This window comes from Colius striatus, chromosome 4 (assembly GCF_028858725.1).
Source record: "Colius striatus isolate bColStr4 chromosome 4, bColStr4.1.hap1, whole genome shotgun sequence".
Classification (NCBI taxonomy): Eukaryota; Metazoa; Chordata; class Aves; order Coliiformes; family Coliidae; genus Colius; species Colius striatus.
The window spans coordinates 39,923,928-40,068,106 of NC_084762.1; the positions used below are offsets into that span (position 1 = coordinate 39,923,928).

Consider the following 144,179-nt stretch of genomic DNA (forward strand, 5'->3'; position numbering starts at 1 on the left):
GGAGGCTGAACCTTCACCTCAGCAGGGCTGGCCCTCTCCCCCTGTCCCTGCCCCTTTGTCACTACTTCTTGTTTTTATTTATTTTTCCTTTAGTCTTTGGAGTCTGTCCTTTAGAAGAGATGAAAGCTATATCTAATGGGGCTTTTGCTTCTCCAGCAAGATCCTAACACTGTTTCTCTTCTCATACAATGATCATTTATTTTATTATTTACAACATCATTTGTCTTGATAAAAAGGGTTTTAAACCTGTAAAAAAAACTCCAGCAGAGTAAATAAAAATGAATGCATCCAGATGCCTGCTTGCATTGATAACAGTCCACTTTCATGTCAAAGGCAGTCAGCTTCCACATGATTCATGTGCCTTAGCCTTTAAACCATAATTTTGGTTAACTGATCTTTGCCATGTTCAAGATAAGCTATGTGAAATTTTATTTGAAGGAAGAAATAACAAAGCTTGGAAGTATTGAGTTTGGATGCAAATAGGTGTATGTACATAGATGTGTATTTGTGTGTGTCTATACATTTCCAAGGGCTTTGCACTTAAATTACTCAACTCTTAATTACATTAGTCTAAATATGGCTCTGCCATAAAACTCAATACAGAGTAGGATTTAGTTTTAGCTCTGACAAGCACAGAAAGGTCCATTAAAAAAGAAAAGGAAAAAAAAAAAAAAAAAAAACAGATAAAAGACCTGAATGCCTTGCTTGGTGAAAGTTTAAGTACCCTCGGCATCCCAGCAAGAGCAGAGATTTGTTCTATCCTAACTGGCTCAGATGCACTATTCAGCATCCTCTAGGGCAGAGATATGCTGTTTGGCAGAGGGAATAATCTCCCAGTGCTACATGAGGCTGCTTTATCCAGTGAGTACAGAAAAAGAATAACCACTGGAGCCAAGAGCAAATGACAGTCAAAGACATAATATGCAAATCAGCCACAAGAACATTTTAGAATCAAACTACAGCCCTCATAGAAATTTGTATTTGTTCAATTAGAGGAACTCAAGAAACATGTGCAGTATGTTATGATTATATTCAGCAAGCAAAATTACATGGATAGGTATTTTGTTCAATATAAAGCGTTCAACTGGGAAGCTTTTCTTTATGCTGAAGTAAAATATTTTTTTTGTACATCATATTCAAGAGAGTGAAAAGCAGAGCAGACGTTAGAAACTGAAGTTAAAGAGGTCTGAAAATGTAAAGTACTTTGTAATCTTAACATTAGAACCTGTCTTGGACATTAAAACACAGTTTAGCAGTTGCTGTTAAGTTTTTCTTATCTACCCCATGAGATTTCCTTTAGGTAAAGTGGGGAGATTAAAATTCTCCACTACAGAAGAAATATGTAATTTATTTTCTATCTTTATGTCTATCTTTATGTTTTTATATCTTTAACTTCATAACTTTAACCTTTCTCTCTATATTACTGCATCTTTTTAATACATTATCAACACTGCATACTTCATTATGCTAGATCATTCACTTTGGGGTTTCTTTCAATTTACGCAAAACCAGTAATGAAATACTTGCATCTTGAGTTGTTCTTTGGCTGCTGTTCTTGTTTTAAAATGAAATGCAGATAAAAATTCTGCCAATTAGGGAATTTCTAGTTTGGATCAAAACCACAACTAATAAATTAGACAATGGAGAAACTTGGGATAAACTCACTCATCTCCCTGATGATACTAGAGTTCAAAAAACCCACGGTACACTGAAACACTGAATAAGAGTTTAGTTATTTCATCTTGTATGTGATATGATCTTTAGTCAATTAGCAAAGCAAATTTCCTTTCAGAATATTGCTGTGCATTGATAAGTTATTTCTTTGTTTGACTTGTGTTACAGACATGTAAGTGATGAATTCAATTATTCTTTCACTAGAATCATTCTTATTTTACAATTCAAAAACTGTGGTAGACTGTACATAAATACAAAATAGAGTTTTTGGTATGTGAATGAATCTTCATGAAATTGCACATTCACACATAACAAAATAAAAGAAAGAAAACTCAGTAAATATAACACTTAGATTTCCATCCAAATGCCTTCCTTTTTTCCTCCCCCCCCCCCCCCCCCCGCCTCACTTTCTTTTATTTGTCATCAGTCTACCTCTTTTTATTCCTTACAGCAGTAACTGACACCTACCATCACCACCGAGTTCAGGTCACTAAGACAAGTGTCTGTGTTCTGTGAGAAATGATTATTGAACTAGAAGTGTGATACACATATGACCAAGCAAGGTTACCCAACTTCTTTCCCCCATCTTTCATTTCTATGAAGGTAACTACCACTTAAAAGTTCTTCCCAGCTTGTCATGTTGTTTCTTATTATACTACTGCATGAAAAATATTCCAACCTTTATGAGATATTATCTCCTGAGTATTTCTCTACTAACAGTTCAGAAACATGCTCCCAGATACAAAATGTCACTGAGATACACTATTTAAAAATATTATTTTATCTAGTAACAAGGGCTACTATGGGAAAACAAAAACTACAAAGAAAGAAAGAAGACATATCATTAGGAATAACCTATTAAATCTTAATGAAAACATGTCATAGAGGAGTCGTATCTTCAGGAATGACATAAAAAATAATCCAATGTGATATAAAAATTCACTCAAATACGTACAACAGTAACTTTTTTTGATACAGAACTCTTTAGGATATTACATTATTACCACTAGGCTATTTATCTTCAAGGAAAAAAAAACAACAAAGAAAAAACCAAAAAATCCCATTTGGGATAAACTTGCATATTAAAAATAAGTCTCACAGTGTGACATCAGAACTCAGTTCTCAAATATTTAATGTAAAAATGTACATACTTATGCAAATATGTGAAACAAAATTCCTGGCTTATTATTTTGCTTGGTTGATTTGATATAGTTTTGTAATCCTATCTAGGATTGAATGACACATTGACAAGTTCTTAAAACAATAATTTCTATCTGACCAGAGTCTGAAGCCTCAGGAATGTTTTTAAATTAATCCTAATCCACAAGCTATATAATTTCTTTGAAGGGAATAAGACTATTGACTGTGCCATTTCACTGATTTTCAAAAATGAAGGTTTTTGTAAAAATCGAGGTTGACCCTTGCTAGAATGTAGTCATTATCCAGAAAAGACAGAAAATACGTTTTTAAAGATCTTTTAATCAACTCAGAATGGGGGCATAATTACAAAGAAAGTCCAAAGAAGGTCCAGTTGCTGTACTCACTAGTGCGAACCAAAATCACTGTCCATATTACTTTTGATGCAAGGACATCTAATGTTGATGATTGCTTTAAAAAAGTCCAAGAATAGAAAGAGAAAAAAAATCTATATTCTGAGTCTTGTGAAATAATATTTAAAAGATTTTAGAGAATTACAGAAGATGAAGTTTGGTTGGTTGTGTTTTGGGGTTATTTTTAACAAAGATGTTTTCTTCCACTTTCATTCAATCACTTTAAAAACTACTAAAGACCGTCTCCATCCATGAAGTAAAAATCAATCTCAAACTGATTAACAGTTAGACGGATTAGCTAAGGACAACAAATACATTGTAGAAAATGGAATTTTGGAAAAAAATGTTCTGGTAACCTTCTGATATTAAAATAAATTATTTGAAGATAACTTCATATACCGAATCCTTGTATCAGATGAAATAAAACTACGATAGACTTTAAGGTATCATTATGTCTTTTCTTTATGAGAAAGCAGAATCAGCTAAGCTTAAAACACTGCTGAAAGATGGTTGAACAGTCTGGTCTAAAAGCCAAACTTTATTACACAACTTTCCTTCTGCATCGAGACCTCCATCACCCTCAAACATTTTCTTGTGTCCTCACAATGTAAATTCCTGTATGAATCGCTCCTATCTCAATCCCTATTATTTTATAACCAAGAAATGACACTTATCTATTCTCACAGTTGGATTTCTCCCCCGATATCTATCCTCATGCTCTCTTGTTAACAATATTCATTTTTTTAACCTACTTATGATGATTACAGTGAATATCCTATTCATTCATGTTTCCTTTTTCACATGTATTTATCAGATTTTAGTATATAAAAAACCCCGTATATTCTATTATACCGCCTTATGATGATTAAGGTGTTCTTTATTAAACACCACAATTTCTGGGTAGCTCTGTCAAAATATTCTGCATGATAAGCTTTTCCTCATTTCTGGGAAACAATTGTCCTATCTATAACACAATCTTCTTGCTTGAGTAGTTCAACAACATTCAGATCATAGAATCATAGAATGGTAGGGGTTGGAAGGGATCTTTAGAGATCATCTAGTCCAACCCCCCTCCAGAAGCAGGTTCACCTAGATCAGGTCATGTAGGAACATGTCCAGGCGAGTCTTGAAGACCTCCAAGGAAGGAGACTCCACAACCCTTCCAGGCAGCCTGTTCCACTGTTCCTTCACCCTCAAATAAAATAGTTTTTTTCTTATATTTAAATGGAACTTTCTGTTTTCCAACTTTATCCCATTACTCCTTGTCCTGTTGCTAGCTACTATAGAAAAAGGGGTGCCCCAAAGTCCTGACACCCACCCTTTAGATATTTTTAAATGTTAATAAATCTCCTCCCAGTCTCCTCTTCTCTAGACTAAACAGCCCCAGTTCCCACAGCCTTTCCTCATATGAAAGATGTTCCAGTCCCCTGATCATCTTGGTGGCCCGGCGCTGTCCCTCTTGAGCTGAGGAGCCCAGAACTAGACACAGTACTCCAGATGAGGCCTCATCAGAGCAGAGTAGAGGGGGAGTTCCTTACCTCTATACATTTACTTGAAACGCTACCCTTGCTGTCATATTTTATTTTCCTTTAAAACAGCTTCCTTTTAGACTCCATTAGAGTCTGACTCCAATATTTACTCTCAATCACATTTCACCACACCACTGACTTATATCTAAATCATTGCACTGTTTATCCCTGGAATTGCAATAATGACCATATTCATTATTGATATTGTTTAGTTGTGTGAAGTTCCCAGAGAAAACAGAAATATATCTCTGCTTTGCATTTAAAATTATTAAACTGTAACCAAGATAAAGTAACACAATTAAACAAGTTAGAATAAAATACAAATAGAAAGATTCAGGCCCATTTCTCAATTTTTACTGTGGAAAAAAAAGTATGGGAGGAGGGAAAGAAAACACGGATATCTATAGTGAATAGAAACACTATAAACACATAAAGACCTCCATATATCCGTGTTTCTGCAGGCTTATCATAGGGGGTTTCACTTCCAATAGTTCTGTTTTCAGATGATGATACGTTCAAGAATATCAGCACAGACTTATAATTTGTTACTACCTAAATTTTTAAACCTGCTGCAGTATGATTGTGGAAGTACTGCATCCTCAGCTTCCCCATATCATACTTTGCGTTGCCTGCCAAAGGCATATTCAGTTTAAAAGAACATCAATGCTCACTGTGCCTGAATCACGGGGCTTACAAAATGACCAGTAATTATAAGAACATTTCTGCTTAAGAGAAATTTAGTGAAAAATTGAGTTTGTCACATCAATGTTTATTGTCATTGGAAGCTCACTGAAGGCCAAAGCCTTCAGACACAGAATCATAGAATGGTAGGAGTTGGAAAGAAACCATCTAGTCCAAACCCCCTGTTAAAGCACGTTCACCTAGGTCAGGTGACACAGAAATATATCCAGGCAGCTCCTCTCTGAAGAGCCTTCCTCTATCATTTGCACATTAAGGACCTTTCAGATCATAATTTACAGTCTGAAGGTAGGGTATATTGTGCCTATTTTACTTCTACTCATGTAATTTCCTTCTTCTGTTCCTCTTTGAAATATCCGTGTATCACTATTTCCAACACAATGTAAAACAAACCTGAAAAAGAATTAATGCAAAGAAAATATTAGAAATGTTTGAAGACACAGAGACTCTGTAGAAAAGAATATTCTATCAACTTTGAAAACAGTATTGTAGTAAATGAAAGATGAAATTATAATCACAAAGCATCCTGCGTGTGATAAGTATGAAGAAGTAAAATATGAAAAAAACCTTCACCCTAGATTAGGTATAGCAGAAACCAGACAAGCTAAATAATAATACTAAAGCCCTGCTGAAAGTGGTAGAATATTAGATGAATGCTTGACTAGATTCCTTAGAAGTAATTAAAAACACTGCAACTAGAAAAAAAAAAATCATTGTACAAGTAATTCAAAGAACAAGAGTAATCGAGTAATCTTAATATTTCGCATTATACATATTTGTAATAAAAATCCAAAACCAGAAAACAACAAAAAACTCACCAGAAAAGAAAAAGATAAAAAAGAAATCTGTTGTTCTTTGAGGAGTTAAATGGAAGTTCACCAATGAAAAATGAGATGGTAACTATCACATGTACCATGTAAAGCAGAATTATACGTTGGTTTGGGATTTTAGTGCTAAAGTCACCATTCCTAGCTGTAATATAAATGATCATAACACCTCATCAGTTTTTCTGCTGTAAGCATGCAATAAAAATACTGGAGCTTGAAATGAATTATTTCTCTCAGAAGATGGTAGTAACGGTAGTGTCAATAGTTAAAGGAAAGAAAATAAAACCTAGTATGGTCTTAATCATTTTGTGTCTAAACACACAGCAATGTGTCCTGCTGCCTTGTACCTATCCTCCCTACCCCTGGGAAAGAAAAACTGTTACATCAGTACCAGTGAATTGTGGCAAAGACCTGCCCCTTCCCCTCCTCTCAGTGTGCTTTTCCCTTCCTGTGGAGCTGCTTACTGTGATATTACTTCTTCATCCATCTGCAGGCCATCCTCTCCTGCAGAAAAAGCAACCTTGGAGGCAGTTAGACCTTCTCTAGACAAGAAACCTTCCCCACACCCTGTAGATTCAAGATTTTGCTTATAGATGTCAGGTTTCTCAGTTTTTACTGTGGAAAAAAAAAGAAAAAAGTCCTGCTTTATCCCTGTTTTGGCAATTTAAGATACTTTCAATTATGCTCATCAGAGTGTTCACCCATGCAACTTCAATATATAAAGTAACCGGGTGTGTGTTTATTTCTGATGGATGTTGTCATTAAAAGGACATGACAGTGAACTCCAAGAGTCATTATCTATTAATTTTGCTGGTTTATTTTAGTCAGCAATTTATAGCTTTTCCAGAATGTCTTTTACATTTTCCGCTCATTAATTGAGCCCCATTTTATGCTATTTCTTTTGCATTAAAAGATGTATTACACTATTTAAAGTCTTAATTTAGCCCATATGTCAAAACTATATCTAAATGTGCCACTTATAGCATTTTGCATGAATTACATTATGCCTTTCCCCTCCTGTTTTTTTTGTCTTTTCAGATTCAACTTCCTTATTAGAAAGTAGGAAAAGAACAAATAAAGTATAAGTATAATAAGCAGCAATATTAAACCACAAATTTGTGACTACCAAGTCAAGTTCAAGATGTAAATGTTTGAGGGCCTGAAAAAAATGATGCAAAGGTGCAAGTAAGTGAGGTTCTCCCATTTAAACTGAGAAAAGTCTAATGTTTTTATTGTAATTTACATGGATACATTGCGTTCATTTTTTCCAAACAGTAGCTTATGCTTTTGAACAAAAAAAACAACAATAAGGAAGTGTGTACCTTCTCAGGATAATGTCTTCTCTGTAAAGCAGTAGTAAAAAAATAAAAAATCATCTCTTTCATTTAATGTCTCCTTTGAATGGCTCACTGACTCCAAAACAGAATATAAGACAAATCATCTTTATATTTTCTTTCTGTTGGGCTTTGAAACCTCTTCAGCCCCTGGACTGCTAATGAACCTGCTCCAGATCCAAGTAGAACAATAATTCTGAATTGAAATTTTTAAAGTTATGGATCAGACAGCAAATTTTTATGTATTAGAACTTTGCTGGAGTTAGTTGCTTAAATCCTACTTGCACTCCATTTCTTCAAGAAGTTCAGCCTAACCAGTCTTTGTACCCAAGCATAGTCCCTTACACCCTGTAGTGACTATAATGACACATACTTCTACTTTACTCATTCTGTGAAAAGATTTCGGTTTTTGCAGGCCAACGTGCAGCATCATCACCTTTTGAAACACCTGAGCTCTCTTCCAGATCTAACTTACTCTGTAGGAAATATTTTTTGCCTTTCCTTGACTTCAAAATAAGATTGGAGAAACTTAAGACTATCTAAGGATTTGATCACGCTTTCAATACAGACAGTTCAGAAATAGAAGTGGGAATCCTTTTATCTCACAATCACTTCAGCATTTTTACAACTTACTGGAATAGGTTGACATTATCAACTGTTGAAGACTGATTCCTACTCTAGCTAGGCCTTGGTCTCATCCACTATGGCTAGTTCAATGGTTCTGTAATGAGTTTCATAGTGATGTTGGACCTATTTCCATTTTCTGCTGAGTATTGAAGTAAACTTGGAAGTTGTGGACATAAACATTCTTGGTGGAGTCTATGGTCTTGCACAAAAATGTTTAAAGATGATGTTAAATGATTATCCCTGTCGTTTATTACAGTTTAGATAATTAAGGATGGAAATTACATGAAGTTATGAGTAACATAGCTTGTAAGCTTGTGTAAGTATCCAATATAGTCAAATAGAGTCAAAATGCATTTTACATGTCTAAAAGACCTAGATACCTATTTTTTTTCTTATAGACAAGGAAAGTAACTTGAATCAAGAACTGAATACAAAATAGAAAAAGGCACACAATTTTTTACTTTTAAAAGTACCTGTGAAAGTCTAAACTTCTAGTTTTCATTTACACTTATAGCCATACTTCCTGAATGGCAAAACACAGAAGCTCAGATCTTAGTATTCTTTTTTTTTTTTTTTTTTTCCCCCATTTCTAATCTGCTCAAGTCACTGACCAGAATATTTAAAATATTCACAACACATCCTTTTCAAAAATTTCCAGCTTTTCAGACTCGTAGATACTGGAAAATTTAAAGATTAAAAGCTCATTGCACTGGAAGTGCTTTGGTCTCAACATAAAATTTTTCAAGATTTATTTTTGCTGTTGGTAGAAATATCCATTTTTTAATATTTTCGTGATTATGCTTAAAATGAACAGATCATATACAGATGATTATTTTTTTATATATATTTAAGAATATAAGGCAACCTTTAAAAAGAGCAGCAGACCCTTTCATTTTTCCTTGAAAGATTTAGATTACTTTTTTTTTAATGAAGGAACTTACACTTTCTCTGTACATAGAGTACCTACCAAAATGAAGATACTATTAGAATCTCTTAGACATTACTGTACATAACATGAAAAACTAATCATTTTATTAACCTAGTGAGTTAGCACTTCAGAATAAATTTATTTCTTGATCTGTGCCCTTTGCATTTCTGGTAGTTTGAAGTATTTATAAAATAAAATCAACCTTAGAAAGAAAAAGGACAGAAAGTCAAATACAAGTCTTATCATTGACCTCTAGAAAATAAACACTTTTAATTACTTATTATTTTCGGAAGCTCCATATTCTCTTTTTTTTACTGTTCATTATAAGAATGATTTTAAAATTTTAGACTGAAAACAATACTTAGCTATCCTATGTAAATTTTATTTTATGAGACACTAAAACCAGAAGATGATAGTCTTACTATTTTGTTTGATGAATCTTGGAATATTATTCTGAGGTATTTTGTTCCTGCTTTTTGTGATTGGTCATTTTGACACAGTCCTACTGGGATATAATAATATATATACTTATTGTAACTGGTTACTGTAATAAACTAATTGAGAAAAACATAACCTATTATTGTAATAAATTATTTGAGGAAAATTAACCTTTTATGTTTTTCTCAGATATTCTTTGGGTATTTAGGGACAAAAGCATCTAAATTTCAACAGAAATATCATTACTAGATTAAAAGCTGAATTTATCTACTGTGTTAAAGAAGAAATATTTGCATGTTAATGTTCCTACCACAAAGATTTCAGAAAGTTTTATGAACCAGGAGAAAATAATAATTTTTACTTCAATGACATGTCTTTTTTCAGAGAACTGAGTTTATTCCTTGTAATTATCAGATATTTTTTTCTAAATTAATGAAGATATTTTTTGTTTTTGTTTTAAGACTTGATCATACAGAGTGTATGCTTCGACCTAAGAAGAAATTGCAAATGAAGTTATTCTTAAATTTTCATCTTGAATCTCTTCACCGAAATGAGAAGACAACATTCTATTTTTTATTTTTTATCTTTATTTTATATATATATCTCTATATATTAAATCATTTTTTTCAAAATATTGAAGTCAGACAGATAGCTAGTTGTAAACATTTACTTGTTTTGTTTGAAAATCTCAAAAACTTCATACTATAGGACAAACATTAACTCATTTGATGAACAAAAAATTCCAAACTGAGAATCACTGTGCTAGAGACATGCTTATGCTACCAATTTGGTGCATCAAATTTTTAGAGTAGACCGATTAGATTCCCTGAATTAATTACTCCCAAATCCCATTAAGAGCAAAGGGCAAGAAACACACATTATCTTAAAAATCAAGAAACAGAGAATCACAGAATCTTAACGGACCTCAAAATATCATCTAGTCCAATCCCCCTGCCAGAGCAGGACCACCTAGAGTAGGTCACACAGGAACATGTCCAGATGGATTTTCAATGTCCCCTGAGAAGGAGACTCAACAACCCATCTGGGCAGCCTGTTCCAGTGCCCTGTCACTCTCACAGTGAAGAAATTCTTGTTTATATTTTTTTGGAACCTCCTGTGTTCTAGTTTACACCCATTGCCCCTTGTCCTATCATTGGACATCATTGAGAACAGCCTGGCTCCATCCTCCTGACACCCATCCTTTACATAGAATGGTAGGCTTGGAAGGGACATATAGTGATCATCTAGTCAAACCCCCCTGCAGAAGTAGGTTCACCTAGATCAGGTTGCATAGGAACATGTCCAGATGTATCTTGAAAACGTCCACCCCCCAGTTTCCTCCAAGCTAAAGAGCCGCTAGCTCCCTCAGCCTTTCATAATAAGTGAGATGCTCCACTCCATCATATCAGTGGCCCTGTGCTGAACTCTTTCCAGCACCTCTCTATCATTCTTGAACTGAGGGGCCTAGAAGAATTAGACACAATATTCCAGTTGTGGTCTCATGAGAGCACAATAGGAGGGGAGGGGAACTTTTCTTGACCTACTAATCATAAACCTTCTAATACACCCTAGGATGCCATTGGCCTTCTTGGTCAATGGCCAAGAATTTATTACTCTGGTTAAAGTCTCAAGAGTCTGATGAAATTATAAAAATGATTATAATATTATAATAATACAATAATAATAATTAATATTGAAATTGTAATTATTAATAACCCAATGATCGGTGTAATAAGTTGTAGTTCAAAATAAACACAATTAAAATTAATGTGCTCAAATTTCTTGGTATGCTCACCTTTCCTTTGGTGAAGTGTTCATCCTCTCTAGTCCCTGCCTGTATGCTGAGATCAGCAGCTTCAGTGCAGCTTGAAGGAAACAGCACTGACACTTCAGCATTGCTAACACCTCACCAGGAGTTAAATATTGATATGGATAATATCCTCTCCTTAACTGACTGAGGTAATTTTCTATTTTTGTGTTTGTAGTAACATGCTCTTTCTTCATTGGACTGCAGAACCATGTGGCATCCAAATGTGTTATATATAATTTGCTTTACTTGTTTTCTCAGGTTATCAGGTTTCATTTTTCTCATGAACAGTGGCATCTCATCTCTGGTATCTTCCTATGTGCATAATTTTAAGGCCTTTGATCTTATCCTCTGCCTCCCATTCTCTATGCAGAATTTCACTCCAAGGTCATAGATAATTCAAAACAAAAAAACCCCTGCTGAATATGAATATCAAGCAGCTACCAGAATGCATATAGCTATAGACACAAATACGTATTTATGTATATACATAGTCACACAATTTTACAAAGCTAAACAAAGATTATAAAAAATCAGTTACTAAACTCACCATTGGATAACATCTTTTATGGTTAAAAAAGCTAAAAAGAACCCATGAATCTGAGCTTATATAAAGCCAGATAAGTCCTAGACCATTTGTATTTTCTCAGCACAAAGCCTGTAGTCATTACAAACAATGATGTCATTCTACACTAGAAGGCTGTGTTTGCTTTCTTGAAAGAGCTTCTCCTTAAGAAGATACCTGAAGTAGATTTACAGGATCACAGTCAGTCTGTCTGTGTCAGACAAAGTCAAACAATGTCATTGACAGTAGATCCTGATTAACTGATCATCTTAGTAAACACCAATGTAGATTTTTTTTTTCAATTGCTATAAAGCTGTGTGAGGGAATAGACAAAGATTACTCTCTCCAGCTTAGGCCTAGAGTGTATTTGTAGGGTAGGATTTAAAATCGCATATACCATTTGATTTTGTTTTCTACAATATAGTTTAAACTAATGATCTGTAAATCTTGAAATTGTTACTTTCTCTGTAACAAATGCAGTCTAGACTGAGGGTAGCTAAGATGTGAAGCAATTTGTAGTTTTAAGAATTTACTTCACTGGGAAACTAATATTCTATGAAGGTGGTAAAATGGATATACAGATACTGGAGGAAACCAAACTGCCAAGTTCATGTAATATAGTATAGAACTATATAGCTACATGTACACTGTTTATTAAGTTTATCTCTGATATTCATCTTTATACAAGTTTCAGTGATCTTCCATACTATAATCAGGTAACCCCTATCACTGGCATACGCAGCACACAGGGACCGTGTATAACAGAATGTATTTAGCTCTCTAGTACATACAGCATTCGTCACTAAGATTAAGGTGAGGTATAAGATAAAGAGCTATACTTAACACTGCCTCATAGTGTGGCATTTTACTGCAAAGTACATCCATTTTATGAGGGTATATACAATCACATAAGCTTGTTTGTGTAATCTGACTTTTGGTACCTTTGGTACAATGCTACCTATGAAAGAAATTACATGTATATCACATCTTGAACTTGGTTTCTAGATTTACTCACTCAGGTTTCAGCTATCATATCATATATCATTGTAAATTTATATGGTGTAAGTATTCATATTTAAAATCTTAATACATGGTGCTTCTTTTCAAGGGAAAGGGAGATTTAACCTTCACAGCTTATAAGATATTCACATATTTAAAAAAAGACACAGAGAAAAACTTTGCCTAATGGTTAAAATGTACTATTGTGGTACTGTAATTTAAGCATCACTTCCATTTGACATACTGGAATTACAACAGTAGCATCAGTAAATTACAGTATTGTACTAATGAAAATTGTGCCTGACTTTTTCTGTTAACCGAACACTGAAAAATGTTTCAATTTTCCCCCTGTGAAATAAAGATCAAATATTTTAATTAGTTTAATAGCAATACTAATATGAATGTTACTTTTAAGTTCTCTGAAGAGGAATCAAATTTGAAACTGGGCCTATAATAAATGTTACCAGTGATCTTGGAAACAATGAGCAGTTTGAGTAAAAAATACTGGATTTCTTCTGTACTTCAGGAATAAGGTATTTGGCTAAATTTAAAAATAGAAAGTAGAACTTCAATGTTTTTTACCAAGCAACAAAATTCCTGTGTCTCTGTTCCATCCTTGCTAGATTTAGCTTCCTGAATCCCTAAACCCTTTCTAAAGAGTATCATATTCCAGCAACAATAAGAGCTCTTTCTCCTATCAGCCTTCTTCCCTGTATAAAACCCCACAGCCTTGCTGTTTGTATGGGAGGTGGGATGGCTCTGGCTATCTGAAGGCAGTGGTCTGACTGCTGCACAAGCTGTTCTCCATCTGTCTGTGGGTGAGCTGGCCATCACCCAAGGTAGGACTGACCTTGCTCCTGGGCTACTCACATCATCTGTCTGGGACCTTGCTGTGCCTCTCATAGGTTTCTCTCTCTTTTCTCCTGACTGCCAGAAAAACTAGTCCTCCATCTGGCTAGTGTCCAAGACAATCCGGTCACAGTTTCTCCATCTGGTTTATTCTTAGAAAGATGAACTGAACATTCTTAATTTAGTATAGTCAATCTCTCCCTACTTTCTCTTCCCAGCCTACTGCATGTATAACATATTTAATTTTGGCTAGATTTCTGAAAATGTGTGGAGAGGAGATCTGGCAGTTTCAGTTTCCCTCTTTCTCTTTTTTTCTCTCCCCTGCACCATCTCCCCTCTCTCTACTTTTTGCTTCTTTTCTATTCTGCAGTAACTGGCAAAAAGTTTCCTAAACACTGTGAAAATATCACTCACTAGATTGCTTTTCTGTCTTTACACAGCCTTACTGTTTTGTAAAAACAATCTCATTCCCTAAAACAGAACAGTTCAAAATTTGTATTTTATGGTCTTACTGCATTTTCATTGTTTTAATAAGCCACTATCAACTATATATATATACATCCCTTCCTTTCTCTCTGGCAGGTAAAAACACTTAAGAACCTATATTCATAAAAAATAGTTACATATAAACATCTTATAACCTTGGTAGCAAATGGCAAAATGCATAAACAGATGATGATTTTAAAAAGAAGAGCCTCTGTGAGTATATTTAGTTTACTATATTTCAACATAACTAGGCTGCTTTTTCTCCTCAGACTTTGTTGGTGGACTATGTCTCTGACTCTTTGAAGTTAATGTGTTTCCATTCTGTTACTCATGTAACATTCATGTCAGGCTCTTCAGTCGGTCTATTTGATGTAGATTACCCAGCAGCCAATGAAGCCAGATAAGTTCACATCTACCTAGTCTGCTCACAGATCAAATACAGACATTTCATAATCAGCAGTTACTCAGTACTATCTATCTAGCTTGTCTTTGACATTTAAAGATAGGATGGATTTATGTTATTCCAGCTATAAATCTGTTAGGCAATGCTATGTTAACTCTTTAGTAACAACTATGGTCATATTTTTAGTAATGATCTCATAAAATTTTATATTGTTTATGAACAATTTGTGATTCTGATGTTTAGTCCTCATAAACTGATCTGCTAGTTTCCTTAGGGTTTAAAATTATTTTATTTAAACCAGTTTTTAGATGGAATTTGCTGTTAATATAGTTGTACACAGATATTAAATAGGAGAAATAAATCACAACAGAAGGTTGAATTCAGATGTTTTACTTAAGCAAAGTGAATTCTTTCAGCTGAACTTGTTAACTTAGCCTCCTTTCTGGGAGAGTAAAATGCTTTAAACTCAGAGGACTTTTTGCTTTTCATTTTTTTTTTCTTAACTCAACCAGCAATACTTTCAGTCTTTGATAGGCATTACTATGATGCAAGCAATCTACATAAAAACAAAAGGAAACAAGTTAGAATTAGAGTTATTATAATGATAGCTGAGGTTAAATTGTTGTGTCTTGACTGCAACTGTAAACTGTATTAAATTCTCTTGTGTTAAGAGTCTACTTCTGAACCTCAGTGCAAAACACTTTTTTTTCCCCCCAAAGTATTTCTCTCTGAATTAGAACAACAAAGAGGAATTCTTAAAGAAAAAGATTGAGAGAATCAGCAAATCAGTGTCAAACAAAGCAAGGTTCTTCTCATTTAATTTTTGCTGTCTGCAACTGAAAAGCTCAAGTTTTTTAGTTCTAGAAAAATTGAGAAAAATCCCCTTATTGCTTTCTCCTTTTTGGTACATAAAAATGAAAAATAATCTAGAGATTGAAGGTTGGTTGTGGTGGTTTATCCCTGGCTGGCTGCCAGTTGCCCACCAAGTTGTTCTATCACTCACTCCCCCTCCTAAACTGGACAGGGGAGAGAGAAATATAACAAGAGATTTGTGAGTTGAGATAAGGAGAGGGAGACCACTCAGCAATTGGTGTCATGAGCGAAACAAACTCAACTTGGAGAGAAATGAAAAATCAAAACAGAACATAGAAAATGAAAAATAAAACCTGAATCTTAAAACACCTCCACCTACCCCTCCCTTTTTCCCTAGTCCCTACCTCCTCCAGCCCAGAGGCAGGAGGGTACTAGACAGAAATGGGGAATACCGTGTCTACTTTTGGGCCCCTCACTACAAGAAGGACATAGAGGTGCTGGAGAGGATCCAGAGATGGGCTACCAAGCTAGTAAAGGATTTGGAGTATGTCTTATATGAGGAACAACTGAGAGATCTGGGGCTGTTTAACCTGAAGAAAAGAAGGCTCAGGCAAAACCTTATCGTCTTCTACAACCACCTGAAAGGAAGTTGTAGCGAAGTGAGAGTTGATCTATTCTCCCTAGTGACAAGCAATAGAACAAGAGGAAAGAGCCTCAAGTTGCACCAGAGGAGATTCAGGCTGGATATTAGGGGGAATTTCTTTACTGAACGGGTTGTCAAGCACTGGAATGGGCTGCCCAGGAAGATGATGGAGTCACCGTGTTTAAGAGTGTTTAAGAGATGATTGGATGTTGCACTTAGGTAAATGGTCTATTGGTTGATAGGACCGGGACAAAGGTTGGACTTGATGATTTTAAAGGTCTCTTCCAGATGAAATAATTCCATGATTCTATGATTCCGATCAGTCCATTGCAGATGGACTTTACTGCTGCTGCTTAGGAGCAGGCCTCCTCACACTTCCCACTGCTACAATGTGGGGTCCATCCGACAGGAAATAGTCCTCCATGAACTTTCCAAAGTAGGTCCTTTTCACAGGTGCAGCTCTTCACAAACTGCCCTAACGTGGGTCATCCATGGAGAAAAGAGCCCTTCAGGAACAGCCTTCTCCAGTATGGGTCCCCACTCTTGAAACCTTGAGTTCTATCTCTCTCTCTCCCTGTCCCCTTAAATTCAACTTACTCTGATATAAATTAGATCAGTGTTTGAATAACCTACCCTTTATTTTTCCTTAATATATTTGAAAAGGTTATAAACTAGTACTTGAAAGTTGAAAATGCCATATATAAACCAAAACCAACCAGAGAATAAATCTTCACGATTCTCATATTTCATGCCAATGACCTATAAAATTCTAAAAACATAATTATCTGCATGAATTTGGAGACCAAATATGGATGAATGCCTCCTCTTTCCTCCATTTTAGCTCACAGGAGCAAGGTATTAATGCAAAACTGAGGATAGGACTTCGGAGATCTTTATATATGTGACTTTCATATGGCAGCTTGCCATAAAATTCAACAGAAGTTTGATCAGCTTCATTTAACTTTTTTTCAAAATAAGAAGCTTTTCAAACTGCTTTCTTTTTAAAATAATCATTTTTATTTAAAGATAAAACCATGGCCTCTTATTCTCTGCAAACTAACATATAAGCAATTTATTAATTAATTTTTCACATTCTAAAGGCAAATACCTTCAAAGAAAAAAAAATCTAGTTTAGCTTTGGATATAAAGTCTTTTTTCTTCTCTGTGTTTTATGAGAGAAATTGACCCTCAGGTTAACAGAACTGAAATATCATCACTGAATTTTCTCTAAATCCCTACCTTGAGTAAATACAGACCACTGACACAGTATAACTATTATTAAACAGCAAATTAATTGAATAAAAGGAAACAAAATATGGTATATTTTTCCTTTAAAACTTTTTTTCTTTTTAAAGTTTTTTAAAAATTATTATTTATTTTATTTTTTTATTATTTATTTGCCTCCCCTTTTGGTTTTCCAAGATTTTTCAAGAAAATATCTTGTTTCCAATTAATCTGTCTGTATTTTGAGTTCTTCTCATACTGGAAACTGTTTAAAGCAAGAACCGTTTACTTGTAAGCCCACTGAATAAACCCAAGAGTGAAATCTAAGATCAGTCCAATTATACTAGTGTCAAAGATGAAGGATGAAGATACAATCTCATTCATCTCCTTAAATGAGAATTCTTTTTAAGAAATTTTTTTACAGTGCTTTTTATTTTTTAAAAAAATAAACAGTAATCTTAGGGTTTCCCACATTTGTTTTCTCTTTAGTTTTATTTTAAAAAAAAAAAAAAAAAAGATAGTTAAATATGTTGAATTCTTAGAACTGTCTTTCTTTAAGTCATTTTAGTATATACATACATATTCTCAAAATATGATTGGCTATTATTTTTGAACAGAAATTAAACTTTGAAACAAGTTAACCCTATCATTCTATGATTCTATGATTGTATGATTAATAGATATTACAATTGACAGATCAGCAATCAAGTTTTGAAATGTATAGACATTTTAATTCCAGTTTTATTATTGTGTTCTTGCCCTAAAGCACGTACCTTACTTAAGCTATATCTTTTGGATTAATAAAATTCCCATTTTTAATCCCATAGATGTAATGAAAAAGAATAAGACTCCAAATAATTTAACTGGAATTCTTAAGTTTCTCAGTTGTCAATATGACAACTGCTTTATTTCTTTTAGCAGAATAAAGTTCACTCAACTCCTTCAAACCTGAAGTAAGCTCTTGTTCAGGCAAAAAGTAGACCTCCTCATGTTTTCCCTTAGAATTCAATTGCCCATTCATGTTGACTGTGCTGTTAATTCCATCAGCAAGTAACAGATCTTCCTTGTGGAGCAAGATAATGTCAAGCTTTTAACACATCTTGGAGGGAAGCTATGTCAACAGTCAAGGTGATAGTGGCTGCTGAAGGGTACTGTATTGATGAGCTCATTCTCTTTAGGAAATAGCATAGTCCGATCAGAAAAGAGCTAACACGGTAATTGTTTTCCTTGATATATGACAGTCCAAATTATTTCCTTACAATGCTGTTACTAAAACTTTTGCATGTTATTAACAAGAGCCTAGGCAAAGAGAAATGGCAACAGTTTATCATATAAGAACACAGTACTGACAAAAAGTATATATTCTCAGTTGAGAATTTTTTCTCATGATTCTGTGAATTTATCTTATTTGACTTCTTTTTAAGGTGCAGAAGACAAAACTATTTTTTTTTTCCTTACTGTTGCATACTACCTATATGTTGTCAGAAGTCCCTCCTATTCGAACCAATTCAGCTCATCAGCTCTTCAACAAACATTTGAGGCTGGTGCCAGTGGGAAGGTTTTGGGTTCTTTGACAATAGATCCTTCCTTGGGGACTACAGCTTGACAAGACAGGATGGGATTCATCTCTCCCATAAGAGCACTGGAATATTTAGGAGTAGGCTAGCAAACTTAGTAAAGAGATCTTTAAACTAAGGGACTTGAGGGATGAGAGTTGAAGCAAAATAGAACAAACTGTCCTCTCTAGCTGGGAAACAGGGCAGGACAGGGAATAAAATGATAAGTGCCCTTCATCTGCACACTGTGCTGAGATGCAGAAGGCTGACCACCTTGAGAAAGAGACAAACCAGGGAGGAACCTCCTGCACCCGCCCAGGGAAACCTGTGTGTTTGAGTAAACCCCTGCGCTGCCTCTACACCAATGCACGCAGCCTGAGGAATAAGCAGGAGGAACTGGAGACGTGGGTGCGGATGCGGGGCTACGACCTCATTGCGGTCACAGAGATGTGGTGGGACAGCTGCCATGACTGGAGCACAGCCTTGGAGGGTTATGTATTGTTCAGGAAAGACAGACTGACAAGACGTGGAGGTGGAGTTGTTCTCTATGTGAGAGAGTAATTAATGTGTACTGAACTGTGCCTGAGTGGGGATGAGGAGCGGGTAAAGTGTTTATGGGTAAAACTTAATGGGCAGGGCAAGGCAGGTGATATCGTTGTAGGAGTTTGCTACAGGCCACCTGATCAGGAGGAGGAAGTGGATGAGGCTTCTATGAACAGCTGAGAGCTGCCTCATGATCACTATCCCCGGTCATCATGGAGGACTTCAACCACCCTGATATTTGCTGGGATAGGCGCACAGCCAAGCACACGCAGTGCATGAGGTTCCTACAGATTGTTGATGACAACTTCCTGTCGCAGATGATGGAGGAACCAACAACGAGGGGTGTGCTGCTGGACCTGGTACTGACGAATAGAGAGGGCCTGGTTGGGGATGTGAAGGTTGGAGGCAACCTCGGCTGCAGTGACCATGAGATGGTAGAGTTCGAGATCCTATATGGAAGGGGCAGAACACAAAGCAGGATCGTGACCCTGGATTTTAGGCGAGCCGACTTTGGCCTCTTCAAAGATCTACTTGGACAGATCTCATGGGATATGATTTTAGAATATAGAAGTGTGCATAAGAGCTAGTCAATCTCCAAGAACCATTTCCTCTGAGCCCAGGATCAGTCTATCCCAATGTGTAAGAAAGGAGGAAAAGGAGGTAGGAGGCCTCCATGGATGAGCAAGGATTTGCTGTGACAACTCAGGCAGAAAGCAGTCATCTATGAGAGGTGGAAACAGGGGCTGGCTTCTTGAGAGGGGTATAGGAACATTGCCAGGGCATGTAGAGGTGTAATTAGGAAGACTAGAACCCTTCTATAATTAAATATAGCCAGGGAACTTATGGAAAGTAATAAGGCATTTTTCAAGTACATTGGCAGCAGAAGGAAGACGATGGGTAATGTGGCCCTGCTGCTGAACACTGAGGGTGCCCTGATGTCTGAGGATGCAGAGAAGGTCAAAGTACTGAATGTCTTCTTTGCTTCAGTCTTTATGGCCAAGGCCGGCCCTCAAGAAGCCCAGTCCGGCAAGGATAAAACGATGGCCACGACAGTAGAGGACTTACCTTGGGTGGAAGAGGAAGAGGTTAAAGACTTGTTGGCCAAGCTTAAGGCTCATAAGTCAATGAGTCCTGATGCGATGCATCCTAGAGTGCTGAGGGAGCTGGCTGATGTCATTGTTAAGTCTCTCTCCATCATTTCTGAACAATCATGGAGGATAGGCAAGGTACTTGAGGACTGGAGAAAGGCCAATGTCACTCCAGTCTTCAAAAACGGCAGGAAGGACGACCCAGGAAACTACAGGCCAGCCAGTCTCACCTTCATCCCTGGAAAGGTGATGGAACAACTCATTCTGAATATTATCACTAGACATATGAAGGAAAAGATGGTTATCAGGTGGAGATAATATGGCTACACCAAGAGGAAATCCTGTTTGACCAATCTAATAGCCTTCTATGAGTGCATAACTGGCAGAGAGAGACCTGGGAGTCCTGATTGATAATAAAAATGAGCCAGGAATGTGCCCTCATGGCCAAGAAGACCAATGTCATCCTGGGATGCATCAAGAAGAATGTGGCCAGCTGATCAAGGGAGATTCTTCTCCCCCTCTACTCTGCACTGCTGAGGCCTCATCTGGAGTCCTGTGTCCAGTTCTGGGCACTTCAGCTCAAGTGGGATAGAGGACTTCTGGAGAGAGTCTAGCGCAGGGCCACCAAGATGATCAGGGGACTGTAACATCTTTCATATGAGGAAAGACTGCAGGAACTGGGGCTGTTTAGTCTGGAGAAGAGGAGACTGAAGGGAGATTTTATTAATATTTATAAATATCTAAAGGGAGGGTGTAAGAAAATTGGGACATCCCTTTTTTTCTATAGTAGCTAGCAACAGGGCAAGGGGTAATGGGATGAAGCTGGAACACAAAAAGTTCCAATTAAATATAAGAAAAATCTGTTTTACTGTGAGGGTGAGGGAGCCCTGGCACAGGCTGCCCAGAGGGTTTGTGGAGTCTTCTTCCTTGGAGGTCTTCAAGACCCGCCTGGACATGTTCCTATGCGAGCTGATCTAGGTGACCCTGCTTCTGCAGGGGAGTTGAACTAGATGATCTCTAAAGGTCCCTTCCAGCCCCTACCATTCTATGATTCTATAAAACATTTAAAAGAAACTTCCATTTTTATTTACTACCTATTGCTCATTTCTGTTCTGTTTACATTGCACATTTCTCTTAGATTACATCCTGTGACAAGATTCAGCTTTCTCAGTAAATGAGTGTATCTTATTTGTCAACTGTTGACAATGGTTTTGTCCTTTTCTTACACTTGTGTCTAGTTAATTCTGACTTGGCAAATGAAATGTCACCTCTTCTGTATTGCTAGAAAACCAGTGAGAAGCAGTGCCAGTAAAAGCTGTTTTTCCAGGTGGTAAATGGTAACATGTCATTGAATTCAATTACAGTTCTTCAGATTCCACATCACAGGAATATCTTTCTCCTCTTTCTATTTTTCTGGGTTTTGTCTGTCATACCTTAGGCTGTGCACAGCTGATGTCAGACCATGCACCAAAAACAGGAGTCAATCATTACAAAACAAGAACTTTCCCCCTAAAATCCTTTTTCTTAAAAAAAAAAAAAAAAAAAGAAAAAGCGTAAAAGTGATAAGAAATTGAAAATGTGATCCGAATCTATGTTGATTCTTATACTCAAATCTAACTTTAAACTTTAGACAGAGAAATAAAGTTTTGCCTAGCACAGGAAAAAATGCTTTCAGTAAGAAAACCAGAAAGAAATCTTTGTCAGCTTGTTTTTGATAACTAATTTCATAAATACTTAAATAACTCTTACCAAGAACACGTTGTTTTCAAAGCACCTTAACCCGTATAATATTATCAGAGTTGCATTGATTCAAGAAACAAAAATATCAGATGATCTACTTCTTAAAGCTGAAATGACATACAATTTGATAAATTTTGTGTTCATTCTAGTCTGATACAGAAACTCTATTACTTTCATTAAACTAATCAAGGGATAACCCTCAGAAAGTCATCAGAAGATCATCCTGAGAAGACTGAAAAGTAATTCTGAATAATTTCACAAAAATCCAGCTGGCTGGACAATGTAAACAATTCTTTCCCACGAGGCTTTCTGACTGTGTCAAGATGGATATTACTTTAAGCCCATTCATTTGAAGTTTTAAGGTCTGTGATATTAGAGGATTTTGTATTCAATTGTAACCATCTGATTTGTCCCTGACATCTAGATATAAAAAGAGTCAAGAGATGAGATTTCACAAATTCATCAATCAGAACTGTTCCTTTGAAGAATATATAGTGTTCTGATGTTCTCTGACCCGAAAACACTGTCCAATCATGTTTTCTTCTAATATTATGTATTCTGAAGAATCGCATTTCCTCATTCATTGTCTTTGTTGTTTGGGTCATGAGATTCCTGAACGTCCAAGTAAGAACTACAGAACCTATCAATTTTTGCCGAAAAAAAGATTAAAAAAATAATTTATAGAAGCGTAGATAAGAGTTTTAAATATCCATATAAGAACAGTTGTTAAATTTTCTTAGACTGCACAAGAAAGAAAAAAAAGGAAGAGATAACTTTTCTTAAGATGGTTAAGGTTTCTGTTTAAAGGAAACATTTTCAGAAGAAAAAAAATCTGTCAACTGAAGTCATATTTATTCTTTAAGCTGATAATTTCATACTGAAAAATCTAAAATTGTTTTATAATTTTTGAGTGGTTTCTTTCTTTTAGTTTTATTGTTCACAGAATTATTATCTGAAGAAACATTATGATTGGCTTTTTATCATTTAAGACTTTTCAGAAATCTTCTTGATCTGGAGCTAATACTGATGCAGTATTATGCTCCTAACTATCTCACTATAACTTTAAATCTTCCATAATAACTATGTTAGCATTACTGGAATCCACAGTTTTTGTTTATTCCCAAAATATTCTTATTTCTTTTTGAAAACTCAAGGAATGAACACTGAGTATTTGAATTATTGATCAATTATTCCACAAGTTTTTGACAGTCTTTTTTTTTATGAGGATTTTATAACTTTTATTATATTTTTGATCTGACTATAGGAACCCAACACTCGTTAGTAGACAAAAATTTAGTAAACAGTTGCAAGAAAAATAAAATAATTTGTTTCATGTGTCTCAATTTATGTAAGGACATAAACTAACACTTTGGACATGTAGATTTTTTTCTCAGTGTGAATATTTTATGATTTTTTAAACTAAATTTTGGGAGGAAGAAATGGCTGGAGGGCAAAAAAATAGACTGTGCAAACTCTTCTTTGACTAACTTTGTGAGTACTCTAAATTAATCACTTGTTTTCCTGACTAATCTCTAAACAGAGGACATATCCTTTCACTTGCAAAATACTCTCACACAAAATGAATTACCTTCCCACCACCTTGGTTACTTGCCAGGGACTACTTTATTTTTCCACTAGGAAAAAGAAAATCAGCTTGTATTTTTCTTGCTAGAGCCTTCTGCATTTTAATTCTGAACTCTGAATGAACATCAGAGGCCTTATGATGTTTTGCACAAAAGTGCCTGTGTTCATAGTTTTACTCAGGGCACCCAAAATAGCATGCAGTAACCAGTGTCATACTGTGAGTTTTCAAAACTAAAAGCACAAGTGACTTACACTGGCAGGAAACTGTAACTCTTAAAGCTTTCGGAGGTTGTGTGAAGTGAAAAAGAACTGCTTACTTCTCTGCATCAGACATTTGATTCAACTTTTATAACATTCATTTCTTTTAACATAGAAGGCCCCGAGGTTACACAGGTAAGATCTCTTTCCTTTTTTTTTCTTTACTGTTTTTAAAAAATCGTGTTTAAAACATTTATCTGAGTGTCTCCAGTGCAAAAATCACAACAGGCAAAGACAAATCCATTAGCCACTCAAAACCTCTAGAAGGAGAAATCTGCTTTTGTTGTCTCTTCAGAGTTCACCAACTGACTTCTGTAGCTGCAGAAATTCAACTTTGTAATTTAGATTACCAGAGGAAATAGTTACTATGCCTGTTTTGGTTTCAACTTGCACATTAAAATTTTGATGCTGATTATCAGTGTTTGCAAGAACATTTTCTGACAGACTACTTGTGTTTTCTTTATCTACACTCAAGCAAATGGTCACTAAAATGTGCTTACAATTTCTGAGAGTGACATCAAGAAGAGTTAAAAGTCTCTAGTTTTACAGGAACACTTGTAAATACACCTTGGTTTGTTATTCTCTGTTCTACTATAGCTATACTAATGTCTTTTTAAAAAATTTGTTTTAACTCCGTGTTAAACACATTTGTGTTTGCATTTCTCTTGATAATCCTACATCTAGCAAAGTCTTTCAGAAAATAAAAAAAGGAAGCCTCTATTGTTACATATCAAATGTAAAAAGGCAATTTGTTAATCAATATGATGTTCAAAGAGGAGTACAGTACATATATATATATATATAATGAAAATATTTGCATTGCATATTTCTTCTGTAAGCCTTCTATTGGGAATATAGCTACAATTTATTTTTCATGTTCAAATTTTATGATTAGATTTTGTCAAGAAACAGCCAGAAGAATATATCCCAGAGATATTTAAGAGCTGCTGATTGGTTATAAAAATGCTGAATTGTCAGTCAGCTTGTTGATTTCTACAAATAATTTTGGCTGTGAAACTGGTAGAAATTACATGGCTTTTGGATTATATGATTCTTTTTTTAACATTGTAGTTTAGAATCAGTACAAAAATACTTCAGATAAACTAGTTTTGACTCATATCAGGACAAATATGCACTAAGGTGTAAAAACTGACCTGTGAATTCAATTTTCAGTTATAATGATACATTTCAATGTTCAGAATTCTTCTTTTAGAAATTTTGAACTATATATTTGCACAAAATAAGTACAGGGCTATGTCCAGAGTTCAGGCTTTCTATGTTTTTATAGACTGAAATATGTATTGGTGTTAGAGTTAGCAAACAATGAAATTCCATTCTTGGAACTCTTTTTAGGAAAAGGAAGTAGAGAGACTTGCACACAAAATACCCTAAGAAAAGTGTCTTAAAATTTAAAAAAAAAAAAAAAAAGCACTATGAAAAGTCATGCATTTTTAGAACCGAAATGTAACTATTTTAACCGAGTGTTAGGGAATTTATGAAATTATATCGCACATTTTACATTCACAGCTGCTATAATATAGAATATCTTAAAAACGAATGCCATAAGGTGCCTCTCTGTTTCAGAATGTTTTACAACTACCAAATTGAGTAAATTTCAGACAATATAATCTCATTTTAATATTGAAATAAGAAAGCAATATGTGATCTGCTGTATAGGCAGATTTTAACAATACCCATGGTGAAAAGATTCTTGTTACTTTTCATCATTGCTTTTTGCTTTACTTGCTTTGATATTTTATGACTCTTTGGGATGAAATTTCCATTATGCAGTCTTTCCATCATGTTCACCATAAATGTACTTGGAAAGTTCTTGTTTAACTTAATCAGAAAGATTTGTCTGTTTCTCAAATCAGTTTGATTTAAAACAGATGATTTTGCCAACAGATCTAACAATACAATATGAACAGCATATCAGTTCTTTGATAGGTCATGGAAAGTCCTGATTTCTACCATGGATAGTAGAAATTAGTTCCACCACAGTCTCTTAAATTTTTCTCTACTTCAATTATGTTCCCAAACCCTGCTGAGTCTACATGATGCTGAAGGAAGAAAAGTATAACAGAATGTCTTCCTTATCCATCTTTTCAACCTTACTAAGTCAGAAAAATACTTGTTTCTGAAGAATGAATCTGAATTAATCAAGAGGCCAGAGAATGTGCATGATAGCCACAGTTTTCCTGGCTATCCTGAGTATTGTGGGGGGTTTAATTCCAGACCCTGCTAAATAGACAAGCTACATACCCATTACAGAGGAAATTGTTGGCTGGAGCAATGTCAACAAGGCCACATGGGATAGACCTGGGAACATAATTGTGCTTTGGATGCACAGATCCAGGTGTCCTCTCTGCATTGCCTGCAGCATAAAAGGAATTGCATTTGCTGCTGTTAACAAGATACAACTGTTAACAACGTTTGCAAAAGGACATTACTCCAGGCATTCTATGAGGAATATGTAGTGAAGACCTTGTAAAGGGAAAGTGATATTAAATTAGAATCCTTTATTCTCAGGTCACTGACCTAACCATTAAATCAAAATCTTTTTGATAGAACAAAAATAAAACCACTCAAATAAACAACGTAAGAGATATTGAATTAGGGGGGGAGGAGTGGGGGGAAGAAAAAATAAATAAGTAAAACCTCAGTAAAATACTTTGTTTCTGCAAGTATACTAAAGCTCCACATACAATAAGACCTGAGATAAGATTACTAAGATTCTTTTAAGAGAGAACTCTAAAGTTTATGTATTCTGATGCAATGTGAATTTTGTGGAGAACAAACTCTTTTTTTGCACTTTTTTTTCCAACTTATGAGTGATTGTTTTTACAGTCATAAAATTGCTAACTAAACAGCAGAGGAAGTGTAAACTGACAGTTAAGATTTTCCTGTTTTATTTTTTATATGGAATTATGACACACTGGAAGTCAAAACACATCCTAGTAGAGTAATTTAGAAAATATAAATAAGTTAAGAATTAAAAAATTCTGTTTGACTGAGCACCCCATGTATTTATTCTGATTCAAATTTTAAGTCATGTAGTTTGTAAGTTGGAGTGTGATGGTGCCATCTATCAAAAATGGACAGAAAAAAAAAAAGATAAAAAGATTTTGCAAAAAAACCCCCTGTACTTGTTTCTTTAACATTTTGAAATTGTTAAATGTGATCTAGATATCCAAAACAAAATTTATCTCGAAATGGAACAAGGAATTACGTCTTATATTGCTTTTTAAACAGATCATGGTTTGTTGAATGTGGTCACAAGTGAAAACACTCACTTCCTAGGTGTGTAACCACTGACAAATAAAAATGATAGTCAAAATCTGAAATTATGTGAATCTTTGTTAAATCATCAATCTGATTTCTGAGTGATTGGAAACAATCTGAAAATTTCAAGAAAACTGACAACAAACTTCATAAAGCTGAGAAAATAAAAAGCCAGCAGCATGTAAGAATTTATACAATACAAAAAATTCTTAATAGTCTCTGCATATTTTTTTAATTAATTGAAGACAGTCAGCACATGTGCTCATATACAAAACCATACTCTGTGTTACGTGTTGGTATGAGAAGTATGATTGTGCAAACTGCTACGGAAGCTTTCTAGCACCCTGACACATTTACACGTTTTATTGAGATGCACATAGACCAGGAGTAGCCCCAAATTTGGTTGCCTTTTGGCTTGTACACAGCACATGAGGTGGCATTAAATAGATGGGTTTTTTTTTCCTCTGAGTGGTACCAATTCCTTCTCTCTTTCATCCTTAAGATGAAGAACACAGAGAACATTTTCCAAGGGTCCATAAGCAATGATGATGAGTCACACTCATTACGCCCTTTCCCAATAGATTCATCTTCCAGTGCAGCCCACAGAAAGCTTGAGGAAAGCAACTGAGACAAGGATGTGTGCCAATATGGTATAAACTATAAAACTCTCATCTTTGTTCACAATTCGGAAAACAGTGCTAGTTTCAGTTTCTGCCCTGTTCTTTTTCAAATAGCTGAACTCTCATTCTGTCTTTCTCCATGAGATACAGATAGATGTCACAGAAGATTAGAGACATTGCTAGTACTCTTTTTATGTTTTGCTGTGATATATATTGGCTGGATCAGATTTTACCCTTAACAGTAATTCCCAATGGTAAATGAGCTGGAATGATTTGTGATACTTTATATCCCATGAGGTACTTTTGGATAATAAAAAGACATTTCCAGACAAATTAAGATGACAACCAGACTTATAGAAAGAAAATGTGGTAAGTGTATTGGTTTTCCCCTAACATCAAATTTAACATATAAATTGAATTGGTTTCAAATGCCAGATCATTAGATAGCTTGTGTATATGGCTATTTTCGTAAAAGACTGACCCATGAAATGTATAAATAGTATTTGGAAATGTCACATAGAGATAAACTGTTCTGATTGCTCAGCTTTTCATATGTGGACTTTCAGTAGTCTGAAAATGTTATAAAATTAGACCCATTTTCTGGTGCCTTACATGTAATATTTTTCTACTCAACTCTTTATCTCAGCTATTTTTTTAAGTGATCATCTTATGAAAAGTTTTTTTTCCCCCACTTAAATATTATGGGAAAACAAAGCCTAGACTAAAAGACTGTCACAGCTAAAGACCAATTTGACAGTGTGGAGACAAAATGAGCTTAGCCACCTGAATATTTTAATCATAATTTCATGAAATATTTACAGATGATATAACTCCACTGACCTGTAGCGGGGTAGATGGTGCCCTCCAGGAGTAAGATCAGGAAAGTCAGTACAGAAGTCCCTACCGTGGGATGCACAGCCTGGGATGGGACTGTGGGGCTTCTAGGGTATCTCTGGTTCCCTCTTGGAAGCCTCCCACATGTACCCACGTAGTTTCTCATCTCACAAAACTCTGGGATCCCTCTCTCATGTACTTCCACGGTCTCTCCCTGAATAACCCATCAAACACAGTGTGCCTGTTCCACAGAAAATATCTGACTGGGATATCTCATTTGAATTCCCTCAGTACCCTCCACTAGCTTATGGCCATGGCTGTGGCTGTGGCCAGATACCTCTGGGCTTTTCTCCTCTGCTTTGTGGCTCTCACAGCCATGGGGAGGACCGATTGCACCTGAAGTGCTTAAATTAATAAGTGTAGTCTTAAGAAAACACAAGAGCCTCAGACTTTGTACGATTAAAATCAAAGATTCTGTCTATACTATAAAGAATAATTGTTTTATAGGCATGGAAAAAATTATATAAAATTCATTTGTTAATATCAGGCCTATAATATCATGAGTTTACAATATACACTGTAATATTTAATCTTGTAGTCACATTTCTTAAATAACAAGGAACTTTTATTACATATTGTGTTCTGCTTTGGTAATAAAATTCTTTTTTTCTATCTCATTTAGCAGAGGTATTTAGCAGGCAATTATACTAGGAGTAGAATTAAATAACAGAAATAGTACTAATGAAGATGGTGTAATAAAATAGTAAAAAAAGTAACTCGTAAAGATAAAAAGAAAATAAAAGAAAAACAAATATTCTGGACATTGTAACTTTAGACAAGAGTCTGATATATCTTCCTAAAGTGACAGTAGCTACCTATAGAGAAGCACTGACTGTTTTTCACCCAGTAGAAACTGTGAGTAAGTTTGATCTAACTGAGGAAGAGAGGCTGAAAATTGATTTCTTGATTCATTTAGGACACAGTCAGAGGTAGCGTATAGAAAACCCTAGAGAAAAGAGGACAACATTATTGTTTCCTTCCTTAATAGATGTAAAAGGTTGGAACTCTGTCAAGTGGCAGCAAGTTCATCTGTGTAAAAGACAATGTAAGGTATTTGTCGGTCAGACACATTGATTGCTGGATGCAAGGGAGAACCATAGGTGATAGTTTCAGCAGCTGCTGAAGTCTTGCTGCCTTCTGCAGCTGGAGGAAGGAGATAACCGGGAGATGCCATGCCAGTACAGCCCTGCTGTCAATCATACCACCAAGATCAGGCATGCAGACTGTAGCTATGATGTTGATGAATCATGGCAGGTTTCCAAGTTTTGAAAACCTAAAATGCTAAGCTATATGATTTTCACATGCAAATGCCACTATTTTTAATTTTTAACAACAACAACATATATATTAAAAATGGTCATAAAACACCACAAAAATAACTTTCTTTATTTTTCTTGTATTGAAGTCACAATGACTCAAAGATTTTTAGAGGGCACACTTCAATGGTAATCAATCTTCAGAACTTCTCCATTAGGTAGCTAGCTGTAGATGAATATTGCTAATCTGTGCATTTACCACTATTTTCTGTTTATTTAAAATATAAACTACATACATTAAACAATTTGACAACATTTTCACAAAATAATATGTAAGCTCCTTAATTTGCAGACTTAAGTTGGAGTTGGTGTTTGATCATTTACAAGGCCACAACCTGACTATACAACAACAGTCCACCAATGATGCCAATAGAGTGTTAAAAAATCCATCCTTTTTAGAGTTGGAAAATATTTTACACTTTGAACTTCTGAAAAACTTCTAAAGCTACAGTAACTGCATATATATATAGTTTATGTTTTGCTTTAAAATGTTCATAATGTCCTCTAACTCTTCCTTCTCGAAATCTGTGATAAACAAAAATAATTGTAATGTGTCTTGTAACCTTCTTGCAGGTTATATAATCAGAATCTTTTATCATATTTTGAGATTAATTTGCCATTTTATTCTAACCTTCAGTAAAACCTACAGAGTCTCATTTACTCCATTAAACACAACCCAGTCAAAAACCTCTTTCTGTAAGAATGAGAAAGCCGAGAAGCATCTTGGTTATCAGGTGGATAAAGTGATTAGGCTCCAAGTACTTCTTATCTTCCACTGGTTCTTGTATTGAGCCAATTTTTGTGATATTTATGTATGAGCTAGGAAATTTTGCTAAGATCTTGTCAAAAGACATTATCATGAAATATTATTTTTCTTTCTTTTCATCCTTCTGCTTCCTACACTGAAAAAAACACATTGTTTTCGGGATGTTGTCTAAACATTCTAAACAGGAAGGAGTATTTATATTTAAATGTAGTGAGTTTGGAAATAGTTCTTAGATATTGTTTTAAGTGGCTCAACAAACTGAACACTATACAAGAAAAAGCCCTGTGACATGTAGAGATAACTTTAACTTTGAAGAGAAATGGTACTATTTTCACTAAGGAGCTAAAGCCATGAACATGCTGTAAGCATCCCAGATACTCTTACCTTATCAGGCATTTTCTCCTTTCAAATCTTCTCCTCTATTGTACAAGTAGTATACAATTTCTGTGTTCAAACAAGAAATAACAAGTAGGACCAACCAAAAGTGACTGGTGTAGAAGAAAGTGAAAAGGCAGCTTGAAGTCATGGTGCTAGTGAAAATACCTATTTTAAACTATAAGCTATAGCTATCCTTTAAGAGGATTGCAGAAGAGCAAGGTAGTCCTCTGAGGAGGTAAAAAGGGGACTCTTTACAATTTCTTTACCATTTAGCACAAAAAGACCTGAATTTTAAATTCAGGACAACGTACTGCAGAGAGACAGTGTGTGCTTCAAGGTGAAGTGCTTTAATTGCAGATGAATTATGTGGCCTGTATATTGAATCAGTTGCTGTTTTAACAAAGATGGCATTATAAATTCAAATAATATGAATTGCCAGAATTCTGATGTTAGATCATATTTTTCTTTAAGATTCCCTTTCCACGAGGCCTGCTTGGTCTATATTTGATCCTAATTGTAAATAGTTAAGCATCCAAATTCATGTTAATATTTGAAAAGTGTGATGTGATCCACAGATAAAAATTACCTCTTTTCCTGTTTATATGAGCTAAATGGATTTTTATGAGGTTTTGTTTCTTTTTTCTTTCCCCTTTGATTCTCTTTAACAGAAAAAGATATTGCTCTGAAGTATTTCAGAGAATTTGATCAGTTTGAATGTTTTCAACTTTGAAACATCTCAGAGTTCTTTAAGACTTTTTTTTTTCAAATAAATCGCAATTTTTAAGCAGTGTTTTATTTTTATTATTTTAAATATTACTCTGTATATTCTGTTAAAATCACCCTATATCAGGTATAGAAAATGGCTAAATATACCAAAAGGCAAATTCAGAAGATCTAAAATCCCTTACCTGCTCCCTGTTCTAGCTGGTATGTTACCTCTTTTAGTTTGGACCATCTATTTCTTTTAGTTTTATCTAATCCTTTTTGACATTGTTTCAACTATGGGTAGAGTCAACGTTTTAGACTTATTTGCTGCTCTACAGAATAAAACTTATTTTTGTGTTTTATTAAGAAAGCTTGAACTACTTATATTTCTTTGTTAGGAAAATTATACTTTCTATTCAGTGCGGAATTTCTCTTTTCCCATTGCTGTGCTAGTACTTTTAGTGTGGATAACAGCCCTCAATCCTTCCCAGAGAGAAGGATTTCTGTGTCATACTTAAGATTCAATAGCACCATGCCAATATTCTTTCTCTGATTCTGTTACCAACACAGCTGTGAGGGTGAAATAATACAATAATATAATCACCATTAGTGATGTAAATTTTAAGTCATATTTCAGTCAAGGGCAAGGAGATCAAAAAAGTAATTTGAAGGAAAATGAGAAGGAAAACATAGAGATTCTAATCTCCTGGCTGTTTTTTGTTGGTAATAATACCAAGAAGTCATGACTAAAATATTTGTCATGCTCTTTCATGCATCCTACTCTATAGCTAAATAGTGAGACCAAGGAATAATCCTTGTTTACATGAATTTTCAGATAACTGTCTAAATGTTAGGGTTTTTTTAAAGAAAAGTAATAGAGAAATTGTGATGTATTACTGAATAAAATTTCAACCCAAGATGATAAAGAAAATTTCTATATTTTGCATATATGTCTTTTGTGAAAGCAGTTGAATATATTTCCGTGATTTGGGCACTAATATTCAAATTAGCCTTTTAATTCTGAGTTTCCAGAGGACAGATATTTTCTTTAAAATTAAAACTTACTATTGAAGGCTAAATAAGATGTAGCATGCACAGTGCTCTATAACATTCTTCTCATGTTCTGTAACAGACTTTGAATGGAAAAAAAATCATCTGACTAAAAACAGACCATAAAAAATAATTTTATGTCAGAAATCCTGAATTATAGGACATCTTCTAATAAAAAGCATTTTCCACAAAAGAATTCTAAAAAATGAAAGTGTGCTGAACAGTAATGGAGTTTAGAGAATGGAGATGAGGGGAAATATCATTAAGACTGCTGCTTATGTTACCTTGCAGCTCATGAGAGCTTCCCGGACAAAACAAAATCTACTTAAACTCACAAAAAATCCCCTTCTGTTACTATATGAGACAACAAAATAAATTTATGATAGTGATGCATCTAACTGTTCCCTGTTTTCTTTCACTTCTGTTAACAACCTTTTTATTTCTCCGAATAGATTTCTCACATCCCATTTACTTTCATGCAATTTATCCACTATTTACAGGTCCTGGGCAAGAACCTATCAAAGGATCCAAACTACCTGGAATAATAGGAGATAGCTGTCACGACACAAAATGTAAATCTAGTGATAAAATCTGTTAGCATGATGAGCAGTGGAATTTCATCCAGGGAGAAATATAGATGTCAATCTACTCTTTAAAATAAATGTACAGGGGAATCTTTCAGGTTCAAGATCTTGTTGAAAGTTTGAACTAGAATTAAAATGCAAGAAAAGAACGAAATAAAGAAACATAAAATAAAATAAGATTGTGACGGCAATTCCCACCTGGGTTGTTATTTTCACACTTGCAGAACTAAAATGAATAACTAATGTACTCAGAAACGTCATGAAAAAGAGCTACAAAATTCATTAGTCTAGGGAATTAAATTATATAGAATTGGTTCTCTATGACACGGAAATTATAGGTAGTTATAAGTAGATTCAATGAGCAAAACATTTCTATTCATCTATTGGTGCAAACTTTCCAGAGAATGTTTATGACATTTATTAATATTTATCAATACTAGATAGGAAAGTTGCAGTGCAGCAGGTCTGGTTTATGATTTTAACTTGCTCAATTGTAAAATGTTGCATAAAGGAGAAGGTATGGTGGAGGAGGGCAAAATTAAGCAGATAGAAAAAGAAAATTGTTATTGTTCTCAGGACTTAGTGGATAATCTCTGATTAAAGGTAAAAGGTTTTAAGTTTGTGTTTGCAAAGCTGAGAAGAAGGGAACTGACTGAATTAAACAAATATATAGGAGTTTTTATTACTTAATTTTGTCACATCTATGTTGGCATCACCCAGGACAACATTTGACTATATAACAGTCTTATTTTAATGCAGATGAATCCAATGTCTAAATAAATCACACTGTGTGTGACAAAATGATGTGATTATACATTACAAAGACATTCTTCCTTCAGTGTTGCTCTTCCACATTCTGCATGGTACCTGAACAATGTCTGTGGACCTATTGTTTTCATTGGACTGGAAAATTCAATGTGTGCTGTCTTCTGTTACTGAGTTTGAGGACATTTAAAAATAATCTCTTAATAAATTAATGACATAATTCATAGGCTCTCCCAATAAGGAAAACATTCTGGTTACCATGCCCTGATTTCTTATTCCTTTCCATGTCCCTTGACTTTTTAATTGGCTTACTGTCCAAGACAGAACTACTTTTGAGACAGCATGGGGCAATCAAAACCCGTTTTTCACTAAGGATTTGACACCTAATTATTAAATATATATATATATATATATATATATATATATATACAATCCATTAACAGTGGATTTTATGAACCTAAATAACTGAAGACTATTGCCGTCTGCAGGATATGAGTTCAGGCTTATATAAACTAGTGAATTAAGTCTTTGTCCATTCAGTTTCTATGGTAACTTTATGGAATTCCCAGTTACAGCTAGTTTGTAATGAATTAGTCAGAAACTCTGACAGATCCCTGAAAGAAGGGGAATTATGTGGATGAAACTATCTTTGTAAAAAGTGAGATATTCATAGAAATCTATTTTGGTAATTAACTTTGTAAGAACTTATTTTGGGGGTAAATTTAAACTATCTGGTTTAGTGAATCATAGCATCTTTGAGAGCTCATGCATATTCATACATTTATAAGCATGGAAGTTATCCACTTGGGTGCATAGGAACCAAAGAATGCTCTCAAACCTGACAAAGGAAAGGAAATATCTACAAAGTAGGCATGCTGATGGCTGGGTCCAAGGCCAAGTAGTGTCTTAAAAGTATCCACTCGTCTCAATGGACTCAAAGTGCTATTTCTTCACTACAAATTTTCAAGATCCACTGTGAAGGGATAAACTTTGAAAGAAGTATCTAAAGCCTTATGTATCAATTTCACAAAAAAAATCAACCCACCACCTATCTCTATGAAAAGGTCTCCTGTCTCCTGAACTTGGATTTTCTTAAAACATTCTTACAAGAAACTCCCTGACTCCTCACTTAAGCATAGTAATTAATGCAATGAGGGATAGGAAATACAATCGATACTTGTTTTTCTTTCTTTTCTCCATAAATTGTTATTAGAATTTAGAGACATAAAAGTTACCAACATAAATAAAAATTTCTGAAAGAAATAGTCCTGGTTATACTTTGCCAGGTAAACACCACAAGTCTTTAAGATTTAGAGGTGAATTTTCCAGGTTAAATATTGCATATTATATAGTTGCTTCTCTTTAATAAAAAAAATACAAATAACGGTATATTATAGTTATAGAAAGTAAATTTTATCCATAATATACTTTCGAATTTAACTTATTTTGGTGTTGGTCTAGAGTTTAGTATTTAGGGTTTTTTTAAATTTACTCATTACTCTGTTTCTTTATTCAGAAAATTTTTTCAGGAAATCAATATTTCACTTTTACATATTTTTATTTAAAAGAAATATTCGAATCTGTTAGTTCTTCAAACATGAAGACAAGAGGAAATGGTCTCAAGTTGTGTCAGAGAAGGTTTAGATTAGATATTAGATTAAGAGTTGTCAAGCATTGGAACAGACTGTTCAAGTGGTTGAGTCACCACCCTTGGAGGTATGTAAAAGAAGTATAGATGTATAGCATTCTCTCTTGCGTTTCAAAACAGTTCTTCATGGAAATCTTAGACTACTTCAGCCTTCTATAAATTTTAATCCTTTCTTGACTGAAAAACTTCTTTTGGTAGTATGTGTTGTGCCACTTCATCATCAAGGGTCTTACAACAATAATTTCTGCAGTTTTCTTCATCCATTTTCTTTCCTACTTTGCTTTAGAGAAGATATTTTGACCAAACAATGTGTCACACTAATATTACAGCACTATCGTCAGCCTTTGGTGTTTTTAATATTCTTCTGAAACAACTGGGAGAATACTTTAGAGTGCTCTGTTGCTTTCCATCAGACATAGGGCTCTTGCACTCACTTTTGCAACACCTACAGAATTCAGTTGAAAGGACTGTCATGGTTTGACATGACAGCCTTTTCTGGTAAGGGGGAAGGGGCTGTAAAGATAGCTTCTGTAAATAGTTGCTTGAAACTCTCCCCAGCTCTGAGCCAGATCCACTTCTGGGGCTGAGCCAATTAGATGCCTCCACAATCACTTTTTAAGAAGAAGCCGGAAGAGGAGGTTTTTTCCTCCTTCTTCCTATTTCTTCCTTCTTCTGTCCCTTCTTTTTCTTCTGGCTGGTGGTAGTGCAAGGAGTAGGAACAGTGAGAGAAACAATCATGTGGACTCCAAGGTCAGTAATGAAAGAGAGGATGAGGTGTGCTGGAGCAGAGACTCCCCTGCATTCTATGGAGAGAACTGGTGAAGCTGAGATTTATTTTCATTTCTTTAAAGACTCCACATCAACGGTAGAGACTCATTTTGATAATGACCCCATGTCAGGGGCAGAGACTCATGTTGCTAAATATGGCCCCGGACCAGGGGCAGTGATTCACTTCATTAAAGGCCCTGTGCTAGGGAAAGTGACTATGGATAGAGGAGGCCGTGTCCTGTTGGATGGACTCAAGCCAGGAACAGTGATTTTCTTCATTAAAACTATGACTGGAAGAGGCCATGTCCCGAAGGAGGGACCTTGTATCACTATGGCTGGAGCAGGCCATGTCCTGAAGAAGGGACCCTTTATCTACAGCTGTAACTGTGGGAAAGAACCCACGGCAAAGCAGTTCATTAAATTTATGCCCTGAAGAGGTCAAGTCCTGAGGGAGGGACCCTGTATCTGTAGAAACTGCAACTGTGGGGAAGAACTCACACCAGAGATACTCACCAAGGACTACATCCTGTGTGAGGGAACCTGTATCAGTAGAAGCCACAGCTGCTAGGAACAACCCACAAGAGAGAAGTTTCTTAAGGACTGTGTCCCGGGGGAGGGACCTTGTATCTGAGAAGGGGAAGAATGCCAGGAGTTATCCTCAACTGAGAAGAGAGAAGCAGCAGAGCCCATCTGTGAGAGACTGACCGTATCCCCCATTCCCTGCCCCCCTGAGCCGTTGATGGGGGAGGAGGTAGAAATACCTGGATCAGTGAGCTGGGCCTGGGAAGAAAGGAGGGATGAGAGAGGGAGATCTTAAAGTGCTGGTTGTAATTTTCTCATCATCCTACTCCCTTTTTGCTTTTATTCCATTCTGTTTCTTGTAGAATAAACTTTCCTACTTTCCTCTCTAAGTCGAGTACTGGAGTCTGTTTTGCCCAGAACCGTAATTGGCAGTGAGCCCTCCATATCCTTGTCTTAATCCACAACCTTGCTTATCTTTTTACTCCCGTTTCACTGGGGCCTACACCATCCTAACGAGAGTGGAGGTGGATGGGGGACACCGAGCGAGTGACTGTCGTGGTGTTGATGTGCTAGCTGGGCCAAACCACAACAAGGACGCAAAACCATTCCAGAAGTCATAACTGAATTTTTTCAATTCAACTAACCTGTATACATTCATAGAATTCAGCTATTACTTTTGACTAGATGATCTTTTGAGGTCTCTTCCAGCCCTTGAGATTCTATGATTTCTGTGATTTAAAGCTGAGGAGAAAATCAAAACATGTAAAGGATCTGCATGCTGATTTCCACATCTCTAATCTATGGCAGTCTACACCAATCAGGAGGCAATTCATCCTGAGAATGTCCCTCAAGGACTGAAAAGCCCCCAGCTCAGCATATCCAGTACTCTTTTCCATTGCAGGTCTGACTTCATGTCTAACTTCTTTCTTTTCTAATCATTGCATGAAAATGAAGTCTTGCATTTTAAACACCAGGTTCTTCTAGTCTCAGTTCTTGGCACTTACCACTCATCATGATTCCTACCCTATTGAAGTCAACCAATCCAGGATGTGAACTCTCCTATTTATGTCTCTCTCCTCCACTTGCTCCTGGGTTTAAGAAGCTTTTTCAAGTGAGAGAAAAAGTAGATGATTAATTTTAAAAATATGGAATCTTATTGTGCATTTTAATACTCTAGTAATACATAAAGTACTGAGGATACATACTTAGTTGGAGGTACAAAAGCTAAGACTGCAAAGTACATAAGCACTCTTGAAACAGGCACAATTAACCTCTAAATGACCCTCAGAGTCTCTGACTCAACAATACAATACAGTAATTTTTTTTTTTTTTAGAATAAGTTTCTGTGAAGTAAAATATCAAAAAGAATCTGTACAGAAAAGTCTGAGAGATAGTATTGAACAGAGAAGCAGCAGCAGCTCACACAGGTAATGAGGGGATACTGACACAAGAGGCAAAAGGTAAAACCTTGGATAAAGATGTAATAAACTTATTGAGTCACAGTGGTAGGGACAGAACTGAAAAGTGAGTGGGTAGATCATCCATCTTAGATTCACACAGAAGAATAAGTTTAAAATGAATGAAAAAAAAAAAATGGGGAGAGGCCTTAAGTGTCTCAGCTTCTCATTAAGAAAGGAGAATTCTATGTACTCTAGGAAGAATCATGTTATGGTAATGTAAAAACTGGTTGGAGAAGGAATGAATGAAAACTTAAATAAAACAGAACTGAAAATATAGAGAAATAATAAAACATTTTGCCAGATTTAAAGAGAACTGGGTTTCAATCTTTCTTCTATGAGGAGCATTAATCCATAGATAAGCAATGTTATCAACTAACAATAACTATTACCTGAAATAATATCAGCTGAATGTTGTGGGTTACTTTGAAGTCTTCAGCCTTCCCTGCTTTTTCTTTGTTCTTCTCCCCTCTATAATAATGTAATACACTTGAAGAATGACAAACATCTAAGGACTTGAAATAAAAGTGTGTTAAAAAGGTAGCATTTTATGAGAAGTATGTGTGAGTGTTCAAGGCACCAAACAACAGGTAGGAACTTTTCAAAGACTATTTCTTACATAAAAATAATATATTACAAAAATCATCCAAAAGCATAAGATAACCTGAACATTGATTTTTAGAAAGAGAGTTTTCAAAAAAAATTCTAGTGGTGTTGCTGACTTTCTGATTAATGCATTTTTAGTCAAAAGGGAATGTATAATAAATAAGAATGTCCCAAAAATTGCGACTTGATCCAAGATAAGGACTATGTTGAATGACAATGAAAGTATAAATGGAAACTTCCCCCCTCATGTTGTAGAAGGAGAGATATAGCTTGTACCAAGCACCAAGCTGATAAGAGAAAGTAAATTTTAATTTATGAATAGGGATAATAGTAATTGAAAACATTTATACTCTGAGACATCATAGAAAGAAAATAACATGACAATGAAGAGTGTCAAGACTTAAGTTCCATATATAATACAACTGAAAGAACTAAAGTAACCCATAGGCTCCTCAAATAACTTTAAAAAAAACCTAAAAGTTTTTAAAAAAAATTTGGAGGATGCAATATCAACATCTAGAAAAAGCATTCTATTTTCAGGATTTTTTTTCAAATTTCATATAATGCAATTCCATTTAAAAAACAATTTTAAATACATACAATTGTGGAATTGGGTGGAGTTTCTTGGGCTATACCTGCAGGATGTTATTCTACACCTTGAAATAGAATAGAAAATAAAATAAATCCTTTTTTTAATTTTTGATGTAAAATTGATTCTACAATGTGCTTTATTTGGTCTGTATGACCTAACATTGCACTCCTATTCTCTTCTGAATACCTCAGTGCCTGTAAAGTGCTTGCAAAGTTTAATGGAATAAAATAAGAACCACATTGAATTAATATATCTTTGATACATGAAACAAAAAAAAAAAGGATATTAGCCTTTAACATAATAGATAGAATAAGCAAAGAAGAGGATAAGGTATATTTTTGGTAGTCTAGTAGAACGGTGAAAAATTTTAAAAAAGGAATAACAAAGAGACAAACCTCTGCACATTGAGACCTAAGCAGAACTTAAACTGAAGTTACTCCATTGGAAGGGAGAATGGAAGATTCATCATCTGAGAGGTGGAATAAGAGGGAAAAAAAGAAAGGAAGAAATAGGATTGTACTTTACGAAGTTTGTCAATTAAGAGACATTGTCTGTCCGAGAATTTAATTTCTATCTTTAAACTATACTGTGTATCAGAGCTATTTTCTAGCCTATAACGAAAACTCTTATTAGTATTGAAAGTATTTGTTCCCTGCTTCATCTACCTTGCGAATGTTTCCGTTTCATCAATTGCCTACTTTTTTAAAGAAAATTTACTTTAAAGTCAAACCTATTGGTTTCACAGCAAGTCTCATTCTAGTAAAAAGCATTCACCTAACTGAAGTGTTGAAACTTCTCTTTATAATTGAATGTTTCATGTTTAGAGAAATTAAATCTCCTCAAAAGAGAAGGGAAAGATAAATTCATTACATTATTTATTTCAATGTATCCCAAGAATAATTATGAATGAAAGCAAAGCAGAGAACATGAATCCTAAAAAGAGTTTTGGAGTATTTCATGAAGTTCCTTACTAAAAATCATTTGGCAAAAATATTTGAGTGTGAATTTCAAAATTTATTCCTTTACATCATTATGCTGACAAGTGGTTCTTCAGTACTGAGTGGTATCATGCAGAGACAAAAATGTTCTGGTGGGATTTGCCCAGTGAATCAAATATTTTGTTATTGGATTTGCTGTTTCTCTACAATAAAAAGCAACAGCCAGAAGGCAAGAATTTCTGGGTTTACTGTGCAAATGTGTTGGGGTTTTTACTCCAAAAAATATTTATACAATAAGACGTGGGTTTAGTCATAATTTTCTATAGTACAAACTGTCTTAAAACTAAATAATAGTCAAGTTAAGGAAAGTTACAATTAAAACTAAACATTTACTTATTTTTACTGTAGAGAATGCAGTATACCACAATTACTGGCATAAATAAATTGTTGAATCACTCAGTATCTGTTTACTAAATTGATTTTTTCATGAAAATATAACTGCTGAAGCTACTGAATGAGTGCAGAAAATGAAGATAATTTTTCATAACAATAAGTCCTAAGGAAAGTATTTGAACTTGTCTGTAGCTAGAATGCATCTGGATAAAAGTAGATATATGGTGGAATAGTCTATGAAAAAGAACTAAGTATAATCGCTGATTTACTAGCATTTAGACAAGCAACAGAGATATCTCTGCTTTATTTTCACATTCTTTTTTCTTCCTTACAAGAAAATGAAGTAGAAATATCTGTATCTCTTTGTATATGAAACTATTCACCAGATCATCTCTGTTTTTCAGTTAATAACATGTGGATAAGCCAGGCTTCAAAAAGAAAATAAGATACCACATCAACCAGGGAGAAATTCTAAATGTTTTGTTACCTCCAGGGAATCTGTTGGAGTTCTGTGTGTTGGTGATACCTGCTGGTCCCTTTCAGAAGACTCCAAAAGAGACTTTTAACTTTATAATTTTATCATGTTTTAAAGTAAAGGTTACAACTGTAAAACAGTAACACAAGCTCTCATAGGAAAGTTTATAGTAGCACTGGTTTGCTATAGGCTTCATCCATACCGAGTGTTTACCTTAACTTCCAGAGGTGACTGCTGCAAAATGAAAGCAGCCCCTCTACTCTGCCCTTGTGAGACTGCATCTGGAATATTATGTCTAGTTCTGGGCCTCTCAATTCAAGGATAGAGAGCTGCTGGACAGAATTCAGCACAGGGACACAACGATGATAGAGTGGAGCATCTCCCTTACGATGAAAGACTAAGGAAGATGGAGCTTTTTAGCTTGGAAAAGAAGAGACTGAGAGATGATCTCATTTATATTTACAAATATGTTAAGGGTGGGAGGATGGAGTCAGGCTCTTCTCAATGATGGTCAATGATAGGATAAGGGGCAATAGGTATAAGCTGAAACATAAGAGGTTCCAAAGAGAAACAAGAAGAATTTCTTCACTGTGAGGCTGACGGAGCACTGGAATAGGCTGTCAAGATGCGTTGTTGTTTCTCCTTCTCTGGGGACATTCAGAACCCACCTGGAGGAGTTCCTGTGTGACTTACTCTAGGTGATTCTGTTCTGGCAGGGGATTTGGACTAGATGATCTTTTGAGGTCCCTTCCAACCCTCAGGATACTGTGATTCTGTGAAAGTCCTTCCCACCAGAAGTTTGTCCTTCCCCACATACTCTGTTCTATTGGTGGGAAAGGTATGGGTTACTCTTTGTTTGTACCCTGATACTTTTTAGATTAATTAGGTCATCTAAAGATGAACAAGTTGTTTCTAAAGAAGCTCAAATGCATTCCAAAAAGAATTGGGTCTCCTTTTGCCTTGGGTATGACTAAAATGTTTGAGGCTATACTTTCAGCTCCATATAGTATGATTGTTAACAGTGAGTAAAACAATTATTTCATGTTTCCAAAATCATGAGAATCTTTGTCCAGAGTCACAATAGCAGCAGCAGCCACCTAAAGACAGACAGACATAAGAATATTGAACAAGATCCAGATATATTGAGCTGGTTCTAGCTATATATGTCCCTAGAAAAATGCAAATTAGCATCAAGTTGCTCAGTTCCAAAAATACTAGTGGAAAAAGGTTGAAAAAGGAAAGAAATTGGCCTAGTAAATGAGTATTATACAGACAGTTTTATATGAAAAAGTTTAAATTAATGGATTAGCAAAAATAGTCATTGATATTAATTAAGAAAAAGGCTATTTTTCCATGTTACTTTAATCATGTATTTCAGTGGCTAACCTACTAACTAATAATTTCATTAAGGGAATGAGAATGACCAAAGTTACAGTGACATGAGAAAACACAGAATATGTCATTCTGTCCTCTGTACCATCTTCTTTGGCTTGTGGGATGAACAAGAAACTCATTTTCTTCAGTCACCTTTGACACTTTCCTCTGTATTTAAAACAAATGTTCTAATTTCCCTTACAGCTTCTGAAGGTTTTTAATGGGAAACTGTAATGTCTTAGCAAGGAGCAGCTTTTGCTTGGTAACAGGGGGAGCAGGTTGCAGTGAAGATCCCATAAAGAGTTCTCAGACTTTACCCTGGCTCTTGGGTTCACACCCACCTCCTGTCCAGCTGGACCAATCTGGCACCTCTGTGATCACTATTTAGAGACAGGAATTTGAAGTGCTTGGCAGGAGGTGTATGAGTGATACAAGATGGAGACGACCACAAGGACCCCACAGTCAGAGAAAGAGGAAGGAAAGAGGAGCACCAGACCAGAGACCCCTCTGCAACCCATGTCAAGAATGCAGGCTGTGCCCCTGTAACCCATAGAGGGCAATGGAAGGACTGAGAGCCACCAGCAGCTCTGTGTGAGTGTGCCCAGATGGGTGAGAGACTGTGTGAGGAGGCAGCCATGGTGCAGGCTGTGCTGGAAAGCCTGCAGGCCACAAAGCAGACCCACAAGAGAGGCGGAGAGGAGCTGCAGCCTTTGGGATGAATGCATTTCGGAACGGCCCGTGCAGGGCTGCCGGGTGTGTGAGGTATCCCACAGAGGTGCAGGGAGGACTGGTGCGGAGCCCACCTGCCCTGAGGAGAGACAAATGACAGAAGTCATCAGGAATAGACTGACTGAAATCCCCATTCCCTGCCCACCTGAGCCGTTCATGGGGGGAAGAGAAAAAGACACCAGGATCAGGACTCTGAGCCTGGGAAGAGGGTAGGGGTGAGGAGAAGGTAGTTTTAAAGATTGGTTGTACTCTTGATTCTTGTACCACTCTGTGTTGTTTTGTGTTTGTTATGTTTTGGGATTTTATGGTTATGTTTTAGTTGATGTTGGATTAAATTATTTTCCATTTTCTTCTCCAAGCTGAGTAGCCTGGTCTGTTTTGTTCAGGACCATAAATGATAATTAAGCCCTCTCTGCCCTTTGACAATTCTCAAGTCTGTGGTACCTGAGTCTAATTGTGATCTTTTCTCCCTTGATGGGCCTAAACTATGACAGAAACATGATATATGAAAAAATAAATATTTTAATTCAATACTGTAGAAGAGGTTTTAAATCTCTAATATGAACAGACTACTGGACAGTTTGAAGACTCGGTGTTGTCACTGAAATGTCATCTAGACGTTTTCTACAATGTCACAGATATTCTAGTAAAAAACTAGGGTCAGATAATATGTGTTAATACACCACCTGGAAAGATAAGTAAGCCATTAAAAAGCAGTTGGAATGACAGGATTTCCAGTCAGTCAGTTCTACACTGATTAAAATCCACAGACTTAAAGACACAAGTCAACTAACAAATTCATTTGTTTAAAGTGTTTTTATCCATGTGTAACTGACAGATAATGTCTCTGGCAATTCTGTATAGTAGTTTGAAGGCCTTCTCTCATTTTATAGTATCATATTTACAATACAAAGAAAATAATGTATCAATTAGAAAGGGATTAAATTTATATCACATTCATAACATCTAAGTAATCACTGTCCATGTAAGTAAAGTGCTAGGTGACTAGTTGTTGAGCTAAAGGTTAAAGGAATTTGGCAGAAAAATAATCCTCTTGCATTCCTCCTTATCCTCAGATTTCAGAGGGGCTGGGGGTGGCTGGGCTTAGATTCTGAGTGATGCTTAGTTTGATGCTATAAGTCTAGTCACATTTGGTATATCGAACTATCATAATTAAAGTGCACTAATAGCATGATGCACCTCCAGTCCAGTCATATTCATGAACCTACACAATCACACTTAAGGAGTCTGGTCATGCTCAATGAGAACTCTGACAGCTAAATTAACAAATAGTACAGTTTACTGAAGCAACAGAATTGCAGATTCTTTTGGGTTGCTGGTGATAATAATACTGTCTGCAAAAGTATGTTCAAATATTAAGAATATGAATAAATGTCTGGTGGTAAGAGTATTAAAATATACAATGACTCTAAAGATTTCTGAGTTTCCTGGGAAAACACTTGTTATGGCAGAGTGTTCCAATCTCACTCCATAGGCATTCCTCTGTGGGAAGAAAAGAGGTTCAGCCAATTGACTGATTCCAGAAGACAGCAATGAAGTTCTCTTAACTCATCTGTGATGGTGTCTTCCCCTTAATATCCCTCCTTTCTTAATCTGTATTTGTCTAATCAGTTTATATTCAGGTGGAGCCTGAATGACTCTAGTCATACTTACCTCTGTTATAATTGGTACTTTACTTTTGAGTAGCACTTGGAGGTGAGTAGTCCTTGGGATGGAGGTTTGTTTTGATACTATAATGACATTATAATGAGCAAAGTCCACCCAAATGACATGATTTTGACAAAAATTGAAAAACTGGTGGTTCAGAGTAGCAATTAGGCAGCTTATTAGTTCCATAGTTTCATCAGGTTAATATTCCTGTTATCGTATACCAGAGCCTGGCCACAGTGTCTTCACTCCACTCTACTCTCCTTTCTGTTTCTCTTAGAGTCAGCAATCCAAACTCTCCTGGTGTTCAGAACATCCAAGGTTGCAAGTTTTGTTGACTAGAGAATTGTGAAACAACGAAACAGAAGAGATACATACATATTGACTGCATTCCACCTTGGAAATTTCCTTAATACTATATCTTCTTTAAAAATGTGGATCTAACTTCAAATTAAAAAATTCCAAATAAGTCTCAGTAGTCATCTCTAGTAATTAATCCACACTAGCGCAGACACACGTAGCCATACTGTGTAAATATGCACTATCAGTAAATATGATTTGTCTAAATGTCACATAAAGATGTGCATTACGAAGACACTTCTCAAGGTTATAGTAACTTTTAAAATATCTAATCGTGCCACAGAATAGCAAAGCTATTGTTGATATTGCTCTAATTAATTGAAGAGATCATTACACTCAATATGTTAGTTCTGACAAGTGTGAAAGACCAGAAAGTTGAAAAAAGAAAATTAAAGATTTAGATTCAATACAACTAATAGCTAAAACTAAAATAATATTAAACACTAGACTGATTGATAAAGAAAAGAAATCAAGAAGATAAACACAAGCTGAGAGGCATTATCAAAAAGGTTGCCTGAGCTACAGCAGGAGTACTATCAAATTTACCCATTCACAAACATCAATTAATCAATCATTCATTCACACTAGGTGTAGGTCTGGCATATGACAGCTGTGATACTCAGTAAAAATTAAATTCAAATAGGAAAATAAATTCTTGATAATTTTAATCCTTTCTTCCCACTGTTGCTTTTTATCAACTCATTTAAAGATTACGGTCACCATGACTTCTCCTGTGCCAATCTGAGATGGTAGTTATCAATGGAACCAGAGGGCAAATTCAATATAGCTATAAATAAATATATTATACTTATTCCTTAGGAGTGTACTAAACCTTTTCAAATGTCTCTAAATAGAATAATTAAAATACATGAAGAATAGAAAGATACATAAAAAAAATCTTGGCACTGATTGCAAACTATCAAGCAAAGGCTAAGACTGGTAAGAAAGAGGTTCTAATACACTAAACCTATAAAAATATTTTCTGTCTCTATATGAATCATAGAATGATAGAATAATAGGGGTTGGAAGGGACCTTTAGAGATCATCTAGTCCAATCCCCCTGCAGAAGTAGGTCAACCTAGATCAGGTCACATAGGAACATGTCCAGGGGGGTCTTGAAGACTTCCAAGGAAGGAGACTCCGCAACCCCTCTGGGCAGCCTGTTCCACTGCTCCGTCATCCTCACAGTGAAATAGTTTTTTTCTTATATTTAAGTGGAACTTTTTATGTGTTCCAGCTTCATCCCATTACCCCTTGTCCTGTTGCTAGCTACAATAGAAAAAAGGGATGCCCCAACCTCCTGACACCCATCATTTAGATATTTGTAAGTAATAATAAGATCCCTCCTCAGTCTCCTCCAGACTAAACAGCCCCAGTTCCTGCAGCCTTTCCTCATATGAAAGATGTTACAGTCCCCTGATCATCTTGGTGACTCTGCACTGGACTCTCTCCAGAAGTTCTTTATGCCCCTTGAGCTGAGAAGCCCAGAACTGGACACAGGACTCCAGACGAGGCCAGATGAGATCAGGTCAGAATAGAGGGGGAGGAGAACCTCCCTTAACCTGCTGACCACACTCTTCTTGATGCATCCCAGGATGCCATTGGCCTTCTTGGCCACAAGGGCACATTACTGGCTCATGTTTATTATCAATCAGGACTCCCAGGTCTGTCTCTGCAGAGCTGCTCTTCAGCAGTTCGACCCCCAGCCTGTACTAGTGCATGCGGTTGTTCCTCCCCAGGTGCAGGACTCTGCACTTGCCCTTGTTGAATCTCACGAGGTTCCTCTCTGCCCAACTCTCCAGCCAGTTGAGATCCCACTGAATGGCAGCACAGCCTTCTGGGAAGTCAGCCAGTCCTCCCTGTTTGGTGTCATCAGCCAACTTGGCTGAGGGTACACTCTGTCCCCTTCTCCAGGTCATTGATGAAGATGTTGAACAAGACTGGCCCCAGAACCCTGTAGAACTCCACTGGCTACAGGCCTCCAACTCAATTCTGTGCCATTGATCACCACCCGCTGGGCTCTGTCATTCAGCCAGCTCTCGATCCACCTCACTGTCCACTCATCCAAGGCACACTGCCTGAGCTTTCTGATGAGGATGTGATGGGAGACAGTGTCAAAAGCCTTGCTGAAGTCGAGGTAGGTGACATCTGTTGCTCTCCCGTCATCTAGCCAGTCGGTGAAATTCAGCAACAGTAAGAAGTAGCAAGAATAGAATTAAGTTCACTACTTTGCACATTCTAGAAGACTGTTCTACACAGATTTTTAAAAATCTCATCAAAAACAAACCAAACTGAAAACCCCTAAAAAAGCCCACAAAACATGTGCATTAAACTAATTGATATGTATGATTCATTATTTTGAAATTCAAGAAGTTATATAGCTTGGACATCACCATTTTGTGTGAAATCTAAGCTGGTCAATGAAAATGTATTCATCTACATTCTTTCCTGGAAGGAAAATAGCTCAGCAACCATGTAATACATCAGAATTATCAGTAAGTAACTATAGAAAATGCAACTAGGACAAATAGTCAATGGAAATAGTACAAATGAACAAATGTATAGTGCAACTATGAAGGTTCACTATCAATTCAGTCTAATACAGTTGTCTGTAGGTGTTAGTTGCAAACACACTGTCTTTATCCTACTAAGTGAATATTAAAGACAGGAATATGCACTACAAAAACAGCACCAATGCACAAAATAGAACTTTGCAACTGAAGCAACTTTGTGTTGAGCCTCTGCTTGAGATAAGAAATACGTTTCAGAGGCTGTGAATTAATCACTTCGATTGAATTACATTAATGTTTTATCTTTATTGTTGTTTGCTCTATGTAATTAGAACAAGTAAAGACAACACCAAATTCCACAAAAGGAGTGTCTTTCGGTATGGGATTTGTGGTTCTCCTCTATACTTTCAAAGACAGATTTGTTTTTTCTCAGGAGACACTGTTTCAAAATCCTGCTGTAATTAAGTACTTTAAGTACATATATGAGATGGTCTTAATAGTCTTCTATTAAGGAGTATCTACCATGTCCCTTGGTACTCCTAATTAAAAGGCTTTACTTATATCAAATAATGGGGAGGCTGTGAAAAAATTAAGCTGATTTATTCCTTATTCTTTAGTTAACAGAACTGGAACAGAACTTATCCTCATCTTCACAGTAATCTGTTGTTTAGAATATTTTTAAGTCTTTAGAAGATTGCTTTTTTTTCTACCCTTAGTATTTTTTCCACTAATACATAGCTTCATTATATCTCAAAAGTTGTATTTTTAAAAATACTTGTTCTTCTCGTTGTCATTAGTAATTAGTATTATTTTGTAATGTAATGTAATAAAATAATAATATTTTTTAAAAAATACTGTGATTAAAGAGAATTCAGAACCAAGTCATACTGCCAGTCCAGCTAAAACTAATATCAGTATCAAATGGTTGTAGGATGCCACTTGGTAGAGAACAAAGGATTCTGCAACTTTGTGCTAAGAAGGTAAATCTGTTCCTAGTTTATGGGAAACTCATGGTTTTCTTTAGATATAACAAGAAGATATTGCTTTAAAAGATGTAGCCTGCTTATTACATCTGCAATTGATATTCTCATTTCTCTGTTCTAAGTATCAATCTTTATTATTGCAATCCAATGCAAGCAAGAGAGAGTAGAATTGTACTTCCTGAAGAATAGGACAGGAGCAGAAAAATGATCCTCATGTCTCTCAGTTCCTTGGGATATTATTAATGAAAACCTGTTTACTCATTTTTGAAAAGATATTTCCCTTTTTTCAATATTATTCTATTAAAAGTCTACCTACTTGTGCATATTACTATAGCACCTAAAAGCTCTGTGCTTCACTAACCCTCCCTTCTGCTGCACATTATAACACAGAGTACAAGGTCATTGCATTTACAAAGACCTTATAAACCAAGCGTAATACAAGAGACAACTGATGGATAGGTAAAGACAGTAGTACAGAGGAATAATGAGTTAATACTACTCACTGCGATAGGCAGCAATCTTAGCACAGAATCACCTTAAACATTGAGAATGGTTTTTTTTCCCTGAAGTAGGTAACACTGAAATTTATATTTTTAGTGGAAAGATTAGAAACAGAGGGGGGAATAAGAAATTAGTATCTGGATATTTTACAAGAGTTATATCTGAGAGTGAGTTACAGTCTGTGGAACAGAAAGGTGATTATTTCACAGAGGAACAATTAGATTTATAAAGAACGGCAACATGTGCTGGCAAGAGGCTGGAGGCAGTGTCTCAGTGCCAAATGAATAGGAAGACATTAGAAAGAAATATGCTGTGAAAGATCCTGCAAGTAAAAGCAAATTAAGTATGTCTGGTATAGCAGAGACGAGAAAACCAGAAATACATATAACTCTCAATTCCATTACATAGCTTTATAAGTTTTTACAATAATTTGTCTACCATCTGTATTTTCAACTTAAGGTCCTTTTATGAATATAACAGTGTAGAACATATCAAAATTTGAAAAAAAAAAGTTTATTCCCTGCTGATTTTTCCAACACATGATACTTGAATCCACATATTATAAGCTATTAATATAAATTAGTGGAGAGGAGACATTGGAACAGATCAAAATATAAATTTTTCTGTTTAACCTGTTCATTGCAGATGGCTAACTGCTGAGTGCATAGCTAAAAGGGGACCAACAGTACAACAGCACAGCCATATTCTGTACTCTCACTATGTCACTGTGTATACATGGCGTCTGTCAGAGAAGTTTGATAGTGAATATGTGCTTGGCATTCACTCTACTTGACATACTGCACCACGAGCTTGAAATACTTTGTTTAACAAGGCAGACAGTGTCAGAAAAAGCAGCTGAAACAGCAGCTGAAAGGTAGACAGAAGCATTTGCTAGGCTCCAGACTGAGCACCCATCTCCTCATTTAAATAGTGGTTGAAATAAAATTCTTTCCAATTCATGTAAAGGGTCTCTCTGACTATTCACCTTTCATTGTTTGAGAGGTCTGTCCTTTGGTATGCATTGCAATAAAGTGAATGTTTGTTTTCAAGATTAGTTTCAGTGCAAATTATTGCTTATCATTAAATATACCAATTGTACAGAGAAACACTCCAAAATCTTTGGGAGCTGAGTTGAGCTTTGCTGGCCTTGTCTTCCGTCTCACAAACATTATTATTGCTATAATCAATTTTCCATAGAAAACTGAAAAGACAGTATTTCCTTCCATTCAAGTTTCATCTTGAAATGTCACAATCATAGAATCATAGAATCATAGAACGGTAGGGGATGGAAGGGACCTTTAGAGATCATCTAGTCCAATCCCCCTGCAGAAGCAGGTCAACCTAGATCAGGTTGCACAGGAACACGTCCAGGCAGATCTTGAAGACCTCTAAGGAAGGAGATTCCACAACTTAAGAAGTTGAAATGTATCCCCACAGTTCTCTGTGTTTTACTAGTAGAACTCCTTTATCTTTTTCTCAATAAATATATGCATGTAGATTACATTTTAACAGAATAATCTTCAATATCATGCAAAATTGCTGGAAGGAGGGAAATAGTTGTCTATGTGAAATCTGTAATTTTCAGTAATTGTGGCATTTTCCTTTACAATAAGTATTGCTATTTATAACATTATTATTTAAGCATGACCTTAAAATACATAAATTCATATTTTATTCTGGAAACGTTCATTGATTTTTTTAGGCCTAAAGTAAATGCAGCTGAGTACTTTTTTTTCCCATGTTGTACAAACTGAATGGCATGTGATAAATTAAAAAAAAAGAATGCTCCTCCATAGGAAATATTATTCTTGAAGGCTAAAACCTTGAAAAGAATGACTAATACCATTGCCAAGTAAGTTTCTAAGATGTGAAATAAATGTACTAGGGATTTTCAAAGTTTCCTTTTTACCTTATAGAAGATGATAATTCTTAACTGAACATTGCACTTTATTTATAAATTCAGAGCTTTATTTCTTGTACTAGAAAGCACTTAAAAATCATTAACAGCACATAGTTTGTGCAAAGTTTTCTTTTTCTGAAAGTATGCTTTTTGTCAATTAAACAAGCTGCAGAAACCTAGAGCTTTCAAGATGCATTTGCTTTTTGTCTATTTAATTGAAACAAGAATGTCAGGGGTGGTAAAATCAGTTAAAACAAATTTTATTGAGCAGGAAGCATAAAAGTTCACTTTCTTTATGGTACCCTACCAACCTTGGCATTTTTTTCAGGTATTTTGCTGAGGTGAAAAAGTGGGAAGAAGAGGCTAAAAAAAGATCTGCACTGCTCTCATCTGTCAGTCATCAGGGCCACTAAGGCTAAATGTTCACCCTTCAGGCAGTTTGTGACTGCAGCTCAAAATGAGCCCTGTCTAAGCAGAAACATACAATTATTCCAATCAAATTATTCCTAGGCTACACAATACAATTACCCAGCTTAATTTGGAAGATGAATTAATTGAATGATGATTCCCCTTCTTTGCACAGAGAGTCCCAGTGTAGGATATACATAAAGGAAAGTCAAGCATTTGACTTTCATGCCAGAGTCTCTAAGAGAATCTCTGTTTTAATCAGAAACAGACTTTGTTTCAGCCTTTCCCTTTTGGGATGATGACGAGGTTTTAACATTGCAGATCTGCTCTTACATTAGCAGGGAGTGATGTTTTGTCAAAGACTTTTTTTCTTTTTTCTCCTCTCCTTCAGATGAAAATTGATTGAAAGAAGTGTTCAGTATGAATTGCTCCACACTGCTATCTCTCACTCTGATGCTGGTTCAACTTTCGCCTTGCTCTCCAAGCACACAGAACTGCAGCACTCAAAAAACAGATCAGTCTCTCATAGCAGTTCGGAGAATGAAACGTGGCTGGGTATGGGAACCACTTTTTGCAACTGAGGAACAGACTTCAGTGGTGCCTCTGTATATTGGACAGGTATGATAAGTAACAATTCAAGGGATGTACAAGGTTAGATTTAATGTACTAATCACCAGCTTTCTAGCTTGACTTGGAAGACCAAGTTTCTCCAGTGACCTGGAAATATCAAGAAAGGTGGAAATATGAGCTCAGGAAGTTGTAGCTAGACAGCAGAACATCTCTACTTTCCTGTGATGTGACTTAGGGCTAGAGAACTAAGAGCTGGAGATCGTGGCAGGATCAAGGACCTTCCTTCACCTAGTCTGCTGTCAAGGAACTCCACATTCCTTCTGTTACTAAAACCAGTTCCACATACAGCAGATGAAGATATCAGGTAGAAAAGTTCCTTTCTGTCTTCTGAATGAAAGTTAAAGTCTCATTTGTCAACATCTGGCAATTTGCTTCTGCTATTTTTGGCACCACATCAAAGCAGCTATATCAAGTGCAATGTAGTTTACAAACAATATTTAGTATGATTTTCTATTACACTAAGTAGCAACTGATTTACCCCTCATTAATTTTTAATGAAGCATATTAATACTAAATCCTTCTACTGCTGAGAAACTGCAGGAATCTGCATGGTTCATTAGATTAATGTAGGTTTAGCACAACGAGCAATTATTTTTCACTCTCCTTTAAAAATGTGCTTTAAGGTAATTGTCTTAATGAGGCTTTATCCGTCTCTTTCTTCTCTAACTATAATTATTATTAATAATAATTATTATTTTTATTTATTTTTGTATGATAGAAGTAACTGTAATCTTGATATCTAGTTTTCTTTAAGGCACTTTCTAGACGAATGAACCAAAATAAGTTTAACTGCTAATTAAGTAGCACTAAAATTTAATTGGGCCCAAAGGGTGAAGTGCTCAAAATTCATTAATTACTTTTTCACAGTCCCTTCAAAGTAACTACTATGGAAGTATGATGTCTCATTTCTTAAAAAAACAAGTATAGACATACTCATATTTTAATTATTATTACTTTTCCCATAGCTGCAAAACAGTTTCCGATAAAAAAACTTAATGTGACACGTGTTTTCAAACAACTTCAGAAATATTCAGAAAAAATTAGAGAATTTTTGACACAATGGAAATTGATGTTCCCATAAAATTCAACTGTAGATGTTTAACACATTAAGAAATAAAGCTATTTCTATTTAAAAAGTACTGTTACATATTAACATTAGCAGAACTATTTTGTTTTTATGAACTAATGCAGCTGGACTGCAACGATCTCCAGGGCTTAGCTTCATCAGAGGAATCAGAAAGTTCATCTTAGCAAGATAACAGAGAATGCAGATCATCCTAGAAGGAAATAGAATATGTCTATTAATTTATTTAAGAATAAATAATACAGGCTTATGTTACAGAATGTCTTTTCATGTCTTGAATATTTCAATCAAAATAGAACACCAGCATGTCTCATATTTACACAAGTACAATAATATATATAAAACTTACAAAATTCACTTATTATTGTAATAATAAAAAAAATAGATCATGTTTAATGAACTCTGCAGCATTTTCAGCAGAAGTTTATGGGAGCTGATAAAGCAATGAACTAAAGCAGGTACTTAAATTCATTCCCTTCACTTCAAATTGTCTGAATCATGCTTTTTCAGGTTTACTATTCATTTATATATGTATGTTACATCAATGCTTTACAACTGAGCCATGAGTGGCTGAAAATGTCACAGTATCTTCTTCTAAATACTAGTAGGCTCACTAGTGACAGGGTTCACTGTATAATGAAAGCAAAACCTAAAACAATTATTCAAAACTATTCATACCAAAATGTGGCTTATTTTTCTGTTTTATACTTGCAGGTGAAATCAGACTTAGACAAGCAGGATGGCAACCTAAAATACAGTTTGACTGGGGAAGGAGCTGGAAACATTTTTTTTATTGATGAAAACAATGGCAAAATTTATGTGAAGCAAAAGCTGGATCGAGAAAAGAAAGCCTTCTACACTCTAAGGGCACAAGCAATTAACAGGAGCACTCAGCTTCCAGTTGAACCTGAATCTGAATTTATTATCAAGGTTCGAGATGTCAATGATCATGAACCACAGTTCTTGGATGGACCTTATATGGTCAGTGTTTCAGAGATGTCACCTGAAGGTATGACACATTGTGAACTTAAGTTTTTATTTCCTAATTTTTTTCTAGATAGCTATGTTGATATAAATCTTAATAGCATATTTTATAAACTTCCTTTCAGTGAGAAGGAAACAAACTATTTTACAAGCTTGGAAATTTGCAAAAGTATTGCTTAAACTGAAGGTTGTGCACATCTCTATTTAACATACTTGCCTTTAAATATTTAAGTACCTGTATTTAGGTACTTACATGTATCTAAGTCTTTTTACAGAATATGGACACATGCTTGGATTTACTATAGAGAGTTATCTTTCCCATCACTGATTCAGCCCTGAAATTGATACTTGCATAAAATATAACATTACTATTTGAAATAGTTAGAGTAGTATAGCCGGCTGACACTGCAAATGAGATCTGAGGTTGACAGATTTCACTACTTTTTCAATCACTTTAACATCCTACTCTCTAGAAAATTGTTCAGTGTACCATTATAGTTACTATGTATTAGCTCCTAAAGCTTCTACTGATCTGAAAGATGTCATGCATGTAAACTTTAAAGTCCTCTGACCTCATCTGATTCTTTTGACAAAAATATAAGCTTGTTTGAACTGAAAAGTGCTTAACTGAAAAGTGTCCTTCAGCGTACTCCAAATCTGCTTAATAATTAAAGAACTTGTCTTTAACGTATTTCATGTAGTATAAATCACATTGCACTATAACTCAAAATGAATCATATTTGCTACCATCTCCCTTCCCAAAGACCAGGATCATTTCCTTCTTACATGTAATGAGTTCAGAATAGAAATGGTATGAAACTGATGTGGGTCTGATGTGGTGACTACTCTCACACTATGTCCGGTGCTTATCTATTTACACCACCAAGAGTCTTTCATATCAGTTAGCTTCTCTTTCCTCAGGTTAGATGGTGTCCAGTGAAGGACTGCATTCTGATTTCCTAAACACATGAATTGCAACAGTTTAATCCCTGAACATCTTCTTTCCCATCTCCACACAACCAAACAGACCTGTTACTAGAATCTGTCATATATATGGAAACAGTACAATGAATACAAAGCAAAGTCAACATCTGACAAATATGTACATACACATATACACACAAAATCTGTATACGCATCCATTAAAATCCTTGAAAGTATCCCAAGTGTGAATACAATACTTGAATAAACAAGCATGTTATAAATACTACTTTCTCCAGATAGCTATCATCATAATGAAAGGAAAACTGGATTCTTTAAATTTTACAGGGAGAATCCCAATAATCTTTTAAAATTACGTTCATATATCAGTTATTTCTATTGCAAAATATATTGAGAAGAAATTAAAATATTATGTTACTTAAAATAGTATGAAGTCATTAACATAATAGCATCAATGATCATAAAAGGTAATAAAAATTATCTTTTATTCAGTATTATCATAGAAAGGTAGGGGTTGGAAGGGACCTTTAGAGATCATTTAGTCCAACCCCCCTGCAGAAACAGGTTCACCTAGATCAGGTTGAATAGGAACATGTCCAGGCAGGTCTTGAAGACCTCCAAGGAAGGAGATGCCACAACTCCTCTGGGCAGCCTGTTCCACTGCTCTGTCACTTATCCATCCAGCTCCGTCCATTATCCATCTAACTTTTAGTGTAGATTCAGTGAATCCTTCATAGAGAGCTGTAAAATTTATTTTCTTCTGCCAGCCTGAATAGAAGTTGCAACGAAAGGATATTCATGCCTGGAGCTTAATCAGAAGTTGAGTTAGTGTACTAATTTCTGCCAGGAAGCAGTACCTCACCATCACTACCAGCAACCGATACAAAAGACATCCATTTAATCAATTTATTTCCTAGTCACTCTGTTTAAGCCACCTTCTACCAGGGAAGTCACTTTCAGTGTCTGACTGTTTCTTCACTGGCACTTTCTAACAGGTAGACACACTTACTTGTCTTGGAAGTCCTGTATCTGTTGTCTGTTCAGATGATTTTTATAGCTTTTACATCTTGCTCATTCACACAAACTTGGGTACAAGAAAACAATTGATTTCTCAAGGAAGTTTTTTTTTTCAATGAGCTCAAAGTAATTATGGGTTTTGTTAATTGTCTTAAATTATATGGATATTTTTATCAGGGTTTGCATTGACTTAGGACTTTAATAATACCCTTTTTTCTTTTCCTTTTTTTATTTTTTTTTCTGTAGTAAAGCGTTGTTTGTGAGGTGCTTGGATTCTTATAAAAATGAGTTTCAAATAGCTTACAATTTAGCATGTTTTGATTTATACTCACACAGACCTGTAACCATTTACAGAAGTGTATCAAATATGGATTTCTTCTATTTTTTATCTTTCTGACTTAATGATGAGATTCTGTCTTAATGGTGTCTGCATAGAAAAAAAAAAAGGAAAAAAGATAGAGCGATACTTATAGAATGATATTTATGGTCAAAACCAACAGCAGTAATCTCATCATACTATAATTCTGTTTCTCACCCGAAACCATCAACAAGCTACCTCCTGTGTCATCTGTTATATTCTTAAATTACTAAAATGCTGTATAACTTCAGCAAAAGATTAATTAACCTGCATAAAAAATTACTTTGTGATATTCCCGTAAGATTATATATATTTTAAAATCCATTAAAATATAGAAATATATGGAATGGAAAGAAAAATACATCAAAAGTAACAACACCTCCCATTTGTTAGAAAGGATGAAAAATAAACCAAGATCCCTGTGTGCCTTCTCTCTCAGAGATAGACTAATCACAATAGTGAAGTCACAGTTTTGTAACCATACAGTGTATGATTTATGAATCTAAGTCATTCTCATTAATCTAGAAATATTTTCTACACTGCTTCTTCTACATTTGACCTCTCTAGCACTATTGTAGTTTTTTCAGAGTTCATTCTTTCAACTACTTCTTCCATATAGACACTACTACACTACTGGCATACTAATGTGCATATCTGGTATATAAAATCTGCATGATATATAATAGTATATACCATAACAGTAGTCAGCTCCAACGAGACAGTTGAGCCACACCATGAGTACTTCTCTGGGATCATTTACTCTGCTTCACAATGTGTAGGATTTGCACTTCTGAGGCAAAACCTCTTCCAGTGTGTATCCTAAGACATTAATCCTCATAAGGAAGTATCTAACCTTCCGGTAGGTAGAAACAGTAACTGGCTAATATTTGCAGTATTGACACTGTAATAGTTCATTATGTCAGTGCTTTTCTCCCAGTAAAATAGGATATCTTCTTACAAAAGAAAATAATTAGATCAGAATTAGTTTAATTGATATATGACAATAGAGAGATTTAGCCTTTGCTTTATTTCAGAGCACCCTAGCAGCAGTTCAGCTCACTTATCCTGGACCTAGGATCTCCTGGTAATTTCCTCACAGACAACATGTTAAAGAAGCATGATCAGTACTTTATTGTTGGTAAACATTGAATGTAGATACAAGAAAGTAAGGAGAGAATAATTCATAACTGGCCACTTGCCTCAGAGAAAAACTAAAAATAGATGCAGATATCTTTTTTTCCTACGGTTAGGTAAAAGTATCAATATATATACTAATGTGCCAAGAAATTAGAATAAATTTTACTTCTTTCTTAGCTCTCTTTTCTCTTCAGTACAAAATTTTATTAGGATTTTATATGCATCACAGTAAATGAAAAGTGTGTCAGCAAATGTACTCTTTTCTGAGAACACAGGACTCTAATTTTCCCTCAGGCATTTTGTACAATTTCACATTAAATGTCTTCCATATAGCTGCTAAACTTGTACCAAGACAGTCTGTCTGATGGAATGGTTAAAAGTCAGATGCAATAATATATCAGTACTTAATGGTTTTATAGATTTCAAGCTCTGGTTAGAAAAATTAATAGCTCTTTGCAAAATGAGTTTATCTAATGGGTGGTAATATACAGGCAACAGTACTACGTTTTGCCAAAGTAGGGTAAAATCAAAGCTGCAGGAACATATCAATCAGTAAAATGAAGTTTGCCTTAAATAAAACTAATGAAAAGCAAATAAATGTGTAACCATGTTTACTGTCCATTTTCAGAATGTGTACATAAAACATATACTTCAGGAAAAACTTTCACATCATCATGCAGACTCTCATTTTCACAGAACCACAGAATCTTAATGGTTGGAAAGGATCACGGAAGATTATCTAGTCCACCCTTCCTGACAGAGTAGGACCACCTAGGATGGAAACATCCAGGTGGGTTTTCAATCTCCCTAGAGGAGGAGACTCAACAATCCCCCTGGGCAGCCTGTTCCAGTGCTCTATCACCCTCATAGTGAAGAAGGGTTTCTTTGGAACCTCTTGTTTTCCAGCTTGTACCTATTGCCCTTGTCCTATCACTGCACATCATTGAGAAGAGTCTGGCTCCATCCTCCTGACATTCATCCTTTAACTATTTGTAAACACTGATGAGATCAATCCTCTGTCTCCTCCAGGCTAAAGAGCCCCAGCTCCCCCAGTCTTTCATCATAAGGGAGACACTCCACTCAACCATTTTTATGGTCCTGCACTGAACTATCTCCAGCAGCTCCCTGTCCTTCTTGAACTGAGGGGCCCAGAACTGAACACAATACTCCAGATAAGGTCTCACAAGGGCAGAGCAGAGAGGGAGGAAAACCTCTCTTGACCTCCTGCCCACAGCCCTCCTAGTACACTCCTGGATGCCATTGGCCTTCTTGGCACATTGCTGGCTCATGCTCACCCTGCTGTCCACCAAGACCCCCAGGTCCCTGTCCCCTACACTATTATTTAAGAGTTCATTCCCCAAGCTGTACTGGTATATGGGGTTATTCTTTCCCAGATGCAAGACTCTACACTTGTCCTTGTTGAATTTCATTACCTTTCTCCCTGCTCAACCCTCCAGCCTGTCCAGGTCTCTTTGGATGGCACACAGCCTTCTGGTCTGTCAGCCACTCACCCCTGTTTAGTATCATCAGCAAACTTGCTGGCAGTGCTCTCTATTCCCTCACTAAGGTCATTAATGAATAGATTGAACAGTACTGGTCCCAGCACTGACCCCTGAGGGACTCCACTAGATACAGGCCTCCAATTAGACCCTGCCCCATTGATTACAATTCTCTGCCTTTTTCCCTTCAACTAGTTAACAATCCACGTTCTGATCATTCAGCTCACATTTTCTCAGTTTTGATGCTCTGGAAGATGATGTCAAATGCTTTACTGAAATCAAGAGAAACTACATCCACTGCACTACCATCATCTATCCATATGATTACATCTTCATAAAAGCTTATCACTTTGGTCAAACATAACTTCCACTTGATAAAGCCATGTTGACTGCTCCTAATGACTCTCCTGTTCTTTAAATGTCTGGAGACAGCACCCAGGATAAGTCGTTCCGTTCCAGGGATGGAGGTGAGGCTGACCAGTCTGTAGTTACCTGAGTCCTCTCTCTTATCCTTTCTGAAGACTGGAGTAACATTTGCTTTCCTCCAGTCCTCAGGCACCTCCCCTGTTCTCCACAATTTACTGAAGATGATGGAGAGTGGTTTAGCAATGACTTCCACTGGCTCCCTCAGCACATGCAGGTGCATACCACTGGGGTCCATGGACTTATGTTCACCCAGATTTCTCAACTGATATTTAACCCAGTCCTCATCAATTAAATAAAAGTCATCCGTTAACCTGACTTCTTCTGGAATCTGGCACTCCTGAGGACAGTTTCCAGTAGTATAGACAGACTCAAAGAAGGCATTCAGTAACTCAGCCTTTTCCATATCCTCTGTCACCAGGACATCCACCTCATTAAACAGAGGGCCTAGATTGCCTCTAGCATTAATTTTATCTGCAATGTATTTGAAGAAGTCTTTTTTATTGTACTTGACCTCCCTTACAAGGTTCAACTCCAACAGGGATTCAGTAACCTACGTTTGAAAGCCCAAAGACTTATTCAGCTGTCATGATATCCACTTTCAATTAAATGTTGTGAAACTCTATCATGATTCGATTGCCAGTTGTATTAATCCATGTCTGGACTATCAATAGGTGGGGTTTGGGGGTTTATGTCTTTGTTTGTTTTATGTGACAGAATTATGTGTTCATTGATTGTTTTAAAAGATATTATTAGTATCTGATCAATTATTCTTCTTCCAGACATGGTATTCTTAAAAAAAAGAAGTCTAGTCTTGAAGTTTTTGAGTACCTAATATTAACATTGCCATTTATATCACTCTAATATAATTTTCTAAGTAAACACAATTATATTAAGAAAACTTTTTGCTCTGTTTACTGTAGACTCTATGTATGAAGAAATACAGGCTTCATGACACCAAAAAAATAAAAAGTGGAAAATTATTTTAAACCCAGAATATTTTTTTTTTCAGCTCATTACATAGACTATGAAGAGGTTTATATAGTAGTCACAACATCTTTGTCCTAATAAGAAAATGTGAGAAATTATAATCTTCTGTTTACGTGGTATCCTGCCACACTGGTTTAAAAATAGTCGTCCTCCTGAGAGCGTAGATCTGTTACTGCTTCCCTCCAGGTTGACTTTCCCAGATTCTCCTTTTCATTATATCCATCAGCTACATCCCACTGAGACCAGTTGGACAAATTCTATGCTTCTGTCTTCTACTGTATTTAGAAGAGCCAAAAGACAAGCAGAAAAGTAGACTGGGACTTAACAAATATTGGGTTAGATTCAACATTTGTTTTTAAAGATTAGAAACTGTGTGGAAAATAAAAGTACTTTTCAATGACTGAGACACACAAAAACTCTAATGACAACTTTGCAGTCCTACATATTTAGATTCTATTCCTGATTTGTTAAATACAGTGTTGTAAACAAATCCATTTCTAAACAAAGTTGTAGGCATGTGGGTATATTTAGTAGAAAATGGCATTTATAACAGATTGTACCTTTTGGGTTACTGATACTTCTTGATCCTTTTCTAACTATCACTACATTTTCCTCTAATGCTACATTATCTTAAGGATGAATTTTTTTTACTAGTTGGAACAGTTTCCATAGATGACAAGGGATATAAAGTTAACAGTTGTAGAGGTGAAGATTTCCTTACCCTTCAGTCTTATTAAAGAATCCTATTATTTCTGAAGCATATGTGTGCCCTGATTAACTATTAATCTGGCATTTTGTCTTTTACATATTTCTAGAGTGACGTCTATAAATATACTTAATACTCATCTAAATGTCAGATTTTTGGTATCATAGGTATGCTTTGAAGGATATGTAAGTCCAAAAGTTGGTGGCAATTAGAATCATTTTAGTTTACCTCCATTCAGAGAGATAACATATCTTATGGAATCACTTGAATTGCTGCTAAATAATTTGAAAGGAAATGCAAAAAATGCTTTTACAATAATAAAACTATTTATTTCACGACATACTTACATGAGAAAGTCTTCTTGATCTATATAAAAAAGAAATCTATTGAACTGCTAGAAAATACAGGAATGAATATGATTGGTTTGTTGGGGATAAGTACCAACTTCGTTTGTCACAAAAAGGTGTTTCTGATCTAACTCCTTATAGTCCATTTTTTTCTTTTCTCTTCCAGCAGAACATTATAACTATACTGGCAAGCATGCGCAACCATGTGAACATATGCCCAAAAGTTTTAGAAAGTAGTTTGATTTCCTGCTGTTCATCATGAGAAGTGATATTTGTGTTTTTATACAGAACATTGGCGAGGAAAAAAGACAAAAATAATTATTACCTCACAAAATGATGCTAGTATGCCTATTTTCTTTTAAAGGACAACCATCATGGATAGTGCTATGAGATTGCTGTCAGTTTTGTATCTAGGACATATCCAGCTTCCAAATAGAGATGAAATCAAGCTCTGCAGATTGATTCTGCTCGTTTTGCAGTGGTGATTTTGCTGTCATTCTTGCACTAGGACAGGTTCATTAAAGACTCAAGGACAAAAGTGTTATCAGAGCCTTGTTATACTTCTTGGATACTGTGCTTGCTAACAATTAATTTCTTTATCACTAGTAGGTCTACTGGTGATAATGTGACTGGAGTTTTTTGTTCCCATGGGAAACTCCCATAAAAAACTTCAAAGAACATACAAGGGGAAGAGAAACAACTTGCCATACTCCATTCACATATCAGAAACTAGGGAAAAAAAACCCCATAATATACATAGTATTTTAAACAACATAAATATACTGCTGAAATATCATATGCTGTTTATTTTTATTTTAATGGAAAAATTGAATGCAACAAGAATAGTTGCCACGGAAATGTTTTTACTATTTAATAATAAATTTTAGGAAGTGTCATTTGCTCCTGTAAAGTTTCAGGACTGTATGTTAATATAAATGCTATGTTAAGAGGTTTTTAAAGACTTTGTGTTTTATAATTGCCAGGTAATTTATGCGAGAAAAAAATAAACAGAATCTATTTTTTTTTTCCCATGAGGCACTTCGGTTACACAGGTAACAGCTACAGATGGTGATGATCCTTCTTATGGGAACAGTGCCCGTCTACTTTACAGTCTTATTCAGGGACAGCCTTATTTCTCTGTGGAGCCAAAGACAGGTATTACAAATGATCTTGTGACTTGAAAACATTCATAAACTAATAGATGCAAGCAAAAATGTCTTCAGTTCAGCACAACATTCAGTTGGTACCATCCTACACTTGTATATCTTCACATGGTTCTTAGTTATAAAGAAATGTTAATTCTTTCTTCACCACAGTAAGCTGAAACTCTCTCTAGTGTCAACAATTTATTAAGCAAATTATTTTGCTAAAGAAAAGAATTGGATTCTGAGTACTCCATCCAACAAATGGACTACAGAACACTTCTGGATTCATAGAATCATAGAATCATAGAATGGTAGGAGTTGGAAGGGACTTTTAGAGATCATGTAGTCCAATCCCCCTGGCATAGAAGGTCCACCTAGATCAGGTCACACAGGAATGTGTCCAGGCAGATTTTGGAGGCCACCAACAAAACCTCCCTGGGCATCTTGTTGCAGTGCTCTGTCACCCTCACAGTAAAATAGATTTTTCTCATGTTTAATTGGAATTTTTTTTGTGTTCCAGCTTCATCATATTACCCTGTCACTGGCTACAATAGATAAAAAGGGATGCCCCAACCTCCTGACACCCATCATTTAGATATTTGTAAATATTAATGTGATTCTGCCTCAGTCTCCTCTTCTCGAGACTAAACAGCCCCAGTTCCAGCAGTCTTTCCTTGTATGAAAGATGTTCCAGTGCCCTGATAATCTTGGTGACCCTACACTGGACTCTCTCTTTCCCTCTTGAGCTGGGGATCCAGGAACTGGGCATAGTGCTCCAGTGAGGCCTCACCGGGGTAGAGTAGAGGGGGAGCACAACCTCCCTTGACCTGCTTGTCACACTCTTCTTAACAGCTCTATAACTCATCATGTGATGTCTCTGTTGAAGAAACATCAGATAGGCAGTATCCCTCAAAAATCTTTTTTTTTGAAGAAAAAGGGGAAGAAAGATGATTATACATGGTAGAGAAGATACATGGCATATTCTGCTTCCCAGAACTCTAAAGTATACAAAATGGATCTGACATACAGTGTAGATGTTGCCATGAATGCTAGTTCCTGATATTATGACAGTTGTGCTGTGTGTGTCGTAGAGTGTAAATTCATGACTGCGTCCATTTTATGCATTTTATACCCATATTACATGGTCAAATGTTGGGGAAAAAAAATGAACTATTTTATGCCATTACATTTTTTACTTCTCATTTTTAGGGGTCATCAGAATGGCTTCCCAAATGGATAGAGAAACAAAAGATCAGCACTTGGTCATCATCCAAGCTAAAGATATGGTTGGGCAAGCGGGGGCATTTTCAGCAACAGCCACTGTTACCATCAATCTTTCTGACGTCAATGACAATCCACCTAAATTTCAGCAGCGTGAGTATAAGCTACTTACAGTAGTTGAAGTATTAAGGAAATTTAAAAGTAAAGTAGACTTTGGAGATAAATTACTTGCTAAACTGCTTTCTGTGCAGTATGCTCTATCTAAGCCTAAAATTCAGGCAATGGGATATTTAGTACTGTTTTCACTCTTTTTTTTTTTTTTTTCCCTTATTTCATTCTTTGCTGACTGAGACTGTAAACTTCTTGGCAAATGGGGTGGCCTTCTCTCTCCAGGGAGTTTCTAGTAGATATGGGAGCTGCTAGCTGTGCTGTCCTATTGAAATACTGCTGAGAAGCGTTGCCTCTCACTCTTTTTTCACAGTGTTGGTGTTGCTTAGCTCTTTATGTACTGCTAAAATGAGGAGAACAGACAGACCTCAACCTCGCTCAATCTTCCTTTTAGGTGATTGTAGAGAGCAATAAGGTCTCCCCTGAGCCTTCTTTTCTCCAGGCTAAACAGCCCCAGGTTTCTCAGCCATTCCTCATATGAGATGTGCTCCAAATCCTTCATGAGCTTTGTAGCCCACCTCTGTATCCTCTCCAGCATCTCCATGTCCTTTTTGTAGAGAGGAGCCCAAAACTGGACACAGTATTTGAGGTGTGACCTCACCAAAGCTGAGTACAGGGGAATGATTATCTCACTCCTCCTGCTGATAACACTGTTCCTGATGCAAACCAGGCTGCCATTGGCCTTCTTGGCCACCTAGGCACACTGCTGGCTCATGTTCAGTTGCTGTCAACCAACACTCCCAAGTCCCTCTCTGCCTGGTAGCTTTCCAACCACTCCTCTGCAAGCGCTGCTGGGGGTTATTGTGGCCCAAGTGCAGGACCCAGCACTTGGCCTTATTGAAACTCATGGCATTGGCCCTGGCTGAGCCATCCAGCCTATCTAGATCCCTCTGTAAAGCTTCCTTAAAGGCCATCCTCAAAGATGATTGTTCCCTAAAGATCAATATAGCTATGGAAGCTATTAACAATGGCAGATCACTAAACTGTACCGATATTTATTTCTTTAGAACTCTACTATATGACTGTCTCTGAAGATGCTCCTGTGGGCACTACTATGGGAAAAGTCTTTGCAGAAGACAGTGACATAGGGGAAAATGCAGCCATGGACTATTTCATTGAAGGGGATAGCTCAGATGTTTTTGACATCATTACTAGCAATGAGACTCAAGAAGGAATTATCATATTAAAAAAGGTGAGATCTCAGAAACCTAAAAGTCTCTGAATTCTAGAAAGAAACTCCTCAAACCAACTGGATGTTTCAAATATAGCTATTTCTCTGGATTAAATTATTTTTCCATTCTCCAGGCTTTCTGATTTGACTGGGATAAAAAGAAATATGCTTTTCATTCTGTTTACTTGAGTCACTCTTATAACTGCTGAAAACAACTGTGGCAAAGTATCTTAATGTTATACTTAGCTGTACAACACAGTGTGTCCCATTACGAGACAGTGGTTGCTCTCTTCTGTGCACCATCTGTGAAATCTTTGTCAATAAATTGTGTACAATATTTGCTCACTTCCAACTCCTCCTGTTAAACTTCATGGAAGTCAGAATGTATTGCAGTATTAGATAGACAGTGGAAGTTTTGATATATCATAGTTTTGAAAAGACACCAAATACACTTAAGAGGATACCAGTTTATGAATCAAGATATTGAAGAGCCTTTGATACTGTATGATTTATTTTGGAATCACACAGGAAGATTTCTGAGTCATCAGGGCCATCTCATGAAATCATAATAGAGTTCAGTAGTCTAGTGAAATCCAGGGCTCTGAAGAAATGAATGCTATAAATTAGATGTGGATGTTGTGTATATGGAGTTTTGGGGGTTTTCTTGGTTTTTTGTTTCTTTGGGTTTGGGGTTTTTTTGGTTATTTTTTTTTTCTATTTGAATCTATTACAATTCAGGAAGATATTTAGCATTTTTTTTTTATTACAGAAGATAATGACTATCTAAAAAGGTAAATATAATTATATGATAATTAAACACACATTATTGTCTTCTGTAATTTATTTCCTTTAGAGAATAAATTTTAACATACTCAGCTATCCCCTATAGACTAACTGATTCACATAGCTTATCTAAGAGTAGAGAACAGTGCTCACTAAGGTTACACCCACACTGGAAGTAGAATTACTAACAGAGAAAGCTTTTTCTTAGGGTTGACATTCTACAGGAAGATTTATTTTCTAATATTGTTTAACAGTAACATTAAAGTCAGCCTACATGTGAAAACAAACAGTGGCATAGAAGTTTAATTTTAGTGTGTTTTTATTTAAAAAAAGAAATTTTAGAAGTGCTTTTGAAATATTCCCAAAAGAAGGGTAACACTATTTTGCCTTTAATCTCACACCACTTACTGAACTGTATTTAATTGAAATATGAAGAAATTTTTCACATCTCTCTTTATTAACAGAGAGTGGATTATGAGAGTAAGAGGACATACAGTATTAAAGCAAAAGCTGTAAACAGGTACATTGATGACCGTTTTCTGAAAGAAGGACCATTTGAGGACAACACCATTGTCAGAATCAATGTGGAAGATGTTGATGAACCTCCAGTTTTCACCTTGGATAATTATGTGATGGAGATTTCTGAAGGGGCTATGAATGGCTCACTGGTTGGCATTGTAACTGCTAGAGATCCAGACAATGATGACTGCCCAATCAGGTACTTAACTTAAAAATGTGAAAAAGTCTCAAATACAAATGCATTTGGGATTTCCAAAGGTTATTTCTATCCTTATCTTGGCTCATGTTTGCAGTTAATCATGTTTTCGTTGTCATAGTCTGGGTTATTCCAGATGTCATGGTTTAACCCCAGTAGACAGCTAAGAATCACACAGACATAGGCTCACTCCTTTTCTCTTTGGGATGTAGAAGAGAATTGGAAAGGTAAAAATGGGAAAATTCATGGGTTGAGATATAAACAGTTTAATAATTAAGAGTAGAAGAGGAATAATCAAAGAAAATAAAGCTGGAAAAAACCCGAAGAAAACTCCAAGAAAACAAAGTGATACAAAAATACCCAAAACACTTGCTCCCTACCAACCAGCCAATACCCATTGAGTTTACAAGCAACGGTTGCCCCTTTCAGTTTTATTGCTAAGCATGATATCACATGGAGCACAATATCCCTTTGGCAATTTGAGTCAGTTTTGTTTGCTATGTGTCTTTCCAGCTTCTCATGCTCTCCCAGTACATTTGTTAGTTCTGGGCTCCTCAGTTCAAGAGGGACAGAGAACTTCTGGAGAGAGTCCAGCGCAGGGCCACCAAGATGATCGAGGGGACTGGAACATCTTTCATATGAGGAAAGGCTGTGGGAACTGGGACTGTTTAGCCTGGAGAAGAGGAGATTGAGGGGAGATCTTATTAACATTTACAAATATCTAAATGGTAGGTGTCAGGAGGTTGGGACATCCTTTTTTTCTATAGTAGCTAGAAAGAGGACAAGGGGTAATGGGATGAAGCTGGAACACAAAAAGTTCCACTTAAACATAAGAAAAAACTATTTTACTGTGAGGGTGATGGAGCAGTGGCACAGGCTGCCCAGAGGCGTTGTGGAGTGTCCTTCCTTGTGTTATAGATTGCTGTGATAAAGTTCACTAGCCAATTTAAGTGACTCATTGATCAAATTTATTAAGCAAGCGGCAAATAAGCAAAACAGTGCTGGGCATCAGGGAGACTCTGCTCCACCAACGGCGCACGACCCCCCCCATATCATAGTCCTTTTATACAGTCCCTATCAGTCGGGTGCATCGCTCCCTGGTGTACTTTGCGCATGTGTCCATCTTGTTACTAGGGGGTCTTCTTCTGCCTCCTGGTGGTCTTAGGGTGGTCACTGGGATAAAGTCAGTAGTCTTCCTCTAGTGGCCCACCTATGAACTCTTCTCTTAGCTCTTATCAGCTCATGAGCAATCTATTGCACCTCTTATAAGCACCTTAGCCAACTGCACCTGTTCACATTGTAGAAACTTTACAGTTAAAGTTTTACAAGACTTTTACAATGACTTTAAATGATGCCTTGCACAACTATTCTTTTCATGATTTGATTAACGAACAGGACCTTTTCCATTACAATCCCCCCTTTTCTTTAGGAAAGAACCATTTCGTTCATCAAATCTCCTAATAACATCTTTACCCATTTCTAAAATAGGTGTTTCACTTATTTCATCCTCTCCGTTGGCTAACTGCTCGTATTGCTTCCTAACCAGCATTAAGAGGGCTGTTTCTATCCTGGTTTTTACAATCTCAATTACCTTATTGAATACACAAGGCCCAATCATCAGCGCTAATACCAATAGACTGACGGGCCCAAATATAGCTGACAATAACGTCTCATGAGCCAAGGGGAATAGTTGAACCATGACTTATACCAGGCTTGTTGCTGTTCCCTTTCTTGTTCTAGTTTCTCTAAGCCCTCCTGTAATTTTGTCTCTCACTATATTGATATGATCTGCATAAATTATAATTAGCCTCCAGAACTAATAAAAATGATCCTACAGCATATTTTTGCTGCTTCAGATTCTATCAGTACCTCCTTCACAAGAGGTATTTTAAATGGTTCCCCTTTTGCCCCTACTACTTGTATTTTCTCTGAAGATATCTTACACCCCTGGGGCAATCACTGGATTGTAGATCTCTCAGCCCCAGAGTCAACTAAAAATTCTAAATACTAACTAAATACTCTTTAGTTCCTGACGCTGAGGACCTAACTTCAATTTTATCACAGGCTCAGTTACTCCTGTGGTCCTCAGCAAATAGAGTCCCTGACTCCCCTATTCTTCCTTAAACATCTGCTAATGCACCTGTCTCCCAGGCTTTTATTTCCCTTTCTCATTGCCTTGGACTACTGACAGAGTCCCTTTCTATCCCTCCCAAATGGCCTCCACTAAAAGTATCTAATCTCTCAGACACACCCAGAGGATCTTCTAACAAACTCCCCATCTCCTTTTCTTAATTTTCTCACATCCCTGGTATTCAGGGGCACAGCTATATAACCAACCCCTGGTCCTCCTATCTGAGCTCCTGCTCCTGCATTCACAACGGGGACTTCCCTCAAGGGGAATAACCCCTCCTCAGCCCTTCCACCCCCCGAGTCCTACTCCCTGTCAAGGGGCCCAGAGGTTTCAGTTCTAACTCAGAGTTTTGGTCCCTATTCTCTACTTCTGGAGGGATGAGACTTACCCCTGCCTCGGGCAGGGGGGGAGGTGGAAGAGGTAAAATCGGAGGAACAAGCTCAATAGTTGGTGGAACATATGGGGTTGGCCAAATCTCTTCTTCGGGTGGGCTCTTAGCTTTCTTTTCCTTAAGAGCAAATAAGGATACCTTATCAGAAGATTGGGGTATCCAGAGACTCACATATTCAATTTCCTCTTGGTCTTTTTATCTTTTACCTACAAATTGAGGTCTGTGCATAACCAGTCCTCAAAAGACCCAAATATGGGCCAAAAAATATGGGGATTTCCTAATGACTTCCTCCCCCAAACTTCCATACAGTAATGTACCATATTTTCCTTACTCTTTTGTCTTCTACTGGGAGAATCATTCCAAAACTTTATCATCATCCCCAGAGGACTTTCTGGGGGAATACCTGGCAGCCTATTCCTATGGCCATCCATGGGATCAGAGGGCTTGCTCTTCCTCTGTCCCATCTTCCAGAGTGCCCTTGACTCGTTCTCACAACCGTTCCCCTCAGTCATGACCCACGCCCTCGCTGGCAATGGGAACCGCACTACTGGAGGGTCCACACTCGCTTGGTCTCTTTGAAACCTCTCAGTCACCTGCACTCTAGGAAACCCACCCCGACCGAACGGAACCACGCAAATACTTACTCAATCCAGAGTCTTCGTTCGGATCTTTATGCACAAAAATTATGGGGTACTGCAGGTTTATTTGCTTATTTGACAAATTTTGAGGGGATTCGGAATACAGAGTTTGGCAAGGGAATTTCCCACACCAGGGCCATCCACAGACGGGGCGCCCCCCTAGTCCAGGAATCCAATACCAAATCTACCTGTAACCGAGTCACGGCACCAAATTGTTATAGATTGCTGTGATAAAGTTCACTAGCCAATTTAAGTGACTCATGGATCAAATTTATTAAGCAAGCGGCAAATAAGCAAAACAGTGCTGGGCGGCTGGGAGACTCTGCTCCACCAACGGCTCACGACTCCCCCACCCCGTATCACAGTCCTTTTATACAGTCCTTATTGGTTGGGTGCATCGCTCCCTGGTGTACTCTGCGCATATGCCCGTCTAGTTACTAGGGGGTCTTCTTCTGCCTCCTGGTGGTCATAGGGTGGTCACTGGGATGAAGTCAGTAGTCTTCCTCTAGTGGCCCGCTCTTGGCTCTTATCAGCTCATGCGCAACCTATTGTACCTCCTATAAGCATCTCAGCCAACTGCACCTGTTCATATTGTAGAAATTTTACAGTTAAAGTTTTACAAGACTTTTACAATGACTTTAAATGGTTCCTTGCACAACTATTCTTTTCATTATTTGATTAACGAACATGGCCTTTTCCATTACACTTGGAGGTCTTTAAGACCCACTTGGACATGTTCCTATGCGACCTGATCTAGGTGAACCTGCTTCTGCGGGGCGATTGGACTAGATGATCTCTAAAGGTTTCTTCCAACTCTTACCATTCTATGTGATTTTATGATTCTATGTAAGAAGTAGAAAAGGCCTTGATGCTGTGTAATCACTGCTCAGCAATAACCAAAGCATGTCTGTGTTGTGAACACTTTTTTTCATCACAAAATCAAAACATGGCCTCGTTCAAGATACTACGAAGAAAATTAACTCCATCCCTGTCAAAACCAGTATAGTAGGTTAAATCCTGACCTCTAGCTCAAAGTCTAAATAAATGAGCTTTTTTTGTACATCTTTGCAATCTCTTTGAGATAGTGTAATGTTTTAAACAGTGGCTTGGAAGAGTCTATATATAATAGCAGAGTTAAAATACCATTGTCAAGCCTCTAAGTATCTGGAGGTATTCCAGTTTGTTCCAAATAAATTCTAGAGATATTGAGAGATGGACTTACAGCTGAGAGAGAGACACAGAACAGCTCCACCTGCAACTTCCCAACTCAGTACGACTAAAATTTTACCAATACTCTATATTTTCCACCATAGCTTCCCAGAGATATTATACAAAAAGAGTCCCTATGCTTTTAATTTTCCATTAATATTTATCTCTCTCTTAAGAGAGAAAACAGGTCATTAATCTTTAATATGGGGTCAATAATTAAAATAGCTCCTTGAGTTACTTAACATCAATGTGTACATTCAAATTAGACATGGACAAATGTATGAGACACTAAGTAATGTAAGATGTTTAGATTCCTCATAGCAGAAATATATATGTAAGTGTATATATATAGTGTTACCTGTAGTCCTGTCTTTAGAGGTTTAGTCAATGCAAGGTCATTAATTATGATTTTATATTCATTTACTCTTATTTAGTAAGGTAGTCATAGGTTAAATTAAACAAGAAAAAATTAAAAAATACATGTACCTCCCCCCCACCACCCAGAGGGTTTGTTTTGTGGTTTACTTAGATGACTGCAACAAAACTTCTAAACATAGTACATATCTATGACTTAGTAGTTTAAAATATTTTGATGGAACTTACAACAAAATGAATATGTCTGCATAGTCCTGAAACAGTGACCTGTACATTGAATCACTGAGTTTCTTTAAAATAGAGTATGTCACTTCTAATATAAACATGTGCTTATTGGGCTAAGTGCCATAGATATGAATCTAATTTTGAAACTATTGCTGTCATAAATGAAAACAGTTCCTTATAATATAGAAAACCAGCTGTGTTGCCTTTTGAATCACACATTTCAAGCAAACAAATTTATAAAAATGCATGCAACAAAACCTCACTAAATTAATAACAACAAAAATAACTACAAATATCCAACACAGATTTTCTGAAAATTATGTATCAGGAAGCAGATTACCAAATAAAAAAAAACAAACCAAAAACTCAAACAAAACAAAACGACATCAGAAAACCATAAAAAAAACTTTGGATGCAGAAGATAAGAATAATTAAGTAAAAAAAAAAAAAAAGTAAATCCCTAAATTAGTGGTTTATAAATGTCAAACATTTGACTCAGATGATGAGAACTTTCATTGACTGTGTTGTGCTGGTTCCTTGATTTATCCTCTTACTGATTTTTGAAACAGACAAACTATAACTACAAATAACAAGTTAGAGAGTCACCCAACCACTGGCACGTGGTCTGAGCTGGAGTCCTGAGTGCCAACAGGAGACAGAAAGACTTCATAGAACAAAATTAAAGGTACAATAACAGAGTCAATAGTTGCATGTGGGAATTCAAAACTGCAATGGTAAGAACCTTGCAGTTCTTCAAACAGGTTTTGTTTCCATGAAATGAACTCTGCTGTGACCTATGACATATGTCCTGTTTTAATGTATCATGAGAAACATTAGTAAATATCCTTTCCATTTGAATCAATATATTTGTTGTATTCTTCAATCCATCTCTAACCTGTGACTAATGTTTAGACTTTAACAATTTGAGAGTTATGGATGTATATACGTGTATGTGTACATGTCCATATATGGAGACAGCATTCATGGTCTTTCCAGTGAAGACTGTGAAACACTGGTCTAGTTTGCAATCATTTCCTGCATTAAGATTTTATACCCTGCTTAGGCGTCACCTCATTAGAGATAGTTGTCTATCCTTCTTTATAATGCCCATTCCCTTGGCATCAGAGCATGTCAGCAATAATAAAAATAGATTTGTCATTATACTTCCATTTAGCTGTTAGTGTTACTCATTTCACAAGTGGCACTTTTGCTGTTTCTTTTCAATGAAGTCATTCACTTATTGTGACTCTGACTTAGAAGTAAGAATGAATAATGCATTTCAGATTCAGTTCACATTAATATAGATCTGAGACATATTTAGTTTTATGAAAAGAAGAACATTGATCTCAGCAGTAGTGAATTTTAAATGTTTATCAGTGTTCATTTTTCATATTTCTGAGTTGTTGTAGCACACATTTGTATGTATATATGCACAGTTCTCTTTTCTCAACTGACAATAGCTTCTTGTGTCCTTGCCTCTGATGGAACATTTCAATATTAAGGAAGCTCTTTACTTTTTTTGATGCAGGTACTCCATTGTCCATGGCATACATTTAAAGAGATTGTTCAGCATCAATGAATACAATGGAACAATCATTACAACTAAACCTCTGGACCGAGAGAAAGCTTCCTGGCACAACATAACTGTTACAGCCACAGAAACAAGTAAGAAACTTAAGAAACCCTGTGTTTTGTATACTGTGAACTGTAATTATCCTCTGAATATATCTTCTTTTAAGTCAAGAGTATACCCTTCTTTTTCATCATACTACTGTTGCTTGCTACATTAAGGAGCATTATTAAAATGATTAGTTAAATAGAAGCAGAATGTATTTCAGCTCCAAGGTCCTGTGCTCTTTTTTATAAAAGATGACCTTATTAAAAAAAAAAAAAAGAAATCATAATAGGATTGAGACTGTAACACTTTCAAGCTATACTGCAGCAAACAAATTCAAGATCTTATGTCAAATTAGACCCTGGTTAATTTCACACCAGATTTTTTACTAGTATGAAATTAGCCTGGGTCTAATTTAACACCAGTCAGAAACCCATGGCTCATTAATTGTGAATGTAAGGTTGAAACCAGGTAGACTTCTCTACATTGACAATTAAATCTGTGAAGCATCCTTTATATAGATTTCACCTGTCAGTTTGGTTTGAAAGTCAAATGTAAATTACCTCTGTTCGTGCTTTTGGTGATCTAGATGTCCAATCTCCAAGAAAACACTCTAGAAAATTAACTACTATTGATTTATAAGGAAGTTTAACAAGATTATTGGGATATTATTTAAAAACTAATCACATCCCTCCTCCAGAAGGAGAAAAAACATATGAAACTAGAATCCAATCAATAAATCAGATAGGTTTTGCAACTACTTTTAGCATTTTTTAAAAAATCCTGGATCTCTGTTAAATGCTATTTCTTTCTAAGACTATTTTAAACGTATAATCATTAACTACAGTTTTCCCAAAAGGGAGAATTCCCTGAATATCTGTATAATATTACTGCTAGATAATCCATAGCCATTTTTATTTCAGTCTTTATTTTGTGTTTGGAAATTACAGTATTTTGCTTTCTTTTCATCTTCTCTCTGAGTTTTTAAGCTTGAATGTATTTCACTTTTCATATTGTTGGGCAGCTGACAGGTGTTGGTAAAATTGTTTATTGGCGTATTTTTGTCATATCTTAGATACCACTATGAAAACATATCAGGATGACTTTGGACTTTTCTTTTTAGCTAAACAATAAAGTAGGAAAGAAGCAAATGTTACAAAACAATAAGTGTAATGAAAATTATTGTAGAGAAACCAAGACCTTATTTTCTTAATATTCTTATTCTTTATTTCTTTAATGATGCTAAGGTCATTGTCTATAACAATTCAAAAACATTGAATTTATGTCACCTTGGTCTGGGCATACCTGAAATAATTCATATTATGAACTAGTAGGATTTTAGTCCTTGAGATATAGTCACAAATTGTACTGTTTGTAGGATATATTTGGTGGATGACATTGTGCCTCCACTGTAACGGAAGCCATTAGAATTCACCCACAGAAGATGTTTATTGCAACTGAAAGAGGTGTTGCAATAGCATTACAACAGCATCATCCCTAGGGGCCTATTTAGGTCCTGACATTCATAAAGGACTCAAATCTTTTGCATCCATTGCAGTGAAAGGTAACAGAGATTAGTAAGAGGAGCTTGCCACCATCCTTGCAGACTTATGTGGATTCTCCTATCCTCATACCATTGAGACAGCAAGTTTTAAAGGTACTTGGAAGTGGATCTAATTCATTGGACCTTAAAAGTGCACACTTCAAAACTTAGATCTGTCAAGTTGTATTCCACTTCTTTTTGCCTAAAATGGTTCTGACTCAAGAGAAACCACGCTTCCATTGTTCAGTTTTTACTTGATTGTAATAAACTTTCACCTAATACAAGGCTGAAGCATAAACAACAGCATTCTAACCATGCATGAGTGCAAGAAATCCTTAAGTCAGCAGCTTTACTTAACACTGATTTACTGAGACAGATGAAGATTGCCTGACACTGCTCCAGCTTTCTTTCTGTTGAATTATAAACGATCAACAAAATTTCCCAATGATAACAACTGACTTGATCTTACTTTGATCGTCTTTTCTTTATATGTCCACTAGAAATGCACATTACCAGTCAGTCACAAGCATACATAACTGCAAGAGACTACAGTCATTTTCCTTCTGGGTCTTGAGGATAACCTTTCATAGCAAGTTCCAGATGAACTACAGAACTATGTAACTTTGAAAGTCTCAGACATAGATCATAACATTTTTCAATATTTATTTGTCACTCCACTTGAGTCATGTATACTTTTATTGACAGATTTCTGTCTTTTTTAGATTAGTTATTTTTAGAAAATATTGTGTTTATTATCTTTAAGATGTAAAGACATTTGCTTTAGCCTAATTGTAATTATAAAAACAACTATTATTGTTAATATTATTATAATTACTACAAGTTTCCTTTTATTGGCTGATGATAATGTCATATTTTCTTTAATCCCTTGCAAGTACTGAGTTCTACTTTGTCTATAGAAATGGCCACTGTTTGGGTTTTTCTTTTTTACACAGCTCCAAAATAAAAAAGTTACTATTATTTTGATCCTTAGTAATTAAAAAATCGACTTCATTCTTCACATTAATTCTGTCTATTGCACTTGATAAACTGTACCCCTAGACCATGTTCTTCAAGTTCTGGTCTATCTCGTGAAGAATATGGAAAATTTTCTAGTTTTTGAAAGCTCTTTAGCCTAATGAAGGATGTGAATACAACAGCTTTATTCAAAGTCTGACAACTTTTTTCCTGAGTAAGAGATAAAAGAAAAAAAACATTACAAGTTTACACTTTCTCCTCCAGTTACAACAAGAGGAGACACTCTGCTTCACCCAAAATCATTATTAAATATTTATCAAACACTGATTTGATATAAAGAATGGGTTTCTAATATGTTTCTCCCTTCCAAAATAAAACATCTGGGATTTCCATACTGTTATCTTCCAATAGCAATGTGAGAAATGTTTATCCTTGTCATTTAATCATATACTAAAGAAAAAAAACCCACCAAAACAACCACAACACAGCAACCCAAATGTAGTAAGGAAGTAAAAAAAAGATTGTTACAAAAAAAATTTTTTAACATACGGGTTACTTCATGAAAGAAAACAGATGTGAATGGCAGCTCTAGGCTGAAAGATGTTATCTAAATTTGATGCAAGCAATGGGTATGCTTTACTGACAGTATATTATCCATAAATCTTACGAACAAGTAAATTAGGAATTCCCCTGAGGACTTTCCCTGTCTCTTTGTATGTGACTGAAGCCACCAAAGGTATTCCCTACCTTCTAGTAAATACTACAGTTTTCCTTTCAGTGTTAATATAGCAAAATTTCTGCCCTCTGCATCTTAGTCTGACTTAAGTAAAAGAGATTAAGCAAGCATTACCCTCTTGGTATTATTTCTAAAAGGGTGTATGTTATTTTTTACATTTATTTTAAAAATAAGCCAAGCACTGTTTAATTATCTTTTGTATTGTTATGGATTTTGGGAATCAACAAAGATACATCATCCCACAACAAGACATCAAACACACAAACACCCAAACACGTGTCCCACAAAGAGATACAAAAGAGACATCATCCCACAAAGAAGTATTTTTGGGATAACTCAAATAATTATCTCAATTTTGAGATAACCATAAGCTTTGGTAAATTAAGACAGCTCCAATGATTTCACAAGAAGCATAGCAATGTGAAACTGCTGAGAATCTAGCCCTTTATCTCTGTGGTAGTTGTTTTTGATTTCACTTCCTTTGGCAAAAGAGTCAAAGCTATCAGCACAGATTCCATAAGATCCAAGAGAACAAATGCTTGCTCCAAGCAACTAGTGAATTATACATTAAAAAAACAATGTTAAGAACCAACCAGATCCATATAGTTTCAAGTAAGACAGAAAGGATTCTGCTTTTTTTTTTTTCCTTAAAAATCCATTTGTCTAAATAAAGAAAATGCCTTAAGGACTTCTTAACGGGTCAGAAACAGTGACAATAGTACTCACCATGAGGTATTTTTTACTGAAATAAATATTCTTTTGATTAGTATATTTCTGGTTTAGACAGAGCAGATTATTGATAGATATTTAGGATGATAGCTATTTAATGTTCTGGGAATGCCTTAAGATTATTTATTCACTGGAAAAATTTCTTAATTATGGTTCTTACCCAACAACATATACATATTAATGTGAATATTACTGTTGCAGACATTTTGCAGATCCATTTCATGTACATAATGATTTAATGTACTGATAGGTGAGATATTTCTGAGAGGTATTCAGTATAGAATCATAAAACCATAGAATCATTTAGTTTGGAAAGATATTAAGATCATCAAGTCTAACCACTAACCTAACACTGCCAAGTCTACCACTAGGCCATATCCCAAGGTGCCACATTTGCACATCAATTAAATAACTTCATGGATGGTGACTACACCACTTCCCTGGGCAGCTTGACATCCCTTTCAATGATGATTTTTTTCCTAATATCAAATTTAAATCTCATCTAGTGCAACTTGAAGACATTTTATCTTGACCTGTCACTTGATACTTGGGAAAAGAGTCTGACATCCATCTTGCTACAATCCCCTTTCAGGTAGTTGTAGAGACTAATAAAATCTCCCCTCAGCCACCTCTTCTCCAAGCTAAAGAACCCCAGTTCCCTCAGCCTCTCCTTGTAAGACTTTTTCTCTAGACCTTCCACCAACTTTGTTGCCTGTCTCTGGACACATTCCAGCACCTCAATGTCTTGTAGTGAGGGGCCCAAAACTGAACACAGTATTTAAGATGTGGCATCATCAGCATCGAGTAAACACAGACATATCCATAATATATCCAGTTTGAGTAAAAGGTAGATACCGACCTCCACTCACTCCAGTAGCAGGCACCATAGGCCAAGAGTGCTAATACTCCTATCTGACTCCAGTACCTGTCACCAATTTTCCCTCACACACACACAATTTTTACCAGTAGTTGGTACTTAGTCTCTGCAGTACACATGCATATGCAATGACAGAGAGTGAAATTATGCAGAGGGATACCTAAGAAATGATTTTATAAGAAGATGTAAGATGATAGGACTGGCTGGCAACCAGGTGCAGGGCTTGGCTAGACAAACAAACTTACTGGCCTCATATTACAAGCCTGGTCTCTTTTTTGCCCCTTTCTATCTGCCCTATCTTTGTTCCTCTCTGCATATACCATATGAGTCTGCACAGTTTAATTGATTCCCACACATCTCTTGGTCTGGGGTGTTTCTGGTTTATGATCTTTGTAGTGAGAAAGTCCAGATTGATCTACCTGAAATTGTCCTGTGGTTTTCAGATAGCACATCATTAACTGTGAGGTTTGTTTCTTGTCATTTCCTTCATGCTTGCTTTGTTGTGTCTGTATCTTGGTATATTTTGTTTCATTTTTCACCTTTTTCTCCCTCAATGTCCCAATTGACAAGGAGCCCAGATAATCTCATAGTAATAAACCTTCTGACACTCTCACATGTCCCTATCAATTAGTCTGTCTGACCAGGTTTACTTCTCATCACCCCCTCCCTTATCATTCAGAGTTGTGTTATGTAACAATTTGTCGGATATATATTCCCTGCTTATCATCAATGGCAGGTGTATTAAGGTTATCTCTTTGCTGTACTATGTAATACTGGCTTATCGTATGATAAAATTATCAGTCATGTGACTACTCTGGTATTTGTACTCAGTATTGCTGTTATATCCAGAAACTATTATTAATTACATTCTACCTTTTCTCCTCAGAAAGCCAATCTATAGGGAGACACCTTCCCTCACCTTCTCCTTCTCTTCCAGGCTCTTCAGAATTTTTAATATCCTTGGGATATTGGGACCAGTATGGTCATATTGTTAAGAGCTAGTATGTTCTTGAATGTGGTTCAGGCCTTGTTTAGTGTTAAACAATTATTTAAGAGTATCACCCAGAGATCTGTCCCAATGCTGAAGAGTTGTGAGTGCCATGGGTAAGAATCTAGGATAGTGGATGCTTCTAATGCTTTGGAACTTCACATCTGAACAAGAGCAAAATCCTTAAAAACTAGTGAAATATTTGAAGAAAGTATCCTGTTACCTGGGAAATTCCATAGAGACACAAATCCCTGCAGCGTGCTGGGGCCTGGCCCATACCTGGTGAGCCCTATTAAACACTATATGAGAGGAAGACAAGACCTCTGAATCTGACAACAAAATGACAGTCACTGCAACTACTTCAACTCCTACAACAATCACTATGATTACTCCAATCCCTGCAGCAGGCACTGCAACTGAACCAGAGAACTGACCCCTGACCATATTAGTTGCTCCTATACACAAGAAGAAATATACAAGAGAGTCACTTTGCTTATTAAGGGATGGAGATGAACCAGGATCAACATGAGGAAGAGCTAGAACCAGAGGTAATTACTGTTGGCCAGGAGAGCACATTATCACCCATCAGTTCTGATTCTGGGATAATAGGGTCAGTAACTTGGAATTGGAGAGTAAGAAAGTCAGACAACTGGGATACTTGTAGAGAGAAGGAGGCATTGACAAAGAAATTCAGCAAAAGACACAAGTCCTCAGCTTCAGCAAGTGACTTCTGTCAGATATGAGGGAAAGATATCCCTTCAAAGCTGTATGTCATACAGGCAAGTGGACCACCATGAAGACAGGTAGCTAGCACTTGAGGGAATTAGCCATGTCAGAGCTGGTTTATTATGACCCTGGAGCTGCAGTTACCAAAAAATCTAGATGAGGTACAATACATATGACCCATATGCAGAAGTTTGTACCAAGTGAACCATTGTCACATGCCAACTCATTAGTAGTAATAAACTGAAAAGACAAAGAGGGACCAATGGAGAGTGAGTTGTTTGGTCAGCTTGGTAGTACAAAGCTTGAAGCAGGATTAAGTAATCTGCAGAGGAGATCCAGTTTTCGGGAGTAAAATCACAGAATCACAGAATCATGTTGTCAGATCCCCATGGTTGTGATCAACAAAATGGCAACTATATGTCCAGAAACTAGAAAAAAAGGAAACACAAGCTTTCTTAAGCATTGTGGATTTTTGAAGAATGCACATTCCAAACTACAATCTGATTGTAAGTCCTCTCTATAAATAAATGAGGCCTTAAGAAACAACAAGCCTTTGAAGAAATTAAATGGGAGTAGCCCTTGGACCAGTCAAGGCATGTCAAGATGCTAGAAATGTGCCCTACTTTGAGAAAGCACACGGCTGATCCCTTGACTTTTGAAGTCCACTATATAAAGGATCTGAGGCCTACTATACTCCAAATGAAAAAGAGACATTGGCAGCATTTCAAAGACTTTGAACTGCTTCAGAGTGGTTGAAACTGAAGCACAGGTACTCTTGGTACCCCAGATGCTGATGCTGGGCTGGATTTTCAAAGGGAGGGTCTACTCTACACACCATGCAACTCATGCTACTTGGAGTAAATGAGTTGTACAGATCACACAGTGCACTTGAACAGAAAACTCTGTTCACTCAAGAATTTTTAAAGTGATTACCACAGTACCACAGAATCACAGAATCTTAAGGGTTGGAAGGGACCTCAAAAGATCGTCAAGTCCAATTCCCCTTCCAGAAAAGGACCACCTAGAGTAGGTCACATAGGAAAACATTCAGGTGAATTTAAATAATGTGTCACAGTTAGCATACCAAGCACTTAAATACTCTTATTATGGAGGACAGTGGCTGAAATACATGTATGGGCAAGCCTGACTGATTACATCACACTCTCACAAACTCACCAAGGTAAACAGTATTTGCTTATATACAACGGTAGAAGCAACCACCAGATGTCTGGAAACATATGCTGTGCTGCATGCAGTCGTGATTGTTTTTTCCCTTGTCCCAGCTGGGCAAAACCATCACATACAGGCAAAACAGACTCCACTACTCAACTTAGAGGAGAAAGTAAGGAAAGTTTATTTTACTATCTACAAGAAACAGAAAAAAAAGTAAAAAGAGAGTAGGATGATTGAGAAAAATACAACCAGCACTTTAAGATCTCCCTCCCCCAACCCTCCTCTCTTCCCAGGCCCAGCTCACTGCTCCCGATATCTCTACCTCCTCCCCCCTCAACGGCTCAGTGGGGGCAGGGAATGGGGGATATGGTCAGTCTCTCACAGATGGGCTCTGCCGCTTCTCTCTTCTCAGAGGGTGACGACTCCTGGCATTCTTCCCCTGCTCTGATCGGGGTCTCTCCCCTGGGACATAGTCCTGAAAGAACTTCTCTGATGTGGACTCTTCCCAGCAGCTACAGCTTCTGCCAGTCCAGGGTCCTTCACATAGGATGCAGTGCTTAATGAACATCTCTGGTGTGGATTCTTCCCCACATCTGCAGTTTCTGCAGATACAGGTCCCTCCCACAAGACATGGTCTCTTCTGGCCATAATTTTAACAAACTTCTTTGGTGTGGGTCCTTCCCCATAGTTATAGTTTCTATGAATACGGGGTCCCTCACACAGGACATGGCCTCCTCTGGCCATGGTCACTGCCCTTGATGTGGGGTCTTTAATGAAATGCAAACAAATCTCTGCTTCACCAGTCCTCTCTGCAGGATGCAGGGGAGTCTCTGCTCCAGCATACCTGTTCTCTTCCTTCACTGACCTTGCGGTCCATGTGGTTGCTTCTCTCTCTCTTCCTACTGCTTGCACCACCACCAGCTGGGAAAGAAGGAAGGGACAGAAGAAAGAAGGAACATGAAGAACCCTCTTATTTCAGCTTCTTCTTTAATAGTGATATTGGAGGTATCTAATTGGCTCAGTCCCAGAAGTGGGTCTGGCTCAGAGTTGGGGAGAGTTTCAAGCAACTTCTTACAGAAGCCATCTTTACAGCCCCTTCCCCCTTACCGGACTCAGCTGTCAGGTCAAACCATGACACATGCTGCTGCCCGAAACACTATCCTGGGCCTTGAAAAGCTAGATCTATGGCAACATGGCGTCTCAGAGAGGAAAGAGTCAGAAAATGGGACTCATTTCCAAAACAATCTCATAGATACCTGTACCAAAAAGCCATTGAGTGGGTATATAACATCATATATCATGCACTAGCCTCCTAGAAAATCAAAGGATATGATGGAGTGTTAAAGACTACATTGAGACGAAGGATTGCCAGGAGCTTCAAATGTTGGTAATGCATTTAGAAAATGCTATCTGGCTAGTTTACACTAGAGGATCTACCAATCAAGCTGTCCCTGCACAATAAAAACAATAAAAAGCATAAAATCTCCTTAGCGCACATAAATAATGTGTTGGAGAAGACAGTTTGTTTCACTCCTGCCTCTTGCAAAGGCAAACTCATTCACAGGACTGTTTTCCCTCAGGGACCTGGACATATATGAGAGGTGATGCAGTAGGATGGGCAAGTCGGATATCTGCTTCAAGTAGATTTTATTTTTGGAGAGAATAGTCAAGGAATCAAATTGTATGATAATTGTTTTATAACCTTACCACTGTTTGTTATTACTACTATAGTTATTATATGCTATATCAATGGTATTACAGTAAAAATCACCCAGATTAATGAAGAATGAACTTTGATAAAAGTGAGCAAAGCACAGTAGTAAGGGAACTAGAATTGACTTCAGAATGTAACAATCCCACACTATATATCATCTTTCTTCTGCATTCAATGTCATATGCCCGCCACACTGCACAGAAGCCTGATCATGTTCTGTTGACTGAGTAGACTTCATGTCATCCCTGCTGCCCAGAAAGACTTTTATGAGAGGTGAAGCCAGAAGTCATGGACTAAATGGACTCAAAAGACATATTTATCTACATTTTTGGGGCATTTTATAGGGGCAGGCTATAAACAAAGGAATTGTAATTGTGTATCATATCAAAGCATGGGAAGGTAGAGAGTGGTTAATGAGGTTGTACTGGACAGTGTGATATTTTAGCATGACATAAATGATATGGAATAAGAGTTGGAGGCGGTGCTGGTTTTTGCTAGGGGAGTTAACTTTCTTCACAGCAGCTAGTACAAGGCTAGGTTTTGGATTTTGTTAATACAGAGATGTTTTGGCTATTACTGAGCAGTACTTATAGAGAGTCAAGTCCTTTCATGCTTCTCACAGCATTCCACTAGTGTACAAGAAGCTGGGAAAGGATACAGTTGGGATGACTCACCCCAACTGACCAAATGGATATCCCATACCATATGATATCATGCTCAGTATGCAAAGCTGGAGGATGAAGGAAGAAGGGGATGATGTCCAGAGTTACAGTGCTTGTCTTCCCAAGTAAACGTTATGCATGATGGAACCCTGCTTTTGTGGTGATGACTGAAGATCTACCTATCAATGGGAAATAATGAATGAAACCTGTGTTTTGCCTTGCTTGTGCATACAACTTTAGCTTTGCCTATTAAATTGTCTTTATCTCAACTCACAAGTTTTCCCACTTTTACTCTTCTGATTCTCTTTCCAATCTCTCTGCAGGTGGAGTGAGCAAGTGGCTGTGTAGTGCTTAGTTGCTGTCTGTGGTTAAACCACAGCACTAAGATATATCTGAAATCATTAAAAAGATTTAGTATAAAATGTGTCTGTAGGACTCAGTAACTATTTTTTTCTCTAAATAATATAAGTAACATTTTCTACTGCATACATTAATTTTAAATATGTATTAGATTACAGATTTTGATTTCTATTTTGTTTAACAATTAGGAAATCCTGAAAAAATTTCAGAAGCAAGTGTATATATCCAAGTTCTTGATGTTAATGATCATGCACCAAGATTCCCTATAGATTATGAAACATTCGTTTGTGAAAATGCAGTTTCTGACCAGGTAAGTGTCAAGGAGTTAGTCATCAGTTTTTTCATTGCAATGAAGATTTATTCTATTACAATTTCCTTTAATATTGATTATATCAGTATTGTGAGTACATGATGTAATTTATCTGTTTCTAAAACTAGTTCTTTTGATTTATGTATAGTTTGAAATTTAGATTTTAGAAGACTCTGTATTTTTCCCCCTTAAAAATAAAATTGACCTATCTTTATTGTCTAGTGTAACAGGTAATAGAGAAATACAGACAGAAACTAAATACAAACAAAACCTCACAGAATAAACCATAGATTTGATTCATGCTCATACCACAGAAGTTAAAACTAGACCTGGTTATTGCAGTAACAGCATGTTTTCTGGAAAAAACAGATTTAGACCAGATTCAAACCAGATTCATACCAGATTCAAACCAGATTCATTGTGTTTTCACATTAGAAATAATTTATTGTGACCTGAATTCAAACCCTGTCTAGTTCAGTGGAAATCTGAAGATTTTTAAATCATATCCCTTGCAACACTTTCCCTAGCTGGCAGTTTATGGGATTGTTGTATTAAGCATCCTTCCCTGGAGTTTTTTTTATTTCCTACTCCCTCCCCAGGTGGATGGGATCACATCAGTCATGTGCCCTAATCCTCCTCTCCATTTTCCTCCAATCACTTTCCTCTTCAGCTTTATGTTTTTTAAGTGATAGAGTTCTACAGAATAAACTCTACCATGTGTAATAAACCAGACTCCAAAGAGGAGTTTGAAAAAAAAAAACCTGCAAAATGAACAAAGGGATAACATTTTTTTTTCTAAGTGACAAAGAAAGTGTCCAAAAAATTAGTAAAAAAAGCCCTATAGACAGAAAAGTCTATATATTTTACCATCTCTTTAAATCATTATTTGGACACACTAATGAGACCTTTGAGATGTTTGTGATGGTTCCATTCAAATGTTCTGCTGTATTTTGATTCCTGAATCAAAGCCTATTTTTCCACATCTGCTTGGTTTATTTTGACCTTGATTAGTCTGCAGTGAAATAAAGCTTTCTTTGTAGCAAAAGTAACTTTTTTACAGGTTTTTTTGTTCTGTTTATATATTTCTTTATCAGCAGTTGGTTTGTTCTGCATTTGGTAATTTTCCATTTTGCAAAGGCTACCCCTGGTTTATAAGTACCTCTGGTACTTGGAGCAAGTATTTTCTTTTGATCTTCAACTCTTTGACAGACTACAGTAGAGGCATTAAAGCAAAAGCCACTTCATGTTCCTTCTCATCAAGACACTGTGAATTAAGTATAGAAGCTTATAAAATGCATATACAATATAAAAAACCCCGGGTGGTTTCTTTCCAAAGGTTTTTATTATTCCATAGTTACTTACTGATAAATAACATCTGGATTCTAGACCATTAACGACTACTTGTCAAGAACAGATGAAGTATATATATGTGTGTATATATAAAGTATTTTGAGAATCACTGAAGAAAATAACATGTAAAGAATAGTAGTAGTATCAATTATAATAAATTTTTCAAGTGTAAGATAAAGAATTATCACTTTATAATATTGCAATATCTGAATAAGGAATGAGTAGGATATTTTTCTTATTTTACAGATAGGAAAATGTTACTCTAGAATTTATCTGTTTTTTTTCTTCTTTCATTGCTATAGATGTTTTAAGAGTCACAGGCATCTTTACTTTGGCCTTTTGAGATTATGACAGTAATGTTTAATAATCTTCTAATTAAGAAATTATTTTAGGAAGAACAAGAGGAAATTGCTGATAAAGTGCATAACTTTCATAGCCAAATTTTATGATACTGTATATGTATCATAATGTGTATGATACATATGTAATATATACATACATATATGTAATGATACATATATGTAATGTATATGTTTTAAAACAGAATTTATAGTCAATGTATCTCCTTCAGTGTTATTATTCTTTGACTTTTTATTCACGGAAAAAAGTTTTGCAAGAAGGTTAGAAATACATTTTATAGATGCCCTGCTTGTCCATTGAATAACAGAATTTACATTTTAGAAGAACCAGTTTAAGCAGTTGAAAGGCTTAATTAGAATATTACATACCTTTTTATCTTAGTCATATTTCTGCAATCAATTCTAAATACGTCAAGAATCTGCTTACATGTTATGAGTTGAGATCAAAGCTTGAATAGATATTCTATTGCTTTTCCATTTCTAAAGATGCTATCTTTATCATCTATCTGGAAATATTATGCTGAATATTCTTAGAGATGTTCTGCACCACTCAAATTCATTTGCTTACTTGATTTCATCTGAGCTGTGTCTACTATTTTCATAGGACACTCTGAAATATGTTTGCATCCCCTAGCTTATATTCTTTGGAGAAAAAGACAGAAAAGCACTGCAAGGGGAAAGATACTGTCCAAAAGAAGTTTTCTTATTTTGATTAATTTTTTGAGTGTCTGTCTGTTTTATGATAAAGGCAACATCGAGTTGTATGGCAAATAACTTATTTTTACATAGCCTTAGAGTATACTAGGCTATGATGAGTTAAAACAACTCATGAATAAAACTAATTGATGTTCAGACTACTCAGACTCAGAGGCATTTAACAGTAGCTTCAATCTAAAGAAGAATGCTAGTTTTGGATTTTCTGAAAGATTATAAAAAATTGTCATGTGTTTTTATTCAGTGAGTGTTAACCTTCATGTCATTGAATGGTGGTTTTGTAAGAGTTACAGGCTTGTTTAGTTCAGTCTCTGAAAGAGATTTAAATACAATAATTACATTTCGTTCTGTGTGACCATTATTTGAAATTTGGCAATAAAAATGGAAGTAAAGACACAAGGGGTTTTTTTATATATAATTCTAAATCCATTCATCATGTTTATTAGACATTTTGAATGGATTTTTTACTATCTACTTCATGAAATAGTTCTGCACTGTCTCATAATCCAATTCAGTTGTATACTAACTACATCTAAAGTTTTCTTTTGAACATTAAAAAAACACTTCCACTGCACTACCAGTATTAAATACATTATTTTAAAAATCATTCAAACACGAAAACTGATGTGAACAGTGTCCTATTATAGCTATAGCTAATATCAGACGAAATAGAACAATATTAGTGAGATATCCAAACCCAGAACCCTTTTGATTGGATCTTTTGGCTTTATAACTGTATGTAAATATAATAAATCATGATCATGTGTTATTAATTCTTTATGATTACCCTTTATGTGTGTGTAGAGTGACTACAAACTGTTGAATTAGAGAGGTAATATTCTATGACAATAATCTGGATGCAAAATGGAGAAAAATCTGTCCCAAAGGTAACACAAGAGAAATGTCAGCAAGAACAGATTTGATCCGGAAACCTTAATTCCCAAGGCATTAATAAATTAATGTCCTGAAACTGAAGCTTGAAGGTTTGAAGTAAGCTGTATGAAACGTCTTACATCATCTTTTAGCAAATTGGCCATCAAGAATGTATCTATATTTCTGCATTTTAATTTCATTTGGTATTGTGCATATTGGTCTTTCTTCATATTATGCACAGATTTCAGCTGAAGACAAGCTACAGCAAATACACCTACATTCTGAATTAATGTTGGCTTCTCTAATGTATATTTATTAAGGCAGTTCTGAGTTTCTGTAATTTGGAGATCACATATGAAGTGACTTTGACATTGCAGCTTGCTTAGTAATTTTTATTAGATCCCAAGAAGTGACTATATGTGCAGAGAACTTTGTTAGAGATAAGAAAAGCCCCTAAATTTACTTAGACAGTACTTCGTATGGAATAAAGTAATCATCAGTTTGAGTGAAAGTGAAGAGTACTCATTTGATATTACTTCTCTGTATAATTACTGACAGAAAAAGAGAGGAAATCTAACCAAATTCTATAGATGTGTAATTAATATTAACAATGAGTAGTTTACTAAAATTGATCCTTTCTAAAAATAATGATATAAAATAATTTTTATAGCAGAGAAGTGAATGTCATGGGTTAGTAAGGTGATGTTTATTATTTCACCTTGCTATATTCTCTTCCTCATTTACAAAAAGCATCTGAGCAGTAGTGATAAGAATATAAAAAGGAAAAAAAGCAATGATAGCATCCCTTAAAGTATGAAAACATGGCAAAAGTATCATACATCCTAGCTGGCCCTTACTCTAAACTACAACTGCAGATACACTGAGTGTAATTTGTGACATTTTTAAACAGCATGCAAAGTGGCCCATGGAAAATTTCTTTTCATGTTTTATATGGACAGTGATTTGACAACATTAACTCATGGAACAAATATGTAGAGTTTATCAGTATATATAGACAAACATAAAAAGGTTCTCAAGTGTCATAGCATGATTCCTTTGATGAGATGTACACCATTTTTTTTATAGTTGAGCAGACAGTAGGCTCTGAGAAATCATATCAATATTGTGACAATTTGCTTTTCAAAAAAGAAATAGAAGCAGTCAAAAGAAGAACCGTGGTCTTGATGGAAAAGGCCTACCTGGAAAATACAAGTCTCGTTGATAATACTGAACATTTTAATCTTTTACCTGCACTAGATTCTGGTGGTCATCAAACATTATTAAGCAATAAGAAAAATCCTACTACATATAAGACCTCTGCCAATTCGAACAAAACCAGTTCTGCACTCCCAAAACAGGTGAGAGATCAAAATTCTTACATCCTGCAAAACACAGCAGAACTCCTACTGAAGAATGTTGTATAGCAAAGAAAGAAACTAAAGCAGAAAGAGAAAGGTGTCAAATTTATTCCTATTCCTTTCCATCTGTTTAATGGGAATGATAAGACTATAATTAAATATAAAATCATACATAAAGAACTCCAAATCATACACTCACAGTATGCTGGCAGCAAAAATAATAGTATTGAGGATTGTTCAGATGGACAGTATACACTTTTAGTTGGACTTGGCAGAGAGAAAGCCCTTAGAAGCATAATGTACTGCAACAAATGAGTTCTCTTTTAGGATATCTCTATTGTTCCAATTCAGTGACATCATTTGAAGAAATAAATATTTAATGAATTTTTACTAGTCAGTCAGCTATTTTGTACTCCATAACACATTTACAAGATAAACAGACAGCTAGACTTTGAGTCAAAGAGGGTTTACAGAAAATCTCTTCCATAAATAATAATTAATCAATGACAAACCAGGGTTGTTACTGGTATCTTAGACTCCTCCACTGATTATATTTATCAGCCAAAAGTGCTCACTAATCATTAGTGACCTCGGTGTGTTTTGAAAGAAACAGTAAATGAGGCCCATACACCATGAATTTAAATCAGTGTTTCAAGAAAAGAAAAATGAGTTAATCTTAGTTTTAAAAAAATATACATTTTCGAATGGACTGCTGGATTATTAAAACTTCTAGATTAATGAGATTTGAAGTAGGAAATTTTACAGCATTTAAAATTCAGCCTAGTCAATACAACAACTGGTACAACCTTCCAGAAGCAACACATAATTGACTCTATTTTCTTTGCTTATACTATAAAATGTAGGGGCTTTTAAACCTTGGCTCAGAAGCAATATGCAGTTTTTCACTCTGCGATGACAATTTCCCTAAGAAAACACTAGAATCTCCTAGGTTAGATGTACAAAAGTCAAGGAAATTAGAAAAAAAAGAAAATTTCCTTCTCTCTGGGTGATTTTAATTTCAGAATAAGCAAAATCAGAGTTGCCTATTGTTCAATGACTATCTTATAGACTTGTCTGGGTTTTACCGAATCTTAGTGGATGTGATACAAGAAGAAATAAACAAAATTTGTGCTATCCTTCTGTTCCAAATATTGCACTATTTCTATGCTGAATACTTTAAGGCACATGAATATTCCTAGAATAACCATAGGAGTCTCAGGTTTATGTAGAACAGCACTAACCAGATCAAAACAGAGGAAAGTGTGGATTTTTTCAGTCAATCATATACTCCTCAGAACTTTACTGATAGTATCAGATATAGATACCATTTTTGAGGGTTATTATATTGTGTATGTAAAGCAACATTTAATTTGCCAATAATGAAACAGCAAAAAAGCATCTAATTTGCAACTGCAATGATTTTGTGATTTTTGAGCATGGTAGAGTCCTGAAATTATAATTTGCAAAGACATTGCTGATACTTGGCTAAATAACTTAAAATGAAACAAGGAAGTATAAAATTCACATCTCTAATTAATGTGGATTTTTTTTTTTTTTTTTTTTAGGTAGGTTATTCTTTTTAGCCAAGTAACTAAACCAAAACCAAATCAAATTAGACATGCTAAAACATCTTTGTAGGTTACTATATTACTCCGCATATTCAGTCTAGGTTGATAGACCCTGAACTGTATGGAGATACATCCATACAAACCTTTCTCTCAGATGTGGTCACAGAGATGATACCAATAAATTATGAACACAGGACAGCATACTATGTGGATTTTTTACTTTTAATTGTTTTAGATTCTCTGTTGCTGTTCACATTGCACATATTCTGGGAACCGTATTCCCTTATGAAAATGAAGCTTGTGGTTTATTATCAAGGTAATAGAGTGTTATCAGTTATTGCTCTACACTGATTTCTTGACCTGCGTGCTTCCTTGTGTATTCACATTATCTATTTTGTTTGCTCTCTGAAAGTGAAAAAATTCCCTCAAGAATCTTCATGCCTTGTACTCTGTCACCAGGTACATAACTGAACAATCACTTCTCTCATTAGTGGCAACAAAAAAATCTCAAGGATTCTCTTTTTCCCATAGAATAAAAATATAGATTTGAAATAAATTGCACATGTAAAAAGAGTACAGTGCTAAGAATATAAAGCTTCAGGGGTGTAAGCCACATTTTGCACTCTGCTGTGATGATTTTATCAAGCTTAGCTTGCTTGAAAAGAAAAATATGTGCTGAAATATTAGATCTTTGACTGAAAAATGGTTTAATCAGGAAGCAGTTTTCAAAGGCACAAATGGAAAGATGAAGTCATTTCCAGGGACTTACCGTTTTGCTTTTAAAACATTGGTTTTAGTATTCAGGTGGTTTTTTGGTTTGAGGAAAGTTAAGTCTTCAAGTCTCTTGGTTTACAAATATCTACAGGGTATGGGATGACTAATAAAATATAGCCCAAGTTCAAACATGCATTATGTTTTCTGAAAATTGGTGGGCTTCCATATAGAGGGATTTGTTCAAATGTACATTGATATGCTTTTCACCTTGGAAAAAAAAAAGGGACAAAACATTGTATATATGCTCAGTTGTTTTTTTTTTTCTTTTAAGGAAATTTCATTTAGCTTGGTCTTTTGATACAGAAAATCTTACATTTTCTCAGGATTTTAATGCCTGCCTCTGTCAAATGGATGAAAAATCTAAGCATAGTTGTTGCAGAACATGAGTCTCAATAAAGCCTGTTTGCGTATAGTAACTGTGTATTTGTGAGTGCATAACATGCACTCAATATGTATTCACAGATGACATTTCTAGTGTCAACACTTCAACACATCTGATACGTCCTTTCATTGTTTTCAAGGACAAGTAAATACCTTTCAACAATTCTGTTTATTTATGTTCTCAGCTAATTCAAATCATCAGTGCAGTGGATCAAGATGACTCACCAGAAGGTCATCATTTTTACTTCTCATTGGCTCAGGAGGCCACAAACGACTCACATTTTACTGTCAAAGATAATCAAGGTAGTATCATTCATGTAGTTCTTTAAGATCTTCCTAAAGAAATACTTCTGGCGGTCCTCATCACTAATTTTATAAAAAATTACTTAAATGGAAATTGTTATCACAAGATATGAACATGGCATGAGTTGCTTTTAAAATCAATAATTCAGTCATATCAAGCAGTTGATTTTCCTTTATCAGGCAAGTAACATGAACAGCAAAAGATTTTTCAAGGAAAGTTAAAATTCCAAGATTAAAAATACACTGGTGTTCCTTAAAATTTATTATTCTTGTTAAAATGATTTACTTGTTTAAGAAACAAGATCATCAGAAAGATTACTGTTAATATAAAACTGTTACTTCATCACTTCAGCGAGACTAAAATACATTTTAAGCTCCTTACACTGATTATTGATCACATCATATAAATGTTTTCTGTATATATTGTAACGTTATTCAGAACTGATATTGAGACTCTTATTAAAAGAGTGATATAGAGAGATATTAAGAAAAAGCAGTCTGTGGTAAAAACATAAGTATAATATCTGATGGAATTTCAGGGAAGATGATCCCTTAGAATGAATCTGCTGAGGCTATAAAGAAGTTCTTAATACTTGACTAAAGTATACATTGTTCTTATTGACTTTGTTAATTATGTGAATGTTCTGGCTAGGTGAACAAATCAATGGAAGTAAGTTTTTGAAAGTTCAGCCTTTGTTAAATGGAAAACTATTTCTCACAATATCACCAGAGTTCATCAACATATTAGTATGTATTTAAATTCCAGCTTCATTAACCTCTCACTCAGTGCTAGAAAGAGGTAAGTTGTTACATTAAGGTCAAATTGCATACAAGCTGCAAGACTTTTCACCTTTGCTCATTCTGCACAAATCCTGAGCAGAGCCACAGGCAAGGCAATATGTCCAGTTACTTTAGGTGGCTAAAACATTAGGAACAAAAACATTTTAAAATATGGTATGATCAGCTCTCAATTTCTCCCTTTCTGCTACATTTCCTGGAAAAGACTGGATGACTGGAATAGTCTAGGCAAAACCAAAAGTGACTCTACAGATCTGGAGTGTTTCATCTCAGAATTACTTTATGAACTATATCAGAAACCTAGAAGAACTTAAATGTGAGGGTATTGACTTCAGTAGACTCTTTGGATAGACATATTACACAGGTAATGCTAGAAATATTTATTTTAAAAAGAAATTCCCTATGTACATGTATGTACACATGCAGAAATTCACCTTGCCGTGATAAAAAAAATTCTGACAGGTAAATATTTATATATTTATATTTTTTCTTCTCTCTATTATATACAAATTTGGAAAGGGCTAATTTGCTTCACAATAAGCTAAGTTTCAGATTTGAATTAGTTGATATGCAACAGGAATTGAACTTAAGCTGGGTTTTGTATAGAATTGAATTGTAAACAGTAATAGTTAAATACAAAGCAAGGTGAGAGCCTCTAGACGTTCTTCACTTACTATGTAATAGGAATTCTGCTAGCTCTATTTTCTGAGTCAGGAAAAGAAATAAAATCCTGCTTTATTGGACTTTTTTTCTTGCTTTTTCTTTCTCTTTCCACCTGTTTTCTCTGTGTTCTGCCAGACACACTTGAATCCTTTTGATTAGTAAACTCTATTTCATCTGCTGGACTGGTAGCAGCTGGTTACATGGAACCATTTTAAGAATCAAGTAATTAGTCTGAACAGGTATTGGGTACCAGGTTTGGTTTTTTTGTTTTTTTGGTTTTTTTTTTGCTCTGAACATTAAAAACAGAGCTTCAAGGTTAAATTTTGTTATTGCTCCAGAATCCATATGCCAAAAATAATGCAGTTTATTCATGACTGACTTCATTGTGTATGAGTGCCTGCTTTTACTTTTTTAACTTTCTTAACTTTGCATGAGACCACTGTTTTAAAATAGTTCAGATTCCACTGGAGTTTTTCTGTTCTTTGCAAAAAGCGATTAACGTGCATCATGCATTATAATTCATCTTCTAGATAACACAGCTACAATTTTCACAGCAAAAAGTGGCTTCAGGAGAGAGGAGCAGTTTTCTTTCTACCTACCAATCTTAATTCTGGATAATGGAATCCCACCACAGACAAGCACAAATACTCTTACCATCACTGTCTGCGACTGTGACACTGAAGTTAACACTTTATACTGTCGATACAAAGCTTTCTTGTATTCCATGGGTCTCAGCACAGAAGCTTTAGTTGCAGTTTTAGCTTGCATACTGATACTTCTAGGTAAGTATGAGAAATTACTTTTGTTTCCTTTTACAGTGGGTTTGGTTAACTCATAAAGATGTTCCCTTGACTTGAATACTGGAAGTACTATACTACTTAAAAAAAATGTAATAAGGCAAATATTTATTTTATTTTCTATTTTCTTAACTACATTTCCTTATTCCTCAATTTTCAGTAAAATTTTGATTCTAACACAATATCGTAAAAGTTTGGAGTAGTTGAGTCATGATCCTACTTATTCCTCCAATAATGTTAATAATGAAGATTTAGAAGTTCAAAGTCTATATTGAGCCTAGGTGAAGCTGAAGACAGCATTTCACAAGAAAATTAGATCGTATCAGAATATATTAAATGGAGCAGTGCCTTACTCATTCTGCCCTAGGTATGCCAAATGTATTTATCGATCTAAAATCAATAAAAAATAATAAAAGAAAAAAAGAATTTGGTACTCTCAGAAAGTATCTCCAGAAACAATTAAGAAATTTCTGTCAATTAATAAAGTTATATCTCCAGACACCCTTTTCTCTGAATGCTGGATGTCTCCTTTTTCTCTCAGGAGACTACAAATTAACTTCCATTACATTTGGGACCTTGTGGATGTGGAATGTGTGCTTGAAAGCATTTTAAATGAACAGGAGTTTTGCTTGTACCTCTTCAAAGGGTCATGCATAGCTGATAAATGGCACTCAAAAGCACACCAACCACCCAAGACTGACTGTTACCGCACTGTATGGAGCTATGGCTACTGCAAGACATAGTGGAGTGACAGCACTCAGGGAAAAAGCTTCTTCATCTGGTAAAGCATGCAGTTATCACTGCTACAATGCATTTGCCTTTTTCTCAACAAAAGAATATTCCTGCAGTGTTCAATGAGTGATTTGCTGACACTGGCACACTCTAACAGCAGGGACACTGCACTAATTCCCTAAAGGTTAAATATCCATTCTGAAATTCTGTGCCTGTCTGAGTTAGTGAGACTCAGGTATGGTAGCTTCTGAGGCCAGGAAAGGAATGATAGATACAGATAGGTTTAATTTTTAAGGGAAAATAACTGACTTTAGAGTTTGGTCACTGTTGGTAGTCATGGGCCTCAAGATCAAATTCAAGCTGATGCCCAATAAACCAACAGGGAAAGATTTCCAAATCTCTGTTGACTGTGTAATACTATGGCATATCCGTATTATGCCATATAGCAGTGTGTTTCATAAAATGGTACATGTTAGTTAAAGCATTTTTCCACTGATGAGACTACAAACAGCTCCGAAGAAGAAAATGAAGACAGAATCAGGATTTCACTACGCATTGTGGTGTCAAATCATCATTATACATGGTGCAAATCTAACAGAAATTACTTTTCAATAAAATTCTAAAAATAAGGAGAAATACAAATAGAATCAAAACAAGAAAACTACAGTATAATGTCTAACTAGACAAATAAGATGTCTAGAAAGAAGTAATAACAAAAATTACATTGCCTTAAGAAACAAAAGTTTCCAGTAAAAATTATTCTCTCAATGTGTTTGTTAATGAGAACAGATACAATATCTTTAAACTTCTATGTCACTGTAAAAAAATACACACAATTTTAAGTAAACCTTTTTTTTTCTTTTTTCCATAAGAAAGGTATGTAGGTATAGAACATTCTTTTTTTTTCTACCCTCATTATACAATATGACCTCTGCGAGACTATAAGTAGCAACATGCAACACTAAACATACCATCATTAACCATAAGAAAGCAGAGGCTTGAAAATGAAAGCCTGCAGCTGTATACTGATGCTGCATTTTGATCTGTCACAGTAGAAATAGAAGACAAAAAGGCCAAATCAAAGAAAGCTAATGGAATTATTTTGGGTTTACACAGGAAAAAATAAATATAAGAAGTTAAAAATCACTCAAATTCTTCATTATCTCCACAAGGTTATGGTTTATTTTCTTTAGCATAAGGAAAATAAAGTGACTTTAATTATTTCCTGATGTACTTTCAACCTCTAACTGAATCTCTTGGGAAGAATCCATTGAAATTTCTTGTAAAGTGTAACATCACAATTTAGTTCCATGGTTAAATGAGTTGCCTAGAAGCAGCACTGTTGAGGTTTACGCCCATTCAGGGACAAAAGACCATGATCAGACTTAAGTACCACAGACTTTGGAACTCCCAAAGGACAGGGAGGGCTTAATTGCCTCTTATGGTCCTGGAGAAAATAGACCAGGCTACTTAGCTTGGGGAAGAAAAAGATACTTAGTTTAATCCATCTCAAACTAAAACGGAACAAACAGAAATATCCAATGGAAAAAACAATACAGAGTAGGAAGAACGATGGAAGTGCAATCAGCTCTTCAAGATCATCCCTCCCCCACCCCTTCTCTCTTCCCAGGCTCAGAGCTTGGTATCATTTCCTCCTCACCTCCATAGGCAGTGCCAGGGACAGGGGATGGGGGCTGCAGTCAATCTTTCCCTGATGTCTCTCACCGCTTATCACTCTCCTGAGGAGAAGTGCTCTTTGCCAGTCCTCCCTTGCTGCAGCTAAGAGTCTCCCACACACTGGGCAGCCCTGCATGGGCCTCTCTGACAGGCTGCTGCAATCCCAGTTCACCTTCTCCGGTAAGGGGTCTAAATTGCTCTCTCCTGCTGACCTGGAGTCTCCAGCTCTCATCCCCTCTGGCATGGGTTCTCTACTTCACATCTCAGGCTGCAAGGATGTCTCTGGTCCAGCATTGCACCTTCTGTCTTTTCCTGGCTGTGGGGTCTGCGTGGTTGCCTCCATCTTGCCTTTCCCTTCCATCTCCCTCAACACACTTCAAATTCCCATCCTTAAATAGTGCTGGCAGAGGTGTCAGATTGGCCCAGCCAGGCCAGAAGTGGGTCCAAACCTCAGATCCAGGGAAAAGTACAAAAACCCTTGTACTTCAGTCTCTTCTCCCTGTTACCAAGCAAAAGCAGCTCCTTGCAAAACCATGACAAGCAAGCATACCTGTTATAAATTATGAGTCGGCATGTTCATATGGTTTTGAACTCTCAAGATAAGATTGCGTGCAGCAAACTGTAGAAACAGAATGGCCTACAAAAAAATTGCATGAGTTTTTATTTATCCTTATGAACACATTGAATAGATACAGTAAGGATGGAAATAGTGGAAGGGTTATCTCATAATTATTTTGTCTAGATGGGAATATTCTTGGCCAGATATCAGCCATTTCTTGACTCCATAGCAAAGTCCAGGGGTGCAATAGTACTCCTACTTCAGTCTCATGGTTTCCAACAGAGAAAATAGCAACATCTGTTTGAATTTGTGGTTTCTAGACCTATCTGCAGTTCTAGAGGCACCTTATTTAAATATGAGCATGCATTGTCCCAGGTGATCTTCAGTAGTGGCAGTGGAAAGCAACCCTCCTGATTGCAGTCACTGTCTTAAACTTTGCAGGTTACAAGTAGGCCAGAATATATTCAAAGATTTTTTTGATTGTTGCACAATATCTGAACCTAGTCACTTTGTGTTACGCACTTAAGAGACTAAGGTACAGATAAACAACTTTATCTAAGCCATCAGTGGAGTTATTAATCAATAGCTTCTTGGTTGCTTGCAGAGGTGCTCTCTCCAACTGGAATAAACACTTGATGTCTACTTGGCCTATGCATATCACAAAAGTCAGAGCAGAGATATAGATAAATATATTAATCAGAAAGAAAAAGAAACTATGAACATTATTTACAGACACTTTTAAAATGCATTAAATCTTTTAATGTATTTTTGTGATTATTGAAAATGAAATAATAGAAAGTTCTATATCTATGTTTGTCCATGAAACCTTAAAGTTTTATTTTTTTCCATTTTCCTGTATCATTTGTACCACTGGAAGAGTTCATCAAACAAAGGATTTGGAAAGTTTTTGATTCTGTAAATATATAATAATATTGTAAAAAGTTCTGTTTCCAATGCTTTCAAGTTGGATGTTAGTATCTCCTAAGTAAATGAAATAGTATACAGTAAATATGTGGGAAAAAAGGTATATCTAATGTCTAAGTCAGGTCCCTCAAATGCCTAAGTGAGATAAAATACTGTCATCGTTGGTAGTTATATCATGATATGTCCTGAGTAAAAAAGTCACGGTCCACTACTTACTAAATAGAACTGCAGTAAGTTTTAGTTAAAAACCAAAATCATTAATTTTTGTGAAAGTCACAGACTATTTCAAAGGAATCATTCACCTAAAAATTAAATGAGGCAGGATTAAAAATATGAGGTTTTATTAAAAAAAATTAAAAGTTTCCATAAATGAGAGAAACAAGGTGCTTTGATTCATAGACATGACACTAAATACTGCTATAACATCATGCAAAACTTATTGATAGTCCTCAGATTTCTAAACCAACATAACAGAAAGAAATGAACTACACTTTACATAATCTATTTAACTGAATGACTCAGCCAGCTGTGAATATTTTGGTCATTGACTTATTTTTCATTTGTTCCTCTTGAGGCTTTGATCTGAGAAAGAGAGATTAAGAATTTAAATCTGAATGTGAAGTTGATATATTACATGACAAACCAAAGCAGTTTCAAAAAGCTTGACCTCTGTTTCCATCAGATTCAAACTCCAATCTCAAAAAGAAATGCTGCATTTCATTCACCTATTTTATAAGTCCCTTTGTAGCCATATTTCCACCATATACTATGCTCATTTAAAAACCATGAAGTCCATTAAAATTACAGCTCTATAAATTTGGTAGGATAGCTTCACTTTGTAATAGCATTGATAATAAAAAATGTGAGCATTTATTTGAGTCTTTTCAAGTACATTTAAAGTGGCTGATCTTGTTTATTTTTTTTCTTTACCCTCTCCTCTCCTTTTTTTTTTTTTTTTTTCAGTGTTCATTTTGGCAATTATAACTATAAGGCAGCAGAGAAAGAAGTCTCTCTTTTCAGAGAAAATGGAAGAATTCAGAGAGAACATTGTCAGATATGATGATGAAGGAGGTGGAGAAGAGGACACAGAAGCCTTTGATATTTCAGCCCTGAGAACCCACACTGTCATGAGAACACACAAGCCTAGGAAGAAAGTCACCACAGAAATTCACAGCCTCTACAGACAGTCTCTGCAGGTTGGACCAGACAGTGCAATCTTCAGGCAATTCATTTCAGAAAAGCTTGAAGAAGCAAATACAGATCCTAGCGCTCCTCCGTATGACTCACTTCAGACCTATGCATTTGAGGGCACTGGCTCCTCGGGAGGATCCCTCAGCTCTTTAAGTTCAAACATGTCAGATGCAGATCAGAGTTACGACTACCTTACAGACTGGGGACCTCACTTTAAAAATCTCGCAGGCATGTACACTTCCCATAAAAGTATGGGGGATTAGTTACTCTTTGTTTTGTTTTTCCTAAGTCTCAAAAACCCAAATCAGCTGTGGATTTTTAAAAGGAGATCACCCCACATTTAAGCATGAAAAATAAAAGCCCCAGATTTAGGATTTTTTTCCTAGAAAGCCTTGAATGTAGAGATCATTTGAAAAATTGTACCAGGTGTATTATCAAATGAGAGGATGAAGACTTCCTTTTGGAAATCTCATGGCAATTTAGGTGCCCAAATGAAAATTGTGCTGCTTTGGATATCTAGGTCCCATTCTGGATATTGAAAACCTGGGTCCTGTAAGTACAAAAAGAGGAGGAGAGCCATAAATGAATATTGTAAATATTCTGTCACCCATAAGCTTTAAACTGTTTCCAAAGTTGAGAGACTTTAGTTGTTGCAGCTGAATATATTCATTAACCAAAGTTTAAAATATATATTTGTATAATGTTTCATTACATAAATATAATTTTGTGGAAAAGTAGACCCTATGTATTCTAATACAATTGTCAGAAGCACTCACAGAATCATCTATTTATTGTTCTTAATATGATAAAACTAAAACAAATGTCTTTTCCTATCAGTGTAAAAATAAAGACCCATTACAACATCAGCAAGAATTTGCTGCCATTTTAGAAATTAATGGAGCTATTGGAAAATCTATAAAACAATATTTAATTTTTCAAATAAGATAGAAAAAAAGGAGAAATGTTAAAGATAGAATCAATATTCAACATAAACAGTGCAATTGACCATATTATATATTACTGTATTTAGAACAAAATGCAAAGAGCAAAAGGCATTTTGCCTTTTATAAAGAGTTTAAAGCAAGATTGACTTACCAGCACAGATTTATTTTTTTTAATTATGGAATATAAAATTATCTGCAATAGTCAGTTTTATTATAACAATATTAAGAATCTTTAAAATGCTAAGATGACGGTTGTTAAGTTTTATGTATAACATTAGATAATAAGATAATAAAATGTTTTAATGTTAATCTATTTCTGAAAATGATCCTGAATCATTCGAAGCAGATCTCAAAGTTAATTTACCGCTGTGTTTTTTCAAAACATTCCATAATGAATCTAAAGCTGTGTGGTGGTTTAGCTCTGTCTGGGTGCCAGATACCCACCAAATTGTTCTATTATTCCCTCTCCTAAACTGAACAGGGGAGAGAAAAATATAACAAGAGGTTTGTGAGTCAAGTAAGGACAGAGAGGTTGCTCAGTGATTAGCGTCACGGCAAAACAACTTGGGGAGAAAAGTTTTGATTTATTAATGAGCAACAAAAACAGAGCAGAGAAATGAGAAATAAAATCAAATCTTAAAACATCTCCCCCGATCCCTCCTTCTTCCTAGGACTCTCCTTCCTTCCCCATCAGCAGCACAGGGGATGGGAGTTGTGGTCAGCTCATTACGGATGGACTTTGCCATTGCTTCTCAGGGGGAGGCCTCCTCACACTTCCCACTGCTACATTATGGGGTCCCTCCCAAGGGATACAATCCCTCACGAACTGCTCCAACATGGGTCCTTCCCATGGGCTACAGTTCCTCACAAACTGCTTTGGCATGGGGCCTCCCATGGGGGCAGCTCCTCACACCCTGCCCCAACGTGGGTCACTCACCAGGAGAACAGTCCTTCAAGTACTGACTGCTCCAGCCTGAGTCCCTCACAGGATCACAATTCCCGACAGCAAACCTGCTCTGGCATGGGCTCCTCTCTCCCCACTGGCTCCCAGGTCCTGCCAGGAACTTTTTCCAACACAGGCTTCCTACAGAGTCACAGCCTCCTTTGGGCATCCACCTGCTCTGGCACGGGGTCCTCCACAGGCTGTGAGCGGATCTCTGCTCCCCTGTGGCCTCCATGGACTGCAGGGGCACAGCTGTCTCACCATGGTCTGTACCGCAGGTCACAGGGAAGTCTTTCTTCCAGGGCCTAAACACCTCTTCCTCCTTCTCTACTGATCATGGTTTCTATGAGATGTTTTCATATTCTCATTCTCTGTTGCTGCTGCTGCAGTTTAACAACTGTGCAACTTTTTCCCTTTCTCCAATACGTTAATCACAGATGTGTTACCCCAGTTACTAATTGCCCAGATCTGGGTCAGCTGTGGGTCCAGTTTAGAATTGTCTGGCACTAGCCCTATCAGCTACAGGGGAAGCTTCTGGCAGCTCTTTGTTTAAAGACGCCACATCTGTAATCCCCCACTACCAAAACCCAGGCATAACCGCTACAAGCTACTTCAGTATTTTTCTCTACTCTTACCTCTACCCAGCAGCAATTTTGGATCTGAGGGTCATCAATAATGTTCAAAATAGTCTGAAAAAAAAGCAACCTGCCTGATATTTCTTCATCTGTCTTCCATCAGGTATTTATTTTACAGAAATTATATTATGTAATTGATTGATACATTTCCACAACTGAAAAGCTAACGTCAGGATAGAGAAAATTATGCAATATATATTTGTTGGGTTTTTTTTCTTCACTTTTTTAGGTTTTTTTAATAAAGTTTTAGGGAAGCACTATTGAATTACAGAGACAGGCAAAGCTTCTACAAGGAGAGAAGAAAACCCAACCAAATAAAACCAACTGAAAAAATAAGACATGTAACATGCAAGTTCTGCAATATTTGTTACAGTTGCTGTTCATTGAAGAAAACTAAGATATAGAGACTTAGAGGAAAGATTCCAGTGCAGAGTTTAATTTCCTTTCAGTTAAAAATAAAGTATGAAGAGGAGTTTGAAGATCAAGAGAGATTTCCAATGTGAGGTTTGGTATGGCACAAAACATTAAAGATGTTCATAGCTGGAAAAATACTGGAGCTGTCATCTGATCAAGTGTATGTGCAGAAGCATCTGTTTCATAAGGAAAAACTAGTTCTTGCCGGTGTCAGGATAGGACACCAGTATGAATGAATGGCTACAAAACAGCTTTAAAAATGCACAAGGAAAAACATAGTATCAATTATTCTAACATTTCATAGAATCACAGAATTGCTTTGTTGGAAAAGACATTAAACATCAGGTCGAACCACTAACCTCTTATTGCCAATCCCATCACTAAATCATGTCTTTAAGCACCTTATTTACATGGCTTTTAAATATTTCCAGAGATGGTGAATCCACCACTTTCCCGGGCAGCCTGTTTCAGTGTCTAACTACCATTTTGGTGAAAAAGTTCTTCCTAATTTCCAATCTAAATCTCAACAGTGCAATTTGAGCCCATTTCCTCTTGTCTTATCATTCAATACTTGGGAGAAGAGACTGACACTCACCTAAGTACAACCTTATTTTAAATCGTTGTAGAGAGTCATCATGTCTCCCCTCAGCCTTCTTTACTCCACATTAAACAACTCCAGTTCCCTAAGCCATTCCTCATAAGACTTGTGCTCCAGACCCTTCACAAGCTTTGTTTCCTATTTCTGGACATACTCCAGTACCTCAGCGCTGTGTCTTGTAACTCAATGTGTCTCTTGCAGTGAGAGGCCCAAAACTGAACATAGTATTCAAGGTGCAGCCTCATCAGCGTTGTGTACAGGGGAACAATCACTTCCTTGGTCCTGCTGGTCACACTATTTCTGATGCAAGCCAGGATGTTGTTGACCTTCTTGGACACCCATGCACACTGCTGGGTTATATTCAGCTGGCTGTCGATCAACACTCCCTTATCCTTTTTCCACTCTTCCCCAAGCTTGTTCCATTGCATGGGGCTGTTTTGACCCAAGTGCACGATCCAGAATTTGGCCTTCTTAAACTTCAAACAATTGGCCTTGGTTCATAGCTCCAGCCTGTCTGGGTCCTTCTAAAGAGCCTTCCTGCTCTCAACCAGGAATTTTGTCAAAACATGTATGACAAAATAACTTTTATTTTATATTAATATTGTACATATCAGTAATTTGCTCGATAAAGAGAAGTAGAGAAAGTTATAACAACTACACATGCACTGTTTTTTTGAGATGGTAAAAAGTAGAGTGTTTTGAATAAGTCTTTAAATTTATACAGGTTATACCCTAAATAATCTTTGCCTAACAACACACTGTTGTCCTGGGTTTGGCCAGGATAGAGTTAACTCTCCCAAGCCGCCGCTAGGGGGCGTGGCCAGGCTGTTCTATCCCATGCGACTTCACCCTCAGACTCTGAAGGCAGCAGCTGGCCGCGGCGGCGCTGCGGCCAGTGCGGGAGCTGCGGTTGTGCCGCGTGTTGGGCTGCGAGCGCTGAGCAGTTACACTGGGCATTGCTTGTTTTTCTGTATCCTTTGGCCATTATTGTAACTGCCTACTCTTTGTGGTGTTCTGTTAAATTGTCCTTATCTCAACCCACAAAGTTCTAGAACTGTCTTTTGATTCTCCTTCCCATCCTGCTAAAGTGGGGAGGAGTGAGTAACTGGGTGGATTTAGCTAGGCTAAACCAACGACCACAACTGTCCAAGTTGCGTTCATGAAATTCACTGTGCATTTAACTTGTATTTTGTACAATAATAATAACAGCATCTGATCCTTTCTCAGTCCAGAGTTTTTGTCCATTTATGTGGGGAAGTAGCCTTGAACACTCTGCCATATTTTTCCTTTTTTTTTTTTTCTGTAAGGAAAAAACCCTAATTAACTATAAACAATTATTATAACCAATGCATACTGCTGTGGGGCAGGTTTTATAAGCTATATATGCCACTGTCAGTGACTTCTATGTAAAAGAGTGAAAAGGCATAAAATGGACCTTAAATGATCTTCAGTTTAAAAGGCATAAGACCATGTTTGCACAACAAAGAAAGGGAATGTTTTGCTCCAAAGTAAGAAATTATTCCTAGCTATTACTGGACCACATCTTATTAGGTTTCTGATATTCAATGTAAGTTAAACCTATGTCTTATTTTCCACATGTGATAAAAAAAATCATTGACCTAGTAACATGACACTTCTTTCAATATACTGCACTTAATTTAGCTGAACAATATCTGCAAAGAAGTTTTGTAGAGATGTCTGCTTATTTGAAGGAAATAAACATTCTGAAGAAGCCAAAATTAAACATGTAAGAGATATCATGGTAATTAATAATATGAAATTAATAAACAATAATTTATATGCCAAATTTTGAGATCATTAAAATGTGGAATGTTTTTTCCCCAGAGAATTACTTTTATCTTCTAAAATGTGTTAGTAGATAGAATTAGCTACACTATTCTCTGAAACATGGAATGCAAGTATGGTACCAGATCGTAAATCTATATTCAGCTGCTTATGATCTGCCTGAGCAAATATGAGGCTGAATTATTGACAGGTCAAAGGAAGAATGATCATACACAGTGCTTTTCTATATGTATGTGGTTTTTTTTTTCTGTAACATATTAATGAGACAGTGAGAAATGTTAAGAACTGATGAAATAGCTCTCACCAGATTGGCTTCCTGCTTCAGTTCTCATTCATAAGGATTCTAAGTATTGTGGTGTTGGAGTTAACATTTAAAAGCCAAGGAAATGAAGACTATACGTATATAAATGAACACTTAACATTAAAATATTTGAAGTCAAAAACCAAAATAATAAAATCACTTGATTGCACACAGCAGCTTCAGACTCTTTGTTGAGACTGGAAAAAGGTGTTTTGTTTATTGATTCATTTGGAATAATAATTTTTTTTATGTTCATTTTGACGTATATTACAATGTAGGGTTTTATTATCATTACACTGCGAAGCAATCCTGCTTGCCCTGAGGACAATCCTAGTCTTTAATTCACATAATTTCCCTACTACATTTTCTCACAGTTATTGTCATTACACTCCTAGCTTTGCTTTCAGAATTTGCATTTGAAATATGGTTATTTTAACACTCATTTTTAACTGTATGAGGTAACCCTGTCAAATGAGAGTAAAATATTTTTGAAAAGACAGTGTGCATTTTACACTTCAAAGTTACATCTAACATATGCCTTCTAAGGAGCAGAAGTTGAAGGTTATGTGATTTTACATTCTAGCAAAGAATACGTTTTACTCTGGATCTAGAATATGAACAACTAGATTAGAAGCTATATGAAAAAAAAAACCCGGTAGCTATTAGTAAAGTCTGTAAGATTTCTCTACTAGAAAATTGTTAAGTCTATACTTTATAAAAAAGAGTAGATGAATGTTTATTTAAAAAAAAAAAAAAACACACCACATTACAGATTTTGCAACAGTAATTTGGATACTCATATTTACTCAGAAAAAAAAATTCTTCCTACCTGGGTCCATGTCAGCCATATGTCTCCTATAGAGAGTACAAGGAACAGTATAATTAAACTCCAGTGTGCAGAAGGATAAAACATACATACAAAGAGACTGTTTAAATCTGTATGAAATACTTGACCCACAAAAAATAGATAATAGCAATAGACAGAAATATACATAAAAATCAAAGGGATATCTGCAATCAAAGACAGATATATGGCACTAAGAGCAAATATTAATAGATAAAATTAGAAGCCATCACTACTTCACAAAACTCTCCAATAGCAGAAACCAGGACAGAATGTGAATGTCTCTTAGTTCTCCAAACTTTTTAATTGTGATTTAGGTAATGTATTAATAACATTTAAGTTTCTAATTTAAACAGTACTGCACATGTGGAGGTTCAAACAGGAATGTTTTTTTTGAGAAACAATAACATCTGCATACATATCTATCACCAATAATGTTACAACAGAAGTTATTGGGTTAAAGTAAAAAGGATGCAAACCTATACACAGATATCTGATGTATCCCTTCTGATATTATAAGTAGGTTAATTTCTGTCATCACAAAGTCCTCTGAAATGAGACTTTACAAAGGACATCTTGGACAACAGTTTTAGTAGCTTAGGAACTGGAACAAGAATTTATAAAATACTGTTTGTGTATGTTGGATTTAAAGTGTCAAAGCTATTCTCCATTATTAATAGTGAGAATACCTGATATATAAGCAAGAACTGAATGGCCTTGAAGAATGGAGAATAAAAAATGGATAAAATATAACAGCAAAAATAAAGATCATCCACTCTGGAAATAGTTCTTTAAAAAAATTTATGCTACTATATTAGGCACCTACCCAGTAGAGTAATTAAACAGGACAAGGATATTCTAACTGTTAAAATAACTATGAGCTGCCAACAAGGCTCAGCCCAGAAAGATCCTGTCCCAAATCAAATATGAACAAAAGCCGCACTAGACAATGTAATGGATAAAAGAAAATGTTCATCATAAAATTAGATTGAGATTAGATTACCTAACTGTTTAAGTACTTGGCAGCTCATTTTCTACATTACTTTAAACTATAATCCAAAGGTAGTTCCAATATTAATTACTGTTAAACCTTTTTTATAGGACAAACTTCTGTCACTAATTTATTGTTTATTCCATATGTACAAAGTATTTGGCAAGGCTGGACAAGGTGTCTCAACAGATGTAAAAGTGATAAAATAAGTTATCCTTAAATATCTTCTTTTATAATTTCAGCAGTCTAATTCTATGCACACATTTCATTATATAGTCAGTAATCTGATTTCATTGGTTGCAAATGCCAATTTACTTACATCACTTATGAATTCAAATTATCATTAGAATGACTTTGCAAATATTTTATCAAAATTCTTAAAGATTACAGCAATTTAGTAGTACTTTATCCAGGTTCTTGATGTTAAAACATCTACTGCAGTTCATCTCACTGAACCTTAACCATCTAAAATTTGATGTAAATGAATCAACTTCCTTTGTATCCCATGTTGCGACTTCCTCAGACATGCCAGTAGTTCAGGGCAGACTGGACACTCTCCAGGACTGCAAAGTAAGAAAAGTGTCCTTCATTATGGGTCTGACTTAAATATGGAAGACCTTCCACATCAAAGAACTCCTGATAATACATTTGATGAGTCACCCTCAACATTTTATCTGCATTCCCTTAATTGAAAGAGGTATAAGGATTCTGCTTTTTCTTCTTACCTTCATATACATTTGTGTTTATTTTTAGAAACCTAATAAATATTTTTCTTTTACAGTAGTTCTTGTCAGTCGTGAGTGATTGTTATTGCTTTCTAGTATTCTACTAGCAGCTAAAGATTTTCAAGTGAATTGCTTGTGGAGATACCTATTTTGAAACCACAAAGTTTGGGAAACAGGTTACAGAAACATGATGGGACAATTTGCATGACTAGAGCACAGCCATGAATGAGTATGTGTTATTTAGAAAAGACAGTACAAGAAGACAGTGCATTGAGCTCTGCCTGGGCAGGAATGAAGGGCAGGTTGAGTGCCTATGAGTGAAAATTAGGGAGCAGAGTAGTGTGGATAATACTATTTTGGGAGTTTACTACAGACCATCTAATAAGTGGATGAGGCATCCCAAAAACAGCTGAGAGCAGCCTCACAGTTCCTGGTCCTCATGGGAGACTTCAACCACTTCAATATGTCCTGGCAAAACCACACAGGAGATTCCTGCAAAGTGTCGATGACAACTTCCTGTCACAAGTGGTTGAAGAGCCAAAAAGGAGGAGTGTGGTACTGGACCTTGTGCTAACAAATAAAAAAGATCCGGTTGGAGACATAAAGGTTGGAGGTGGAGTTCAAGATCTTGCATGGAAGAAGCAGAATGCCAAGAAGGATTGCGACCCCGGACTTCATGAGAGTTAACTTTGGCCTCTTCAAAGACCTGCTTGGAGAAATCTCATGGGGTAGGATTCTAGATGGTAGGAAGGCCCAAGAAAGCTGGTTGATCTTCAAGCACCACTTCCTCCAAGCCCAAGACCAACATATTCCGACAAGTAAAAGCTCACAAAAAGGAAGTAAGAGGAATGCATGGACAAGCAAGTAGCTTCTGAAACAACTTGAGAAGAAGAATGAAGTCTATAGAAGGTGGAAAAAAGGCCTAGTCATTAGGACAGTGTACAGGAATGTTGCCAGAGCATGCAGGGATGAAACTAGGAAGAGTAAAGCCCTTCTGGAATTAAATCTGCAAGGGATGTAAAGGAAAATAAGAAGGGCTTCTTCGGGTACATCCATAGCAAAAAGAAGATTAGGCAAAAGATTAGGCCTGCTGTTGAATGAGGAGGGTGCATGATGACAGAGCATGCAGAGAAAGTAGAGCTGCTGAATGCCGCCTTTGCTTCTGACTTCCAAAAGCCAGTCCTCAGGAAGCCCAGTCTCTGGAGGGTAGTGAGATAGCCTGGAGAACGGAAGACCTTTGGTGGATAAGGGTTGAGTTAGTGATCTACTAGGCAAGCTTGGACACCGACAAGCCCACAGGTCCTGATGAGTTGCACCCACGAGTGCTGAGGTAGGTGGCTGATGATAAGCCAGTCTCCATCATTTTTGAACAATTGTGGAGGACTGGTGAGATGCCTGAGGATGGGAGGAAGGCCAATTTCACTCCAGCCTTCAAATACAGGCAAGAAAGAGGACCCAGGAAACTACAGACCAGTCAGGCTCATCTCCATCCTTGATATCATTGCTAAGCACGAGAAGGAAAAAGTGGTTAACATGGCAACTTAACATGGATTTACCAAGGGGAAATCCTGTTTGACTAATCTGGTAGCCTGCTATCTTGGTAAAACTCGCTTAATGGAGGAGGAGAGACCAGTGGATGTCATTTGTCTTAACTTCAGCAAGGTTTTTGAAACTCTCCCATAATACCTGTAAAATAAGAAAGCTCGGGAAGTGTAGCTTACGTGAGTGGATGATGAGGTGGACTGAGAACCACTCAAATGACAAAGCCCAGAGGGTGATGATCAGTGGAGGTGAGTCTTTTGGAGACCTATGGCCACTGGAGTTACACAGGGATCGATTCTGGGGCCAATCTTGTTCAATATCTTCATCAACAACCTGGATGAGGGGACAGAGTGTACCCTCAGCAAGTTGCCTGACACTAAACTGGGAGTACTGGATGATTCACCAGAAGGCTGTGCTGCCATTCAGCGGGATCTCAACCAGTTTGAGAGTTGGGCAGAGAGGAACTTCATGAGGTTCAACAAGGACAAGTGCAGAGTCCTGCATCTGGGAAGGAACAACCCCATGCACCAGTACAGACTGGGGGTCGAACTGCTGAAGAGCAGCTCTGCAGAGAGAGACCTGGGAGTCCTGATTGATAATAAGCTAAATATGAGCCAGCAATGTGCCCTCATGGCCAAGAAAGCCAATGGCATTCTGGGATGTATCAAGAAGAGTGTGGCCAGCAGGTCGAGGGAGGTTTTGTCTCACCTCTGCTCTGCCCTGATGAAGCCTCATCTGGAGTACTGTGTCCAGTTCTGGGCTCCTCAGCTCAAGAGGGACAGAACTTCTGGAGAGAGTCCAGCACAGGGCCACCAAGATGCTCAGGGGACTGGAGCATCTTTCTTATGAGGAAAGAGTGTGGGAACTAGGGCTGTTTAGTCTAGAAAAGATAAGACTGAGGACGGATCTCATTAATATTTCGAAGTACATAAATGGTGGATATCAGGAGGTTGGTGCATCACTTTTCTCTATGGTATCTAGCAACAGGACAAGGGGTGATGGGATGAAGCTGTAATACAAAAAGTTTCATTTAAACATAAGAAAAAAACAATTTCACTGGGAGGATAATGGAGCCCTGGCACAGGCTGCTCAGGAAAGTTGGGGAGTCTCCTTCTCTGGAGATTTTCAAAACCCGCCTGTACACATTCCTGTGTGTCCTGATCTAGGTGGACTTGCTTTGCTGGGGAGGTTGGAGTAGGTGGTGTCAAAAGGTCTTTTTCAACCCTTACCATTCTGTGGTTCTATGATCTTGAAATATTCAGTGACTATCCAGCTTCCTGGCCTACTGTTAATTTTTTGCAGCTCTGCTTGTGCTTTCTTGGTGAATAATAATGTATAATAAAATTGCTATGTTTACTTGAAGTGGTCTGTTGTGGTTTTGTAGGTCACTTTGAACTTCTTTTTGCATGTGACCTTTGTCAAACTAGGTGAAAGTAATGCAACTGCTAGTTTCTTGTTTATGATCTTTCTTCCAAAATAAAATAAACAATAAGTACATAGATGGCTTTAAAAAGAAAAAAAAAATGGTACAACTTGGGGAAACACTTTACTTGTCCACCTTTACCCTTTTGTGCCTTAAAAGAAATGGAAAGTCTTAGCAAATATGGGTATCTCACAATATTACTTTTTTTTTAATAAGAACTTTGTGAATACCAGTCTATGACTAAGTTACACAGCTAATGATGCAGAAGCAAAAGGAAATGAGATACAAGGGAGTTGAAATGTTGAAGGAAATTGTCACTGACGTGTTAACAATTAGTTGCAGTCAAGTTGCAAAGGATGTGGCTTGAACACCCACACAGTATTTCGTTATACAGAAATAGTTATATTCAAAGGCAAGAATTTACTATTGGTCTGATTAAAGTATTATTAGTCCAGTTGTTAAAATGCATAGTTCAAATTACATGCAGCTAAAGTGCTAAATAATTAATCTTCTCCCTCTCTACTCATATTTTTTCTGGTTTTATGATCATGATTCTACAGTTTCAATCCAGTGCTGGAGAAGTGGTCATCAGCAAGTCATCAGTATGACTAGTCCTTTGAAAGGGATAATGTAACACTGATATTGATCATGTCTTACTGTTGTCCCAACATTTGCTTTGAGGAACTTTTATATGTTTGGTAATAGTCTTTATACCTTTATCCTTCTACTCCAGTCTACAAGTCTGAATGTACTTGATATGGTTTGTTTTACATATGCATATACTTTGTTCTAAAGCTCATTTTACCCAGCTCCAAATATTGCATATGTAAAGGGTGGGTGTCAGGGGGATGGAGCCAGGCTGTTCTCAATGATGTGCAATGATAGAACAAGGGGCAATGGGTACAAACTGGAACACAAGAGGTTCCGAAGAAATACAAGGAAGAATTTCGTCACTGTGAAGGTGGCAGAGCACTAGAATGGGTTGCCCAGATGTGTTGTGGGGTCTCCTTCTCTGGGGACATTCAAAACCCACCTGGATAAGTTTCTGTGTGACCTACTCCGGGTGGTCATGCTCTGGCAGGGGGATTGGACTTGATGATCTTTTGAGGTCCCTTCTAGCCCTTAAGATTCTCTGTGTATACCATCACTTTGGTGATCAGAAGTTAAGCACTGGTAAGCTGTTCATATCCCATAACATCCTGTGCCAACAGTAGTATCCTGGACCAACTTTTTCAAGGCCTCTTCTCACTATGTGCTTTTACGCTATGTGGAATTTTCTTCTAAGCTCATAGGTTCATTCTACAGGAAATAACTCTTTCAAATAATTAAATACAAAATTACATTTATATGTATAATTATGCTACACAATTATGCAAAGCTAAGCAAAGCTAAAGCAGATAATAATCATCTGATCATTAGGTAATAAATTTTATAGTCAAACAACCCAAAACATACCTCCAGTCACATCATGATAAATCCAGAGAATAAGTAGCAGGTCCTGAGGCCTTTATTATCCTGACACTAAGCTTTTTACAAATAATGGCATTGCCATACTTACTACCTATAAGCCTACAATCCCTGGAAGGCATTCAAAGGGAAATCAAAATCAGAAACTAAGAATTAACTATCTATCTCCTACAATTTCAAGTATTTCTGGAAGAGTAATTATCTCTGAAAGAAGGAAAGGATAATCCTGACCTTTGTGTTGATCTGAGCTACCAAAGAAATAGTAACCAGCAAAACAACTAAAAATTTGTAAGCATTTGCCAGAAATGTGTTTTCAGGGCATAATTGCAACACAAAATTCCCAACTGTTCACTATATTCACATCTTTCAGTTTGCAGATCCTTGCCCTCAGATGAAAAGTTCCTTATCCTTCTGTTTTATAAGTGCTCCTATTTGCTAGAAGGTTCAGCATCACTAAAAAGACAACCCAACCAGCCAACCAACCACCCACCACAAGCAGTCTGAAAGATTAATTGCAACAGGATTATAGTAATTACTGTTCATTGTTACTGGACAGTGGTAGAGACAATAACGACTTAATCATAAGAGAATAAATCTAAAAGTAATCCATAAAGTGAATGCTTCTACCAACTTTCGAAATTTTGGAACAGCAGGAATCCCAAGCTTCTTCTTGCTGTCCAGTAAAAAAACTTTATAATGCACATCATTGTAGTAAGGACCAAAATGAGCCCAATAGCTGTTGCAGCTGACCAGTCCAGAGCCCCATTTAATTTTTGGGGGGATGAAGCAGAGTTTTGCAGGCTGTTGGTCATGTTTGTATCATGGATTAGGCCTGAGTAGCAGAGCAAATGGAAAGGAATCATACTTCTGAACACCAAAAATTGCATCCAGTTCATATTACCTTTCTAATTTCTTTTGCAGTGTCCAGAACATAATCTAACTCTTCTTGACGTTGTTTATAAAATTGACTCTTTTGGTTTGATTATACAGAATCATTTTAACTTTCCAAGTTTCTCCCCTTTATTGATTTACTGGGTTGTAGGCTTCTGACAGATGTTCACTTATTGCTCAGAGCATTTTCTTGATATTCCTTTTTGTGGGCTCCTTTTTTAAAAAAAAGAAAAAAAAAAAAAAAGAAAAAAGAAATAAAGAAAAGAGAAGGGAAAGAGGAAAAGAGAACCAAAAACTCATCAAGCAGGTAGAAATACCACTGTAGAATGTAGTCTGAAATACAATCAGAAGTAGGTCTTCCCAGAAGTTCTACAATTTAAACTGTAATAAAATAATTTAGACCTTTATTTTCCCTTTCTGAGGTACAAAGTACCTTTTAGACCCCCATCGAAACTCCTGCTATTGCAGAGAGCTGGGACACTGGAGATTTCTTGTATCATCTAATCCTCTTCATGTGGCATATTACAGATATTTTAGTGTGATAGTGTGCTGGGAAGCATTTTGTAATTCTTGCAAGTTGATAAAGGGAAAGATATTTCTAAGGTTGATATCACCAGTATGGTTACATGCAGATAATTTGACCTCTTATTCGTTTTGGTTTTAATTATTTTAAATAATTTGACAATTTAAGTCTGAGAGTTTAAAAAATGTGTAAGAATGGATATTATTTGTCCACAAGAATTAAGGGAAAGATGATAAAATCTTTATGTCAGTTTGCACAGAAAAAACAGAAATAGAAGTGTCATTGGTTCTCATAGTGGACCTCAACCACCCCAATATCTGCAATACATTAGAGTGGAAGCAATCCAAGAGTCCTGAAGACCTTCAAGGAAGGAGACTGTACAACCCCTTTGGGCAGCCCATTCCACTGCTCCATCACCCTCACAGTGAAATAGTTTTTTCTTATATTTAAGTGTAACTTTTTGTGTTCCACGTTCCATTACCCCTTGTCCTGTTGCTAGCTACAATAGAAAAAAGGGATGTCCCAACCTCCTGACACCCACCCTCTAGATATTTCTAAATGTTAATAAGATCACCCCTCAATCTCCTCTTCTCCAGACTAAACAGCCCCAGTTCCCGCAGTCTTTCCTCACACGAAAGATGTTCTATACCCTTGATCATCTTGGTGGCCCTGCACTGGACTCTCTCCAGAAGTTCCCTGTCCCTCTTGAGCTGAGGAGCCCAGAACTGGACACAGTACTCCAGATGAGGCCTCACCAGGGCAGAGTAGAAAGAGGGGGAGAATAACCTTCCTTGACCTGCTGGACACACTCTTCTTGATACATCCCAAGATGCCATTGGCCTTCTTGGCCATGAGGGCACATTACTGGCTCATATTTAGCTTATTATCAATCAGGACTCCCAGGTCTCTCTCTGCAGAGCTGCTCTTCAGCAGTTCGACCCCCAGTCTGTACTGGTGCATGGGGTTGTTCCTTCCCAGATACAGGACTCTGCACTTGTCCTTGTTGAACCTCATGAAGTTCCTCTCTGCCCAACTCTCAAACCGGTTGAGATCCCGCTGAATGGCAGCACAGCCTTCTGGTGAATCAGCCAGTCCTCCCAGTTTGGTGTTATCAGCCAACTTACTGAGGGTACACTCTGTCCCCTCATCCAGGTTGTTGATGAAGATGTTTCCCCAGAAGGTTTTTAAATCAGATTTTTAAATCTTTGGACATATTCTAGGCAACATTCCAGCTCAATCTGACATTATGGGTTTCAAAAACTTCCTTCTTCTGGTCTCAGATGTCTTTTTTTATAGTGCATACCTCCTCATCAAAGAAACTCATTATCCAATTTACGACATGTTCTAAATCCCTACTACCTGAAACTGGTATGCTGAAGCCTCAGTGCATACTTAACTCTATCCTATGCAAAATAACGAGAAAATAAAAAAAGCACCCACTGATTTACTTAAAAGGTATTTTTTACTGACACAAGATTCATGACTCAGAGCAATTAATCATCCATACAGAGAGAAATCATGTTAAAAATGTCCTTAATGTCATTAAGGGATATTTGTGGTGATTTTTTAATAGTATGCAGTTATTTATTGGTGGTAAGGTTTTGTGTAGGTTTTCTTAGACTAATGGAATAAAAACCCCACTTAACAGTTGTTCTGCTGGAAATTCTTTGTGTCTTTAGAAATACATGGACTCATTTAGACTATGCTCTTATGCTATAACACTGAGTTTTATGGCTTCTTATACTGATGAAAAAATTCTGAAGATGTTTGTCCAAGACTTTTATATTAATATAATTCTGCATTGCTGGACTAGACTAAAAAACTGTTAAGAACCTTATGATTTGTCTATTAGGTTTCTGCACCTCATTGCAAAACATCAGAGTAAAGCAGTAGGACTAAGTTCTTGAGTTTTGAACCACTACAGTAATACATCTTCACTGTTGCAGCATGCTGATTGCAGTGTTGAAAACTCTTGTCAGCTGAACTTATTGACACAATCTTAATGAACTATAGCTAAGTCTACTGAGTCTATTTATTCTTCTACTGATAGAAGTATATTTCTACTATGTAGAAATATAGAAGTATATTTCTACTATGTAGAAATATAGTTTTTCTTTTAAGTAGCGAATTTTTGTTACTTTACAACAGACTTGAAGAGCCAGTGCTTACTGAAAATTGCTGCACAAGCAGCTTCCACTAAGTAGATGATTATATACATCCTTTCATGCTCCTATATTAAATGCTGATTATTGTGGTTATTTTCCATTTTCTTCCTTTCTTTTTCCTTTTTTTTTTTTTTTTCAACTTGAGATGGTTCATATGGGTTCAAGCCGTAGCATGTAAAGCATAGTTGTGCCACAGTAGGGTCTACTTCATACACCACAGAGCTTATTAGTGGGAAAATCCTGATATCCAGGATTAACTTCACACTGTGATTAACTTTTCAGTTGCAGCAGGATGGGATTTTTAATTCTAGGTTTTAATAAGTTTATGTCAGTTATCAGCTGAACACTTTGGTGTTCATTCTCAAATGAAATATCTTTATTCTACATCCTCTTATTTTTTTCCAGTTTCTCATAAACCAAATCTGCAAATAATTCTTATTCTTTCTTAAAGGATTCATTTCAAAATAGACTCACCCAAGGCTTTCAAACACAATATTTCAGTTAATTTTCTCTCCAAGTGCTGTTCCTGTTGAATAACATGTAACCATTAATGCAGGATCTGTTGTTAAAAATATCAAGCTTTTTTGTGGCTTACCTGTATGGATTCAGCTGGGGAAGGAGAGGAGAAAAAAAGTAAATTACAAAGACCTAAAAGTTACTGAAGTTCTTTTAATAGTTTTGAGAATGTTTGACTCATAATAACTTTGGTCCATTAAAGAAATATGAACAATCTTGCTCAAAAAATGTCCACCTATACAGTTCTAAGGGTTAAATTTTGAATCCCAAACTGACTGAAGAGCATTCAACAGCAGTCTGGGGCATTATGTCTAGAAAAGGTGACCACTCTTTGGTTACAGAATAGTGATGATGATTATGATTATCACCATTATTATTACCATTCTGTATGTGAGAGACTAAAGTATTGGATGATTTACAGTGACACTTGAAACAGGTATGGATCCATTATAGAAATCTTAAAACTTACATAATCCAAGGTCCACATAGCTGTATTATTTTCTCTCAGAAATGCTCAACAGCAGCAACACAAGTGTGATAGAGAGTTTGCCTGTCACCAGGATTCGTGTGTGTGTATGCGTGTACAAATAAACAGATAGGTGCAGAGTATTATGTGACTATTCCCAACATCTCTTGAGTTGTTCTGTTGCCAGCCAGCGGGAAATATAGAAACCATATTACCCTTCAAACATTGAAATAAACCCGTATTAGGAAGACAGTATGCTGACTTGGTCTAAACCCAGCTCCAGTGTGCACCTGCAGAATTGTAAGTGGCTTATATGTGGCTGCTTTGATGTATCTACACCTGCTGGTCTGCACCTCTCCCCAGAAAGGTTCTCTAATATTAAGCTAGCCCTGACTTACTCTTGTGAGGGTTATTTTAATATTAGAGGTCAAGTTCAAAAGAGCAGCTTCTCAGAGGAACAGGCATTAGTATTTTGTGAGTTAACTATTTTAACAGCATCCTATAACACTGCAAATTGCAGAAGTGGTCCTTCCATTATAAATCATTTTTTTCTTCAAGTGGTGCTCTGTTTTCTAATTAATTGGTCATATAGGTTTTATAGAAACTCAGGGCCTGAAATTGCTAAAAATTATGGGAGAGTAGATGAGCACTTCAAATCAGCCATGAAAGAATAAAGGTTAAATTCTGCCTTTGAGCAGTATTCATGTTGGGCAGATTATAGCCTGAAAACACTCACTTTATGAAATAAACTTCAGCTATTTTTACTCTGCACACAGCATGGAAAGTCAGATAATTTACTGCAGTCAAGCAGATGCTTGTTTTGTTTTGTTGTTATTATTGTTATAAATAAAACCAATGAAGAATCAGTGGTCTCAGCCAATAGAGAAATATTATTGCTTTAAATGAAGAGCTTTGAAATACTACACAAATTGAGAAATCAAATAATAAGAGATCATTACTTAAGCATTGCTTTAAGGAAAAGAATAAAAGAAGAATTCTTACAAGGAACAAGAAAAAGAAAATAGAGGACAGAATGAAAGACAGAATGGATTGAGCTTTCTTTGTTTCTACACCGCGATGGGTCTCCTGTTGTCAAGGGCTGCAGTGGTTTCTGTCAAGGAGAGTCAGAGGCCAGAGAAAGAGAACTGTAAATGAAATATCTGTCTTTCATTTAAAGGAGGTATAGATCAAGAGTGTCAAGAAGCACCTATCTTATCCTTCTGGTTGGTAATGATGTCAGAGCTTATGCAAAATGCCTCATTCTGAGCAGGGATATCCTTGGGGAAGACAAGCCATTTCTTACAGCACTGGAGGGCACACAGCAGTAATGTCTTACAGGCTTATAAAGCAATAATTGGCTTCAGAAAACAGGGATATTTGTTTGTGGAGAGGGTAAGAGGGGACAAATTCACTTTCTGCATGATAGGAACTGTTTCTTAAATACAACGTGTGAGATTAGTCCTTTTTGCATACAGTGTTTTGCCCACTAAGAAAGACTAGAGACCAAAAGCAGAGATTACTTAGCCTAGTGACCTCAGGCTTTCTGAAGATTATGAAGTTTTCTGAATAAACCTCATGACCTCAATGGTGGTTTGCCAGGCTGACAATAAGTTAGACTTGATGATCTATCTAAAAAAAAAATCAAACCTAGTACTTAAAAAATTACATTGGTAGCCAGAAGAAATAGAGTTCCAAACTGAACCATCCTAAAGCATGATAACTGTTGCCCATACTGTCTGTGTAAGTAGAATAAAAAGAATTCCAAATACTCAGAATTTAAGGCAATTCTGATAGAGGTTCCCGTGCAGTTGGCATCATTTCCCCTTAACCTGTTTTACAAAATTATACATGAAGGATCCATTGAGTCCATCAGGTTTTTTGGCTGATATCCCAAGGCAGATAGTTGGCACCAAGTAGGAATGACAAATTCTGGTTGTTCACTATGTGATGTGATTTTTATCACCAGCTGTCACGCCTGATGGCACTCATTCAGTTTCATTGAAATTACTTGCCTTTTTATTCATGTTCTTAGCAGTAGTTTCTGGGTGAGACGTTTTATAACTGTTAAATCAACTCCATATCTATATAATCTGTATATGTCTTCCTAATGAAAGTTTGAGACAATGACATGACATTCATTTGAGTTTATCAAGTATGGTAAGATTAGAGCATGAGCCCAGAGAAGAGCACTTAGATCATAGAATGGTAGGGGTTGGAAGGGACCTCTGGAGATCATCTACTACAACCCCCCCCAGCTAAAAAACAGTCCACCTAGGTCAGATCACACAAGAATGGGTCCAGGTGGGTCTTGAAGACCTCCAAGGAATGAGACTTCACACCCTCCCTTGGCAGCCTGTGACAGTGCTCCATCAGCCTCACAAGGAAATCGTTTACCCATCTGTTTAAATGGATTTTTTTGTGTTACAGCTTTTTTTCCTTGTCTTGTAATTCAATACAACAGAAAAAAAGGATGCCTCAACCTCTTGACATCAACCATTTAGAAATTTGAAAATATTAGTAAGACCCCTCCTGCAATCTCCTCTACTCTAGACTAAATAACCCCCGTTCCTGCAGCTTTTCCTCATAAGGAAGATGCTCCAGTCCCCTGATCAACCAGCTGTCTTGGTCACTAGCATCTAAGGTCTTATCCAATGAGATCCTTCCAAGCAGGTCTTTGAAGAGGCTAAAGTTGGCTTGCCAGAAATCCAGGGTCACAGTCCTGCTTTGTGTCCTGTTTCTTCCACACAGGATCTTTAACTCCACCATCTCATGGCCACTGCAGCCGAGGTTGCCTCCAACCTTCACATCCCCAACCAGGCCCTCTCTATTTGTCAGCACCAGGACCAGCAGCATGCCCCTCCTCATTGGTTTCTCAATCACCTGTGACAGGAAGTTGTCATCAACAATCTGTAGGAACCTCCTGGACTGTGTGTACTTGGCTGTGTGGCTTTGCAAGTAAATATCAGGGAGGTTCACGTCCTCCATGAGGCTCAGGGACTGTGACTGTGAGGTAGCTCTCAGCCATTTGTAGAAGGCCTCATCTACTTCCTCCTAGATGAAGGAAGCTCACGTTAACAGCATCACTTACCTTAAACTGCCCCTTAATTTTTACCTACAAGCATTCAACCTGCCTCTCATCCTTACCCAGGCAGAGCTCAATGAACTCTAATTGCTCCCTCACATAGAGAGCAACTCCACCTACTTGCATCCTTGGCCTGTCTTTCCTAAACAACACATATCCACCCGTGACTGTGCTCCTGTCACATGAGCTGTCCCACCATGCCTCAGTAACTGCAATGAGGACATAGTCCTGCATCCACACCCACATCTTCAGTTCCTCCTACTTGTTCCCCACACTGCGTACATTGTTGTAGAGGCAACGCAGGGGCTTTATCAAACGCAGATTTCCCTGGATGGATGCAAGAGTATCCTCCCCGATTTCCTACTCCCCCAGGGCAGCCAGCTTTTTGCATCTCATCATGGTGTGCAGCTGAGGAGCATTCATCATTGATTCTCTACTCTGCCCTGTTTCCCTATCAGAAAGGATGGCTTGGTTTTGCCGTTTAGCCCTCCATTCCCCATGCACATCAGGCTTAGTCTCTGTTAATAATTATTTTTATCTGTTTCTCTTCCACTTATTTTAGACTTTCAAGCATTAGCTTCAATAATGACTCCCTCTCTGATTGCTATTTATTATTTCAATTGACATTTTTAAGGGTTTAATACTTTTCTTCTGCTATTTATCAACATCCACCTGTAAGAAGTGGCTGTCAATATAATATTTTCCTTTTTTTTTTTTTCAAAACCAGATTTGAGTTATTTATTTATTAAGGACAAAACATTGAAAGCCCAAATTTTTCAAAATTTTAAACTACATAACTGAATATTTCTCTGTATTCCTGTTGGATTTTTTAAAATCTTTTTATAAGAAAAACAGGAAAAAGAAAAAATGAAATTTAAAAAATCCTCTAGGAAAATATTAGTTTAAAATATAAAACCACTTTTTCTTTCTAGTTATGTTCCAACATATATATCTATTCTTTTCCCTCTGAAATATCTGTTAGAGTTCAATAATAATTTGTCTGACTTCAAGATTTTGCCACACTTGTTTTTACATTTCACTCATAACTTTTAACTCATAATATTTATTTAAATTATTTTTTTTCCAGGAGAATTGGTATTGTGTGCAATGCTTCTTATGAGTTTCATATTATTTCAACATTGACCCGCACTGCCATATCTTGTATTGGTAGATGAGAAAGCTTATAGGTTCCTTCACAACTGTCCACAAACCACCTTTTAAAATCTGCATGAAATCCTAAAAAAATCACTCTAATTCCACTTCAGTAAACAGATATTTGAAACTAATTGTCATACAGAGATTTACTTCCACAGAATGACAGAATGGTTGCAGTCAGAAAGGACCTCTGCAAGTTGTCTGGCCCAATCTCCCTGGTCAGACAACGACATCTGGAGACAGTTGCCAGGGTTGTGTTTAGATGGCTTCTGAAAATTTACATGGCCTCTCAAGGCAACCTGTATAAGTGCTCAGCCATTCTCACAGTAAAAAAAAAAGTGTTTCCTGATGCTCAGAAGCAACCTCTTGTGTTTCAATGTGTGTCCATTGCCTTGGGTCCTGCAAAAACAATTTGGCTTTAACCTTTGCAACTTTGCTTTAGGTATTTGTAGACATTGATAAGATCCCCATTCTCTTCTCCACACTAACCAATCCCTACTCTCTCAGATTTTCTTCACAGGGGAGAGGCTCCAGTTCTTTCCACATCTTTGTGGCACTCTTCAAGACTCTCTCCATGTCTCTCTTGTCCTGCAGAGTCCAGAACTGAACCCAGCACTCTAGCCGTGGCCTCACTAGTGCTGAGCAGAGGACAAGTGTCACCTCCCTCCATCAGCTGGCAAGACTGTCTAATGCAGACGAGAATACCTTTAGGCTTTTTGCTACCAGGGCATATTGCTACCTCATGTTCAACTTGGTGTCCACCAGGAACCCCAGATCCTGTTCTGCAAAGTTGCCTTCCATCTGGTCAGCTCTCACAAGATACCGATGCTACTAGCACTATTCCTCAGCATATACTGGAGAGATTGAGGTCCCTCGGGATGGCAGCACAAACCTTTGCAATCCTCCTGGCTTTGTGTCATCCACAAACATGCTGAGAGTACAGTCTGGCCCATCACCCAAATCATTAATGAAGATTTTAAATAGGACTGGACTTGATATTGACCCCTGGGTTCACACCTAGTTTCTGGCTTCCAACTAGACTTGGTGCAGCTGATCATCGTCCCCTTGGCCAGAAGCTCGCTCAGACAGTTTTCAATCCACCTCACTGTCTGTTCACCCGGCCTCTATTTCATCAACTTTTCCCTGGAGATCTTGGCAGATACAGAGTCAAACGCCTTCCTGAAGTCTAGGTATGCAAGATCTACTGCTCTCCCACCGTCAACCCAACCAGTCATCTCATTGTAGAGGGCTACCTGATATGTGAAGCATGGCTTCCCCTTTGTCAATAATTCCAATCACCTTCTTGTCCTTCGTGTGCTGGACAATGTCTCCAGGATTAGTTGCTTCAAGATTTTACTTTTTGTTTATGCTCTATGTTCTATTATATTTAAATGATAGTCTCATGTAAAATCTCATAGAAGTCAACCTTCAAACCTCAAATTTGATTAATTTTCTTTTCTGTAAAAAGGCTAAGTAATATTTGATGCTGCTGTATATGGAACAGAATAAACATATTTTTAATTGTCTTCTGAATAAAAAGTAATCTGTACAATCTTTTTTTTTCTGACACTTCTAAGCAAGTAGACAGCTCACTGTTCAATTTGGCCAAATAATACATTAAAATGGTGCCTAATAATTTTTTTTAAAAAGTTTGCGTTTAGAATACACTTTTCAGTAGCTACTAGACGGTAGAAGTGTCATATTCCAAGATGAACAGAATTGTGGAAAATTATCTGGGAAGTCAAATAGAGAAAATCATTGGCTTTAGTTTGGCATTCATTGAAACATCTTTCTGGGCATTTATATAGGCATTGATTTCACAGACTAGATTTCAAATTCATGTTGGCAATAAATCTTTACCACCAAATTCTAAACAAGAGAACCAAATAATGATATCACTGATTTACAGACATGTTGAGCAATTTCCTGCAATTTATTTGCAAATTTCAGATAATTTGATGGAAGGCTTCACAGTGTTCACTTTTCATGTCAAATACTGGCTTCTACTAAAATTTGCTCTTCTGGATACTGATTTTATGTCTATCCACTGTAGTAGGCATCTGGAAGATCTTGGGTTGTAACATGAAAGGTGGAGGGTACAGAAGAGGTGAGCACGGGGTGGAGGGAGAGGAGGTGCTGGTGTTAGCAGATAAAAGCACATGGTGTAAACGAAGGGTTGGAATAAAGTATCATCCATGCTGAGTGTGTGATGATCTTTGTCCCCTCAGCAGAGTGGGCTGAGTGATCCATGCGGGAGGCCTGGTGGTGTTGCCGGTAGCGGCAACAATCCACCATCACAACTAATGAAGGCAAAGAGAATGTTTTTATGGGGAGACAAATAAAATTAAAGATGTTGTGCCACTGAAAATTTGCTCTATCATCAGTGTAGCTGTACAAGAACTAATTATATAAACCATATTAAACCTACTTCTTTTCTCTCATTAGTACTTTTCCAGTAGTATATTTACTCCTTTAACAGGATTATTTCTGCCTGTTGCTTTTACTTCTCTTATTATTTATAGGGAAATCAGATTAGAGGGCAAACAGAGGTCTCCAAACTCAAGGGCATCACTTGATATACTTCTCTTTACTTTTTTATCTTTTCTAAGTTACAACTGATTTTCTCCTCTGGGTCAGACTTAAATCTTGAGATTATCTTGTGATGAAACTAAACCCATGTTTACATTTTTCTCTTCAGCATATTCAACATTACTGGGTTAAAATCTTTGTACCTTTTTTTCCCCTAATGTTATTGTCATGTTTTTACAATACAATTTAATTGAAAGAATATTTTCTCCCTTTTTCTTCAATTTTCCTTTTTTTCCTGTCCCTGTGTTGGTATTTTCTAGTTGTCCATATTTACCTCAAACATTTTTTTTGGCAAGAGTAGATGAGAGAGTAGGAAAGATTTCCATAGCTGATAGCTTAAGTAGCTTCCTGGTTTTTATATTTCTGTCCCAGATAGTCTATTTCTACCTTTCTCCTCTCCATTTTTTAAAATGGTGTTTGTTCTGATGATGTTATATTTGTAGTTAAAAAAAGAAAAAAAAAAAAAAAAAAAAAAAAAGAAAAAAGTTTCCCATCTTATTGTCTGAATCAATCAGTTGACACCTACCATATTAAACTTGAACACATGCTAATTTCTTTTTCTCTTCAAGAAAAAATATATGTGCTGCATTTACAGAGCTGTGTATTTCAATCTGCATTTGACATTACTTAAACATTCTGCTCTCAGTTCATGTGCAATTAATTATACTATCAACAGCAGCAGCATGTGTGATACATGTGCAGAGTTACATTTCCTTTTTATAAATGTACTTTTAAAGACACAGCTCCTAGAAGGCCAGTCGTAGCTGAGTTCCTGTTGCACTTAGTAGTAAAGAAATTGTGATCCAAATAATTCTGCTTCAAGGATTTTACATGTTAACAGCACTGTAAAAAACACAGAACCATCTTCTATTTGCATGCAAGGCCTTCAGGGAAACAACACAAAATTTTTTGTTATGTCTTCTGAGTCTTTTGTGTGCCATTTTCTGTTAGGAGTGGCCTTGTCCTTTTACTCGTTGCTAGATTTTACTTTGAGGACAATTGATATGCTGCAAAACAGGGGTAAGGAGAGAGCTAATTATTTTTCAGTAGAAGCTTGCTTTCTTTTAATATATAGTAGTGCACCATTAGACACCAAGAGAAGTATGTCCATCTTTCTCAAAAATAAAGTATGTTTGAAAAGAAAAAAAAAAAAAAATCAGCATGACTAGTACACAGGAAACCTCAGACATCTTTTCCAAGCATAATGATTCTATGGTAGAAAAATAAATGGTACACAGCAATACCTATTTTTTCTTAATCCAAGTTCCAGTCTCCAAGGGAAAAAAAATAGTTTGAGACAGGTAAACTCATTTAGTGTCTTTGTACAGATTATTCTGTAAATTAGATTATGTATCAACTGTGATATTTTAGATACACTCTCTCTTTGTAGAGATGCCACTTTTCCTTCATGTTGTGATAAAAATACAATGTTGTTTACATTCTTCAAGTCATACAAAATGGCAAAATATCAGACTTTGTAAGACCACTTCAGAACATACATAATGACTAAATTGTGGTAGCAAGGTATGACTGATTTAGCCAGACTGAAAATTAAATTGGTTTTGTTCTTATATAAAGTTACAATTCCCAGTTCTGTACTCTGTTTCTGGAATTTTTCCCTAAATCTGTCTCTAAGCTTTATTCCTGTCCAGCCTGTACAGGTAAATGCAAACTCAAGCAAAATCTTGAAGGTAACATGGATCAGTCCTTCAGAAAGAAAATATTGATCCATATGAGAATATTTGAAAAATCTATAGAAGAATGAGACCATGGCAGAGGTAAACACAGTAGAATATGTCATAGTTATGCAAACTTTTCTGGTTTTCCACTACATTTAATTTTCATTGACTGTTTTTTTCCAAATCGAGTTAGACATAAGACAATTGTATTAAGTTGCTGGTGGTTTTTTAATAGGAGCTTCTATCTTGTGTCCATTATATCAGTTCATCTTTGATTGAATTCCTACAAATCATTCTGATACCAATTTCACTGGAAACAAAAAACAAAACAAAACAAAACAGAACAAAACAAAACAGAACAAAACAAGAAGGACTCAAAAAAAACCCCCAAAACAAACACTTATACAATTTATTTCAAAGTTCAGCATATGTTTATGTTCTTGTTCTATGGAGTGAATGAATAAAAACTGAGAAAATCAGATAGATGAGGTTTATTGGTGGGAACACTTAAATGTAAACTGAAATTGTTTGTGTGTAGAAAGCCAGAAGTACAATATTATTAAAGGAATTGTAACTCTTTGTTGAACTCAAGAGACCAAGTCCCCAAGTCCTTTGAATTTAAAATTTGTAAAAGTCCAGAGAAAAAAGAAAGGAAATGAAAGGAAATTAGAAGGAAGGCCAATCTAATGTTGCTCAATATTTTACTACAGCTCAACGAAGACTCTATGGCTAAAGCATTACTTCTGTTATGTTCCTTTTTAAAATCGTATTTTATTAATGTTTTCTTATGTACAACAATGTGAAGGAACATAGAGTTTTTATCTTATATTTTAAATTAATGTGGCGTATATAACTTCTCTAAGAAAAGATAGGAAAACAAAATCTTTTCCCTTGAAAGCAGATTTGATTTTCAGTTTTGTCTCTTCCCAGCTTGTTAGGTGACCTTTGACAAATTACTTGAAATGCTTATGATGAAGTTTGTACATTTTTGTGTTATATTTGAAAAGTATCCTCTCAGGTGTATTGCATGCTTTTCATAAAATCTTCATTGTAATAGTGAAAAATCATAGTAATAACATGTAATGTTTAACTAATCAAACGCTCTTGGCTACATTCAGCTCAGATGTGCTGGAGCAATATCTTGTACTAAAAGACATTGTCATCTAAAAATTTTAGACAGTGTTTGATAATTTGAAGTTAATAGCTCTCCTGTTGAACCTGAAAACAACTTCAGTCTTCCTAATAAATATTCAATCTTGGAACACACCTACCACTTCATATAACTTTATTAATGGATAAAAATGTAGGGATTTTTCCACACACTAGTACCTGGAAAATAGTTTAGAGCCTTGTAACTCTGACAAAAGGAAACCCTATCATAAAATATATCTCCAAGGCTGGCTGAAGTAAAGCATCTTTCTTCAATGATATAAGATTTTGGAGATACCCTTGAATTCTCCTGCAGATATCTAAGACTCTGGGACTGTGAAATGTCAGAGTCAGCTCAGCAGTCTCTCACTCTTCCCTCCCCACCAGTCCTTCTCAAAGGTAGCATTTGTCAAAATCTCAACGAACACTCTGAATTTCTCAGGACTACTAGGTAATCATTAAAAGTATGCTAATTGAACAAATAAATTGTTTAGCAAATCAAGCATTCAAAAAATAATAATAAAACTCTGGACTAAGTATTTTGGCTGATTTTTTTAAAGTGCCTTATATATTCAAATGCTCTATCTACTAAATTTTTTGTAGAAGTCTCTTTCATCCTGAATAATGCAAATACAAGACAACATATTTATTCGACATGGCAACTCGCTGTAGTCTTCAACACAATAAAACTCGAGGCTACCAAATTTAAGGAAGATTAATTCTAACTTATGTGAATATGGTAATAAATAGGTGGTAATCACAGGATAACAAAACAAATACATAGTGTAAAGAAACCTGAATATGGGTAATAAGAAAACTACAGGAAGAGTTATTGTCCATATTAGTGTCTTCCTGAAACATCAGGTAGGAAACAAACCAATTGAAATTAAATCATGTTTGAAACAGTACATTACCCCCAAAAGGATCAGGTAGATATTTTCTTTCCACATGATTGTCCTCTTTTAATTTCTACAGTTGTAACTGCATTTGGCATATACTACAAGCCCAAATTCTTCATTCACTCAGTCACCAGAAAACTATACTATCACAATTTGTCCAAACTATGTTTTATTTGTATGGAAATTGAATTAATAGAAAAGAAATGTAGGAATGATGCATTCTCATCCCCCCAGCTGATAGGGAATCATGAAATGTGGGTCAAATAAGATTTAATAACTTCAAAACAGACAAACTATACAGGACAGATAAAGCCTACAATGACAGATGCAGCAGTCTTTTTACTATTAAACAAAACTCATATTCATTTCATCATGACTTTTTACTTGTTCAAAATTAATTACATATTCCTATTTTTCCTGAAGTGAGTGCCATAGCCCTTAATGACCACAAAGATTAGAAGAAAGGTTGATGGGTATTTGGAATGATCGCACTGTATTGAAAAAAAGAAAAATCCAGAATAGGTCACCATTCAATAGGAATTTATTCAAAGCATTTTGTATGCTGCAGTTCTGTTTCACCAGTTCCTTTGGAAAATAATAATAACAGTAATAACAAGAAGACTTCAACTATATTCTCTGCATTTTAACTTTTTTTCACCCAATTATATATGTTACATGTATACCATGTGAATGACTCCCAAATTATAGTCTGCAGTCATGCAATTTCTCATCATCATTCAAAATTATTTTGGTCTTTCTATCAAGTAGTCATATCCAATGTCTTAAAATTGTCATTTTCTAAACTATTGGCAAAAAATTATAGGTTTTTATTCTAACATATAAAGAGAAGAAAGTGCCAGAAACCAATTTTCAAAATACTGTAATCATCCTGGCTTATCACTGTTCTTATTGATCTAGATGCTATTGATACTTATTATACCTTATTTTTCGGTGTTTATATATTAAAATCCCCCAAACATTGCAATTTATTGCTCATAGAAAATTGATCTTCAAATTTTCTTTTTCAGTTTATTTGTTTTATTTTTGTCTTCATTAATACTAAACCATGTTGAGTCATCCAACTCTTCTAGGTTATTTTACCCATCTCTTTCTACACAGCATGAAACTCAGCAGGGTTTACAAAATTTACTGAATTTCAGGAAATACTTAATCTTTTTTCTTGTTTATGTTGTTTTACATACATTCTGATTATGTAATTATTATAGGAATTTTTTTCCCTTACAATTTTCTTTCAGTTTGCAAAGGGAAATATTATTTAGAATCACTCTGAGAGTACTTTCAAGAAAAGCCTGAGTCTTCAACATATGTTTAATTCTGACTTAAAAGCTTACCTTACAAAAAAGAAATCCTGAATAGCCACTACTCAAAAGTACTTAACTGGAAAAAAAAAAAAAAGATAGAAAACTAGATGAACCAGTCCTCTTGAACAATTGCTGGATACAGGTGTGATATACTCTTTTAAGACTGTTTATTTGATAGATGTTACAGTATATGCAATAATGGATAGCAAGCAGATTTTAGGTATTTGAAATTTAGAGATCAGTGACCTTTCTAATCTAGGATATTTGTCCTTTTGCAATGTACCTTCCTTTTGTTTGTAATGAAAGTAAGTTTATTCCATTAATCAAAACACACACATATTTCATTGTGCAGCTGGTACAGTCTAGTGAAAACAACTGGGAAGAGATAAAGGCTTTCTTGAGTGGTTCAAAAGACCCATATTAGGAAGAATTTTGCTGAAACAAAAATTCAGCAATGAATTTGTGGATGGAACAAAGATTTTGAAGACATTATAGAGATATATTACAAATGTGAAAAATCAGTGAAATATCCAAGGAATGAAGGTTTCCAAACAAAGATCATATTTTATGCCTCCAAAGTGATTTTTCGTTTGTTCTTCTTCTGCTCCAAGGAATCTCTAAAATAACTTAATGGAAACAGTTTCAATCTGAGGACTCTTTTTCCAACTGGTTAGATCCCTTTACCTTGATGTTTAAGACACTTTTGTAGAGACTATTTGAACTGACAAAACAGCAAATTCAACACAGCTCTCTCTACAGCTTGGCTAAACAAACTGACTTCTATTACGAAAGTATTAGCTCCTGCTGCAGTTTGGGTAGAGCCAGATTCTGCAGACATGAATGGACCGACTTGTAAGAACAAATCCCATCCTAAGCCTGAGATAAAAACACTGAACTTTCCTGAAAGTAGCACAGCAGGTACCTCAGGAAATGTTGGGCAGGAGCACTAAGGAGAATACATGTTGTATTCTGTCCTCTCCAGAATAAAGTTAACATATACGTTACCCTTATACATGTTAAAGATAACATAATATATGTTGTATTTTGTCCTCTCCAGAATAAAGATAACAATACCACAGTGCCATGGTTTTGCCAAGCCAGCAATGAAGCACCATGATAGTCTGTTGCTCACTACCCCCCATCCACCCCAACACTCCTTAGGATGGCAGAGGCCCCATCAAGATGAGAGGAAAAACCATAACTAAGGATGTTGTGGATTAAGACAAGGGCAGGGAGGGCTCGCTCCCAATTATGGTTCTAGGCAAAAGAGACTCCAGTACTTCACTTAGAGAGGAAAGTAGGAAAGTTTATTCTACTACCTAAAAGAAAAAGAACAGGAAAAAAAGCAAAAACAGGGCATCCCTCCCCCATCCCTCCTTTTGTCCTGGGCCCAACTCACTGCTCCTGATATCTCTGCCTCCTCCTCCCACAACAGCTCAGGAGGTAGGGAATGTGGGACATGGTCAGTCTCTCACAGATGAGCTCTGCTGCTTCTCTCTTCTCAGAGGAGGATGACTCCTCACATTCTTCCCCTGTTGTTCTCAACAGCTACAGCTTCTGCAAATATAGGGTCCCTCTCACAAATTCATGGCCTCTTCTGGGAATAGTCACTACCCCTGGTGTAGCCTTTTATGAACTGCAAACAAATCTCTGCTTCAACAATAAGCATGCAAGGGAGTCTCTGCTCCAGCACACCTCTTCCTCTCTTTCCTCACTCACCTTGAGGTCGACATGACCACTTCTCTCTCCTCCAACTTCTTGCACCACCATCATCCAGAAAAGAACCCTCCTCTTCTGGCTTCTTCTTAAAAAGTGATAGTGGAGGTGCTCAATTGGCTTAGTCCCAGAAGCGGGTCTGGCTCAGAGTTTTGAGCAACTTCTTACAGGAGCCATCTTTACAGCCCCTTCCCCATTACCAGAAATGCCTCCACACAAAATCATGACACACAAAATATTTCAGTAAGTGTTTATCTGCTTCTATTGCTTCTTGGCTCCTCCAGTGTCAGGAACAGGGAGGTAGTCGCATCCTGCAATTGTCTGATCCAGGGAACTTCTGCCACCTTTTGGCCTTCTTCCAGTTATGTCATGCATTGTAGCACAAGGAATCAAAGCAATTCACTGGGAATATTCTCATAATGTCTTGAACTTGTTGGGATATATTACTTGTCTGTTGTTTTAAACTTTCTGTTTGCAGGCAGTTCAGAACTGTGGGGACAGTAAATGCAGAAAGCATGATGGCTTTTTTCTGTTTACACAGTTTCTATCACATTTATCACAATGGCATCCAAACACTTTCCAGTGTTATAAATGACAATTATGCTGACGGCTTTTCTAAACCTATTGAAGCCTGACACCGGTTGGCACAGCTTCCTCTCAGCTGCTAGATATGGGCTATGAGATTGCCAATAATTTCAGAGTCTGACAGACCAGCAATGTTTCAGCCCAGGGATTACCCAAATGTATACCCCTTTGGCTAGTGTCTCAGTCTGTCAATTATAAGATTTCATTTCAGAATACTTCTACGTGCCAATTTAAACTGTTTTCAAAAAGCTGGGGTGTGTAGATGCAGATGCATAGCACTTTTAGAGTTTGTAAAACAGACAGCAGTAGAATAAAACTGGTGAAATGCCAGATTCCTGTGGAAAATTTATGATGATATCTAGCTGCATTGAGTTTCTATAACCTGATTTGAATATAACTAAAATAGATGTGTTAGGACTTTATTCTCCTCTTCCTTACACTTGTCTTTCAAAAATTACTAAAAAAATAGGAAGTTTTTTGTAGTCTGTTAACCATCTTATATTTATATTTTTCTCCACATATATTAAACAAATGTCTCTTTGAGGAATGCAAACTTTCTCATGAAGGAAAAAAAAGAGAATTTTTCCTTTTCTATTTACCTTATGCATCTATCGTCCTTGTACCTTAGTAATAGTATTCTAGTGCCATTTAGGAAGTACATTCTGAAAAAAATATCTGCTAATCAAAGTGCAGATTTTCAAGTTGTGTCCTTGGCAGATTCTGAAATATGTAGTTTTTGAGATAAGAAGTTCGTCTTGCTATGTAAATTTATGTATGAGAGCATTCAAAAATCTCTCTCCAAAAAGTTAATGATCCAGACAATGACAAGTCAACCTTCTTCACTAAGCAGAATATGGAAACATAAGGAATGCAGATTTTTAGTGCCATTGGGCTGTCATCTTATCTGGTATAATTTTGTATGAATTTATGAAATCCATATCCACTTTCAGGATCTGAGGATCTTCAGAAACAAGTTAAAATTAGATATCTCATTCCAGTCTATCTAAACTATAATCTTATACAAAAAAATAACTCCAGAAGGATAACATAAACAAGATCTCACACATTATTGAGAATGAAGTAAACACGTTGGGTAAGCCAATACAGTTATATTTTAGCCATCTCGTATCCTTGAGACTTGAATTATTAGGAGCTTCTGCTATTCACCGAGATCATTCAGAATTCATTAAAAGTGGTCATGAAATTACATCAGCCAGTTCCCTCAGAGCCCTTGTGAATGTCAGGTCTGTGGACTTCAAGATGTCTGGTTTGCTTGCATATCTATGTTAACTGGAGCTGACTAGGTTTTTAACTTTATTTAGATTATGTACAGATATTTTTACCACAAAAGATTACTCTTTGAATAAAGAGACTGGCCTTTGTTTCCTCTGTTTCAAGGCAAACAACCTTTCCCAGAAAGCGTATCAGAAACCAAGGCTGTGTACTGAGGATTATGAATGCAGATTTCAAGACGTCTGAAAGGCACCTGCTGCTACAATGGGAAAAAATCCTACATTTTAAGATTTCAGAATGTACTCAAAAATTAAACTAAGACCAAGAAACAGAAAGAGTATTGTTGCTATATTTTAATGTACTTGATGCAGCTGCAATATATTTTTCTCAATAAATAATATTATATTAATTTATTATATTTTTCACAAGCACCAGCCCAAATAAAGTTAAGTTTTATTACCAGATTATATGAAACTGGAGTTGCATCTTTTGTCATCAAATATTTTCATATTCTGTGATGGGAGAAGGACAACAAAATTAAGAGTACGTATCCAGAGGGAAATCTTTTTTTGGAGTTTTTTTTCTAGACAGCTTTATGACCTATCCTATCCCTGAAATGAGGAATTTCGACCTTCTCAGTACTTAACATATGCTTACACTGTTATGACTGTGATTTTCAAAAATATCCTAGATATATCACCCTGACACATAATGCCATGAGCTCCCATTTATTAATCTGAATTAATGAGCAGATGATATCCAGCTAAGACTGGAAAAAATAATAATCATATATTGTTATGGATAATTCATGTACACATCCATATAGTATTTCCCAAGGAATAAATCATTTATCACAAAAATTGTTAATATTCTTCCTACTTATGCAAACATCTCTAAATTTTTTTTAGGAATGTAAGAATAAAATTTTAACTAAACAAAGAAAGTGAAGCTATGTTGTGTTTCTGGGGTTTTTTCCTTGATTCTTTTTATATAACAATTGTAGACACTAGAAACAACATGTTTTATGATCTTTAGTTTTATTTTTATAATAGAAGTAGAAATAATTTGAATTATTTGTTATTGAATATTTTCAAAGAATAATTTCATATACTACTAATCCATTTTAACACTTCTACAAAGCACATGAGATTTACTAAGAACTGTATACTGTATTTTCTTCTACTCAACCATGCTATTCAGTTTCTGAAAATTAAAGCTTAAATGTTTTTGTTGTAATGGGATATTTTGAGCTATTTTAATTTTTTTAATTACAGACTGTTGTAGCAAATGAGTATTTTGTGGGACTTTTCTCTCAAGAGAAGGGACATAGAAGTAGTGCCTAGAGATATTTTTGTTTAAGTTATAGTGCAATTAATTTTCTTCTGTTTTGTAAAACATAAAAAGATTGAAATATTTTTAGAAATAATCATTGTAAAACAGTAAAAAAGCCCAAATAATTATCTATCTGCAGATAAATGGATAACAATATTTTTGAAACATTTTCTATCACTGTAGTTCTTTTTCACAATCTAAAATAGCTGTATGTAGTGATATTACAATTCTTTTGCTACTTCGTATATCTTTGGCTGCAAAATATGTAACTTTAATGAGAGTATTCTTTCAAAAACATACATTTCATATTCAGATAGTCGGGTGGTTCAGTAAGACTATTCTGGTTCAGATTAACAGGTACAAAATAAAATGTACAACTCTTCATCAAATGGAACTTTGGAGCATTAAACAACTCACAAGCCCTCCTAGTTCTGGATTGAATCGGAGGTTGGAGCTGTTCATGGAACATGGTGTGCAGTAAAATTAATCTTCTCAATGTCTTATAATGGCCCATCCTCACTCATACAACTTTCTAGACCCCATTTCACAGTAAGGAGCTGTTCTTGAGTCTTTAAACACCTGTATCATGATCAAGAAACACTGAAAAATTATAACAATGCAAAAGTTAAGTTGATGATTCTTGCTATGTTTTTTATCACTGGGATTCCAAGGCTGAAAAAGATTATGTCTCAGAGAAGTAAGAAGGCAGTACATTTATTAATAGCTTGGTGTGGTGGTTTAGACCTGGCTGGGTGCCAGATGTCTACAAAGTCATAATATCAGTCCCCCTCCTAAACTGGACAGGGGAGAGAGAGAAACATAGATATTTGTGAGTTAAGGACAGGGAGATTGCTCAGCAATAAGCACCAAAGGCAAAACAGACACAACTTAGGGAGAAAAGATTTGATTTATAAATGAACCATCAGAACAGGGAGATGAGAAATAAAACAGAATCTTAAAATATCTTCCCCCGCTCCTCCTTCTTCCCAGGACTCTCCTTCCTTTCCCCCCAGCAGCACAGGGGATGGAGGTTGTGGTCAGTTCATTACAGATGGTCTTTGCCACTGCTTCTTCTCAGGGGGAGGCCTCCTCACACTTCCCACTGCTACAGCGTGGAGTCATGAACTTCTCCAGCATGGGTCCTTCCCATGGGCTACAGTTCCTTAAATACTGCTCCAGCATGGGGCCTCCCATGGAGGCATCTGCTCACATCCTGCCCCAATGTGGGTCATCCACTGGGAGAACAGTCTTTCAAGTACTGACTGCTCCAGCTTGAGTCCTTCTAAGGATCACAAGTCCTGACAGCAAATCTGCTCTGGCATAGGCTTCTCTTTCCCCACAGGCTCCCAGGTCCTGTCCGGTGGGCTTCCCTCTCAAAAAACACCTCCCTCTCGAAAAACAATACTCAAGAATAGCCAAAGCAGCTAAAACAAGACTTAGTTCTCTCCTCTGTCCTCTTCTGCTTTTACTGGTGTGTGGTACCTAGAAGTTCAGTAAAATAGGTTGTGTTGGACCAGCTCTCTGAGTGTTTTTTTTTGAACAGCAACAGAGACAAGGAACTGTTCATTGGAGGCACTGATAGTTCTTCCACTGTTGCCTGTGGGATGAGACAGTTGGAGTGTAGGATTCTTTTTGTCTATTTACAAATATACTCCTATAAATCTTTCTACTGCAATTCTGAAATCAAGCAAAGGGACAGAGTTAACTTCCCTATAACAAACAATTCTTCAGCTACTCAACTTCAGCAACTCAACAGATTTATGTTAATTTGCTGTGTTTACCAGCTACCTAGAGTTTCTCCAGGAACTATGGTATGTGTTAGAGGGGTATTTATATAAAAAAAAACCCAAAAAGCAAACAACAAAACAAGCCAAAAAAGCCACCAAAATGAACGCTAAAAAACAGCTATAATTTTCTAGAATAAATTATACATGTTTTGGAAATCAGTTTTTGCAGTGTGTTTTCTTCAAACATTCAAGGAAGAATTTCTTCACTGTGAGGGTGATGGAGCACTGTAACAGGTTGCCCAGATGGGTTCTTGAGTCTCTTTCTCTGGGGTCATTCAAAACCCACCTGGATGAGTTCCTGTGTGACCGACTCTAGGTGGTCCTGCTCTGGCAGGGAGATTGAACTAGATGATCTTTCGAGGTCTCTTCCATCACTTTAAGATCCTGTGATTCTGTAGAGGTATGTGTTATACAGACTGAGGTCCAACACATTCACCAAATTCTAGTCAAATATATATATGGATTACAGTATTACTGAAAACAACTATGATGGCAGATATAATAAAACAAAAGTTTGATATTTGAAGAAAATTGTCTCATCTAAAAAGATTTAATTGTGTTTGATATCTATGTGGGAAAGCTTGAGAAATATATTTTGAAAAGAAAATAAACTTTGTTAAGAAATTTTTAGGCCCTGCTAGTGAAGTTCCTACTGCAGATGAACAGAGGAGAAGAAATAACAACTCAGTGATGTCCAAGGGGCAAAAATGCAGGAATTCTGTATATATTTTCACATGAACTTCAATACTGTTGAGAGAATAAATGTTGAAATGATACACCACATCTCATTCATAAATGTATCTTTTTAGAGATTTTCTAAGATATATTAATTTCATTAATTAAATTTGTTGTTAGTGTTTACAATACATTTTATATACTTAACATGAAATTTTCAACTTTGAGAGCTTTATTTTGGCAGTATAAATAAAGCACTTAGATGGCTATATTAAACTCTCTCCTCCCCAAGATATACTTTGTCAGAATAAATTACAGATATTCAAATTTGGTAAGTTTTCATTAATTTTAGGAAATAACTACTAACTAATGAGGAACTTTTATGAGACCAATTCAGTAGCAACAAGCCGGAAGAGTTCTACTGGAATGATGCTGATTTATGTCATATAAAATTATACCCTATAGACTTTATAGTTTCACTCTTGCAAAATATTGAGTACCTGCAATTTCCACAGAAATCAGAGCTAATTAAAGGGAAAAAGATCTTATCAGCTACCTCAGTAGGCTGCAGAAATGAACTTCTGAGCCCACAGGCCATAATCCATGCTAATGAAAATATTATTTTACACTATCTTGCATGGATATCACACCATAGTTTAGAAGGTAAGGACAGTGAGTCTATAAATCTGGATCCTATTCCTGGCTGAGTCATTGATTTACTGCTTCTCTAGCACACAGAATGTATATCTTAACAATGTTATCAAAGTCCTGGCCATTTCATCTGGGTGGTAACAGTTCCCTTTCTTTTTCTATAGAAGCTGGGGTAGGTTACATCTTATCATTTAAAGTATCCCCTGAGTTTATCATGAAACTATGTTCTGTAGCTGGGAATATTGCTACAGGTCATACTTAAAGACATACCTTCTTTGAATTTAGGTAAATTCTTTTGCTACTTCATGTAATTATTTGTCTATCTATGAGGTTGGGTCCACATCCATGGTGTATGAATAGTTTCCTCTGTGTGTTTGCATGTTCTCTATCAGGAGAGAAGAATAATCTCAGCTGAGTGCTATTTATGCTTTTGTATAATAAAAATGGCACAGCATAATTATTTTAAATGGCATTAATTGCATAGGTACAGCAATAACACCTCTATAACACTTTGGTTTTTTAGTGTTACAAAAGATGTGCATATTTAGTCATTCTGATTTGCTTTCTACAACTATTGTTCCCAACTAAAAGGAATGCTAATTGAAAAACATTTTTTTTTAAAAAAAAGAAATAATAATTTTAAAAAATGGAATTACTGAACTCTTACCATAAAGACCTTCTTTAAAAGGACACAAAAGCTCCTTCCAAGATTACAGTTACATGATTTGTCCAAATGAAACAATGAACTTGAAGTACTGGACTGAGTTTGCTCATAATGTTTATTAATTGCTTTGTAGCACCAGAAGTAAATGTAACTATTTTTACCTTGTTTACCACATACTTGACCTATGTGCTCTCAAGTCAATGTGTACACCATTATATGAGTTGTCTAACATATTTAACCTGCTTATGTGATAACATCACATATATGTCAAATGAAACTGTCTGAAACTGTCTTGAACAAATAAATAGGTTTTAATTATAACTACCATATTCAAGGTCAAATACATGTATAGAAATAGGGAATTCTGTATTTGTCAAGCAAAACTATGTATGCCACAGATAATATCTTACCACAAGCTGAATCATTGTCTTTTTAAATGTAAATGCAAAGTATGTGTCATAATTAAAGAACATAAATTACACTTTTACAACATTTTACATGTAAGAAAATTCAATTGAGAAGAAAACAAAGCTTTAAACTTTTGACACAATTTTACTTATTAAAGTTGTAAAAAATTGTTTATTTCTATTTTTATATAATTAAAATTATTTTCTGTCATTTTAGTTTATTTTAATGGTTTTTAACATAAAGAAATCACTTTACAAATTTTTTAACTCAAAGCTTGTTAAGTAAACATACAGGCCAATTTCATTGAAATTGAAGCCACTCTGTCTCATCATAAGGTTCAAAGTACTTAAAATAATTTTAATGAAGATGACTGACAATCACACTGAAAATATCATCATGAATGTTTGTATTTGTTATGAAAAATAAAGAATTTTTTTTAAAGAAATTTTACATTGCCAGCGAGGTCTTTATTTTGAAAGGTTGAATTACTTCATCTGAGACTACTAACTCATTGTAACTATTATAAAAATGTATAATCTGAGTTTATATATAATAAATATAAATACATAATATTTGTATTATAAATATATTATGATTATATTATATAATATATAGAATATATTATATATATTATATATATTATATAATATATATTAGATAATATAATATATAATATATATTATATATTATTATATATATTATATAATATATAATATTATATATAATTATATTATATATTTATATATAATTTATTTTCTTGAAAAAAGTCAATAAGGGGAAAGCAGGCAAATTGTAGTCCTTAAAACCTTTTGCATAGCTTGGCAAAGTCAGGATTCAGAGTACACACCAGAACGTAGCCCAGTAAAACTGTTAGATTATTAAATTGGATTGAATTGAATAATTCATTGATTTTTTTTTTCAGCATGTGAAAACCTTTTTATTTTATGCAGTTATCCCTGTTTATTTTCTATAGAAAAAAAATTCTAAACTGCCTTAGAAAATATGCTTTTGAAAGTTTACAATTAACTGATTACTTTTAAAAAAACCCTACTTTTCAAAAGAAGTGTTAATGTAGTTATGGATCAACATTTTAAAAATATTTTTTTAAAAATTTTTTAAAAAATTGTCACGCAAACACAAAATAATTATATAGGCAAAACAAGTACAGCTTATTTTGTACATTCTATTGGTCACTGAATAACAGCACCATGAAAACGGAAGTAGAATGGAGATGAATTCTAATATAGAAAAATATTTCAAACTGAATATAACTATACATCTTATTTTCTTCTGCTCATATGTCTCTAACTTCAGGCAACAGACATCATCAGCTCTTCACATCAAAACTCACAGTCTAAATTTTTTATATATCTGTTGGAAAACAGGGATAGCGTTTATATTATCTTTCCTAAAGCCATTCAATTTATGGGCATAAATTTTCAATTTAGAGATGAATGAAAAATAATGTTGATCACAGAATTTCATTACTACTATTGAAAGCAATCTAAAACTGAGAGTAAACAGCTAATTTGACAGAAAGCTTAGCAGATTCCCTCCTTACAGTCTTTTCCCATTGAAAGGAAGAAATGGACTTGGAAAGCACCTTTAGTTTTTGGAAATTACCTTAAGTTTTTGGAAATTATTTAAGAAATTCAGAAATTATGTGGGTTTTTTTGTTTGTTTTTTTTTTAATCAGGAGACTGAGGGGGGATCTTATTAATATTTACAAATATCTAAATGGTGGATGTCAGGAGGTTGGGACATCCCTTTTTTCTATAGTAGCTAGCAACAGGACAAGGGGTAATGGGATGAAGCTGGAACACATAAAAAGTTCCATTTAAACATAAGAAAAAACTATTTCACTGTGAGGATGACGGAGCCCTGGCACAGGCTGCCTAGGGAAGTTGTGGAGTCTCCTTCCTTGGAGATCTTCAAGACCCACCTGGACATGTTCCTATGCCTCCTGATCTAGGTGGACCTGCTTCTGCAGTGGGTTTGGACTAGATGATCTCCATAGGTCACTTCCAACCTTATTATTCTATGATTCTGTGATTATATCACCAACAACTTCTAGCACAATAGAGTCAATGCAGATGGATGTTCAACTGCTACTGCAATATTCAAATTAAATAATAAAGAAGACTTTTAATTGGATACTTTTTTAAGTAAGAAAGGCTTTTTATTTGCTCAGTTCGTAATTCAAATGTGCTTCAGAGTTAGCTACTGACTTTGACATGAAGCCTGTGAGTCAAAGCCTACCGAAAAGAGATTAATTAGAACAAGGACATCGTTTTGTTCTGGGCTCAGCACCTGCAAATATGGTTTTAAATATATATAAGAAACTCTGTATGGCATATAAACTGCTCATAGCTTTCCTACTGTCATGATGTAAAGTCCTTCCTACATCCGTAGGTCAAATTTAGTTATGGGATTTCCAGTATATACAACAGCTTGTTCTTTCCTTTTCAGCAATGACAGTAGATTGTTTCCTTAAAACTGTTGCAAGGACAGTTTCTTCATCCTGATCTCGATCATTACATGGATGTGGAGACAAAGAAATAATGCTTATCATTTACAGATTTTGAAACGTTACAAAAATATGAATTTTCCAAGTCACATTACAGACTTTTCTCAGAGAATAAATTACATTTCTGAGTTGTAAAACAGTTAAATATGTGTTCCCAAGTTTCTACCCTACATTACATTTCAGATTTGCCAATTTACTTTCTTTTTGTGATCTGAAAGAGAGACTAGGCTCATGCAGAGAAAGCAATTCTGATAAATACACACTCCTCAAACTGCATTACTTTATAAGCCATCAAAACAATTTGAAAATCAATTTAATGTTTGACAGGGGGGCAGACATTCCCTTCAGAACACAATCAATCTGCTGAGGCCACTTAGTGAGACGAATATTCTGATTATGCCATTTAGCTAAGTTGGAGCATCTGCAGTGTTTTCTCAGAAAGATCATAGAATCAAATCTGGTAGGAGTCTAACCTAGAGGTCAAAGTTCACCCATTAGTAACTTTAACATGTACCCTCAACTGTTGCAGCTGGTTTATGACCAGGTGATACCATTCCATTCTGGTTTTTTGTCCTTACAGATGTATTAATGTGGTGGTACAGACCACCCTTCCCAGACTACATTGCTATTTTGGAACCAGATAACATCATGTTCTTGTCTTGATCACCCATATGGTGAACTGAGACATCCTGGTGCTCTCTTGTCTTGGCTATCAACGTGATGAGTCAAGGCTCTCCGGTTCTCTATTGCCCTAGTTGCAATTAAATTGAGAAAAACCACAAAACTTAGTTATATAAATACATTATCAAGCAAAGTGATCTGAATAATGATAAAAAGTGCTATTAACTAAAGAAATTAGTTTGCTAATTATATTTAATTTCCCACATTTCCCAGACAGAACACAGTTTCTTCTTACCACTTCAAAATTTACAGTCATTCAGGTCAAATTTAGGCCTGCCAGTCAAATTATTGCTTTAGTAAGTCTTACTGAACTAACTGCTTTCACCTTTTGGTCTTGTGCTAATGCATTTCAATGATCATGTTAATTTGTGTGAGAAGTAACTCATTCTGATAGTACAAATCAATGCAATTTCTTTTGTGTAACTTTCCATACAGACAGCCCAATAATCAGTAGCAAATGAACACACCTTAATAATAGAAAAATTTAGCTAATACTATAACAACTTATAATTTCTCACAATGTAAGGGTGAACAAGGCAGTAAAATATTGGCAAATCATTTAAGTGGAGCGTAATCTAAAAGGAAAAAAGTTGTGTTCTCAAGTGGAGAACTAAAATACATGAGGCAGTTTGCACAGCTTAGATATTAGTTTTTATAATCAGTGTGGTAATGCAAATCAATATTCTGCTTGTTACCCATTTACTTCTGTAAAAAATAAACATTTAATATATGCATTCCATCAGGGAATGTATATGTGATGCAAAGCATTCTCAACAAAACAAAAAAGGTATCAGGTGAAATCTTGAGATATCTGTATGTGTAAAATTAAAGTACAGGTAGGTTCCCCAAAGAAAAATCTCTGCAGTGGGATTTTTCATTTGCTATTTTACATGATAAAGAACTAAACTTCCTAGTGTTGCAGATACACAATTATTTTAGTTAACAACTTATCATCACAATAAGTAGTCAAGCACTTGTTAAGCACTTGTTAATCACCTGGTAATAGTTCAATCAATTAGCTAAGCATTTGCAAATAACTCAACACCTATTGATTAAGTAAGTATTTATTTGAATCACATAAGGATCAAACTGCAAGAGTTACATACCACACCTGATGGAGACCTGTTACCTTAGCTACGAGACCCTGGTAAATGTATTTGTTATGTTACCTTAGCTGTTACCTTAACTACAAAACCCTGGTAAATGTATTCCTTAGGTTACCTTGGCTGTTACCTTAGTTGTTACTAAAACAAAGGGACTGATATCTTTTTTGACCAATCACTGTGATTTTGGAAAGTTTGCGTTTATTGGGAACCAATCAAGGTGAAGGGCTAAACTGATAGATGGACATTTTATGCATGCTTGTGTTGACCAATGTGATTCTTTTGTTTGAGCTGTATAAAAACCCTGAAAATTATAACTAACAATGAATGGAGGAGCAAGTTTATGCAAGTTTAAACACATAAGAGTATATTGCATTTAATGATGTCTTAACATCAGCTATCTCTTCATCTATCACCAAACATACATTACAAACCTTGAGAGAACTACATGTTGATTACAGTAAGGAAAGACATGATTAGAAGACATATTTTCCCTTGCTGTTCACTCCAAATTACATTCTTTCCAACTTTCAAATAACGTTAGGAGTAAAAAACTACTTTAGCACTCTCTAAGAAAGAAACCTTCTCATTCTGTGTCACACTGGCCAGCTAGTTGAACAGCTGAAATTATGAGATCCCTTTGAGTATCTACCTGTTATACATAGGTATGTATACGAGCAAATTTTATTTTTATCTTTGTGATTGTATTAACAATGCCAAGAAAGAAGATAGTATGAGATTCGAAATCTACTACATCCAAGTGAGGAACGTAAGGTGTACCAAACTGAAGCACATCAGACTAGACTACAATGAAGAAAACAACCCCACAGATAAAAAAGTCCTTAGAATGGACAACATAGAGGAAAGAGAAAAGTTCTTTGTGTCTACCAGTGGAGTTTGCTGGCACTGTTTGTTTAAGACTGGTTTCCCAATGTGGACAAAAACTACTAGGACTGCAACAACTGTTTCTGAAGAGAGTAAATTGTTGGATAAGTGCTTACTAAGAGGGTTCAGTATATGATTTGTTTTTTCTTTTAATAACATATCTTCCAGTTAGAAAGCAAAGGAAGTGTGGAAATACACACCAAAAATATTCTTCCATCTTGATCTAAGGTTGGTTCATGTACTTGGTTTCACTGATTTGTCCTGGCCCAATTATTTTTAATACAATGACAATGAACAACATTTTCTGTTAAACAGTTGCTGCCAGAGTCCTTACTAGCAAGCCAATTCAGCAGAAAATATGTGTGCCAGAACTACACTGAGAATCTGTGTATGCTGCAGCATGTCCATCTGCTATACACAACACATGCCAGTCTCTTCAGTATGTACTGAGAAGACAAGGATGGAGTGTAAGGAAGCAGAAGAATTAAATGCAGAATATAAATAAGACAGATCATCATATCATAAATGATTACCACATCCATTTCCTTTTTGGTTTGTTGCTGTACATCCTTCCACATTATTTCTTGTGAAGGTCGATGACCATATGTCATTTTCTTAATGCAGTATATAACAACTACCTTTGCATTCATACCATGTTTAGTATCACTAAACTTTCTAAATTCCTGAAATAAGCAGGACTAGAGCTGCCAACTTCTGCTGTGTATTCCAGCTTCTGTGGTCATAATTTCTGGTACACATTTCAACAATAGAAATCTGGTCTTTGAAATT

At 36.0% G+C, this 144,179-nt stretch overlaps 1 protein-coding gene across 1 annotated transcript; it reads left to right on the plus strand.

The window, feature by feature from the left end:
* The first annotated feature begins 24,207 nt into the window (after positions 1-24,207).
* On the plus strand, positions 24,208-100,923 carry CDH19 (cadherin 19). Its single transcript, XM_061994645.1, has 12 exons — positions 24,208-24,299; positions 52,748-52,974; positions 54,785-55,079; positions 63,509-63,628; positions 64,828-64,992; positions 66,015-66,199; positions 67,426-67,679; positions 74,174-74,310; positions 84,932-85,053; positions 92,616-92,733; positions 94,725-94,976; positions 99,847-100,923. Exons 2-12 carry the CDS (start codon positions 52,777-52,779, stop codon positions 100,335-100,337), a joined length of 2,337 nt encoding a protein of 778 aa, XP_061850629.1. The 5' UTR covers positions 24,208-24,299; positions 52,748-52,776; the 3' UTR covers positions 100,338-100,923.
* The last annotated feature ends 43,256 nt before the right edge of the window (positions 100,924-144,179 follow it).

Excerpts from the sequence above, each read along its gene's own strand:
- CDH19 (XM_061994645.1), top strand. The coding sequence starts at position 52,777 with ATGAATTGCTCCACACTGCTATCTCTCACTCTGATGCTGGTTCAACTT. Across the intron at positions 66,200-67,425 it reads GAATTATCATATTAAAAAAG|AGAGTGGATTATGAGAGTAA; the intron begins GTGAGATCTCAG and ends CTTTATTAACAG. Across the intron at positions 85,054-92,615 it reads AAAATGCAGTTTCTGACCAG|CTAATTCAAATCATCAGTGC; the intron begins GTAAGTGTCAAG and ends TTATGTTCTCAG.